This window comes from Marmota monax, unplaced genomic scaffold, assembly GCF_021218885.2.
Source record: "Marmota monax isolate L192 unplaced genomic scaffold, Marmota_monax_Labrador192_F-V1.1 WCK01_AAM20220418_F8-fsc00096, whole genome shotgun sequence".
NCBI classification, from domain to species: Eukaryota; Metazoa; Chordata; class Mammalia; order Rodentia; family Sciuridae; genus Marmota; species Marmota monax.
This window is the reverse complement of record NW_026695236.1, coordinates 671590-815768: the sequence shown is the minus strand read 5'-3', so window position 1 is coordinate 815768 and position 144179 is coordinate 671590. Positions and strand designations below refer to the sequence as shown.

Below are 144179 nucleotides of genomic sequence, written 5' to 3'. Positions count from 1 at the left end.
TATCTGAGGCTCAGAGTTTGGTTTCAGATATCTCAATTCATATATGACTGACTTCATTGCTCTGGGTTAAGAGTGAAGCAGCTCTTCCAGGGGAAAGGTCCCAGCAGAGGGAGGCTGCTGTCATTGTGGTGGCTGCAAGAAAGAAGACAGGATGGGGGGAACTGGGACACAGGGAAGATGTAACCCAGGAGAAATTTATGTATCTATTTGGTAATTTTTTTCAGCCAGTATAACAAAAACTTCTTACTCTAATGATGCTCCTGAAAATATTTAATTACATTAAAAAAAAACATTTTTGTGGTACTGGAGATTAAGCCTAAGGGAACCCTAACAATGAGCCATTTCTTATTCCTTTTTATTTATTTATTTATTTTGAGATAGCATTTTACTATGCAGCTGAGGTTGGCATCAACTTTGTGATCCTCCTGCTTTGGACTCCTGAGTCATTGGCATGATAGTTTTGCAGGACTGCATGCAGATTGTTACATTTACTTACTACCTTTCAATTTTGAAAACAATTATCAGAATTATTATAACCTGGGATATAAATAGAAAAGTAAAATCAAGGATAGAACACTGGAATCCTTGCCAATTATATCAAAGATACAAGACTCTCCTTGTTGTTTATTCATTTACTTTTTTTTCTTTTGGAAGAAATTTAATTCTTCAAAGAAATAACAATAAAAACTTATGGGGAAAGCATAAGATGTGTTGAGTTATAACAAAGCAGGTAAATGTAAAGGGAAGAGTTATAAATTGAAAAAGAACATCATTGATACAATGCTGAGAAAGCTGTTATATGGAGGATACACTGTGGAAAATACATAGTCAAGGAACTAATTGAGATGGTGAATTAGTAGCTAAAAAGAAAACCTGTGTGTAACAAAATTAAGCAAAGCAATGATAAGAGCATAAATGGAGTGCTTGCCCTGAACCCTCAATGTCACCAGCAGAATCCAGTTTATTGCTCCAACTGTGGCTGAGGGTACTGTGGACTTGGAGGAACATCTTCCCACTATTCTGCTGTCATGTTCACTTTGGTCTATTGCTAATGTCCAATGATTCAGGATTATCTGTTAAGGATATTAGATGATGAAAACTGTACTACTTTCAAATCAGAAAATGTTACTTTGGCTTCCAGCTAAACTACTAGTTGTGTGTGTGATTTGGGTCCAATTTACTCATTTCTCTTTGTTTTTTCCTTATATCTCTTGATATGTTGTTAAATAGAATATATCGGAGGACATTGATTTCGACTGAGCTCCCACACACTAAGCCTAACAGACCAAGAATGGTGCTGTTCTGCATGCTGGTAATCCCCGTGGCTCAAGAGGTCTTCAATTCTCCGATATATATATATATATATATATATATATATATATATATATATATATATATATATATATATATATATATATATATATATATCAGACCAAGTCATTACAGAGTTTAACCACAGTATCTGAATCTGAGCTTCAGACAATCACAGAAGGCTCTGCAATGCTACTGCAATTAAGTTGTCTCTATACCTCACTTCCATTTTCTATAAATATTGTTAGATAAAGTCTTGGGCTGGAGTTACCTGAAATTGTTTTAGTCTGGGGACTGTCTGATTTGATAACTGCTTTTGTTTTGTTATGCATTGCACTGTTTTACTTATAATTGCTCACATAAATACTTTTGAATTTAATTAAGATTTTTCTTTTGATTCATAGAAAGGCAAAATTTCAACAAATTTGGTCAAATAATCTAATTCACTTTATTTTCAACTCATGAATTTTATTCCATTTTTAAATAGAGAAGTGTAAAAAGAAATGAAAACACAGAAATAGAGATGCACTCTGCCAGGCTTGGAAGAATAAATGGTTTTTATAAGGTTGTTTGAGCTGGAGCTAGGGAAAGGCATAAGACCAAGTGAACTGATTAACATCACTTTGCTTTCCTTGTAAGGGTGAAAAGAACCCTTAATGTTAACCGAACATTATCTTACTGTGTTGAATAAAACTGGCCTGTTTAGGTGATTGGCCATTCTCTCCTGTTTTCTCAAAAGGAGACTCCTATCCATATTATTTATTTATTTTTAAAATTGATTGTTTAAAAAATACCCAAGAGTGGAATGCATTACAATTCTTATTCCACATATAGACTGCATTTTTCATATCTTTGTATATAAAGTATGTTCACCCTAATTCATGTCTTCATACATGTACTTTTTTTGCATTACAATTCTTTTTTTTTCTTATTAGTTGTTCAAAATATTACAAAGCTCTTGACATATCATATTTCATACATTTGATTCAAGCGGATTATGAACTCCCATTTTTACCCCGTATACATATTGCAGAATCATATCCATATCCATATACAATTGTTATTACACATATATACCACATTTTTTCATATCTCTGTTTATAGATAAAGTATATTGACACACAATTCATATCTTTATACATGAATTTTGGATAATGATGTCTATCTATTTTATTTAACAAATGCAATATACATTTTTTTAAAAATGTAATTATTTATTATGTACAACTATAGAACACCAATTAAAAATATGAGAAACTATTCAAGTGTCAAATTTCTATAGTGTTATACGTTAAATTTCCCATCTTGGATTCCTGTGATCTTTCCTTTGAAAAGGTTTAGGGGAAAAAATGCTGAGGCCAGTCACCAAGGCATATAATTCTTTGAGACCCCAAAATCTTTCAATTGAGAACTCAGCACTTTACACGGATGTCTTTGGTCTAAGTTGGAAGTTTAAAGTCACCATTCTCTTAATTGAGAAAATCTAAGAAAGTACCATTTTGAAAGAGAGAACAAAATACAAAGAAGTGGAACTGGAGGGAAATGTAATGTGAAAAAGAGATCAATGATAATTATTTCCTTCAATAATGATTATTATTTTTTGTACCAGGGACTGAACTGAGAGACACCCAACCACTGAGCCACATTCCTCGCCCTTTTTATTTTTTTATTTTGAGACAGAATCTTGCTAAGTTGCTTAGGCTGACTCTGATCTTGCAGTTCTCCTGCTTCAGCCTCCTTAGCAGCTGGGATTACAGTCATGTGCCACTGGTCCCAGCTCCTTCAATACAATCTTCGAGAAAGATCATTCGTTCACTAACGTGTTCCTGTACACCCATCCCCTTGGATATCTTTCATCTTCTTCATATATTGTTAGTCCATTTCCAAAGAAATCTGGGAAACATTCTATTCTAAAGATATCTGGGACATACCCATAAGTAACTTTACATTACCATAATTCTATTAAGAAATGAAAAAAAAGATCTTTTGCTCATAGTCTATTACCATCTCCACCGTGAGGTCAACTTTATTTTCAAGATTGTATATTTTGTCTTCATTGCCTGAGGACCTGTCTTCCAAGTGATCCAGTCTGTTGGTGATGTTATGTTTTCAGTTTTTTAATTTGTTTATTGTTTCTTTCATTTCATGGATTTCTGTTTTTTTTTTCTCAATATCTCTCTTTCTTAAAGTAATCTTTTGCAACATGTATTTGCTCTCTTATCTCTTTGTTGGTGTGATCTATGGTTACCTGTACTTGTTCTCTTATCTCTTTGTTGTAGTGGTCAATTTTTGCCTGTATTTGCTTACTTAGGTTATTCATTAATTCACAAATAATTTCAGTAATGTATATTCTGAACTCCTTTTCTGACATTTCACCTGCTGTCCTACCTATGGATTCTATTGTAGTATCTTAGCTTGTTTGAGGCACTTTCCTCCCTTGTTTTTTGCATGATGTCTATGTGTCTTTCTCTCTTGCAGTGTACATCAGAGGTATTACAGCTTCTGCCCTATTGTCTTATGGTGTCCCTATTGGTTACCAATACCTCACTCAGAAGGGAGAGATCAATAACACAGCACTCAATTTACCCAAAGTGCAGCCATATATCATTTAGGTTCTATTTTTACATTTATAGTTTTGTCATTATAATTAGAAATGATGAGTTTGGTTATCTTTTATCATATAGTCAAATGGTTTGCATAATGGTTTACAGTTTTTATGGTGAAAGGGAGAATGTGGGGTTTGCTGAGATGTTTATGAGGTAGAATGGTGAGAATATTAAGTAATAGATTATATAAAAAGTGAGAGGATAATCATAAGAAGTTGGCTATTAGTAGGAGAAACAAGAGATAGGGAACCCCATGCAGGACCCCATGTTACCTCAGCAACAGGATAACTGGTAGCACCCCTAGTAGAGAAATCTCTGGTGTAGCCAGGTCCCCAGGGATCTTGGTGATGTATTACCAGGTCCTTATTATTATCCCTTGATTGAAGTGGTGATATTCCAGTTTTGTGGTGATGGCAGCTTCAAGCTTCAACCCTGATGTTGGACTGTGGAGCAACGATTTTGTGAACCCCAGCACAGGTAGCTCTCCACACATGGACATGGCCTCTCTCCAGATCTCCAGGTGTAGGGTGGCAGGGCAGGCAGGCCTCTCCTCTGGATCCAAGCATGTCTTCTTTAACCACTTCTATTCAACATCATCCTTGTAACTCCTGCCTGAGTGATTAGGCAGAGGAAAGAAATTAAAGGGATATGAATAGAAAAAGAAGAATTCAAACCATCACTATTTGCTGATGACATAATGTATATTTAGAAAATCCAGAAAATTCTGCCAATAAAATCTCCTAGAACTAATAAATAAATTCAGCAAAATAGAGGTCATAAAATCAACATTCATACATCAAACCTATTCCTGTACATCAGTGGTAAAATCTACAGAAAGAGAAATCAGTAAAACTACCCCATTCACAATAACCTCAAAAAAAATTGGCAATAAATTTAATAATAGAGATGAAAGACCTCTACAATGAAAACTGAAGAACAATAAGGAAATTGAATAAGACTTTAGAAGAAGACCTCCCATGCTCCTGAATAGGCAGAATTAATATGATCAAAATGGCCATACTACCAAAAGGGTTATATAGATTTAGCACAATTTCTATTAAAATCTCCATGATATTCTTTATAAAGCAAGAAAAGCCATCATAAATTTATTAGGCAAAATAAGAGACACAGAATAGCCAAAACAATCTTTATTAAGAAGAGTAAGATAGGCACCATCACAATACCAGAACTTAAATTATGCTAAGAGAGCATAACAAAAATTACATGGTATTGATACCAAAACAGACACATAGACAAATGGTTTGGAATACAAGATATGTAAACAAACCCACATAAATATAGTTATCTCATACTAGACAAAGGTTCCCAAAACTTTCACTGGAGGAATGATAGCCTATTCAACAAATTGTGCCAGGAAAATGGGACCTCCATAAGTAACAAGATGAAATTAAACCCCAATCTCTCTCCCTGCATGAGACTTAACTCAAAGGGGATTTTTAAGATTTAGGCTCTACAGAGACCCTATGCCTAATAGAAGAAAAAGTAGTCCCAAATCTTGACCATGTTAATCTAGGCTCTGAATTCCTTTAAAAGACTCAAAACGTGCAAGAAGTAAAGTTGAGAATTAATAAATGGGATGGATTCAAAAAAAGCTTCTTCTCAGCAAATGAAACAATCAATAACATGAAGAGAGAGGCTATAAAATGGAAGAAAACCTGCTGGGTCCTGCCCCAGTGGGGTCCAGGGAGCCCTGAAGGATGAGTGATGTAGGCAAAAAGATGAGACAGGAGTCGTTCCATTGGAGCAATTTCCAGAGAGAGAGAGCTCTAATGCAGCTTTCTCTGGGTCATCTTTTATTGCAATTGTTTTCATCATTATAGATTCAGAATATGTAATTGATTATACAATTTCAAAACTTTGTCAAGACATAACATTTCCTTAACCATAACTAGGGGTATAGAAAAATGTAACATCAATTTACATTTTTCCAGGATGTGACTTTTAGTTTTCAATCATTAATAAAATGTGTCACTAATTTACATTTTTTCAGATTTTCCCAAGATGTACTATTTTCCCCAAGATATGCTATTTTCTTATTAACTAATGCCAAACTATGTAACCAGACTATAAGTCTTCTAACCTATTGTTGACCTTTAAGTTTTAAAGTACACTTGCACTTTTATTTCTAATCTAAAATTTTCATCTAAAAAAGGCCCCTTAAATCTTATACTTAAAATAACCTTAACTAAAAACTTAAGAATTCTAAACCCAAGAATTTAAATAGGATAATATTTCTAACATTATTGTAAAAATATGTCTTTTTAAAATTTTTTTAATATTTATTTTTTAGTTATGGGCGGACCCAACATCTTTGTTTGTATGTGGTGCTGAGGATCGAATCCGGGCGGCACGCATGCCAGGCAAGCGTGCTACTGCTTGAGCCACATCCCCATCCCTAAAAATATGTCTTATAAAGCTAATTTAATTAATTCCTAAATTTATTCTCATAAAACTGGTTGAGCCACTTTCTCAAAGAGTTTCTTTGTTTCTCAGTTAAGGTGCACTAGTTCTTATATATTTATAATCTTTCTCAATAAAATGTAAGTTTTAACCATCATTCCACTTTTTGCCAATATTAAGTATGCTCAACATAAATCCCTATGTGAAGTAAAAGAGGGTTTATAGAAATCAAAAGAATGTATCCTTATATGTCTTAACTTTCCTAAGTGTATAACATAACTTTCCTTAATCAAGAATGAAACTACATATGGTGGGTTTTGTACAATGAGCATAATGATTAGGTTGTCTAAGAGGCTGGAAATATGGGCTTGGGTTCTAATTGATATAATCAATGTGGTGCCTAAAATTCTTGTGACATTTCGGAAAATGATTGTTGTCCATTATCAGTTTTGTCCTCAATGTGCTGAGATAGAAGAGCAACTTTCTACTTTGTCCTTGATATGCTGAGGGTAGTAGAACAGCCTTCAAGGCATGAACTATCTGTTATGTTCTAGCCATCTGAAATTCAATTTGGTTTGGCATTTAACATGCACATGCCTCCTGTCAGGAACATGAGCATGAAAATGATAAGTCCCAATTACACAAAAAAAGGTCTCATGGTTTCAGTTTCCCATGAACCAGCATGGCTTTGACAGCATTCATTCTCACTGTGACCTTGTCAAGACAGTGGGAGAGCCGCTTTGCCAGCACTTATTTTCACTATGACCTTGTCAAGATAGTGAGAGGGGGATCACCTTCACCAAATACCTTTATCGTGTGCACATCAGATAGAGCATTAATCTCCAGGATATAAAAATAATTCAAAAACTTTACACCAAATAAACAAATAACAGTCAATAAAAAGGCTAAGGAACTGAACAGACACTTCACAAAAGAACAAATACAACCGATCAACAAATATATGAAAAAATGTTCAACATCTCTAGCAATTAGAGAAATGCAAATCAAAACTACTCTAAGATTTTATTTCACTGTAGTCAGAATGACAATCATCAAGAATACAAGCAAAAACAAATGTTGGTAAGGATGTGGGCAAAAGGTACTCATACATTACTGGAGGAAATGCAAATCAGTGCAACCATTATGGAAAGCAGTATGGAGATTCCTCAGAAGACCTGACATGGAACCACCATTTGACCAAGCTATCCCACTCTTTGGTTTATACAGAAAGGACTTAAAATCAGCATACTATAGTGGTGTAGCCATATAAGAGTTCAACTCATAAGATCTAAAGGATGGAAACAACCTAGTTGCCCTTCAACAGATGAATAGATTTTTTTAAAAAATATATAGTATATATACAAAATGGAATGTTACTCATCCTTAAAGAATGAAAGTACACTTGCTGGAAATGGATGGAAATGAAGAATATCATGCTAAGTGAAATAAGTCAATCCCAAAAAACAATGGCCAATTATTTTCTTTGATATTAGGATGGTAACTTACAATAAAGGGAGGGGGCTGATAGAGAGAATGGATTAGGCAGAGGGAAGGGAAGGGAGGGAAGGGCGTATGGACATAGTAAGAACAGTAGAATGATCTGGATATTATTACAGTATGTACATACATGACTACTCGACTGGTGTGATTCTACATCATGTACAACTAGAAGAATGAGAAGTTATACTCCATTTACATATTATATGTCAAAATGCATTCTACTCATGTATAACTAACTAGAACAAATTAAAAATTATTTTTTTTAATTCATGTAGCATGATTGATTCCAGATTTTGGCAGAGGAAAAAAAGAAAGTTATTCTCATTCCATGGGATAAATAGAGAAAAATCATCACATCTCACTTGCAGTATGTCCCTTGTATAATTTATTTATTTTTATTAATGTTTATATAAAAGTGAGTCCTTCTGAATTGAATTTATGCTTGCCTTTCATCTGCTGGATTTGAACTATTAAAAATCTTCACCTCCTATTTCATTCTACCTTCTGCAAAATATCACTTGAACCTATTAAATAAAATTAAAAAGGACAAGCATTATACCTCTTAAAAGATAATGCATCTCAAGGCCTTAGAAAAACCAGAAGAAACAATAACTAAAGTGAGTAGACAGAAATACATAATAAAGGTCAGAGAAGAAATAAATGAAATAGAGATTAAAAGAAAAATACAGTGCATATATGGAACAAAGAGTTGGTTCTTTAAAAAGATAAACACAATTGACAAACTTTACCTAAATAATCAAAAGAAAAAGAAAATACCACAATAAATAAAATTAGAAAAAATGGAAACATCACAACAAGATGCCACTGAAATTCAAAGAATGACTACAAAATATTTTTTTTAATTATATGCCAACAAATTGGAATATCTTAAACAAATTTCTGGAAACATGTCCTACCAAGATAGAACCAAATAAAGGGTAGCTGTAAACACTGTGTGAAACAGATTTGGGATTTTCTACATAAAGACCATCCAGGAACAAGGATCCGAAACTGGTATTAGTAAAATACCAACTGAGAGTTTGTAAATAAACCTTAAAAACTTGATTGTGTAGATTTTGGTCAGTCTTAATTGCCCCCTCCATCTGGTATTCCCACTCTTATCTAACAGACACACTGGAGAAGGCCTGAGTTTAAAACTGTCAGTTTGGAGTTGTACTTTGAAAGATAATGAGACGAGAGGCACACTACTTTATGACCTGCAAAATAATAGCACTGATATAGAGAAATACATCAAAAGAAGGTAAAACTCATCCAGATGTGGTAGTGTACACCTTTAATCCTAGTGGTTTAGGAGGCTGAATTTAAGAAGACCACAAGTTCAATGCCAGCCTCAGCAACTTAATAGATCCTGTTGTTGAAGAAAATATGAAAGGGCTGAGTGTGTGCCAGTGGTTGAGCACCCCTGGGTTTAATCCCTGGTACAACAAACAGCAACAACAACAAAAATAATAATGTAAACTTCAAAGCAAAATTACTTTCATCTGACTGGATTCTCCCCTTAGAGCCACCTTCGAATAGTTTGGAGTTTGCATGTCTTAGTAAAGCCAACATACTTTCTATTCTACATTTGACTAGAAGTTTGTCCAGAAATACAGTGTCACAAGAATTAACTTATTCCCCATCTTGAAATTAAATCTTTTACACAGACAGATTAATAAAATCATAACTGCGGTTTTATTGTTCATTGTGTAGAAAATGTATGCTTTCCAGGTAAATAAACACATTTAATTGTTTGCTTTGTGGTACTAGGGATTTAAACAAAGGGCACTCTACCCCTAGGCCTTACCTATTTTTTTTTTTTAATTGATATAGGGTCTTGCAGGTATCTGAAACTTGTGATCTTACAGCCTCTATCACTCAAAACACTGGACTTACAAATGTGTGCCACTGCTGCTGGCTCAAATAAAAAAAAAAAAAGAAAGTGTTTCTGTTCAAGTCTTAGAGAGTTTTTATAATCATAAAAAAATTTTCTCTGAACACATCTATAAATTGAACACATTTCAGAGTCTGGATCTTTTTTTTCTTATTTTAGTTGTTTTTATTTTGATGCATAAAATATAATAAAATAAGCCAAATATAGAAAGACACCAAAATACCCTGCAAGAATCTCCAAGAAGAGTATAGTCCAAGAATATATTGTTGAAAGAAGTTTTAATGAAATGAAGCTACATTATCAATATAGTCAGTTTTTTCAAAGTTTGACTATTCATACTCTCCAAATCTTGCTGAATGTATAGACATGTTGCAGGTCTTTGTATTCACCAAAAATGTGTATTTGTTTAAAGTATAAATTCTGTGAAACTTATTACTAATCACATTATAGGCTGAAAGAACCTTGTCACACCATGAAATTCTCCCTTACCTCACAAAAAAATTATTAATGAATGGTTTGAGAAATATTATTTTTATAATAAATGAGAGATCCTAGATAGAATTTTTCAAAATCATAATTAATGTAGTTTTAGAAAACAGAGATATTATACATCCAAATTGTTTCTTGTTTTCATCTCTATGACAGGGTCTGCTTGTTACTGATGAGCATGTATTTATTAAGTTTCAAAAACCATTCTTTGCATTAGTGAAACAATGCATATTGATAACTACACAAACAACAAAATGAGTTAAGCCAGCAGTTTTCAAAACTCTTAGATTGTTTAGTGGGTGTGTTAAGGTTATCCAAACAAAAAAAAAAACCCAAATAAATCTATATATCTATATTTCTATGTTCAAATCTATATCCATTTGAATATGTATACCTGAAATTGGTCCATGTGTCTATAGATACCAACAAGTCTATATTCAGGGTAAAATAATAGGCTGTAGACCCAGAGAAAAGTTGATGTTGCAGTCTCAAACCTGAAGACTGCCTGCAAGCAGAATTCTTTCTCCTTAGAGTACCTTAGTCCTTTTCTCTGATTGGATATCCTTCAGCTGATTGGATAAGGCCCATTCACATTTTGGAAGTTAACCTGATTTAATCCAAGTCTATTAATTTAAATGTTAAACAGGTCTAAAAAATTTCTGCCCAGCACATTTTGATTACTTTGATTAAAACCTTGGTGCAACTGATGCATAAAATTAATCATCACAGTTGGAAAATCAGAAAATAATAAATAATAAGAGTATGAAAGCTATATTTGAAATATTATCAAATTCCATGAAAAATAATGGGTAATGGCCTTATATGGTAAGCAAGTTGAATAACATTGAAGAGGTCAAAATAGTCCTCCATGAGAGAATACTAATTGATCCAAGACAAAGACTGAAAAATCAGGTGAGCGAGGAGCTAAGAGGTTTCAGAAATGTGGTTGGAAATCAGAAAGGATATTTAGTTGTGAATGAGTTTTCATTTGGTTATGGTACAAAATTACAATTTTATTTTAGTGCAGAAGGAAATATGATGGATCATATTTATGTGGAGGAGTGACTATACATACATATATACATGTATATGTGTGTGTAAATATATATATAACATCCATAAGTATGTGTGTGTGTAAATATTAGAAATCAAACACACAATACCAAAATAATCTGGTTTTTTTGGTATACTTTTTCTAAACTTTTATTTAGAATTAACCAATGGCACATCATTTTCTATTTCCTAATCATATGCAACAATGAGTCTGGGTAATCTATTACCAAAAAAAAATTGCAGATTTTTTGTAAAGGTGAATGTTTTGAATTATATAAAATATATTATTTAAAAGGGTGAATTGAATTTTCTTATTTATATACACATGATAATACTTGGTCCATGGATTCAAAAAAATTATAAAACAAAGTTACAATGGGACTGCTTTGAGGAATAGTTTGGTTTGATATAGCTAGACTACTTACTTTTACGTTTTAGGATTTTTTTTTAGGTTTTTTGCTTTAGATTTAGAGATTTTGTTTTAATATTCTCATATGATTCAAGGCTGGAAAAAACAACTGATTCACCAAAATTATTTTTTTCTCATCTATCAGTCTTGGCAATCAAAAATCTGTAATTCTGAGTTATTACTCATGATAGATTTCTCCATCTTTCCTATACCACATTTATCACATAGTGAAAACCTCTTGTGAGTTAACTCTGGTGTAAATGAAAGTTTTAAATTCTTTAAACAAATGGATAGATGCTTCTATGATTAAATTATCTGAACCTGCCCTTAGTTTAGAAATAATCCCCCAAAACATGTGTTCTAGAAATAGTCTACTTGCATTTGTTAACTGTACACAAGTTGGTTGGTAAGGTGTTATCTAATGTAAAAGTTGTAATAAAGTTTCACAATAAATATATTGACTGCTATTTGGGATGCTGAATGATAACCATGGACATAGGAATAATCCTTTCTCTCCTTCTCTTTCTTGCCCTACCTACCCCATTCTTTCTTTCCTCACTACACTTTCTTTCTCTTTTGTTTCCTTTTTTGTTATAGGGTTTATGACTCTTCAGAAAAAAGAACATTAGCAATTTAAATAATTTTGTAGTACATGTTCTTTTATTTTTCTTAGTAGATTTCATCCCTCAGAAATACATATATATATATATATATATATATATATATATATATATATAATATATATATAGACTGGTTATTGAACTCAGTATATATAATATATATAGACTGGTTATTGAACTCAGGAGAACTTGACCACTGAGCCACATGTCCAGCCCTATTTTTTATTTTATTAGAGACAGGTTCTCATTGAGTTGCTTAGTGCCTCTCTGAATTTTTGAGGCTGGCTTTGAACCTGGAATCTTCCTGTCTCCACCTCCGGAGCCTGTGGGTTTACAGGCCTCTGCCACTGTGTGAGGCCCATCTCTCAGAATTTGTTTGCTAATTTTCTATTCACACTTTTTTTTTCTGTTAGTCAGCATTTAAATAGTTTAAATAATAAAATATTTGTATACAGTGTTCACTGCCCACATGAATGTGCAGAGGATTCATAGCACTGGGATTTCTTCAGGACCCCGTGGATAGCCTCAAAAATCTCTGAATAGGAAATCCTAGATTTGAACTGGAGCCTAGTGATTAGAAGTTGGTTCAGAGGAGTTTCACAGAGTACTGGTTCCTTGGATTGTCAAGAACTCCCCTAGAATAGGGAAGAACCCAGAAATAAAAAAAAGTTAATTAGGTTAGATTGACTTATTAGATCAGATTGACTAATTAGATTAGATAGACTTACTAGATTGTTAGATTGACTTCTTAGATGAGATTGGCTTATTAGATGAGATTGACTTATTAGATTAGATTGATTTATTAGATTTGATTGGTTAATTTCCTTTGATCTGATCACTAAATATTATTTTTATTTTCTCCCTTCTTAGGTAATAGGGAAGAAAGCATTAAATGAATTATGCTAAAATAAGAATAGTTGAATAATATCATGATTCAGAGATTATTAAGAGATGAAGAATTTTTTTAATGGTCATTAGCCCTGTGTAATGGCACACACCTGTGACTTCAGCAGCCTAGGGAGCTGAGGAAGAAGGATCACAAGCCAGCCTCAGTAAATTAGCAAGAACCTAAGTAATGTAATGAGACTCATGTCAAAACAAAAAAATAAAGAGGTGGGTATGATTTTTTTTGTGTTTAAGCACCTTTGGATTTGATGTCTACTTAAAAAATATTGTTACTCAATAAGTTTCAGAGAAAAAAAAATTGAAGCAGCATAAATTTGAAAAGAAATCACTTGTGTTTTTACCATTTTATATTGCTACTAATATTACCTGCATTATTCCTTTTTTCCAAAATTCATCCCATTTTTATTGTTGCTTTTCTGTCTTTCATTCTGTGCAGTCACCATTTTCATATTTCCAAAATGATATTCATAGTTTATGTGAGGGGGCAGGGAGTTACTAGAAATTAAACCAAGAGGTACTTTACTACTGAGTCACATACTGAGCCCTTTTTATTTTTTGAGATAGTATGTCTTGCTAAGTTGCTTAGGGCCTCTCTAAGTTGCTGAGCCTGGCCTCAAAGTTAGACTCTTCCTGTTTGGACTCCTGAGTTAGTTGCATTGCAAGCATGTACCACCATGCCCAGTTTCATGTGTTCTCTTTCCACAGAATGTGGTTCCAAATGAGCAAATTATAACTTTTTCTTTTCCCTCTGGAGTGGAGAAACCATTTGCATTGTCAAATTTGCTGGGCAGATGATTTCATATTCTTGGACCAGATGGGCATAATATGCACATATGTCTCTGCCCTTCATTCCAAATGTTTACTCAATGCATGCAGTAACAAGGACAGCACTCTGGAGATCCCTGCATTTTCATTGTCAAGGACTTTTCCTCCAGTTAGCAAGCTACCATTAATAAATAGTTTAGGCATGGGGAAAAAAAGGTTCTATTATACACTGAATATCTGGAATATACAAGACTATATAGCTGAATAATTGTTGAAAGCCTTTTTAATAAAATATGCTTCAAGGCGGGGTTGTGGCTCTGTGGTAGAGTACTCCCCTAGCACAGGCAAGGCCCTGGGTTTGTTCCCCAGCACCACATAAAAGAGGAAGACTGACCTGGGAAGGACAGTCTTACAATTAATGCAAAAGTGCTTCAGGATCCAGAGACCCCATGGAGGTGACAGCAGAGAAGAAGAGGGTTGGGAGATGGGCGTCCTACCACTGACATGTTATGAGTTTCACCTTCACAGTCAATGTCCAGGCCTCAGGATCTCTCACAGGCACAAGCCTATTGTCGTGTGTCTATTAATATTTTTCAGTGCTGTTTGCAAGCTCTGCTACTGAAAAGATTGCTATCCTTTTGGATATTCCTTTAAGATTTTTAAATCTTTATTGGAACAAGGTTTAACCCAGACTTAACTATTAACCATTTCTGAGGCAAATATTTTCTGTGTAGTCTACCTTTTATCCTATAAAAGTTATGAATACTTTCTAAAAATATATATTATTTGGTTAATAGATACTGTAGTATACCAAGGAAAGGATTGATACTAGAAAAATTAGTAAAGCAATAGAAAAAAATTCTTGGAGGCATTTATAAAAATCATGGTCCCCAGGAAAGATTAGTTTTGCCTTTGGAATCCAAGATAATTTGTTAAAAGTACAACTGTTAAAACTTAATACAATCATTATCCTGAAATATACAAAACAGTAAAATAAAAGGTTTAGAGATCAGGTAACGATTTCCATGTATCCCAAAAATGTAGCACAGTCAGAGCTAAATCATTAATTGAAGAATGCATAAGAAAATGGCGGCATCCATGTTAAATTCAATTATCAAGTTTTGGGAACGTTGGGACAAAAACTATTTCTTTTAAAGTATCCCTTGCCCCTGTATACACTACTGTAATTTTGTTGTTGTTGTTGTTGTTGATGTTACATTGCAATTTGTGTAAATAGTTAAAGAAATTTTGGGACACTTTCTTGCAAACAGGCTCTAGACTCAGAAAACATGGCTGTCAACACATGCTTTTACTTTACAACTTGTACCCATAGCACCAGGCTCATAATTTTGACTACTAACCTTTCAATGAGATCTTTTTAAATTTCAACAGATATATGGAATGTGCACATGTTTGAAATGTGTAACTAGCTAGTAAAATGATAATGAAATTTTTTATTGTTCTATTTTGAGACATATTATATACTCTCATAACAAGAAAATCTTGCCTAGAGTTTGCCAAGGAATAGTGTGCCCTGTGTGCTGTGGAAGAAAAGGAAGAAAAAGCTGGGTAGCCCCTGGCTCAGGCAGGGAACTAGGGACTCAAGACATTATGAGGAAATTTAGGAGCCAGAAAATCTTACAAACTTCTATGCCAGTGTGATCAATGTGGTTACACATGGTGTGTCTGGAGTGTCAGGATGTTTCAGGAAGTGTGTGGGAGGTGGTGCTTGTAAAGGTTTGTTGATCAAGATTAGCCAAAGTGCTAAATCAATCTTCTCTATTTTGAAATTAAAAACCCATCCTAGCCTAATCTATTTTACTAACCTAATCACTTATACTATCATAATGACTCATACTAATTCCTATTGGAAGCTTCATGAAATCTAATCACTTGGAGAACAGGGTGTGGTCTTCAGCGCCTCAATAAATGGAAACTGCAGGAGGAGCTAACCTCATTCCTCTCCAGATCAGAGTAGTTTTGGAACTCAACTAGCTTTGGAGACCCCTGAAAAATACTGGTTCTACTGTGTGAAGCGCTGATCCCCAGACAGACTTCATATCACCTCTACAGCAAGCATTGGTGAGACGATAGCCACATTCCTTAGGTGAGTATGTAATTTACAAAGGAGATGTACCTATTATTATTATTATTTGTTTTTTGTACAGCAATTGGACTCAAGGGTGCTTAGCCATTGAGTCATATTGCCAGGCTTTTTTGTATGTTTTATTTTGAGAAAAGGTTTCAGTGCATTGCTGAGTTTGTCTTTGAACTTTTGATATGCCTGCCTCAGGTTCAGGTGTGACTGGGATTACAGGCATGCACCACCATGCCCTGTGCAACTATTTTCTGAAACAAACAAATCTTCAAAAATGTATAAATCTGTTAACTAAAATCATTTGAATGAATTGATGTTCTTTGTTTAGTTTGGAAAAATATCTCCTTTTCTAGAAGCTATATAAATTAAATAAATTGGTCATCTAATCTTACTACATGATTTTTGCTTATTATTTTTTGTATTCCTTGGTTTGTGCATATGAATAGTAAGGATAAAAAAAGCTGCCAGATGTCTTATAGTTTTGTATTTGGTGTAGATTTTATAAATTGGTTAGGAACATTTTGTTCTGTAAACAGGTCATACATGTATTATTTACTACTTACAAATAATGCAAAGGTATTCTCAAAATATAAATAAATAGTTCATAAAATGATTAGGAAAGTATTCCTCTTGGTTGTGGTAATATCATCTGATTAGAGGTTGGTTTATTAACTTAAATTCTAAAGAAGCAAGGAAATGTATAGGCCTGCAGGAAAGTGACACTGGCTATCAGAAAGAAACCTGAGTATAAGGGGAAAGGCAATTTGTAATTATGTAATGTAGAAATTAGGACCTCAATTTTTAGCTTTTGCAAAATAAATTTTTTTACATGATAATAATTTTTTTACAATGTACTTGGGGGAATATTTTAAAGGACTGTAAGCTATTACCATTCCCATTTTCTTAATTATTGATCCGTTTGAATTCAGGCATGTAGATAATAGAAACAGAGATTCAACAGTTTAGTATATTCAAATATAAAGATGCTGGATGAAATATCCCATTTGACAAAGTTCACTTTAGTCTTTATTAATTTTTATATATTCAGAAGTTGATTTTGGTAGGGATCCATTTCAGACAACAAAAGACATCACAGGGAAATTTTGGTCATAGTTTTTTTTTTTTTTTTTTTCATTCTTATCAATGGATTACAAGAAAGATATTTTCTGGATTATACGTGAAAGAATACATGCAAATGAGTGGCATTGTGCACTGAATTTTATTAATGTGTTTTTAAAACTTATGATTTATTTATAAGGATGTAACCCTTAAACATGATAACCTTAATTTGCTAGACAATATCTGAAACAATCAATAAACTAGAGAATTATTGGTGATTGAATTACCATTATTGATTAAGAAGATAATGTGTTAGTTGTTACCTTATTTTAATGTTGATCAAAAATTTGTGTTCTACATCTCCACCTCCGCCAACCACGCTCCAGCCTGCACCGCTGCCGCCGCCACTGCTCAGCCATGGGAGCCGTGACTGAAGATGAAGTGATACGGAAGCGTCTCCTTATTGATGGAGATGGTGATGGAGATGATCGAAGAATTAATTTGCTAGTGAAAAGATTCATTAAGTGGTGCAACTCTGGATCCCAGGAGGAAGGATATAGCCAGTACCAATGGATGCTGAGTACACTATCTCAATGTGAATTTTCAATGGGCAAATCTTTGCTGGTGTATGACAAAAATCTCAGAGAAATGGAAAATTATGAAAAAATTTACAAAGAAATAGAATGTAGCATTGCTGGAGCTCATGAAAAAATTGCTGAGTGCAAAAAGCAGATTCTTCAAGCAAAACAAATACGAAAAAATCGCCAAGAATATGATGCTTTGGCAAAAGTGATCCAGCATCATCCAGACAGGCATGAGACATTAAAAGAATTAGAGGTTCTTGGAAAAGAATTAGAGCATCTTTCACATATTAAAGAAAGCATTGGAGATAAGCTAGAATCGACACAAAAACAGTTTCATGTTCTTCTTAGTACTATCCACGAACTTCAGCAAACATTGTAAAATCATGTAAAGCTCTCAGAAGTAGAAGAAGCTCAAGAAACAAGCATGGAAGCAGATCCTAAGCCATAGGCAGGCAAATCACTGTTCCCTCAAAATATTGAAAGAGCTACACAATCTTAGTGTGTTTAGAATTTGTTGTGCTCTTGACATATTTGAAATTTAGCTAGTGAAGTACTTTGCTATTAAATATTAATGCACACCTCATTTATATTTCTTCATACAAAGGAAAATGGCTTCAGTACATATGTTTTTATTGAAATGCATTTTTCATTCTTAAAAAGTAGGAAACAACATCCAAAAATGTTTAATAAAATATCTTCAAGCTAAAAAAAAAATTGTGTTCTGGCTACAACACTTACTAGTAAAAAAGTCAAAGGCTTCATCAAGATAGAATGATTATGTGTGGTAAGCCATTCTTATAGACCGTGGCCGCCATTAGAAGATGGCGCTGGCTTCCACTGTGGCCTGTGATAAACAACTCCTTTTCTGGAGAGTTGGTGCGCAATCCCTTACCACCCTGTGAGAGAGATCCACGTGGCAGCTTGGGATTGGTATGCGGGAGACTTTATTAGGCTGTGCTTGGGCGCTCGGCGGGGGGGTCGCTAGAAGATGATACTTGAATCAAGGCCTGAATAAACTGCTGAAAGAAGAATCCTGTGTCGTGTTTTCCCTTGCCGGCAAGGGGTCGCGACAATCGGTGGCCCGGACGGGGAATTATATTCCTCGAACCCAGGATCCAGAACTTTCAGCAGTCAGGGTGGTGCACCGGTAAGTTCCCAGGTAAAGTGGGAATCCGCAAGCAAATAGCGGGGCACTCTCTCTGTAAATAGAGGTAGAGCGGGAAAAAAGGACGCTCCCCTGTAAAAGGAAGAGAGCGGGGATTTTTGTACCTTCACTTTCTTTATAGTTCTAAAAACATTATGGGCGCTACTTCTTCAAGCCCAATTTTGTTGGCCCTAGATGGGTTGCTATGTTCAAAAGGACTTAAGGTAAAGCAGAGCACTTTGCAGACGTTTTTGCGAGAAGCTGATATAGTGGCTCCTTGGTTTGCCTTTTCAGGGAGTCTTACGATTCCTAGTTGGGACAAATTAGGGAAAGATCTAGATTTCGCTCGTGAGCAAGGCACCTTAGAGGGTGGCGTTATACCACTTTGGAAGTTAGTTAGAGGATGTATAACAGATGGTAAATGCCAAGAAGCTGTGAGTGAGGGTCAGGCTGTTCTTGAACAACTACATGAGGAAAAATCTGAAGGATCACGTAATGAAGTGGCAGAGAGTATTAAGAGTAAGAGTAGTGAGAAGGCAAAAGAGCCTGAAAATAAAAATAGGAGAAGGCTCTATCCAGACTTGACCGAATTCAAAACACCTGAGGACACAAGCTGCTCAGAGTGTTCTGAGGACCTTGATATATTGTTGCAACAACTACGCAAGATAAAAATAAAAAAGAAGAAAAGGGAGACACAAGGCATGCAAGCCTACTGCAAGAAGGGGGAGGGATCTAATATTGATCAACAGAATTCTGAGGAGGAGGAGGTTGAAAATTTAGAAGAAGATATGAGGCCTGTTGCCCCACCCCCGTATGTGGGGGAGGGCCAAAGTTCCGGGAGATCTTTTCATGCGCAAGTTTGGAGGACAGTTAATACAGATATGGGACTTGCGTACCCGGTGTTTCAGGACAATAATAGAGGAAGGTATCATGAGCCTTTAGACTTTAAGATAGTTAAAACCTTGGCAGAATCCGTCCGCACTTATGGCATAGATGCCGCTTTCACTCTCACTCAGGTGGAGGGACTTACTAGATTTTGCATGACTCCCTCCGATTGGGCTAGTCTAGTCCGTGCTTGTGTTTCCCCAGGTAAATATTTGGATTGGAGAGCATTTATGCTAGAGGGTGCAGTAGAGCAAGCTGCCCAAAATCACGCAGCGGGGCGCCCTGCCTGGGATAAGGATATGCTTTTTGGCAGGTTTGCTAACCAACAAACAGGATACCCCCCTGAAGTATATGAACAGATAAATAACATTTGTATCTGAGCATGGAAATCACTCCCAAATGGAGAAGTGTCTGGCAATTTGACAAAAATTATACAAGGCCCCACAGAACCTTTCTCAGACTTTGTCGCCAGGATGGTAGACGCCGCAGGAAAAATCTTTGGTGACCCTGATACAGCAATGCCCTTGATTAAACAACTTGTTTTTGAACAATGTACTAAAGAATGTAAAGCAGCTATTACCCCTTACAAAAACAAAGGCATAGAGGCCTGGATGAAAGTGTGTAGGGAAATAGGTGGGCCGTTAACTAATGCAGGCCTTGCTGCTGCTGTTCTTCAATTATCACGTAAATCCAGCCCTGTTGCTGGAAGGTGTTTTGGGTGTGGTCAAGGAGGACACTTTAAACGAGAATGTCCTAACAAGAAGGGAACATCCAGAATTGAGCACACTTCTGTTAGCCATCAACCGGGCTTATGCCCCAGATGTAAAAGGGGAAAGCATTGGGCTAATGAGTGTAGATCAGTTAGAGACATACATGGTCAACCTTTAAAAGATAGAAACATGCCAAAAAACGGCCGGGGGGGCCCCCGACCCCAGGGCCCACAAATATATGGGGCAATGGAAAATGGGACAATGGAAACCGAGTCATGGCCGTCCCTGCGCCATCCCAAGAATCGCGGAGAGCCACTACAGGTGCCGCGGAACTGGACCTCTGCTCCACCGCCAGACTCGTATTAACACCTAAAATGGGAGTCCAACTGGTGGAGACTGAATTTAAAGGACCTTTACCATCTGGCACTGTGGGCTTGTTGATTGGGCGTGCTTCTTCCGTCCTACAAGGCCTTCATGTTTTTCCTGGGATTATTAATCCGGACACGGTAGGAACAGTGAAGGTTATGGTGGAGGCCCCAAAAGGCATTGTGTCCATTTCCCCAGGAGACAGGATTGCCCAATTGCTAATTCTACCTAGTTTGCATACCCGCTTTCCTGCTGATTCCTTTTTAAGAACAAGTGATGAGATTGGAGTCACCGGAGGGAATTCTGTTTATTTGTCCTTGGATATGAATGACCGTCCTACTTTAAACTTAACTATAGAAGGCAAATCAATTTTGGGATTACTAGATACTGGAGCAGATCGTAGTATAATTGCACAAAAGGACTGGTCGAAGGGGTGGCCAGTACAGCTCTCAGATCAATCACTTAGAGGTTTAGGATACACTCAAGCTCCACAAGTCAGCTGCAGACATTTATCCTGGAAAGATTCTGAAGGACATTCTGGAACTTTTCAGCTGTATGTGCTTGACCTCCCTATCTCTCTATGGGGACGTGATCTTATGAAGGACATGGGGTTTCAACTTAGTAATGAATATTCAACAGTTGCCCAAAAGATAATGCAGGGCATGGGATATAGACCAGGTCTTGGATTAGGAAAAAATTTGTAAGGACGTAGACATCCTTTAGAACCTCAGCAAAAACTTAATAGACATGGACTGGGTTTTTCCTAGGGGCCGCTGAGGATCAGGTGCCCATTACCTGGAAAACAGGGGAGCCAGTGTGGGTTCCTCAGTGGCCGCTCCCCTCTGAAAAATTGACTGCAGCTTATGCTTTAGTACAAGAACAATTAAAGTTGGAACATATAAAGCCCTCCACTTCTCCATGGAATACACCCATATTTATTATTAAAAAGAAGTCTGGAAAATGGCGGTTGTTACACAATCTACGGGCCATTAATGCTCAAATGCAGCTCATGGGACCCATTCAGAGAGGTTTGCCTTTGCTTTCAACAATTCCAAAAAATTGGCCAGTGATATGTATAGACATTAATGATTGTTTCTTTTCCATTCCATTGCATCCTCAGGACTCCGAACGTTTTGCTTTTACTCTGCCTTCATGTAATCATGAGGAACCTGATCAAAGGTTTGAATGGGTGGTTTTGCCTCAAGGCATGGCCAATAGCCCTACAATATGTCAAATGTTTGTAGGAGCGGCCATTGTCCCACTCAGACAAAAGTATCCATTGTTGAAGTGTATACATTATATGGATGATATATTGCTGGCAGCCAAAACCAAATATATGTTGGAAGCAGCTTACACTGATTTGGTACATTTATTACAATCAAAGGGCTTGCTTATTTCATCTGATAAAGTACAAACAGGAGATTCTATTGATTATCTTGGTGCTACTATCTCTTGTAAAACCATTACACCCCAAAAGGTAACTCTCAGGACCGATAATTTACGTACCTTAAATGATTTCCAAAAATTATTGGGTGACATAAATTGGATTAGGGGTTATTTACATATTCCCAATGCTGAATTAAAACCCTTGTGTGAAATTCTTAAAGGTGATTCAGACCTTTCTTCCCCTCGGCATCTTACTGAGGAAGCAAGGTCAGCGCTGCTGAAAGTGGAGGAGGCTATACAACATGCTAGCCTTTGTAGGTTTCAAGAGGATAAACCTCTCCAACTATGTGTGCTCGCCACTGCGCGACAACCTACTGGAGTTTTATGGCAAGATGGTCCTTTACTGTGGATACATCCACGTATGTCCCCTGGAAAATCCCTTGAGTATTATCCTGATGCAGTTGCTTCCTTAGCTATGTTAGGGATACAACAAAGTGTACAATTTTTTGGTTTCTCTCCAACGTCTGTGATTGTTCCTTATACATGTCAACAGATTCTGGTCTTATGTGCTAACTTGGATAATTGGGCTATATTACGATGCTCTTTTCCAGGAGAGATAGATAATCACTATCCATCACATCCTCTTATTACATTTGTTAAGGAACATCCTGTCATTTTCCCTAAAATCACTTCTTCCACGCCTATTCCAGGAGCTGCAAATATCTTTACAGATGGATCTAAGACTGGTATTGGAGCTTATGTGATAAATGATCAACCTCCTATCCAACATCAGTTTGCTCCTGGTAATCCACAATGGGTGGAGCTGCAAATTGTCATAAAAGTTTTTGAACAATGTCCATTTCCTTTTAATTTAATCTCAGATTCTGTCTACGTAGTTCAAGCTTTAAAGGTGTTGGAAGCAGTGGGTCCCATACACACATCAGGAGTAATGTCTTCCCTTTTTCTCCATCTTCAAACATTGATTTGGAATCGTTCCGCCTGTTTTTACCCCTTGCATATTCGAGCCCACACAGGTTTACCAGGTGCTCTTTCTGCGGGCAATGCCCAGGCAGATCTTGCTACTCGTCCTTCTTGGGTGTTCCCTATTTCCTCCTCAGATCAAGCTGCAGACTTTCATAGTAAGTTTCATATTAATGCACGAGCACTTCAGAAACGTTTTACCATCTCCCGTGCTGATGCTCGACAGATTGTGTTGGATTGTCCTAATTGTGTGATTTTACATCATCCTCCCTCTATAGGCGTAAATCCTCATGGTTTACGGCCTTTAACTATATGGCAAATGGATGTTACTCATGTTCCTGACTTTGGTAAACTTAAATATGTCCATGTATCTGTAGATACTTGTTCTGGCATTATCTATGCTTCCGCTTTGTCTGGGGAAAAAGCTGGAAATGTTATCACACACTGCTTGGAAGCTTGGGCAGCCTGGGGATTACCACAGTCCATTAAGACGGACAATGGTCCAGCATATACTGGGCAACAATTTTCTTCCTTTTGCAGCAAGATGGGTATCCAACTTGTCCATGGTTTACCTTACAATCCACAAGGCCAGGGCATTGTAGAGCGCACTCATAAGACTCTAAAAGAGATGTTACTAAAACAAAAAGGGGGAATTGGATTAGGCCACACCCCGAAAGAGCGCCTCTCCCTGGCTCTATTTACTATTAATTTTTTAAATCTGGACATTCAAGGGCGCTCTGCTGCAGATAGGCATTGTTCGCCCTGTGCCCCGAATTTTGGGTATGTTAAGTGGAAAGATGTACTTTCTGGACAATGGTATGGGCCTGATCCCGTGCTGGCATGGGCACGAGGTTCTGTTTGTGTTTTCCCACAGGACCGAACGGAGCCGGTGTGGATCCCTGAACAGCTAACGAGAAAAGTCTCGAAGACAACTGACCAACAACGGGGGACCCTAAAAGAGTCCAATGATGAGACCCTTCATTCTGCTGAGTATCCTGGCCCTATCACAGACGATGATGGTCCAGATGTTACCGATGCAGTGGTGGGCGGTAGCTCGGACATGGCCGATGCCGATGCCAGTCCATAAAAATTCTAGTGTCCTCCCCACTCTTTTTTCTACTTCATGTGAGATGTCTGCCCCTTGTGTCTCCCCTAGAGGAGACGGGGAACAGATTTTCAACCTTTCTCGTGTTAATCTCACGGGAACTTTCTGCTTCAGTTTCTTGAGAACCCGTTGTATTCGCTTACAGTGCAACAATTTGACCAATTGGGAGGACCCCTTACAGAACAGTACGGTCTCACTGGGAACCTTGTCTGCGGTGCTTAGCCAAGTGAGTAGTGGGGTACAGGAGGGCTCAGGAGAGACTACAAATTCGACCGAAATGAATATCACCACTTTGGCTATAACTTCCCAGGTGTCACTCCTGGTGGCTTTTCCTAACGCTAGTAATTCCACTTATTTTAAGGCCTCTCCTTATTGTACCCCGTACTATTCTTTCCCCCCGACATTCACACCTTGTCAAGATCATTCTTGGGAGAAGCACCAAGTTGCTGTGGGTTTCTCTCTTTCCCGTTCTCTTAAAAGGTATTTGTATAACTCTTCCAAGGCTAATTCCACTACAGGAACAGGCTGGTCTGGGTTTCAATGGTTGATTTCCAATGAAAAGGGCGCCACAGCCGATGTCTCTGCTCTGGCTCAATTGAGAGGAGTCCAGAGTTGGCTGTTTAATGTGTCTGGCTCTGTTCAAGACACTGCTAATGGTAGGAGACTTAAAAACATTTCATTCAATTCTCTGATGTCCAATGCTACACTGCCCTCTGCAGCAGTCTGTCTTCATTCTCCGTTTCTGTTCCTTTTGATCAATGATACCAATACTACAGAATCAGAAATGATTGACTGTTCTAATTGTACATGTGTCTTGTCTGAGTGTTGGAATGGATCCTGGAGCACGGCAGTTGTTATGAAGGTCCCGACTTTCGTCCCGATTCCAGTTACTGTGGATCCGGACTCCTTCCCTATTATTGAGGTGCTCAGGAGCCGTAGGGATTTTGGAATCACGGCAGCTATTGTGACAGCGGTCGCAGTGTTTGCTGCTGCAGCGGTCACTGCCGGAGTGGCCATGGCTAGTCAAGTGCAGACTGCGGCCACGGTTAATCAGGTCATCCAACAAACCTCCAGCATTTTAGAGTCTCAAAGTAAAATCAATCAACATATTTTATCAGGAATTTTGGCCGTTAATCAAAGGGTGGATCTCCTCCAAGCTCAGATTGAGGAATTGTCAGACCTAGTACATTTGGGTTGTGTTGATCATCGTGCACATCTATGTATAACATCTCTCAGATTTAATGATTCCAGAAATACCTCTCAAATCATTGGACAGTACCTGGCCGGAAACTGGTCCATGGAAGCAGAGAAGTTGATCCAGACCCAACTGACACAAATTGCCATGTTGAACAACACTCGTGTGGACCCTGTGACATTGGGCCAATTTACGAATTGGCTGTCTTCTGCCTTTTCTTTCTTTAAGGAATGGGTGGGAGTAGGCATTTTTGGAGCGATGTGTTGTTTTGGGATTGTCCTTTGTCTGTGGCTTTTCTGTTGCCTAAGAGCTTGTCATAGCCAAGAAAAGGCTATGATCATCCAGGCTTTTGCAGCCCTAGAGAATGGTATCTCTCCACAAGTTTGGCTTGCGCAACTTAAGCAATAATTTCCTGGGTTTTGGCCATTGCACCCCAAGTCATCTTTGACATTGCACTGGGTTTGGCATGCCCTCCTCTTCCTGCCTTCCCAGTTTTGGAAGGCCCATGCACTCTGCAGGCCTTGTTGCCATTGCACGCAGGTGGGCTTCCATGCTGGTGCTGCACTTTATGCTTTGGACCCTTCGTTTTCTCAAGGGCTGAGGGATGGTGTTGCCACTTCCAACCTCATAGTCACTGACCGGCTACTTGTAAAATCCCCTTTCTTTTTCACCGTCATCACGATGCAGGATGCGAGGCAAGGCACTGCACTTGAGTGATCCCTCAATGGACCTCAAGGAAAGCATGTCCTATTGCATGCGGGTTTGACGTCCACGCCCCGCCCTACGAAAAAAGGCGTCGGCTGATATGGGACCAGGTCTAGGGAAGGGCCCTCCTTAGGACTGAACCATACACTGCAGCCACTTCTGCACAGTGGGATAGGACCTCTACTTTCGCCTGCATTGTTTTATAAAATAGAAGGGGGATCTGTGGTAAGCCATTCTTATAGACCGTGGCCGCCATTAGAAGATGGCGCCGGCTTCCACTGTGGCCTGTGATAAACAATTCCTTTTTTTGGAGAGTTGGCGCGCAATCCCTTACCACCCTATGAGAGAGATCCACGTGGCAGCTTGGGATTGGTATGCAGGAGGCTTTATTAGGCTGTGCTTGGGCGCTCGGCGGGGGGGTCGATAGAAGATGATACTTGAATCAAGGCCTGAATAAACTGCTGAAAGAAGAATCCTGTGTCGTGTTTTCCCTTGCTGGCGAGGGGTCTCGACAATTATGAAGTTAAAGACAATAATAAGGTTAAAGCTCAGGCCCATGCCCTTTACTTAACCAAGGCTAGAAATGAACATTAGGATTATTTCATTTCACTTCAGACTTCCATCCTGGAGTTATAGATTGAATCAAATGCCTAAAGGTCAAACAATTAGGGAAAAATTTTTCCTCAACCAAATGGGAGTACAATTTATGGGGGGGAGAATAGGGTTTGGCATAATACAATAGGTAATCTAATTATCTATTCTGATCTAAGTAGATGTGTGTATTGAATGAGAACTTGAATACAATTTTGTTCAGGCCTTTCTCTCTTCAAGAATAGATAAGAAAAATTTCCTAGTTTTCTTCCCTCAGAACAATGGAATCAGAAATCCCACAACCCTTCTAGAAAGAACTCACCTGCTCTATCTGCATGAAGTACCTTATGGACCCAGTCACCATAGGCTGTGGGCACAGCTTTTGTTGGCCCTGTCTCTGCCTTTCCTGGGAAGAAGCCCAAATTCCTGCCTGTTGCCATGTGTGCCAGAGGCCATCACAGCAAAGAGACTTCAAGCCAGATATTTGTGTGAAGAGGATGTCTTTACTTGCCAGACAAGCCAGTCTAAGGCAAATCCTGAGCTCCAAGGAACACATATGTGTGACTCATCAGGAGACAAAGAAGATCTTCTGTGAAGAAGACAAGAACCTGCCCTCTTTGCTTTGTTCCAACTCTCAGGAGCATAGGGGTCACAGACACTGTTCCATTGAGGAGGCTGCTGAGGAGTACCGGGTAAGTGATGGTCCTCATGATGATTAATCCAGTCTTTACCAAGGGCCTAATAGGAACCAGATACCATATAAGCATCAAGATAGAGATATCAATAGAATTTCTAAATATACCTGTCTTTGTGAGGCTAGCATTCCAATGGGAGGCTGATAAAGTCAACAAATATCATTTCAATCTATATTTAGCAGAATTAGGGTAAGACATCTTAAAGCCCCCATTTTCAGAAGGTCACTGGTGACCAAGAGTACATAAAAGATTATTATTATTATTATTTTTTTGTACTGGGAATTTAACGCAGGGTTGCTTTACCACTGAGTCACATCCCTAGCCATTTTTATTTGTCATTTTTTGAGATAAGCTCTCACTAAGATGCTTAGGGCCTTATGCTGAGGCTTGCCTTGAACTTCTGATCCTATGGACTTAGCCTTTCAAGTCACTGGCATTTACAGACATGCACCACCTTGACCAGCTGAAAGAGGCTTTTATATTGGAAATACATTTAGTAATACTAGATGAATATGAAGGAGATCAACAGGAGAGAAGCATTAGCAGATAAAATGATGAGGCAAGACGCCTATCTGAAAAGTAGCCAACTACATAAAATTTCTTAGTCTGTTACATAATAGAAACTTAGGAGGTGAAACAGGCACACAGGTGCATTTTATTCTCACTGAAGTATTTTATTTTACATCCCTTGACTCTCTCCATCTGTTAGGGTCTGAAACGTGTATGTCTACTTGACATTTATAATTCCCTTACAGGAGAAGCTATTGAAGCAAATGAGATCGTTATGGGGAAAAAAATCCAAGAAAATAAGAGAAATCTGAATGAGGAGAAAAGAAAAATTCTAACATGGGATGTAAGTATCAGATTTATTGCCCTAGGAAACAGCTTGAGACAGTTGTGCTACAAACTTCCCCTTTAAGAACATGTGAGGGGATGGGGATATGGCTCAAGCAGTAATGAGCTCCCCTGACATGCGTGGGGCGCTGGGTTCGATCCTCAGCACCACATAAAATAAAGATGTTGTGGACACCGAAAACTGAAAAATAAATATTAAAAAATTCTCTCTCTCTCTCTTTAAAAAAAAAAAAAAAAAGAACATGTGCAGAGGGCTGGGGCTGTAGCTCAGTGGCAGAATGCTTGCCTAACATTTACTGGGTCTTGGGTTCTATCTCTATGTAAGGCAAAATGAACTGAAGTCATCATGTGACCTAAGGGTCCTCTGTAGAACAACAGGAGAAATAAATTTGCCTTTCAATGTGAGTTCACACTTAGTCTTTCTAGACCCTGTATTAATAGCCACAAAAGAATGACATCAAAACAAAGCTCAGCAAATGGTAAGATGAAGGAACATACAGGGATTTGAAGACATTCAGTAAACATTAAGGAGCTCAGACAAAATTTCTTAAATCTAAGATCAATCTGAGTTTTGACAGTTGAATCAGTATTGAAGACCTGTCATAGGTATTTAAGGCAGAAGCTGAGGTAGGAGACGAATTGTAGAAATTCAAGAGCATATAATTGTGCATTCAATGTATTTCTTGCTGATCAGGACAATGAGCTCTTGGAGATAAAAAAGAGGTGCGAACAGCAAAATGGGAAGTGCACCTGTGCTGCTGAAAAGATTGCACAGGAGCCAAACAGTATGGGTTCAAGGAGAAAAGAGAACATATCAAAAAGTTGGGGGGTGGGGAGACACAACACAAAGGACTGGTGAGTGGGAGTGGATACTGAGAGGAGATAGGCAATGAAATGAGGATTAATGCTCTTAATGTAACAATGTAACAGGGCAATATAGAGCCTGCAACCTCAAGTAAGAAGGTAAAATTCAGAAGGGCCCTAATGCTTTTGAAACCTTAGGCTTAGATGCTTTAGGAAGACCTTATTGTATTGCTTTTAATCCTGTATGTAATATGCAATATTTCTGCAAGTTCTACATGGTCAGGTTATAGATGTGGGAAGATTTGAGATTAGAAACTAACATTAAATAAAAATCTCACATAAAGATAACAAAGCATCAATGTCAATGGTTTAAAAGTAGTCTTTCAGATTTGAAGGGTGTATAAAGGAATTACCTATTAAAGGGAATTTTCCAGGTGTCTCAGAAACTTGCTAAAGACAAGCACTTTTGAAAAATTTTTGGATGGACACATTTTGAGGAAAAGTAGATTGCTCTTTTTATTAATAGAGGAAAATAAATTTTAAAAAATGTGGATTCTGAGAATTGGGACAACCTGAATTGAGGATATATATAGCTGATTGGTAGAGGATTGAGCCAAAGAGAAACAGGTGAGGGTTAAGTAACGAAGGAGGTTATAGTTGTCCTGAGTGTGTGACCCAGGATTCACATCTCTGCAGAGGTATGTACGTCATCAGGAAAACATGATCAAGACTGAGTATAGGAAGCTGTACCCGGTCCTCTGGACGGAGGAACAACAGCATTTGTAGAGACTACAAAAGTAAGGTGAAAATATTGTAGAGCAACTCAAGAGAAATGAAGCTAAAATGGTTCAAAATGAGAAATACCTAAAAGGAATGTATGAGGAGCTGTTGGGAATGTGCCATAAATCAGGGGAAAAGATGTTCCAAGTAGAGTCTTTGTTGGTTTTAAACTCCATCTTCTATACATCTTTAGTCTTCATTATTTCTTAAGTACTAAAATATATATTTTGTCACCTTCCATACTTGTGGTGGAGGCCATTCCCCAAATGGGCATAATAAACTACTTCCTAACCATGAACAAGTTGTACAGAATTGTAAGAGTAGCATCTCCAGAGAATAATCTCTTCTAAAATTCTGATTTATTTTATTTCTAATAACAACATTATTGTGGACATTTTATTTTTGTCTCGAATGAGCAATATTTGGGGAAAGATAACATTTCCTTGGCCATTGGCTTTGCATATCTTGAATTTAAGTTGTCTCTATTTTGTAATACCTCAGCTGTTAGGAAAAAGTCCTTGGACATACCTCTTGGCAGACAGCTGATGGTTACAGCAGTGCCCACTTACTGTGGTAACCATGTCTTTTACTCACTCCTAGGGTTCCAAATGCATCAAAGATTTAGATGATATCTATGTGTTGTACTGGGATTCACATTAGAAAGGAAAAGGAAATCCAATTTAAGGGGTTTGGGCATGGTTGCAAGTGGTATTTTGGAAGGATTCTTACTTTTTTTTCTCCTTACAGGATTTGGGAGACCTATTGACAATAAATTTGGCTTTCAATGTGAACTAAAATGATAGGAGGGCTGTGAAAGAGATCAATCTTTTTTCTAACAAAATAAAGCCATTATATATTAGATGAGGTTAAATTATGACACAAAAACAAAGAGTAAGAATTATCTCTAAATACTTAAAATGACCCTCAATTAAGAAATGGAGATTCTGCCACAGACTCATGTGGAAAATGAATATTGACTGGCAAAGAAGAGGATAAAAATTCATCAAAGGTTAGAATACTGAGGAAAAAAATATTTTTTTATCCATACCTGTCAAAGTGGTATCAATGGTTCCATAATTAAAGAACATTTGAAAATTATATCAAATATATATATATATATATATATATATATATATATATAAATGAATATGTGTAAGTTTAGTATATAGCACATTATCTAGTGTTCTCAAAAATTTTTGAATACAAGTATGTGTGTGTGTGTGTGTGTGTGTGTGTGTGTGTGTTACTGTACATAATTTCTGCCCTGCAGAATTTGCTAGAAGGCAGCTACTTGCAATTTTGGGATTAAAAGTCATAAATATTTTTAGCTACATAGACTATTTTTTTCCAGGTAGTAGATGAGTGAGGCAAGTACTCTTGAGAGTCAGGGCACTGGTTGCATGAAAGCAAAAAGAAAAGAAGGAATAATACCCTAACAATGGCACAGTTGTAGATGTTTATGGGAGTAATTCACAAGAAGGGAGCATTTTCAATTGCATGCTTATGTCTTTCCTCAAGCACTGTGGTGAATTCTCTAGCAGTCAAATGACTAATTGCATTCTCCTTCTTCCAGGAGTGAGACAGTGAAACAGCATATGCCTCAGCCTGTGATACCAGTTCTCAGCATAAAACCCATCATCAGACTGATAGACAGGCTCAACCTCTGTTGTAGTGAGTGTCAGTCCACTAGTTGGACTGACTATAGAGAGTGCAATTCAGGGATAGTTTTCAATTGTGATTGTTTCCCCCTTTACTGATCTTTCACTTAAGAGAGAAAAGGCTTCTCTCCAGGACAGGTATTTAAATGATAGGTGATGATAGAATAGGTATTTATAAACAATCGTGCTGTCAAAATATAGACAAAAGTAAAAGAAAGCTAGGGAATGAATAAATTCCATTCACATTTCTAATAAATTAGTTTTAAAAAAAGGCACTTCTGCAGTGGCACATGCCTGCAATTCCAGCAGCTTGGGAGGCTGAGGCAGGAGGATTGCAAGTTCAAAGCCACTTGGTGAGGCCCTAAGGTTCTATCTTCAGTGCCCAAAAAAAAAAAAAAAAAAAAAAAAAGGAATAGGGCTACTTGGGGCCTAAAATTAGTCTAGATAACATATAGCATGTAAGTGTTTGATGATTCATATAAAACAAGTGAACTTATTCAGTTCCTTCCAATTTTCATATTCATGATGGTGATGGTGTTTTTAAATTTCTTAGTAACTGAATTTGAAACAATGTGTATTACAATTGTATATAATCAGAAAAATATGTAAATAAACATAAAAGTAATTGAATGCAAAAAGTAATGTTTTATAAACAACAAAAATAATATTGTGGATAATGAGGCAAGATATGGGACTTAATAGTAAATGTAAGCATGAAGAACTGCCTAGCGAACGAAGGTAGTTTAAGCATGAGCCAGGAGTAAAGGCAGAAAAATATTAGTAGAAGCCACTTTTACAAAGATGTTTAGGTTTTCTGCTTGAGTGTAAATCAACTGGCATATAAAAAAAGTGATCTGCATTTGTTTAGGTTTAAGAATGGCTCTGTCTCCCTGAAAGGGCAGTAGGGGTAAGTTTGAATGCTAGGCACTCAAAATTATGCAAGGTGTCAAGGAACAAGTTTTTCATGTGCCATGAAGAGTAGCCGGAACGAAGTAGGCATTGCCTCCCTTCCCTCTATAATTCATGGATTTTTCACAAATTTTATTATTATATATATGTTTTTATATTTTGTATTTGAATCTGTTATTTTTCTAGCTAGAACAGCCTTTGTAGTCTTGGCCTAATTCTCAATGAAATGCTAGACTGTCTTATCATAGATAAATTAATTTTACTTTTTAAATTTAAATTTGCTTTTAACTGATACACAAAAATAGAAATTAGACATATCTATAGGCTTATGTGAGATATTTGCATATATACATTGTGTAATGTTTAACACAAGTTAGTCATATCTATCTCTTTAAATATTTATCATTTTTGTTTTTTGTAAAAACATGCAAACTACTTTCTTATAGCTTTTTTACGTGTACAGAACATTCTGGTTTTCTAAAATCATAATACTGTATAATACCACATAAGAAATTACTATTAGCTAATTATAATTTTATACCCATTGATCAATCTTTCCCCCTGATAACTTTATTTTTTATAATGAATTTTGACTGGAGTATTCTTTTCTTTTCACAGTGGAAATTTCCCTCAGTAATGAAATAAGCAATCATAATATCAGGCTTTTTGAGGATGTGAGAACATTTGTACTTAGACAAGACCGTCAAGATGAATCTCTGAATTCTGACAGATCCAACTATTTTGCTGCATGGGGAGCCAATATCTTCATCTCTGGGCAACACTACTGGGAGCTGGATGTGGATGACTCTTGGGACTGGGCTGGAGGAGTCTGTAAGTTGTCCTGGACAAACATTGGCACTATGCTTGCATCTAAGGAAATATTCTTCCTCATGTGCATAAAAGAAAGTGATCAGTATAGAATTTTGACCTCTCCCCCAGTGACTTGCCAATATATAGAGTAGCCTCTGGGCCAGATTGGTATGTTCCTTGATTTTGAGAGCAAAAGTGTGAGTTTTTTGAGTTCCCTTATATGGACATACCCTGCTGGTTCCCTGAATTTTCCTGTCAGGCCTTTTTCACTGGCCACAATGATCAGGGATAAGTCAGGAGCTTCATTGTCTGGGAACTCCATGTCTAAGCAAGTCCTCAGTTGAAGAAAATAAATAATACTGTACACTCTTTTACTGTTTTTCTACTTTATTGTAACCTCATTTATTATTAAATATGAAGATAATGTGAAGTGCAAATTTTGGACTATTTTAAATTCAGAGCATCTCTTTTGGCCCATTATCTAAAGTATAATCTGTGCTCACTCACCTGCTTTGTGAGCTTACTGGATTTCTAAATATACAGAGATGTGTATTTCTAGTTTAAGGATCTAATAAAAGGAATGAAGCTTGCAAGTCCTCAGCTGAAGAAAATAATAAATGAAGTTTGTATATTGTGGAACATCATGGTTTTCCACAATGCAAATGTCAGTCTAAGATCTTATCCCTCATCTAGTAAATACTGCATATCAATTCATCCTTAAGTAAGAGAAAAAAATTCTTTTACAGGGAAAACTTCTGACTGCCATGATTAGGAAAAAAAAATAGCTGGTTTTTTTCTTTTATAATAGAATAAAGTACAAAAGATAAATTGCCTTATATTTAGCCTCCATTCCCAGCAGTTTCACAATGTCTAGAATATAATAGGAACTTAACAAATATTTGATTTATTATTAATGAGTGAACAATTGCTATGTTTTAAACAATGGTCATTTACAGTGTGCTGTTACATAATCTCTGCTATGGCATCACAGAAGACTTAATATCTTTACTAAATAACATTTATGAAAGGAAAAAAGTTATTTCTTCAAAATTATTCTTTGAAAGACAAACTAATAATAGAGAATAGCAATGAAAATAAATGCTATGACATATTAAAAAGGCTTCTAAAACACAGGGTGCACCAATTGAATAGGACATGCTAAGACAATGTGGAATAAACCAATGATCCAGGTTTGTGGTTCTCCAAGTTTGGTTCTAGGTCAAGCAGCATCTGGCACTTATAGAAATGCAATCACATGATACAAGTGTGGTATTGCAGACCTTATAGTCCCAGGCATTTGGGAAGCTGAGGCAGGAGATTGCAAGTTAGAGGCCAGCCTCAGCAATTCAGAAGTATCCTCAGGGAGATAGCAAGATGCTAACTCATAGAAAAAAAGTAAAAAGGACTAGGGATTTAGAGTGGTTGTAAAGCACATCTGGGTTTAATCCAAAATGTTTTAAATTATTATTATTTTAAAATGGGAATTAAGTACAACTGATTTCATACTAAATCTTCTCTCTCTTCCTTTCAATACATATAGAAACAAACTTCCCATTCAACCCCAGGCAATTTTTTGTTGTGTGTGTGTGTGTGTGTGTGTGTTTCTTTTTTTGCAAATAGCAAAACCACTTGTGCCTAATTGTACTGGAAGAGTTGAGGTAGATGACTATCCAATAGTAGCCATAGAACTCTGAATGAACAATAACAAAATTCCTTTATAGAAGTGAAGCCCAGAATCTGCCAAGGTGCCCTGGATGTGAATCTCCAGGGGCAGATGCAGTTCAAATCTAACAGTAATCAGAAGCCAGAAAATCTGATGAATACAGCTCACTGTACTGACCTTCCATTTTGTACTTCTCCTTGAGAAACCTCTATTGTCTGATCCTGTCTGCCCCACATCACCACCATCTCCCGCCTTCCAACCACCCCCCCATCCCCACCACTACCACAGTTGAAATTCTGTCAGACCAAACCATCCAGATCCTGGAAGAGGAGGAGGCAGCAGAGAGCTAAGTGTTTTTCTTACCATCTGTCAAGTGCTTTGCATCTGAGCTGGAATCTTTCTCAGATGAATATCAAGGTACTTACCTAGTACATGGATCAGAACCACCTGCAAAAGTTGTTAGAATATTGATTGCTGGGCCTTGACAACAGAGAGTGTTTGTTCAGTAGATCTGGGATGGGAAAAAAAAAAAGTTCAAATTTTAAACAAATTATAAGATGCTATTACTGATGCTGATCACTGACCATCATTTTAAAATCTTTGATTTAGCTCAATATTAAATAAGATACTTTTAGATTGTATTTGAATGGAAAACTTTTAAAAAATACATACATATACACATATACGTATGAATATGCACATATTTGCTTGTATGTATTTGTGTGTATATATTGACAAAACACAAAAATTGAAGTACAAGCTGTAGAATTACTGCTATAGCTTCTTGTTGCCTGTAATTGGGAGAAGAAAGTGATGAAAAAGCATGAAAACCATCCCCTTTTGCCCATACAGCTGCAGCATCTTGGGAAGGTTGAATGGTACTGTACAGCATCATGGATTTTTAGGGCCTAGGAGAAGAAGGAAACAGATATAGGTCCTGTGTTCAGGGGGCTAGGCATTCCCACCTTTGGACTATTCCATTCTGTATGCCAACCACACAGCTAGTAAACTAGTAGGTGATCAGGGGTGGACACTTACTATAAGGGTACTCTCTCTTTTTTGAGATATTGGAGATTGAACCCAGGGGTTCTTTACCACTGAACTATGCCTGCAGCCATTTTTATTTGTTATTTTGAGACAGGGTCTCACTAAATTGCTGCTGGATTTGAACTTGTGATCCTCTTGTCTCAGCCTCCTGAAATTCTGGTATTACAGGCATGCACCACCATGCCAGCTCTACAAATGTTATCAAAGTATCATTCTGAGAACCTTGGAGGTTATAATAATTTTTATAATTTTTTATTATATTTAGACATGATTTGTCTAATGAGTGTACAAGAGTGTTTTCCAGGGGCTACATCACACTTAATATCAAAATGATTGAGCAGAAAAGAAAAAAAATATATGAATCCAGATGTTTTCTATGAAGGAAGACATTAAAGGAGTTTGCAAAATGTTTCAAAATGGCCCTCTTCTATTTTCCAAAAGAATGAAAATCAGGCTGTCAAAAGACATGTCTGCACTACCATATTTATTACAGAGCTCTTTACAATAGTCAAGAAAGGAAATCAAAGTAGGTATTCATCAATAGATTAACAGAAAAAGAAAATATTGTATATAGACACAATTGAATATTATTGCACCTTAGTAAGATTGAAATTCTGTTATTTGCAGCATCATGGATGAGCCTGGAAGACATTATTTTAAGTAAAATAAGCCAGGCACAGAAAGACAAATACCACATGCCGCCCTCATGTGGCATCTAAAAAAACTGACCTCCTACAGGTAGAGAGTAGAATCATGGTTAACAGAGCCTGAAAGAGTAGAAGAGAGGGGAACTAGAGAGGCTGATCATCAAACATAGGGTTAGATGTCATGAGTAAGTTTCAGTGTTGTACAGCATGGAGTGTGGTAGAGTCAACAGTAACTTATTGCATATTTCAAAATAGCTAGAATAAGTGATTTTGAGTGTCCCCAACAAGAAATGATACATATTTGAGGTAATGGATGTGATAGTTACCCTCATTTGATTTTTAACATTATATACATGTACTGAAACAATATACTCTACCACACAAATGTGTATCATTATTTGTCAAGTAAAATTTTAAAAAAAATATCATTCCTGACATGTTCTAAATAGTTAATTTTATAATGGTTGTAACTATACTAACCATTTACAGACTTTATTTTCTTGCCATTATTCATGTAGTATATATTTCCTTACCATTTAAATTATAGTCGGTAGTATGATCAATCAAGAGATAATTTAAAGTATGCATGAAAAACCGCACAGGTTATCTTTGTATTTTATAGAGACCTGAGCATTTATTTCTCCACAAGCAATGTTAGTCATTTTCCTTTATTTCTCTAATCTTTTTATTCCAATATAAATGAGACTATTTCAAGATGAGGATGATCAAGGACATTATAATATTGAAATATGAATTACTACACAATTGTATGTTTGCATTGCTACTATCATTGATATAACCTATTTTTCAACTGGTCTGTCATTCCACCTTTAGATCAGTTCCACATCCTACAGGATCAACACCCCTTCTTCTTTTACTATGCTCTCTGCAATCCAATAATAGAACTTATTAAATTGTATTATTTATTTTTACTTTTGGTACCAAGGATTGAATTCAAGGGCTCTTAATCACTAAGCAACATCTACAGATCTTTTTGTTTTATTTTGAGACAGGGTGTTGGTAAGTTGTTGAGGTCCTCAATAAGTTGCTGAGGCTCGCTTTGAACTTGTGATCCTTAGGCCTCAGGCCTCTGAGCCAGTGGGAATACATGTATGGGCCTGAATTGTTTTAAAGAAACTCAGAACCACATATCCATAATTTTTTGGTATATTTAATCTAAGTATATTTATGTCTATATATTTAATATATAGATGTTTTATCACATGAATGTTATATATGTATTATTATGAAAAAGATACATCGATAAATATTTTTAGTCAATAGGCTATTTTAATGCACCTGTCCTTTGAAAACTTCTACAATCTAAGTAAATTTTGAACCTAACTGAAATGGAATGTGGCTCCCAATTATTCTGTTTACAAAACAATATATGAGTTTTCCTATCTCTCCTACTAAGTATGTGTGTCCAGTGACTATGTCTACAGAAATGTTATCAGTAAAATCTCATAAAGTTTTCCATATTTTCAGTCTTATTATCTGTATCATTGTCCTCGTATTGAGTTCTGTGTCTGCAGACAATTCATGTGACAGTTATAGAGAACTCATTGGATATAGGTTATTCCTTTAATTCAGCTGACTTATCATTCAAAAAATGTGACACAGCATAAAGATTGGTGAATAAGTGTTCTAAGAGAGAAATTTTTATTTTTAGAACTTCAAAGAATTAATAAACTTAACAATGTCAACACTTAAAAAAATAAAAAGTGCCAAAAACATACTGGACAGAAAAACAGTCTTTTTAACACATGTTCTTGGGAAAAAATGGTTATCCATATGCAGAAGAAGACTAGATTCTTATCTCTCACCTTGCATAAAAGTCAAATTATGCCATTTGAATGTAAATGTATAAATCTTGAGAACATTCTGTTAAAGAAATAAGCTAAAGTTGGAAAGTCAAGGGTGATATGTTTCCTCTCACAAGTGGAAGCTGGAGATGAGAGAAAAGAAATTTGGTGGATGGGGGAATCTCATGAAAATTGAGAGGAGATCAGTAGAGTAGTGGGACCAGTGAAAGAGAGAAAGAGAGGTGCTGGCAAATGATTTGGATCAAATTATATTGTTGGGGTATGTGCATGAACAAATATGTAACAATGAATTTTACCACTATGTGTAATATAATATGCCATTCCCAATTTTCCAAGAAATCTCCATACTGCTTTCCAAATTGGCTGCACCAATTTGCAGTCCCACCACCAGTGTATAAGTGTACCTTTTTCCCCACGTCCTTGCCAACACTTATTGTTGCTTGTCTTCATAATAGCTGCCCTTCTGACTGGAGTGAGATGAAATCTTACACTGGTTTTGATTTGCATTTCTCTAATTGCTAGTGTTGATGAACATTTTTTTCATATATTTGTTGGTTGATTGTATATCATCTTCTTAGAAGTGTCTGTTCAGGTCCTTGGTGCATTTATTGATTGGGTTATTTGTTATTTTGGTGCTTAGCTTTTTGTGTTTTTTATATACCCTAGAGATTAGTGCTCTATCTGATGTGTGAGGAGTAAAGATTTGCTCCCAAGGAGTAGGCACCCTATTCACTAAACAGATTGGTTCTTTTGCTGAGAAAAAACTTTTTGGTTTGAGTCTATCCCATTTATTGATTCTTGATTTTAATTCTTGTGCCACAGGAGTTCTATTCAGAAAGTTGGGGCCTAATCCCACATGATGGAGATTAGGGTCTATTTTATCTTCTATTAGACACAGAGTCTCTGGTTTTATTCCTTAATCCTCAATCCATTTTGAGTTGAGTTTTGTGTGTGGTGAGAGATAGGGGTTTAATTTCATTTGTTGCATATGAATATTCAGTTTTCCCAGCACCATTTGTTGAAGAGCCTATCTTTTCTCCAATGTATGTTTTTGGTACCCAAAGGACTTAAAAACAGCATACTACTGGGACACAGACACATCAATGTTTATAGTAGCACAATTCACAATGGCTAAACTGTGGAACCAACCTAGATGCTCTTTAATAGATGAATGGATAAAAAAATGTGGCATATATACACAATGCAATATTACTCAGCAAGAAAAGAGAATAAAATCATGGCCTTTGCAGGTAAGTGGATGGAGTTTGAGAAGATAATGCTAAGTGAAGTTAGCCAATGTCCCCCAAAACCAAATGACAAATGTTTTCTTTGATATGAGGAGGCTGATTCATAGTGGAATAGGGAGAGGTTGCATGGGAGGAATAGAAAATCTCTAGATAGGGCAGAGTGGTTAGAGGAGAAAGGACGGGGCATGGGGTTAGAAATGATGGTGGAATGTGATGATAATTATCATCCAAAGTACATGTGTAAAGACACAAATTGGTGTGAATGTACTTTGTATAAAACCAGAGATATGAAAAATTGTGCTCTATATGTGTAATTAGAATTGTAATACATTCCACTCTCATATATTAATAAAAAATAAAAATATAATATGCCAATATAATATGAAAAAAATAGTACAAATGATATGTTGCATGGACATCATAAAATTAAAGCCAATCAAGTATGCATTAACCTGACCTTCTCAGCTTAATGGCATTCCTGATATGCATGGTTGGGTTTCTGACTGATCATGTGAACCCAAAGCAGAGAAAAGTTCTGAGAGGCAAAGAGAAGGAACATAGGACGAAGCTACCAAAAGGGGAACTATTGACCACATTAGCAAAGTTCACACTGGCAAACTCATAATCCAGGATTACCTCAATATGACCTAGTGGCCCTACTATGTACTGAGGTACTAGTGAGGAGGAGGTAAAGAGATGGCACCCATTGTCCTTTTTGGCACAGAAAAGTAGAAAAACTCCCTCAGAATTAACAAGCATATTATTCTCCATTGTCAAAAATCATTACAAATTCTAATGACCCAGTTCCCACATCTACCTACTAGTAATACAGCCAGAAGTGCATAGCTGGTCTCTCCATGTAAGAAAACACACAGGTCTTGTTAGATTATGTGTGACATCAAGATGACCCAGAGTAAAGAGCAAACATCTCAGGTCTTCAAACAGAGGAAGGTAACAAGTAATTATTTCATTATCTCAGGAGATATATACCTGCTGGAAAAAAATTGCATTATAATGCGTTATGAATTTTTGAGAGACATTGTTTTCCATAGTGTCAGTTATACTACTTTATTGCTGGAAATGTGCATCAGGGCAGCCAAGAATTCTTGAAATTGACTGATGGTCAAGGACTTCTAGTCCATATTTTTAAAATCAAATCTTTAACCATATAAGTGAAAGAAATCGAGTAACTTAGAGTATATTAAAGTGAAAATCCAATTATTTGGATTATATATAAAACAGGAACATTGACAAACTCTCTTCCTGTCTGGGAAACATTTAAATCATGGAATTATTAATAATTCAATGTCATTAATTAAAATACCTTGTCATCTCAGAAAATTAATATTAACTATTACACAAGCTTCTGACAATTCAACAATGACCATGTTGAACTGAAAGATGAAATATTCTAAATGTAGATAGATATTCACTTGTTTCTTACAGGGTTGAAAACTAAATCTCAGCATGTAGCAGTCCATAGAAAAAGATTTTATCTATTGTTGAGTGTTTTTGTGTCTGTAAAAATAAGGCACAGAGGGGAGAGATAGAATGACAAACTTAGATGTTCTAAACATTTCAATTATTTTTTTCATATATTTTTCCTGTAATGGAAATCTTGGTCATCAAATTTCTCAGGAACAATAGTTCAATATTTTGAGCAACTGGGAAAGATTTCCATTATAGAACAGAACTGTAATGGAGAAAATTTAAAGGTTTCTTGCCAAAGTGCTGCTTATTACTTCTGAATTGGTTGAGCATGTCCATCAGTCGAGGTAATGACCATGAGCTGAGCTCTGGGTTCAAAGGCTGGGGCATGTGCATCTGCAGAGACTCATTCAGATAAGACTAAATCCTCTTTCTTCACTCAAGGTTTCATCAAGATTATGACATTTTTGTCCCTTTAAAAATGTTCATCATACTCCTCAAAATTAGTTTCAGGACTATAAATTTAACTCCACAAACTCCAGGATATAGCAAATGCCAATTCATTTTATGAAAATCAAGTGACATCCACTCCAATTCATGTATTAACACTTGAATCCTACTGCAGAATTTCCATAATCATGAGTGTATCTGTTTCTTCTTTCCCGATCATTGTACTGTGCAAAGTCGCCTGAATTTGAGGTCTTTCAAGAAGGGCATTCTGAATTTTGACCCATATTTGTTCCCACTGAGATGTTCATTGTCTGTACCCATAAGCCAGGGATTCAAAACTTAACTTGGGCAGAGATCCTGCTTACTTAGATCCAGCTTCCCTAAGTATCAACAGCTTTCCAATATGAAGTTTGTGTCTTCCCTGTGCTACATGAGGAAGGACAGAACTTGAAGTATTCTCCCTCTAATTTCTTTATGTCTTGCTTCAGGCCCAGGGATATGATTCAGTAGTACAGCATTTGCCTAGGATATGAAAGGCCGTGGGTTCAAACTCTAGTACAAAAAAATAAATAAATAAATAAGAAGAAGAAGAAAGAAAGACACTCTGCTTCTACTTTCACTTTTCTGAAATATCTATTTTCCCCACCTAATTCCTGGCATAATTTGGAGCTATATGTCATCTTCTTTACATAAACTTTACATCAGGAATAATAATTTTCTTCATGAAACTGCCACATATTCTCTTGAAAACAACACCATTTACCAACTGGAATCAGCCTGGGAAACAAAAACTTTATACATTTTCAGAAAGAGAAGCTAAATATACCTGGAACCAATCAGATGTGGTGGCATGCAGTTGAAATTCCAGCAACTCAGGATGCTGAGGCAGGGGAATCAGAATTTTTAGGCTAGCCTGGGCAATTGAGCAAAACCCTGTCTCAAAAAAAGTGGGTAAGTGAATCTGGGGCTGTAGCTTAGTTTTGGAGTGGCTCTATGTTCAATCCCAGTACATCAAATCAAACACACACACACACCCACACACACACACACTGAAAAAGAGGTTATATTATTTTAATAAACAATGTTTCTACTTCTACACCAACAGATTGATCACTCTTATAACCCTCAGCCCTTGAATATAAGGGTGAACTTACCTTTTCAACAAGGTTTCAAAATGCTATATACAGAAAAGAGAACATCTTAGTATCCAACACAAGATTTATAGTACAGACTCAATTTTTTTATTTCCTAAGGGTGGAACAGCCCAAAGTCTACAGGAATTGGCATCAAGGACATGGAAATAGGAGAAATACAGTGCATTTGTTCTTAAATTTCTAAATAACCAATGTCTTCAAGGAAATCTCCAAATACCCTCAAAGAAAATTTTCTATTGCTGTTTTTGAGCAATCAAATAAATTTTAGAAGAAAACATTCTATGAGTGATTGATTACTCCTATTTCTTCCAGTAAGTTTTGTTATTGTTTCTTTCTTCAGAAAAAGGAAAATCTTACTTGGCCTCTGATTATTACCTGAAAAGGTAATAACACTTTCATATATCTTGAGGAAGCAGCTTTTCAAACACATAATGGAAGGCAAAAAGAATGAGGTCCTTATTTCCCAGCACACATTGACTCCCTCTCTTCCTCAGTTTCTACCTGGAGAAACTCCATATCTGGTTTATGACACATTTCCTTTAATTCTTCATACATCTCTCCTATGAGCCTCCCCTTCAGGGGAAGCCTGTCTTCTTTCCTTGAGTTTTAGAAAATCTCTGCTTTGCTTTTCCAATTGCTCTACATGATGATGCCTTTCCTCATAGAGTGGTTGGCACACCTTTCAATAGTCAGCATAGATTATCTTCCTGCATAAATTCACATAACACTGATGAGACAATGAATTCACTAGACTAATTATTCAGGCTGTTTTTGTCCAGGTATTGTATAAACTTTTATATAAACTTTATATCAGGAATGCTATTTCTTTTTTATTTTTTTTTAATTTTTTTATTGTTGGTTGTTCAAAACATTACATAGTTCTTGATATATCGTATTTCACACTTTGATTCAAGTGGGTTATGAACTCCCATTTTTACCCCGTATACAAATTGCAGAATCACATCAGTTAATTTTATTCATGAAACAAATACTCTTTTGTAAACAACTCCACTTATCAACTGGCATCTTAGCCTGGAAAAAAACATTTTAAATTTTCAGAAAGTGAAGCTAAATATACCTTTTATTCTTATATTCACCAACTGTCCACATTCATTTAAAAAAAGGGGGACAATGGGATTCTTTTTCTTTCTCTTATCCCTTCTTTTCTATTTAGTTGTTTATTGTGTTGTACCCAGAAGGCAATATCTTACCTTCAATTACCTTCCATCAAACATCCACATTTTATTAAAAATAGTAATTTATAATTTAAAAATAAATAGTATGATTTAATACTTAATAATTCTATGTTATATAGGAACTGCCTGATTACTAAACCCCTTTAATCTGCTTTATCTTCCAATATCTTAGTTACAGACTTACACTTCATCCTGATAAAATAATGGTAAATATTCCTTCATAGGATAAGTTAAGATCTTCTCTAAATATTTACCTTCCAGGTCCACAATGGCATGCTCCCCAGATCCTTGCCTCTTTTTTTTGCTGCTAGCCTCTTGTTGTCCAAGGCTCCATATTCCATTTCTTCCCTGACTTCCACACTGTCTTCAGAGACATTATTCAATAACTGCCTTCCAGTATTAATTCATTTTCCTTTTCTCATTTCTCTTATTTTCTCTTAGTATTTAAACATGGCTTATGTAGCCCTACTATTTTGAAACAAAACTAAATATTGACCATTAACATAACATTCTCACTTAGTATTTATTTTCTTTTTTTTTCTTTTATGTTATTCATTTATTTATATTTGGTGCTGAGAATTGAACTCTTTGCCTTATGCATACTAGGCAAACACCCTACTACTTAGCCACAGCCCCTTCACTTGTTTGTTTTTATTTTTTAATTTGTTTTAAATTTTATTTTGTTATATATGACAATAGAATGAATCACAATTAATATTTCACATATAGAGCACAATATTTCATATCTCTGGTTGTACATATTGTATAGTCACATCCTTTATGTCTTCATACATGTACTGAGGGTAATGATGACCATCACATTCCACCATCCTTCCTACCCATATGGTCCCTCCCTTTCTCTCCCTCCATCTTTCTTCTTTTCCCTACCTAGAGTTCATTTAATCCTCCCCACCCCACTGCCCTGCTCACATCATATTATGAATCAGCATCCTTAAATCTGATAAATCATTTTGCTTTTGTTTTTATGGGATTGGCTAACTTCACTTACTATTATCTTCTCTAACTCCATCCATTTACCTGCAAATGCCATTATTTTATTCTCTTTTATTGCTGAGTAATATTCCATTTTGTATATATGCTATGTTTTTTTTAAATCCATTTATCTACTGAAGGGCATATAGGTTGGTACCACAGTTTAGCTATTGTGAATTGTGCTGCTACTAACATTGATTTTGCTGTGTTCCTCTAGTATGCTATTTTTAAGTCCATTGGGTATAGACTTAGGAGTGGGATAGCTGGGTCAAATGGTGATTCCATTCCCAGTATTCCAAGGATTCTTCATACTGCTTTCCATATTGGCTGTACCAATTTGAAGTCCCACCAACACTGTATGAGTGTACCTTTTTCCCAACATCCTCACCAAACTTGTTGTTGTTTTCATTCTTAATAGCTGCCATTCTGACTGGAGTGAGATGAAATCTTAGAGTAGTTTTGATTTGCATTTCTCTAATTGCTAAAGATGTTGAACACTTTTTCATATATTTGTTGATTGATTATATATCTTCTTCTGAGAAGTGTCTTTTATTTCCTTGGCCCATTTCTTAATTGTTCTTTTTTTTTTTTTGGTGTTAGTATTCTTAGTTCTTTATATAGTCTGGAGATTAGTGCTCTATCTGACATGCATGAGCTAAGGATTTGTTCCCAATTAGTAGGCTCTCTATAAACTTCACTGATTGTTTCTTTTGCTGAGAGGAAGCTTTTAGTTTGAATTCATCCCATTTATTGATTCTTGATATTAATTCTTGTACTATAAGTGTGTTATTAAGGAACCTGGGCCCTAATTTGACATGATGGAGATTTGAGCCTATTTTTTCTTCTAATAGACACAGTGTCTCTGGTTTAATTTTTAAGTCCTTGATCCACTCTGAGTTTTGTGCATGGTGAGAGGTAGGGGTTTGATTTGATTTGTTGCATACAGATTTCCAATTTTCCCAACACAGTTTGTTGAAGAGGCTATATTTTGCCAATGTATGTTTTTGGCACCTTTGTCAACTATAAGATAACTGTAATTATGTGGGTTACTCTGTGTCCTTAATTCTGTACCATTGGTCTACAAGTCTATTCTGGTGCCAATACCATGCTGTTTTTGTTACTATTACTCTGTAATACAGTTTAAGACCTGGAATAATGGTGAAACCTGCTTCACTCTTTTTGCTAAGGGTTGCTTTAGATATTTTGGGTCCCTTTTTTTTCCAGATGAATTTTACGACAGCTTTTTCTATTTCTTTGAGAAATGTCATTGGGATTTTGATTGAAGTTGCATTAAATCTATATAGTGCTTTTGATAGTATGGTCATTTTGACAATATTAATTCTGCTTATCCAAGAACAAGACAGAACTTTCCATCTTCTAAGGTCTTTTTAAATTTATTTCTTTTCCATTATGTAGTTTTCTTTTCAGAGGTCTTTCACCTCTTTCATTAAGTTGATTCCTAAGTATTTTATTTCATCTATTTTTTAGATGCTATTGTAAATTTATACTTTTTCTCATTTCACTTTCGGAGGATTTGTCACTGATATGCAGAAATGCCTTTGATTTATGGATGTTGATTTTGTATCTGCTACTTTGTTTAATTCATTTACTAGTTCTGGAAGTCTTCTGGTGGAATGCTTTGGGTCTTCTATGTATAGAATCAGGTTGTTGGCAAATAGTGATGATTTAAGTTCTTCTTTACCTATCCATGTCCCTTTAATTTCTTTCATTTGTCTAATTGCTCTGGCCAGTGTTTCAAGAACTATGTTAAATAGAAGTGGTGAAAAAGGGCATTCTGTCTTGTTCCAGTTTGTAAAGAAAATGCATTCAGTGTTTCACCATTTAGAATGATGTTGGCCTAGGGCTTAGCATAGATAGCTTTTATGATATTGAAATATGATTCTGTTATCCCTAGTTTTCTCTAGTGTTTTGAACATGAAGTGGTGCAGTATTTTGTTGAAGGCTTTTTTTTGCATCTATTGAGATGATCATATAGTTCTGATCTTTAAGACTATTGACATGATAATTTACATTGTTTTCTGTATGTTGAAACAAACTTGCATCTGTGAAATGAACTCCACTTGATTGTGGTACACAATCATTTTGATATGTTTTGTATTCAATTTGCCAGAAATTTATTGAGAATTTTTGAATCTGTATTCATTAGAGATATTGGTTTCAAGTTTGCTGGTTTTGATGTGTTTTTGCCTGGTGTTGGAATCAGGGTGATATTGACCTCATAGAATGAGTTTGGAAGTGCTGCCTCTTTTTCTATTTCCTGAAATAAATTTAAGAGTATTTATATTAGTTCTTTCTTAAAAGTCTTGTAAAATTTGGCTGTGTATCCATCCAGACCTGGGCTTTTCTTGGTTGGTAGGCTTTTCTTGATAGTGTCTTCTATTTCATCACTTGAAATTGGTCTGTTCAAATTGTATACATTATCCTGAGTCAATTTGGGCAAATCATATGACTTTAGAAATTTGCCGATGCCTTTGATATTTTCTATTTTATTGGAGTACACATTTTCAAAATAATTTCTAATTATCTTTTGTATTTCTGTTTTGGTTTTTGGGATATTTTCTTTATCATCGTGTATACTAGTAATTTGAGTTTTCTCTCTCCTCTTCATTAGCATGGTTAAGGGTTTATCATTTTCATTCATTATTTTTTTTAAAGACACAACTTTTTATTTGTCAATTTTTCAGTTGTTTCTTTTGTTTCAATTTCATTGATTTTAGTTATGTTTTTAATTATTTCTTGTCTTCTATGCTTTTGATATAGATTTGTTCTTTTTTTCCTAGGGCTTTGAGATGTAAAGTTAAGTCATTTATTTGTTGGCTTTTTCTTCTTTTAAGGAGTGTAATCCATAAAATGAACTTTCCTGTTAGTACTGCCTTCATAGTGTTCCAGAGATTTTTATATGCTTTCTCTGTGTTCTCATTCACCTCTAAATTTTTAAAAATCTCTTCCTTGATGTCTTCTGCAACCATTGTTCATTCGGTAGCATATTATTTAGTCCCCAGATGTTGGAATCGGAAATATTTCTTACTTTATCATAATTTCCAATTTCATTCCATCATGATCTGAATGAATGCAGGGTAGTATCTCTACTTTTTTTTATTTGATAAGAGTTGCTTTGTGACATAACATATTATATATTTTAGAGAAACATTCAAGTGTTGCTGAGAAAAATGTGTATTCTCTCTTTGAAGGATTAAATATTCTATATATGTCCATTAAGTCCAATTTATTGATTGTATTATTGAGTTCTATAATTTCTCTGTTTAGCTTTTGTTTGGAAGATGTATCCAGTGGTGAAAGAGGTGTGTTAAAGTCACCCAAAATTATTTTGCTGTGGACTATTTGACTCTTGAACTTGAGAAGTGTTTATTTGAAGAACATAGATGCTCCAGTGTTTGGCATATATAATTATAATTGTTAGTCTTGTTGGTATATGGTTCCCTTGAGCAGTGTGTAGTGTCTTTCTTTATCCCTTTTGATTAACTTTACCTTGAAGTCTACTTTATGTGATATGAGGATGAAAACCTCTGCTTGCTTTTGCAGTGCATGTGAGTGGTATGATTTTTCCCAACCCTTCAACTTCAGTTTGTGGATGTCTTTTCCTATGAGATCAGTCTCTTTCAGGCAGCATATTGTTGTTGTTTTTGTTGTTGTTTGGATCCATTCTACTAGTATATGTTTTTTGATTGGTGAATTTAGGCCATTAACATTCAGGGTTACTATTGAGAGATTATTTGTATCTCCAGCCATTTTTGAGTATTTTTGTTATTTAACTTGATTTGAATTCTCCTCTGATTAGTTTTTCCTTTAGTATAATACCTCCCTTGGTTGATTTTCATCATTTTTTTTTCCTCTTTGTGGAAAATTTTTCTGAGAATGTTCTCTACTGTAGGCTTTCTAGTTGTAAAGTCTTTTAATTTTTGTTTATCATGGAACGTTTTTGTTTCATCATCAAATCTAAAGCTTATTTTTTCTGGATATAAGATTTTTGATTAGCATCCAATTTCTTTTAGAGCTCGGTATATGTTGTTTCACAATCTCCTGGCTTTGGGGGTCTGGGTTGAAAAATCTGCTGAGACATGAATTAGTCTCTCCATATATATGATCTGATTCTTCTGTCTTGCAGCGTTTAAGATTCTATCCTTATTCTGTATGCTAGGCATTGTCATTATAATGTGCTTTGGTGTAGATCTGTTGTAATTTTGTACATTTTTTGTTCTGTAAGCCTCTAATAAGTGGTTTTTCAATTTGTTCTTTATGCTTGGGAAATTTTCTGATATGTCTTTGAAGAGATTGTGCATTCCTTTGGTTTGAAACTCTGTGCCTTCCTCTATTACAATAACTCTTGGATTTGGTCTTTTGATGCTTATCCATAATTCTTGGATGTTCTCTTCATGGTTTCTTATGTTCACTGTGTTATCAACTTTATTTTCCAGATTGTATACTTTGTCTTCGTTATCTGACCTTCTTCTTTCCAAGTGATCTAGTCTGTTGTTTATGCTTTCTATTGACTTTTTAATTTGGTTTATTGTTTCCTTCATTTGCAGCATTCCTGATTTTTTTTCAGACTCTGTTTCTCTTTCATGAAGTAATCTTTTGGTACCTGTATTTGCTCTCTTATTTCTTTGTTGGAGTGATAAATTTTTGTTCGTATTTTCTCCTTAAGTCTTTCTATAATTCACAGATCATTTTAATTATGAACCTTCTGAACTCCTTCTCTGACATTTTATCAACTTCACTGTCCATGGGTTCTGTTATTGTAGTATTCTGGTTTGTTTGAGGTACGTTGCTCCCTTGGTTTTTCAGGTTGTCTATGTATTTTTTTTTCTTGTTGTGTGGATCTGAGCTATTACACTTTCTACCTTATATTCTTGTAGTACCTTTGCAGATTGTCTGTACCTCACCTTGATGTTGGTCTCCGAGACCTTGCTGGTATCCCTCAATGTATGCTATGCAACCAAAAATTAATGGAACAATAACTGAGGTAACTCAAGATAATAATGGAGGTGTCCCAAGATTGATGCAGGGTCTTACAAAGATGGGGTTGAAAGAGTGGTCCTTTCTCTGTATTTGGGATGTCTGCTCTGAGATATAGCTGCTTCTAGGCCCTGTCAGTTATCAAAAAGGTAGGGGCTACTTCATAGGGAAGGGTATGGCAATGGCTGCAGTGTCCCAAGATGGAAGTTGCGCTCCCAGGTGTGTGTGGGGGGAGTGGCGAACTCAGAACTACCCTGGGCCTGGGTTCTGCATAAGCCAGTGTGGGCAGATCTGGGCTGGTCCTGTGCTCCCAAGGTAGTCTGATGGTCAGAAGAAGCAGTCCTGTGCCAGAGCCTGAGCTCCAGCTGGTGTCTGCAATTGGTGGGATAGACCGAGGCCTACTGTGAGCCTGGGTCCTGCGTAGTTCCCAAATATTTTCTTTTTTAATTTGTAACTCTCCCTCTCACAATTTCATCTGCTCCAGTATAACTCAAACATGGTATGTTTTCCACATCAATTTTTATTCTTATTTCTATGAAGAATTATTCTTCTGTCAGAAAATAAATTTTAAAAAAGGAGTATAAATAAACAATTGTAATTGATAAGGATTCCAGTGTTATGCCTTGATTTCACTTCTCTGTTATGTATGCCAGGTTATAATAATTCTAATATAGGTCTAAAGAACTGAAAGACATTAAGTTAATGCAGCAAGCTGGGAGCAGTGGTACACACCTATGAGGCCAATGATCTGGGTGTCTGAAACAGGAGGATCACAAAATCAAGGCCAACCTCAGCAGAATTAAAATAAATAAGTAAATAGATTGATAGATACATGAAAAGGACTGGGGATATGGCTCAGTGATAGGCTGCCCTTGGATTTAATCTCCAGTATCACAAACAATTTAAAAAATGTAATTAAATATTTATTGAAGCATCACTAGAGTAAGAAGTTCTTGCTATAATGGCTGGAAAAATTACCAAATTGATATATAATGTTTTTCCTGGGGTATATCTTTCCTGGTCTCATTCCCTCCCCCCACTTCTTTCTTGCAGCCACCACAAGGGGAGCAGCTTTCCTCTAGCTGGGCCCTCCCCCACTGAAGTACTGTTTAACTCTTAACCCAGAGCAACGAAGTCAACCATTAATAGATTGAAACCTATGAAAAAACTATGAGTCTCAAAACCACTTCATCCTCTAAGTTGTTCTTGTCAGATATATTGGTCATATTGAGGAAAAAGTTCAATAATATATTTAGCTAATAAAGGACTATTTAAAATGAACAGAAGGAGAGAGGCAAGTATTAAGTCTAGTTGATATGGAGAGTAAGAATAAGGGAGGTGATGGGAGAGCAGGAGAGGGGAGAGGGTATAGGAAGGGCAGCAGAATACAACAGACACTAGTATTGCTGTATGTATATACGTGGCTGTATAACCAATGTGATCCTGCAATCTATACAAGTGGAAAAATTAGAATTCATACCCCATTTAAATCAAATGTATGATATGTCAAGATCATTGTATTATCTTGAGCAACTAAATAAAAATAATTTAAAAAAATATCAAAAAAAAGAGTATATAACTGTATGCAAAGCCTTGATGGCTCACAAGTGATTCAGAATATTGTGGTCTACATTATTCTCAAATGAATTACCTCAATATGTACACAATGGAATATTACTCAGCATTAAAAGAGAATAAATTTATGGCATTTGCAGGTAAATGGATGAAGTTGGAAAATATCATCCTAACTGAAATAATCCAGTCCCCAAAATGAAGGACTGAATGTATTCTCTGATAACTGGATGTTAATCCATAATGGTGGGGGATATGTGGGATAAGTGGAGGAACTTTGGATGTGGCAAAGGGGTAATTAATATGGTGGAAATATATGGACATCACTATCCTAGTTACACGTAGGATTGCACGAATGGTGTGACTCTACTTCATGTACAACCACAGAAGCAAAAAGTTCTGCTCCATATGTATACAATGAATCAAAGAGCTTTCTACTGTCATGTATAACTGATTAGAACTAATAAAAAACCAAATTATCTCAAACAAAGAATAAGGAAACATTTATGAAAAGGATTTTCATAATTTGGAGAATTTATCCTGTTTCAGTTACAAAATTAAAAATAAGTAAGCTGTTCCTTGCCATATGACCCTCACCCACACCATAAATAATAACCACTCAACACATCACCAAGGTTCAAAAGCAGAATTTATTCACTCTTGAATTGTACTCATTCCTGGTTGCAGCTCAAGTATCCTCACATTCATGATTAAAAATCACCTTAATTTCAGGTGCATGCAGTAGCCCACACTTGTAATCCCAGCCACTCTGGAGGCAAAGGCAGGAGGATTACCAGTTTAAAGCCAGCCTCAGCAAAGTACTGAGACCCTCAACAATTTAGTGAGATTCCATTCCCCACCAAAATATATATAAAAAAAATTCAAGAAGACAGGGGCTGTGGTCTAGTTGTTAAAAACTCCTGGGTTCAATACTAGAAAAAAATTTTACGTTATTGCACTGAATATAAACTTTTGAATGTTTATTCTTTTGTGACTATCTTTTTTTCTCTTCTAAATAAATACATGTCATTGTTTATGCAGCATACCAAGAAATATCTTGCAGCTTGGTGTGTCATAGGATAAGTTTGAACCTATAGGATGAAACAGATATGCTGTGGAAAACCCCAAGCCATTTTCCAAGTCAGGCTTCCTTGTAAAGGATGTTTTTCAGCTTTCCTACTGGATGGCACTTGGCAACAAATTGCCTTTCATTGCATCCACAGATAAAATCCCAGTTGTTATCTTCCTTTTGACCATCTTCTAAATTTGAAGAAACAAGTGAGAACAAAACACTGGCCAATTGATTTAAAATTGACATTGATTGGCCTGTGCCCTAACAGATCCCATGAGAGGCTTTAACTTATAGGGAGTGTCTGGAGACACAACCCCTTAGGCCACATGCCCACACATGTAATTCCAGCAACTTGGGAGACTGAGACAGGAGGAAGACAAGTTTGAGGCCAGCCTCAGTAGCTTAGTGAGGTGCTAAGCAACTTGAGACCATGTCTCAAAATAAAAAACAAAAAATAAGAATGGCTGGGGATGTGACTCAGGGGTGAAGTACCCCTGAGTACAATTCCCAATATCAACACAGAGAAGAGAGAGAAAAGAGAAATGAAACCTCAGTTTGGTGGAATTGTACAATTTCTTCACAAATCATTATTTTTCTCATGGATAGGCCTCCATAATAGATATTTCTTTCTTTTAAAAATATCTCATTAAGATATCTCATTTGTTATAAAAATATGTATTTTTTATCTGTATTAGTCTTTAAACTGTAAAAGCATTTTGTGTTTGACACAATAGAGGAAATTTATAGCAACTTTGGTGTAGTAAGTGATTTAATAATATGTCAATTTTATTTTTGATTGTTTACATCAGACTAAGTCAAATTTTATGCTTCCTTATCACTATACATCTTCATATTCCACTGGTACATATTTTTATCACTGGGAAAATGTCAAAATCAACCTTACACTACAAAATAAGGTAATAATTTGAAAATAGTGGATTCTCTTTAACATGCAAATCTGAAAATCTCTCTCTTTCTTGCCTTTTATTGACATTTTCCTGTCCTATTATGTTAGTAGCACTTTGGAAACTTTTTTTGAGCTAGAAAAATACATGAAAGCATGCTTACACTATGCTTTCATTCTAATGTAAGAAGTGGGATACTAAAAACTAGATAGACCTAGGGCATAATAATTCATTTTAAGCATAAGACAGTCATTTTCATAAAACATGTACTCTATAGGAAAAAAATATAAATTAATGTTAAGTTCCTTTTATGTGAACACAACTGAAATGCACTAATGCAACTACTGTCAATGTTAAGAATACATGATATGAACATGAATGTAAGAAACTGCAAACATTTCATCTTATTAGCAGGGTAGACTGTAACTTTATTGAGAATAAAGAAGGTCACCTGGGCTTTTTTGGAGCACTTGACACTGTAGATTAGTCAATGGTAGAAAGGAGTGAAGAAAATGCATATTAGGGGCTGAGGATTCTATTAATTATATTTTAATATATGCTGCCAATATTTATTTTTGGATTCTCTTTTAAGTTTTTGGGTGAAATCTACTTGCATTATATTATCTGATCTCATAGTCATTGGAATGAATGTTGGTCTATTACTTCAGATGATTCACTTGAGAGGGAACACACAGAACCCAAAGTTAAAGCTCATTTGGAGAAAATAACCTTATTTCAAGACAGTTCAATTCTCCCTGGCTAGCTTCTTATTTAAAATTAGTGTAGTATTAATAGTTTTCTTATTTTGTTTTTTGGTTTTGTTTTGTTCTGTTTTATTTGATACTGGGTATTGACCCAGGGTACTTAACCATTGAGCTACACTCACAACTCTTATTTACTTTTGATACAGGGTCTTGATAAGTTGCTTAGGACCTCTCCCCACACAACCACTCTTGCTAGAAATCAAACCTTCATTCAGTACAAATCTTCTACTAATGAGCAATAGCCTCAGCACCTTAAGTTAACATAAAAAAATTATGTGTACACACCATGATTTTAACACACACACACACACACACACACACACACACACACCTATATTGCCTTTTCTCCCCTTAAGATGAACTGATTAGTAGGACTTACTAGATCTAGAGGGAGATTTCAAACTGACAGGTGTGTTGTGGATAGCCAGATTGGTGTAGATATGCAAATTCTTGTGTTCCTGCATCAGAAGTTGATTTGGAACCACAAACCCATGTTTATGTAATCATACAAAGGTAACAAAACATTAAGTCAACCACAGCCTATATTATAGATAATGGACTACTAAAGATGGTTTTTATTAAAGGGAAATTGAGCCAACAAAATTTTACATTGTATCCTATGTTCATATTTAATAAAATGGGGTTAGATTAAGAAAAGAAAAGAATACAGCTAAATATCATTGCTTTGCTCAACTAAGAAGGGGTCCCTTCAATATGGATTTCTAAGGCAGAGAAGTCTAGTTCCTGAACTATCCCTGATTATGTGTGAACTATGGAGAAAAACAAAACAAAACAAACAAACAAAAAATAAATAAATAAACAGCCTGACAGGGAAATTCAGAGACCTTGCAGGATATCTCCATATAAAGGAACCCTGGGCACCATTCAAAACACTCATATTTTCACTTTGAAAAATAAGGAACATACCAACATGATGCAGAGGTTTCTCAGATGAAGAAAAAATATAGTTTTCTCTCTATATATAGAGAAATAATAATGCATAAATAATTGTACACAACAATTTGATTTTTGTTAGTAAATAGGTCAATATTATCAAACCTTCCCTTATCCATAGCCCAATCATTCTCTTCAAGCGGCAGCATTATTTGGTACTCCCACAAATAGAAGCCGTCAACAAAGATCTTCCTAAAATCCTGTGATGATTTCAATTCATGTGATGAATTGATAAATGTCTACCTTTCCTGTCTTAAGTTGTTTCAGAGGGAAATAGACTCTCATGCTTACAACCCATTGGTTGATTTTTTTTCAGCTTTCCTCCTTTATATTTCTTTGGTTTCCTTGAATCATTTTCCAAAAATATCTCATTTGTTTTAGAAACTTTTCCTGTAAGAGAACAAAATGTGAGCATTAGACAAGCAAGTAGATTTTGGTTTCAGTCCCATAATGATGGAGAATTTCAAGTGATGTTAGGTTAAAAAAAAAGCTTTAGGGGGAAGAGAAGGATGATGTTTCTAGGATTGATATGGATAATTATCAATTTTAGGAGATTCACACTATAAAATCATAAAATATAATAAACCATTTCCCTGGATAAATTGGCATATACAAAAGCTTAGTAAATTCTTAGATAGTTTGGCAATTCACTTCAGAATTTAGATGCAATGACACTAATGTTCTCTGAGTTTCAATGTACTGTATCTTCTATGGAAGCCTTTTGAATTTGTAGTACCACTTCCCCGCACAGTGTGCTACCAATTGAACCCAGGAGCTCATGCATGCCAGGAAAGTGCTGTACTGCTGAACTACATCACCAGTCATCTTTTAAAGTTATTACTATTTTGCTTAGAGACAGGTTCTAAGTTTCCCAAGCCATCCTCAAACTGAGTATCCTCCTGCCTTAATCTCATGAAACTGGGATTGCAGGTGTGCACCAACACATCTAGATAAACATTTAGTTTCCTTACTTTAAAAACTCTTTATACTCATTAGAACTTTAAAATGTCTTAAGCAGTATGCCATATAATCAATTTATTATTAGAAGTTAAATTAGGTTCATCACTCTCCCAAGCTCCATGAAGGCAGATATGCTCTCATATTTTATTCACAATTTATCACTGGTACCCACAGCTCTATGTGACAATCAGTTAAGAATGGTGATTCTTGGCCTTATAGTCCTAGTCATCCTGCACTCTAGCTTTCTCATGCCCTTGAAGCATCACTACCAGTTACTCCTGTGTAGCCTCTTCAATGGGACACTGTCCTTGAGTCCTGTGTTCCTGAGAGTTGGAGCAGAGCAAACACAGCAGGGTCTTTTCCTCTTCACAGAAGATCTATTTGTCTCCCTGCAGGTCATACACATGTCATCCTTGGAGCTCAGGAAATGCCTGAGACTGGCTTGTCTGGAAATGGATTCCAGATTCTTCAAACAAACGAGTGGAGTGTTGCTCTTGAAGTCAGTCTGCTGTGATGGCTCCCTGATATAGGGAAATGGTCAGGAGTTTGGGCTTCTTCCCAGTAAAGGCAGAAACAAGGGTGACAAAAGCTATGTCAACAGCCATTGGTGACTGGGTCTTCAAGGTAATTCATGCAGATGGAGCAGGTGATTTCACTCTGGAAGGCTTCCAGAAGTCTGTGTCCATTATTTTTTTTTCTCTTCTATTTTCTTAAATGAAGAGAATCAGAACGATTTTATTTTTCTATCCTGGAAAGAGAATGAATTAAGAAAAATTTTACTCAACTATGACCAATAATCAGCTTATGTCTAGGAGGAATTGCCTTTAGTTTGCATATCACACACACACACAAAAACAAAACAAAACAAAACAAAAAAAACACAAAGGCATGATGAGAGTTCTGAAAACTCTAAAAAAAATCACTATTATTTGCCTAGTCATCAGCATCCCCATCCTATTTTTTCTCATGCATAAAACAGAACCTTATAATCCCTAGAATTCTTTTTTTTCCAGCTTGGGCCCAGGGAGAATGGCTCCCACAATGTAGAGTGGTGGAGAGAAGGGCTGTTCTGCCATCAAGGAAGTGGTAACCAAGAATGCCCCATCAGCAATCATAAGCCCATCCAGGGAATGGGCTTCAAGGCACATTCCTATGACACTTCAAGGTCCAGAAATTTTTTATGAAGTAGATGGGAACTCTAGATATGCACATGGATACCAGGCTCAGCAAAGCTGTCTAGAAAGGGAGATTCTGCATTGTCTGAAATTGGTATCCATGTTCAATTGTCCAGAAAACTTAATGAGAACAAAGATTTGCCAAACAATCATTAAACATTAGTAGCTTAATCTCAGTTGTCCTATGCAAAAACCAACAGACAAGGGCTGGGGTTGTGGCTCAAGCAGTAACGTGCTCACCTGGCATGTATGCGCCTGGGTTCAATCCTCAGCACCACATACAAAAACAAAGATGTTGTGTCCGCCGAAAACTAAAAAATAAATATTAAAAAAAGGTATCTCTCTCTCTCTCTCTCTCTCTCAAAAAAAAAAAAAAACAGACAATAAGGGTAAGAATTTACTGTTGATTTTCAAATTCATTTGAGAATAAAATTTCCTTAAAAAGAAAAAGATAACTCACTTTCATGGAGATGTGACATTCCTCTAAATAGCATTAACCATGGTTTTTGACCCAATTTACAGGTTCGTGGTTTCTCAATGCTCTTAACTTTAATCATAAGGCTTACTGCCAGTAATTGGTACAGAACAGCCACTGATTTTACAACAATTGAACCTTCAAATGTTAACTTTAAATGCAATTTTTTTGTAATATTTTCATGTGAGGGCTAGAGACTTAGCTCTATGGTAGAATCTTGCCCATCAGGGAGGAGGCCCTGGGTTTGGTTCCTGGCACTATTAATAAAGAAAGAAAGAGAAAGAGAAAGGAAAAGAAATGGCACTGCCATTGAAATTTTACCTTAGTTATTTTACTTAAATATCACAGTTTATATTATTATTATTATTATTATTATTATTATTATTATTATTATTATTTCAACCAGAATCCACTACCACAAAACAATTTCTAAATGCATGAGGGCTAATGATTAAAATTAACTTTGCAAATCTGGATCAGGTTTCAGCCAAATTCTACTGAAAAAAATATACTAATCTGCTGTGGTGACCTCCTATCTTTATTATCTATACTCCTGTAGTAGCAAAATACAGACAAATTACAACAAATAGGTATATTTAACAAGTTTTTACAACTATAATCAAGTACCATTCATATTGGAAAAACACATAATTATCTTAATTGACACCAGGAAGTAAGCAGTGTTTTCTGTCAGATTTTTTCCCCAGACTTCCTGAATAGGACACCCATAGCAGAGAAAATAAGAACCAACACATGGGATGGTATAAAATAAAAAACTTTCAGCACTGTAAGGAAACTACAGAGTGAAGAGAAACTTCTGAGTAAAAAAAAAAAATCTATCTCATTATCACTTCTGACAGAGGATTAATATCCAGAAATGAAAGAACTAAAAAAAATTAGGACTATAAAATCAAATAATCCAATTAATAAATGGATAAATGAATTGAACTGACAGTTCTCAAAAGAACTACAAATGGCAAACAAGTGTAAAAAAAAAAACATGCCCAATATGCACTGGGTGCACACCTGTAATCCTAGAGATTAGTGAGGCTGAGGCAAGAGGATTGAAAATTCAACACCAGCTCCAACTACTCAGTAGGCCCTAAGCATCTAGTTGAGACCTTGTCTCAAACTGAAAAATAAAAAAAAGTCTGGAGAGGTACTGGTACCAAAACAGGCATGGTACAGAATAGAGGACACAGAGACCAATCCACAAAATTACAACTACCTTATGTTAGACAAAGGTGATAAAAGCATGCAATGGAGAAAGGATAGCATCTTCAACAAATGGTGCTGGGAGAACTGGAAAGCCATATGCAACAAAATGAAATTGAATCTCTGTCTCTCACCATGCACAACAGTTAACTCAAAATGGATTAAAGAGCTAGGAATCAAACCAGAAACTCTGCATCTAATAGAAGAAAAAGTTGGCTCTAATCTCCACCTCGTGGGGGTGGGCTACAAATTTCTGAATAGGACACATATAACACAAGAGTTAAAATCAAGAATCAACAAATGGGACATTCTCAAACTAAAAAGTTTTTTTTTTCTCAGCAAAAGAAACAATAAGAGAGGTAAATAGGGAGCCTACATCCTGGGAACAAATTTTTACTCCTCACACTTCAGATAGAGCCGTAATCTCCAGAGAATACAAAGAACTCAAAAAATTAAACAATAAGAAAACAAATAACCCAATCAACAAATGGGCCAAGGACCTGAACAGACACTTCTCAGAGGAGGACATACAATCAATCAACAAGTACATGAAAAAATGCTCACCATCTCTAGCAGTCAGAGAAATGCAAATCAAAACTACCCTAAGATACCATCTCACTCCAGTAAGATTGGCAGCCATTATGAAGTCAAACAACAACAAGTGCTGGCAAGGATGTGGGGAAAAGGGTACACTTGTACATTGCTGGTGGGACTGCAAATTGGTGCGGCCAATTTGGAAAGCAGTATGGAGATTCTTGGAAAGCTGGGAATGGAACAGCCATTTGACCCAGCTATTCCCCTTCTTGTACTATTCCCTGAAGACCTTAAAAGAGAGTACTACAGGGATACTGACACATTGATGTTCATAGCAGCACAATTCACAATAGCTAGACTGTGGAACCAACCTAGATGCTCTTCAATAGATGAATGGATTAAAAAAAATGTGGCATTTATACACAATGGAGTATTACTCAGCACTAAAAATGACAAAATCATGGCATTTGCAGGGAAATGGATGGCATTAGAGCAGATTATGCTAAGTGAAGCTAGCCAATCCCTAAAAAAACAAATGCCAAATGTCTTCTTTGATATAAGAAGGGCAACTAAGAACAGAGCAGGGAGGAAGAGCATGATAAGAAGATCACCATTAAACAGGGATGAGAAGGGGGAGGGAAAGGGAGAGAGAAGGGAAATTGCATGGTAAAGGAAGGAGACCCTCATTGTTATACAAAATTACATATAAGAGGAAATGAGTGGAAAGGGAAAACAAAAACAAGAGAGAGAAATGAATTACAGTAGATGGGGTAGAGAGAGAAGATGGGAGGGGAGGGGAGGGGAGGGGAGGGGGGATATTAGAGGATAGGAAAGGCAGAAGAATACAACATACACTAGTATGGCAGTAAGTAAAAAAGTGGATGTGTAGAGAAGGGGAAGATGGCAGTGAGGGGAGTGCATTGCCCCCGTGTGCCGCGTCACTGTGTGGGAGAATGACGAGTCAGGACGGCTAAAGACTATCTTGTTAAGAATTTCCAGCAATAGTGGGGTGCTCCAGAACCTGGAGGAAAGATTTCCATCGCACGAGGATCGGCTACGGGGGCTCAAACGAGAGAGATTTGTCCAAACGGAGGGTCACACTGCTTATTCAGCAAATCGCCCCGCGGCTAGAGTCTGCGGCTAGAGTCTGCGGCGCGCGATGGGAAACGAGGAGATAGCGACACAGGGATACAGTGCTGCACTTTCCGCGGGTTTCTGCCAGCTGTGCAATTACCGTACTAAGTGCTGAATTCTGGGTTTGAGACAGGGGAAGGAAGCGGTGCAATTCAGTTCTCCACACTGGTCAGACCACAGAGGAGGACAGTGGCCACCATCGTGGAGAGCTGACGTCACCATCCCTGTTTTTGGCTGATCACAGCTCATTCAGCCATAGAACAGGTAATTTCAGGCTGCCATTCGCCTGCGGCTTGAAGACAAATTACTCATCTCAGTGCTAAATAACCCACGGAAACTGTTTCTTGGAGCCTGCTCTTATCAGAGCATACACCGAGCACGGAGCGGCCGAGTTCCGGCTCCCAGAACTGCTCTGGCCCAGGGCTAAGGAGCCCGTGGAAACTGCTTCTCGATCCGGGTCCTGCTGAGTACTGTGGAAGTAAATACCAACCGAGCCTTCATGGGCAGTGGCAACAGGACTGAGACGGGGCCTGTGAGGGCCCGTCAGGACTCACCCGTTGCTTTGGTCACCCAGCAAAGGGAACGAAATGCTGCCATTCGCATAGGATACCAACATGGCAGAGATCTGATGTCATCAGAAAGTGGCAGAGGAGAGAACTTCATCAATACCAGGGCGACAGAAACAGTTGGTCTCCTGGTAGGGAGGGTGAGTCACAGACACCCGAGTCTCTCTCGCTTTGTCGACGAGCCAGAGGGGCGGAGCGGGGGTGCCGCCCACGCTCGGAGCAGGTCCAGCGGCCTGCCGGCGTGGTACACACGTCACCCCAATTGGAGTAGGGGCAGAGCAGAGCCGCCGCCCGCACCAGGAACAGGCCCAGTGACCTGCCGGTGTGGTAGTCACGACACCCCAATTGGAGTAGGGGCAGAGCAGAGCCACCACCCGTGCCTGAAAGGTGGTCAGACCTGCGACCGACAAGCGGGACAGGCCCAGTGGCCTGCAGGTGCGACAGACAAGTCACCCCATTTGGAGTAGGAGCAGAGCAGAGCCTTCGCCCACGACGAGAACAGGCCCAGCAGTCCGCGGGTGTGGTAGACAAGTCACACCAATTGGACGGGGGGCAGAGCAGAGCCGCCACCCGTGCCCGGAACAGGCCCAGTGACCTGCCGGCGTGGTAGTCACGACACCCCAATTGGAGTAAGGGCAGAGCAGAGCCGCCGCCCGCGCCTGCAAGGTAGGCAGACCTGCGACCGACCAGGGCAAAACAGGCCCAGGGGTCCATGGGCGTGGTAGACACCTCACACCAATTGGAGGAGGGGCAGAGCAGAGCCGCCGCCCATGCCTGCAAGGTAGGCAGACCGCCGCCCGACCCTGCAAGGGAGATGTTTCAACTATACAAGAGCAATATAAATATATAGGGGGAAAATTTTTCTAAAACACAACAGTTTCACCAAGCAGAAAGAAAGGCAAGCAGTATGAAAAGACAAGGAAATAAAGGACCACAAGCAATGCAGGTCAACTCAACTTTAGAAGAGGTAACAGCTGCAGCAGATGGAATGTCAGATAAAGAATTCAGGATATACATGCTTTAGATGATCTAGAGTATCAAGGAAGACATTAGACAACAAAATCAGACAATGAAAGATCACTTCGACAATGAATTACACAAACAAATCCAGGAAGCAAAGGATCAACTATACAGGGAGATAGAGGTTATAAAAAACAAATAAACAGAAATCCTAGAAATGCAGGAAGCAATAAACCAACTTAAAAACTCAATTGAGAATACTACCAGCATAGTAGAACACTTAGAAGATAGATCATCAGACAATAAAGACAAAGTATTTCAACTTGAAAAGAACATAGACAGCTCAGCAAGACTGTTAAGAAACCATGAGCAGAACATCCAAGAAATATGGGATAACATTAAGAGACCAAACTTAAGAGTCATTGGGATACAGGAAGGTATAGAACTCCAAACCAAAGGAATGAGAAATCTATTCAATGAAATGATACGAGAAAACTACCCAGACTTGAAGAATGAGACAGAATCCCAAATCCTAGAAGCCCACAGGATGCCAAATGTGCAAAATCATAAGAGATCCACACCTAGACACATTATAATGAAGATGCCCAACATACAGAATAAGGAGAGAATTTTAAAAGCTACAAGAGAAAGGAAGCATATTACATTTAGGGGTAAGCCAATCAGGATAACAGCTGATCTTTCAACACAGACTCTGAAAGCTAGAAGATCCTGGAATAACATATTTCAAACACTGAAAGAAAATGGGTTCCAACCAAGAATTGTGTATCCAGCGAAATTAAGCTTTAGGATGGAAGATGAAATTAAAACCTTCCATGGTAAACAAAAGTTAAAAGAATTTTCAGCTAGAAAACCATCTCTTCAAAACATCCTCAGCAAAACATTACAGGAAGAGGAAATGGAAAATAAGAATTAAAAGCAACAGTGGGAGGTAGGACAGTAAAGGGGGGGAAAATAATCAAAGAGGAAAACAAACCATGTTTAGTAACAGAAATAAACAAATATGGCTGGAAGAACAACCCATATCTCAATAATAACCCTAAATGTTAATGGCTTAAACTCACCAATTAAGAGACACAGGCTAGTAGAATGGATCACAAAACAAGACCCAACAATATGCTGCCTACAGGAGACACATTTGATAGGAAAAGACATATATAGGCTGAAGGTGAAAGGTTGGGAAAAATCATATCACTCATATGGAGTTCGGAAACAAGCAGGAGTGTCCATACTCATATCAAATAAAATAGATTTCAAGCCAAAGTTAATCAAAAGGGATAAAGAGGGACACTACATACTGCTTAAGGGAACCATACACCAACAAGACATAACAATCATAAATATATATGCCCCAAACAATGGTGCAGCTATGTTCATCAAACAAACTCTTCTCAAGTTCAAGAGTCTAATATACCACCATACAATAATCATGGGAGACTTCAACACACCTCTCTCGCCACTGGACAGATCTTCCAAACAAAAGTTGAATAAGGAAACTATAGAACTCAATAACACAATTAATAACCTAGACTTAATTGACATATATAGAATATACCACCCAACATCAAGCGGTTACTCTTTTTTCTCAGCAGCACATGGATCCTTCTCAAAAATAGATCATATATTATGTCACAGGGCAACTCTTAGACAATATAAAGGAGTAGAGATGATACCATGCATCTTATCTGGTCATAATGGAATGAAACTGAAAATCAACGATAAAAGAAGGAAGGAAAAAGCATACATCACTTGGAGAATGAACAATAGGTTACTGAGTGATCAATGGGTTATAGAAGACATCAAGGAGGAAATTTAAAAAATTCTTAGAGATAAATGAAAACACAGACACAATATATCGGAATCTATGGGACACATTGAAAGCAGTTCTAAGAGGAAAATTCATTGCTTGGAGTTCATTCCTTAAAAAAAAAAAAAAAAAAAAAACAACAAATAAATGATCTCATACTTCATCTCAAAATCCTAGAAAAAGAAGAGCAAAGCAACAGCAAAAGAAGTAGAAGGCAAGAAATAATTAAAATCAGAGCTGAAATTAATGAAATCGAAACAAAAGAAACAATTGAAAAAATTGACAAAACTAAAAGTTGGTTCTTTGAAAAAATAAACAAAATTGACAGACCCTTAGCCATGCTAGCGAAGAGAAGAAGAGAGAGAATTCAAATTACTAGCATACGGGATGAAAAATGCAATATCACAACAGACACTTCAGAAATACAGAAGATAATCAAAAATTATTTTGAATCCTTATACTCCAATAAAATAGAAGATAGCGAAGGTGTCGATAAATTTCTTAAGTCATATGATCTACCCAGATTGAGTCAGAAGGATATAGACAACCTAAACAGACCAATATCAATTGAGGAAATAGAATAAACCACCAAAAGACTACCAACTAAGAAAAGCCCAGGACCGGATGGGTGTAGAGCAGAGTTTTACAAAACCTTTAAAGAGGAAATAATACCAATACTTTTCAAGCTACTTCAGGAAACAGAAAAAGAGAGAGAACTTCCAAATTCATTCTACGAGGCCAACAACACCCTGATACCTAAACCAGACAAAGACACTTCAAAGAAAGAAAAATAGAGACCAATATCTCTAATGAAACTAGATGCAAAAATCCTCAATAAAATTCTGGTGAATCGGATACAAAAACATATCAAAAAAATTGTGCACCATAATCAAGTAGGATTCATCCCTGGGATGCAAGGCTGGTTCAATATATGGAAATCAATAAATGTTATTTACCACATCAATAGACTTTAAAATAAGAACCATAGGATCATCTCGATAGATGCGGAAAAAGCATTCGACAAAGTACAGCATCCCTTTATGTTCAAAACTCTAGAAAAACTAGGGATAACAGGAACATACCTCAATATTGTAAAAGCAATCTATGCTAAGCCTCAGGCTAGCATCATTCTGAATGGAGAAAAATTGAAGGCATTCCCTCTAAAATCTGGAACAAGACAGGGATGCCCTCTCTCACCACTTCTGTTCAACATAGTTTTCGAAACACTGGCCAGAGCAATTAGACAGACGAAAGAAATTAAAGGCATCAAAATAGGAAAAGAAGAACTTAAATTATCACTATTTACAGTTGACATGATTCTATACCTAGCAGACCCAAAAGGGTCTACAAAGAAACTATTTGAGCTAATAAATGAATTCAGCAAATTGGCGGGATATAAAATCAACACGCATAAATCAAAGGCATTCCTGTATATCAGCGACAAATCCTCTGAAATGGAAGTGAGGACAACCACTCCATTCACAATATCTTCAAAAAAAAATAAAATACTTGGGAATCAACCTAACAAAAGAGGTGAAAGACTTATACAATGAAAACTACAGAACCCTAAAGAGAGAAATAGAAGAAGATCTTAGAAGATGGAAAAATATACCCTGTTCATGGATAGGCAGAACTAACATCATCAAAATGGCCATATTACCAAAAGTTCTCTATAGGTTTAATGCAATGCCAATCAAAATCCCAACGGCATTTCTTGTAGAAATAGAGAAAGCAACCATGAAATTCATATGGAAAAATAAAAGACCCAGAATAGCAAAAACAATGCTAAGCAGGAACTGTGAATCAGGCAGTATAGCGATACCAGACTTCAAACTATACTACAGAGCAATAGTAACAAAAACAGCATGGTACTGGTACCAAAACAGGCGGGTGGACCAATGGTACAGAATAGAGGACACAGAAACCAATCCACAAAACTACAACTACCTTATATTTGATAAAGGGGCTAAAAGCATGCAATGGAGGAAGGATAGCATCTTCAACAAATGGTGCTGGGAAAACTGGAAATCCATATGCAACAAAATGAAACTGAATCCCTTTCTCTCGCCATGCACAAAAGTTAATTTAAAATGGATCAAGGAGCTTGATATCAAATCAGAGACACATCGTCTGATAGAAGAAAAAGTTGGCTATGATCTCCATACTGTGGGGTCGGGCTCCAAATTCCTCAATAGGACACCCATAGCACAAAAGTTAATAACTAGAATCAACAAATGGGACTTACTCAAACTAAAAAGCTTTTTCTCAGCAAAAGAAACAATAAGAGAGGTAAATAGGGAGCCTACACCCTGGGAACAAATATTTACTCCTCACACTTCAGATAGAGCCCTAATATCCAGAGTATACAAAGAACTAAAAAAATTAGACAATAGGATAACAAACAACCCAATCAACAAATGGGCCAAGGACCTGAACAGACACTTCTCAGAGGAGGACATACAATCAATCAACAAGTACATGAAAAAAATGCTCACCATCTCTAGTAGTCAGAGAAATGCAAATCAAAACCACCCTAAGATACCATCTCACTCCAGTAAGATTGGCAGCCATTATGAAGTCAAACAACAACAAGTGCTGGTGAGGATGTGGGAAAAAGGGTACACTTGTACATTGCTGGTGGGACTGCAAATTGGTGCAGCCAATTTGGAAAGCAGTATGGAGATTTCTTGGAAAGCTGGGAATGGAGCCACCATTTGACCCAGCTATTCCCCTTCTCGGTCTGTTCCCTAAAGACCTAAAAAGAGCATGCTACAGGGACACTGCTACATCGATGTTCACAGCAGCATAATTCACAATAGCAAGACTGTGGAACCAACCTAGATGCCCTTTAGTAGACGAATGGATAAAAAAAATGTGGCATTTATACACAATGGAGTATTACTCTGCATTAAAAAATGACAAAATCATTGAATTTTCAGGGAAATGGATGGCATTAGAGCAGATTATGCTAAGTGAAGCTAGCCAATCCCTAAAAAACAAATGGCAAATGTCTTCTTTGATATAAGGAGAGTAACTAAGAACAGAGTAGGGTTGAAGAGCATGAGAAGAAGATTAACATTAAACAGGGATGAGAGGTGGGAGGGAAAGGGAGAGAGAAGGGAAATTGCATGGAAATGGAAGGAGACCCTCAGGGTTATACAAAAGTACATACAAGAGGAAGTGAGGGGAAAGGGAAAAATAATACAAGGGGGAGAAATGAATGACATTAGAGGGGGTAGAGAAAGAAGAGGGGCGGGGAGGGGAGGGGAGGGGAGGGGAGGGGGGATAGTAGAGGATAGGAAAGGCAGCAGAACACAACAGACACTAGTATGGCAATATGTAAATCAATGGATGTGTAACTGATGTGATTCTGCAATCTGTGTATGGGGTAAAAATGGGAGTTCATAACCCACTTGAATCAAAGTGTGAAATATGATATATCAAGAACTATGTAATGTTTTGAACAACCAACAATAAAAAATTTTAAAAAATGATAAATTTGATTAAATTAAAAACAAAAACAAAAACAAAAAAAGAAACTTCTCTGTACCTCAGTTTTCTGTGTGCAATATATTTAATATAAAGTCTATTCTTTAAACATATAGTTATTATTACATCATAAATTACATCATTTTTCTTAGTTCTTTGTCTTTTCTGGGTAACAACACAAAATTGTTTTGATTTTTGTCCCTTAAAAAATTGAAAAAAAAACCCAAAAAGAGAGAAAAAAAAGGGGGGCTCAGACCTCTTCCAAGCCTTCCAGAGAGAACTCACCTGCTCCATCTGCCTGAACTAACAGTCCCCCAAGTCATTGGAATACAGATGTGAGCATGTGACCTAGGGGTTTGTTTCTCACAGATACTGAATGATATGAGTAAATATGAGTGATAAATGTAAAGCCTTTTATGGGATCTGTTAGGGCACAGACCAATCTGCCTTAACACAGGTGCAAATTTTTAAAGAATAGGACAGTGTTTTCTTCTCACCTGTTTCTGTAAATACAGGAGATAATCAAACAGAAGATTTTCAACAACTGGACTTAAAAAAGTGTATGTAAAAAAAGTGCAATTTTTTGCCATGTTCCATCTAGTAGGAAAGATGAAAAACACAAGGGCACTGCCTTGAAATGGCTTGGTGTTTTTCCAGAGCATGGTGTTTTCCAAACTATTGGTTCAAACTTATCCTTATGGCACAAGAAGCTGGAAGATGTTTCTGGGTATTCATGATATACAATGACAGGAATTTTATTTATTTAGAAGAAAAAAATAAATGACAGGCACAAAAAAATAAGTACACAAGAGTTTATGTTCAGTGGAATAAGGTAATCTTTTTTGTTTTTATTCCAGGGATTTAACCCAGGAACTCTTAAACACTGGACCACAGCTCCTGTCCTTTCTTATTTTGGGACAGGATCTCACTAAGTTGCTGAGGTCTTACTACTTTGCTGAGGCAGGCTTTGACTTTTGATCCTCTTGCCTTCGCTTCTAGAATAGCTGGGATTACAGGTGTGGCCCACTGTACCCAGCTGAAAGTAAGGTAATCTTTAATCAGGATTATGAAGGTCCTTTGAGTTGAAACCGGGAGTGAGTATAGTTCAAGAGTAAGTAAACTCTGCTTTTTACCCTTGGTGATGTGGCGAGTATTTCCTTGCCAATTACATTAATGATGAAAGACTCTCCTTGTTGTTTATTCGTTTGCTTTTTATGGCAAAATTATATTTTTTTCATAGAAATAAGAATAAAAATTGATGTGGAGAACATGACACGTTTTGAGTTCTTTTTTTAAAAAATTTATTCTAATTAATTATCCATGACAGCAGAATGCACTTCAATTCATGTACACAAATGCAGTACAATTTTCATTTCTCTGGTTGTACACATTGTATGGGTTGGGTTCTAACAAAGCACATGAAATGGTAAAAGAGTAAGTTATGAATGGAAGAAGAACATCATTGATGATACAATGCGGAGAAAGTCATAATATTAAGGATATACTGAAAAACAGATAGTCAAGATACTGTGTTGGCAAACATAGTATGTAAAAGAAAAGGGTATGTAGCAAAATTAAACAAAGGAATGATAAAAGCACGAATGGTGTGCTTGCTCTGAGCCCTCAATATTACCAGCAGTATCCAGTTTATTGCCCCAACTATTACTGAGGATACTGTGAACTTGGAGGGGACATCTTCCCATTGCTTTGCTGTCATGTTCACTTTGATTCATTGCTAGTGACCAATGATTCAGGATTATGTGTCAATGTCATTATATGATGGAAAGTGTACTACTTTCAAATCAGAAAATGTTATTTTGCCTTCCATCTAAACTACTGGTTGTTCGGTAACTGGGATCCAATTTCTTCATCTCTCTCTCTCTCTCTCTCTCTCTCTCTCTCTCTCTCTCTCTCTCTCTCTCTCTTTTCTTATATATATGGATATGTCTGTTAAATAAAATTCATGGGAGGATATTTATTTGGACTGAGCTTCCAAACTAAGCCTAACATACCAACACTGGGTCTGTGGTGCATGCTGGTAATACCTTTGGCTTGAGAGTGGTTCAAATTTCAGGATTAAAAAAAAAAAAGACTCTCAGACTAAGTTATTATGGAGTGTAACCACAGCATCTGGGCTTCCATTAATCACAGAAGGCTATGTAACCCATTATCCAGTTAAATTGTCTCTAGACCTCACTTCCATATTCTATAGATGCTGTTAGATCAAATCCTGGGCTGGGGTTCCCTGAATTTGTCTTATTTCTGGGGATGTCTAATTTGAGAACTACTTTTGTTTCATTTTGTATTTCTCTTTTTTAATATAATTTTTGAAATAAATAATTTTGTATTTAATTAACTTTTTTGATTCATTGATAGACTTTCATTTGCAACACATGAATATCATCTCATCTGAAAATAAGATACTTGGGAATCAACTTAATGAAAGAGTTGAAAGATCTTTATAATGAAAATTACAGAACCCTAAAAAAGAAATCAAAGAAGACCTTAGAAGATGGAAAGATCTACCTTGCTCTTGAATAGGCAGAATTAATATTATCAAAATGATCATACTACCAAAAGCACTATACATATTTAATAAAATTTCCATCAAAATCCCAATGACATTCCCCACAAAAAGAGAAAAAGCAATTATGAAATTCATCTGGAAAAATAAGAAACCCAGAATAGCTAAAACAATCCTTAGCAGGAAGAGTGAAGCTGGTGGCATCACTGTACCAGACCGTAAACTATATTATAGAGCAATAGTAACAAAAACAGCATGGTATTGGCACCAAAACAGACTGGTAGACCAATGGTACATTATAGAGGACACAGAGACTAATCCACACAACTACAATTATCTTATATTAGACAAAGGTGCCAAAAACATACATTGGAGAGAAGAAAAAAATATTCAACAAATGGTGCTGGGAAAACTGGAAATCCATATGCAACAAAATGAAATTAAACCCCTATCTCTCACCATGCACAAAACTCAACTCAAAATGGATCAAGGACCTAGGAATAAAACCAGAGACATCATTATCCAAAGCACATGTATGAAGGCACAAATTTGTGTCAACACACTTTATATACAACCAGAGATATGAAACATTGTACTGTATATGCGTAATAAGAATTGTAATGCATTCTGCTGTTATTTTTTTAAAATGAATTTAAAAAACCCCCAGAGACACTGTCTCTAATACAAGAAAAAAGTAGGAACTAAGCTCCATCATGTGGGATTAGGTCCCAACTTTCTTAATAAGGCTCTTTTGGCACAAGAGTTAAAATCAATAATCAATAAATGGGATGGACTCAAACTAAAAAGTTTCATCTCAGCAAAAGAAACAATCTTTGAGGTTAATACAGAGCTTACATCTTGGGGGAACAAACTTTTACCCCTTACACATCAGATAGAGTACTAATCTTTAGGGTGTATAAAGAACTCTAAAAGCTAAGCATGAAGAAAACAAATAACCCAATCAATAAATGGGCCAAGGACCTGAACAGACACTTCTCAGAAGATGCTATACAATCAATTAACAAATATATGAAAAAATGTTCATCATCTCTAGCAATTAGAAAAATGTAAATCACAACTATGCTAACATTTCATCTCGCTCTAGTCAGAATGACAGCTATTATGAAGACAAACAACAATAAATGCTGGAGAGGATGTGGGGGAAAATGTACACTCATACACTGCAGGTGGGCCTGTATATTGGTGCAGGCAATATGGAAAGCACTTTGGAGAATTCTTGGAAAACTGGGAATGGAACAACCATTTGACCCAGCTATCCCACTCCTTGGTCCATACCCAAATGACTTAAAAAGAGCATACCCCAGGGACACAGCCACATCAATATTTATAGCAGCACAATTCAAAATAGCTAAACTGTGGATCCAACCCAGATGCTCTTCAGTAGATAAAATGATAAAAAAAAGTGGCATATATAGACAATGGTATATTACTCAGCAATAAAAAAAAATATATGGCATTTGCAGGTAAATGGATGGAGTTAGAGAAGATAATAGTAAGTGAAGTCAGCCAATCTCAAAAACCCAAATGCCGAATGTTTTCTCTGATATAGGGAAGCTGATTCATAGTGGGGTAGGGAGGGGGAGCATAAGAGGAATAGAGGAACTCTAGATAGGGAAGATGGGTGGAAAGTGAAGGGAGGGGGCATGTGATTAAAAATGATGGTGGAATGTGATGGACATTGTTATCCAAAGTACATGTGTGAAGACACAAATTGGTCTGAATATACTTAGTATACAACCAGAGATATGAAAAATTGTGCTCTATATGTGAAAAAAAGAATTGTAATGTAGTCCACTGTCATATAGAAATAAAAAAATAAATAAAAATTACAAATAGATATACACAAAAAAAACACAGAAATAGACAGGCATTATACCAGTTTTGGCAGAGAAATTGATTTTTGTAAGGTAGTTTGAACAGAAGCTGGGGAAGGGCATAAGACAAAACAGAATGGTTAGTAGCATCTTGCTTTCCTTGTAAGGATTAACATGCAGAACATTCTCTTACTGTGTCGGTGAAAACTGGCATGTTTAGGTGATTGGCCATTCTCTGGAGTTTCTCAAAAGGTCAAATAAACTATTTGGTTTTTGTTTATTGGTGAGGAACATTTGTGCAAGTGACTGTATTTTGATTGGACTGTTGAAGACAAGTTCAAATCAGTGAACATGTATGTATTTTAGTTAACAGAATATACATTTTAAAAAGCATTTAACTATATACAACTATAGTGAACAAATTAAAATTTGAGAACATATAAATGTCAAATTTCTTTAATGTATGAGATTTACTTTCCATTTTCAAATTTTCTGATCATTACTTGTAAAGGTTGAGGGGGAAAAAGAAGGTTGAGGCCAGTCACCTAATGCATATAATATTTTGAGACCTCAAAATCTTTCAATTGAGAACTCAGAAATGTATAAGGATGTCTTTGGTTTAAGTTGGGAGTTTAATTTCAGCATTTCCTTAATTGATAAATTGATAAATTTTGAAAAAGAGAAAGAAAATTTAGAGAGAAGTAGAACTGGAGGGAAATGTAATATGAAAAAGAGATCAATGATACTTTTTTTTTCAATTATTATTATCATAATTTTTTTGTACCAGGAATTGAACCCAGAGACAGTTAACCACTGATCTACATTCCCAGCCTTTTTTATTTTTATTTTTTATTTTTATACTGAGTCATGCTAAATTGCTTGGGCTGACTTTGAAATTGCAATTCTCCTGCTTCAGCCTCCTTAGCATCTGGGATTATAGGCACACCCCACTGCTCCCAGCTCCTTCAATTTAATCTTGAAGAAAGATCAATTGTTCACTCATGTGTTCCCTTACCCAAATCCACTTGGATATTCTTCATCTTCTTCCTGAATCTCTAATCCATTTCCAAAAACATTTGGGAAACCCCCATAAGTAACTTTACATTATTGTAATTCTATTAAGAAAAAAAAAAAAAAAAGAAACTACTCCCAGTGGTGCATACCTGTAATCTTATTGACTCAAGGCTGAGACAGGAGGATCACAGCTTTTGAGGACAGCCTTGGCAATTTAGAGAGGTCCTCAGCAATTTTGTGAGACCCTATTTCAGAAAGAAAAATACAAACATCTGGGGATGTAGCTCAGGTGTAAAATGTCCCTGGATATAGTCCCCAGTACCAAAAAAAAAAAAAAAAATCAAACAAACAAAATAATTGAAAGGAGGCAGTGGGCAAAGGGTTAGAAGAGGATTATAAAGAAGAATTCTTGTTGTTTTTATAGGCCTGTTCTTTGAAGATCCACTTTGTTTTTTGAGACCTGGAAAAGTTCAGTACTTCAATGAAGTTTTTCCTTGTTTTATGGTACTGGGGAATGAACTCAGTATGGTTACCGCTGAGCTACATCCCCAGTCTTTAATATTTTGTATTTTGTGATAATCTCTCCCTAAATTGCTGATGCTGGCCTCACACTTGTGATCCTCCTGTCTCAGCCTCCTTGATGGGATTACAAGTGTGACTTACCTCACTAGTCAGGGAAGATTCCTCTATGGAGTGAAGGAAGCACTGTTTCAATAGAAGTTCAGAGCAATCTGACATAATTTATGACATATCTTTACTGACATCCTTGGAAAGTCAAGTAAAAACAAACTCTAGAGGCCATTACTTACCCAAACATCTTTTTCTTCAATACTTATTGTAATTCTACATACTATGTATCAACAAATTGTTTTTTCCTAGAAAATGTGTTGCTAAGTAGTAAGTAAATAATGTTTATTATTTTCCTTTGACAATTATGTATGCTTATTTCATGTAAGCAACGCTTATACTGATGATTTTATATTGTAAGCAAACTAATAGACTATCTTATGTGTTACTGCCATATCTGTTCATCTAGATTTGAAGAACCAGGTCACATGTCTAAACTTTTTTTAAGACCTTATAAATGTCTCATGTTTATATTTTTTTCTCAATACAACTATTTTAAATGGAATGATATGTCTTTTTCTAGGGAACATTTGTAGATGTCTGAACTATTTGTGATTGTTATACTATGGTGTTCTCCACTGGTATCTAATGAGTAGAGACCAGAGATTATGGTGAACATGCCACAAGGTATTGGACAGCCCCCTCAGCAAAGAATGGTATCTAGATCTGCTGTTGAAAAGTTGTAAACTAATGAATCTTACCATAAGTTAATAATAATACTTAAATTAAAGGGCTGGAGATGTAGCTCAGTAATAGAGCAATGGTCCTATATGCATAAGGTCCTGAGTATTTTCTCCAGCCCTTTAATTAATTTAAAAAAATAGTAAATAATATTTAGTCAGCAACTGGAAATAACAGTCAATTAGTAGAAGTCCTACATAAGTTGCAAACTAATGTTAAAAGCCAAAATTACAGCAATTTAATTTAGTAACCAAATACTTCATTCCATAAAACATAGAATAAGTATTCTGAAGGTTTGAGCAAAGGAGTTTGGTATTTTGGATAGAAAAAGGACAAAGAAAGCAGAAACAAAAAGCATTTGGATTTATTTGAATTTATCTACCTTGTAAGATGGGGACAGAGAGATGGAGTGATAGAAAAAATATTGTTTAATATTCAATTACTTTAAGATTACATGATTTTGTGTAAAGATTAAGACAGAGGAAGTTTCATTATCCTTCCCATGAAATTGGCCTGTGTAGGAAAATTTGGCCTTTTTCTCATAATCTTTTTAAGAAGGGTAGATGGGACCAAGGATTGAGCATGGTGATACTTAATCACTGAGCCATATCCCTATTCTTTGTAGTATTTATTTTGAGACAGGGTCTGAAGAGGTTGCTTAGGGCCTCCACTAAATTGCGGAACCTGCCCTTGAACTTGTAGTCCTTCTGCCTGAGCCTCCAGAGGCACTGGATTACAGGCTTATGTCATGGAGCCCAATTTCTTTAATCCTTATTTCTACCAAAATCAGATTAGGCAGTTTAGTCTCACCTTCATGAGACTCCATTTTGTTTTTGATTTGCTCTGTTGGAGAGCTAATTCAGGGAGTGACACCTTCCAGCATGGAGCTACTTACCTAGGCCCTCCATTTTCACTTTTATCCTGGTCCCTGGGGTCTTAGTACACAAGCTTAGTCCAGAAAATGAAGGCCTTTTATAATTTCTGTTTAATACTTTGAGTGGGAATAAAATGCTTGTGGTCTAAGATTTATATGATCTTCCCTGAAATCAAGCTAAATAATATTCTCTCTCTCTCTCTCTCTCTCTCTCTCTCTCTCTCTCTCTCTCTCTATATATATATATATATATATATATATATATATATATATATATATATATAATATTTTAACTTGTGATCATTGCTACTATGATTTTACACTCTGATTTTCAATTAGTAAATATGTTCTAAAAATTGTAAATAATGATTTTAAATGTATTAGCTAAATTTTTTATTGCTTATTTGTGGCAAATTTCTTGGTACTGAGAAGCAAGTCTACCTCATTAAAGCTATAGTAAAGTCTTATCAGGAAACAAGGCATTAGATATGCAAGTGTAGGGATTAGGTTTTTTTGATAAAAATAGGGGAAAGCTAAGGGAATACATATAACAAATATAAATTTAAATCAGAGTAAGAATTTGAAGATAGACTTAAAAGATGGTTAAGGCATGGTGGGTGGGAATTCCAAGGTAGGAATGTCTTCAAGAGTCAGAAAAAACCCTTGAATTAGAAGGGTGGGAAAAAGTACCAGAACATTTGAGGTTTTGTACATCCCCAAAATTCTTTCTTTTCCAAATTCCTTTTTTAACTGACATAATATTTCTACATTTTTATGGGTAGAGTATTGTAATTTGAGATATGTATATAATGTGCGATTTAAATCTTGTCAAATATAAGCATTTCTGTGTGTTGGCAACATTCAAATTCCTTCCAGTTATAAAATATATAATTAATATTCAATACATTTTCTTACCTGTTTTCTATATTTTCAATTCACAATAGCTAAACTGTGGAACCAACCTAGATGCACTTCAGAAAATAAATGGAAAAAGAAATTGTGGTATATATACACAATGGAATATTACTCAGCAATAAAAGAGAATAAAATTATGGCATTTGCAGGTAAATGGATGGAGTTGGAGAATAAGTGAAGCCAGCCAATAAAAAAAAATGACAATTTTTTTTTTTTGATACAAGGAGGCTGATTCATAGTGGGGCTGGGTGGAGCATGAAAGAATTATATGAACTCTGGGTAGGGCTAATGGGTAGCAGGGGAAGGGAGGGGTCATGCAGATATAAAAAATGGTGGAAGGAGTTGGACATCCTTACTCTAACTACATGTATGAAGACATGAATGGTATGAATATACTTTGTATACAACCAGATATGAAAATTTTTGCTCTATATGTTTAATATTATAATGCATTCTGATGTCATATATAACAAATTAGAAAAAAAAATAAAAAGAAACAACAAAAAATGTGCATTCCTCAGATATCTCCTATACTTTTATTTTTCTTCCTATCTTCAAACTAAGAACTGGGTATTTTTAACCTAAGTTATGTTGTATGTACAGTTCAATTGTATGTCTTACTAATAAACTAAACCCCTAATTTACCAACTCTTGGTGCATTTTTAAATTGTAATAATAATTGTAAAAATAACTGAAATGGAAGCAGACATCATGGGCAGTGATTCTGTTTATCATTTTGTGTAGTCAATCAGTCAGGCATTGGAGGTGCACATTTTGAGGGTGGAAAATGGACACTGGGAACAAGAGGAGTCTATGTTTTATAGATTACAATGAGGGTGACTTAATCATTAGAAACTTAAAACAGAACCTCTCAGTTTGGACAGTCAGAAAAACACTTATAAAAGTCTGAAATCCATTGTTACCAGGATGAGATGAAAATTTAGAGCCTGGAGCTCACTATTTCATATTTTCCTCTGCAACTCATTGTTATCCAGAGCTCACTGACTGCTCTCTCCCTCCAGGACCCATCCTCATTGGGAAAGGGTGAAAGTCCAGAGCCCAGGCTCAGTATTTTACTCCTCTCTTCAGGATCCATTGTCCTCTTTTTTCCTTGGGTGTTGTTATTTTTCATATCCTTAATCTATCAAAATACATTTTCACTGGGAAACATAAACAAATGGATCTATGCAAGGTAAATATTAACTTTGACAGGTGTCAGTGTAGGACCTTCTATAACAAACATATTTGTCCTTATTCCCGTAGAGTTGCTTAACTTTCAATTTAAGATATTTAAATGTTACGAATTTAAAAAATATTTTTGAGATTTTATGATGTCAACATTTGTTTATCTTTCCACATAATCCTTAACAAAGCCCTAGCACTTAAAATTCTCTGACTAGTCATTGGGATCTTAATTCAAACATCTGGAACACCTGTGGTGGAAGAGTTTGCTGTTAACACAGGCAGCAACTTCTTTGGCTGTCCACACAGAGTAATTGGATTTGTCAGATGGTCCACAGCTTTCTCAAGTTTGCCTTGATCTAGTAACTCTTTACTAAGCTCTATTTCTTCAAGGAAGAATCTCTGAATAGCTTCAGCTTTTTTAAGATCCTGTAATTTGGAAAACCCCCTCTCTCCTTTGCAAATTTCTGCTTTTCTCTTCCTTCCCAAAGTGTGCTCTTGAAGTTGGGTTCCTCAACCTCTTACCAATGAAGTAAATGAAGTAGTGATGATGAGCCCTGCATTATCCTACAGCCAGGGTGTAGCTTAGGCTCACCTATTTCCCTAGTGGCTTAGAGTGCTGCTGCCTTGCCCATGGAGAAGCAGTTGGAGGTGCCTAGATAAAGTAGAATTTTAATAAATTTTTAAAGAAAATTTTACATATTGATTGTCTTTTATTCATCAGACTATGCTCTACTTTAAATACCATAAATGCCATTTTCCTGACTTGGCCTTCTTAGTCTCCCTTGCTGCTTTTTCTTTCATGTGAATATGTGTATTTTCTTAGTCCTGAAGTCACCATACCTGGTGCTTTGATCTATCATTATTATATTAAGACCAAAATTGTTATCTAGATGTGTCAAAAACTCAAAATTCATCCTACTTCGCAATGCTTGTTATTTTTTTTTTACTTGTTGTATTCTTTTTTGTTAACTAAGTACCCAACAGCCCACATCCTTCCCCTTCTTACTCAGTATGTTCCGCTTGCTTCTCCATTGATTCACAATCTTAAATGAGTGTCAGAGTACTGTGGCAATAGCATAACTTTCTGGGGATTTTGCTGATGTGCATTTACTTCAAAGACTTCACTACAAGTCACTGGCCTGCTGCACTATCTAGAGGCCACTGATGACTGAATGTTAGAGTCTGTAAACAAGTCTGGATGGTGCCTGGCATTTTGCCAGAGGGAGTGGTTTGTGAAGTAATGCCAGCAAGCCATTAAGTGTGGAGATTCCTTATTGGTTGACTGCTGTATCTAGTTTATGTTAATTAGATAAGCTGTGTGGAATGTATAAATACCGCTTCTGTCCTACAATAAACAGCTCCTACTCCTGCTGTATCAACGTACACAAGTTGTTCATCACCCCCCGGTTATTTTGCTGCAGCCAGACTGCAGCAGATGGTGGCCCGTTAAGGGGAGCCCCGGGACACTCGGGGATAAGTGACGAAAAAAAAGCTGCCCGTCCATAGATAGGACAGGAGCAAATCTGCTCGTCCCTAGGCAGACAGGGCGAGAGGAAAAATGGCCATTTTGAGAAAATGGAGAAGATTGATACAGTATGTTTGTGTCTTGTCTTGTCTTGAAATGTTGTATTGTCTTTGTGATGAAAATATGGAAGGGGTGAGAAGTAAATTACTAAGGGAAGGAGGCACCCCAGTGGAACCAAGAATAGATAGGGCATGTGTTGATGGAAGCCCAGGAACTCTAGTCAGAGAGAAAAAGAAAGTTCATAAGAAGAAGGATTATCCGGAAAAAAGTTGCAGCAAAAGGCTATTACTGAATACTTTTCCTTACAGGAGGGTGTGTGAATCTGCGCGCGGCAGCTGCCATGTGCGCAAAACGCTCATGGCACAGCAAGGTTTTTCCAAGCGGCGGCAGTGGGTTCTTCCCTGCCCCCCGCCTGGGGAGCGGGACGCCACTTCGATAGCCCAAATCCAAACCTGACCCTGAGGCACAGTCTCATGGGCTCTTGCTCCCTGTGCCCAGTGGCAGTTTGAGTCCAGAACACTCCCGGACTCTCCCCAGGGCCGCATCCCTGAAGTTTGATAATTTCCAAGGCCAGTAACTACAATGGTTCTCCCACACCTGGAAGCTAATGAGTAATGAGCACTATTAAGGCTTATTTCAAATGTAAAAAACCTTGAGATAATGTACTAAATTGTTCAGAAGGTTGTTTTCTTAGTGGAATGCTACAGGATTTTCTTTAGCTATCCGGAGTTCCTGCCTTCATCCCAGTGCCAGTGAGGACAAAGATGGAAGAATTTCCAGTGTTGCTGAAAACCGGAAAAGACTTCGGCTGAAAAAATGGACAGAGACTTCAGAGCTGATGCTGTTTCTGCTGCTACAGCTTAGGCTAGCTGCCTGCAGAACTTACCTGGACTGTGATTTACCTGGACTGTGAGTTAATCTATTGAGACATTGCTTTACCTGGACTGAGACAACAAACTGTAATCTACAACAAATTGTAACTCAGTATCTTTGCTAACGGTGTCATTGCTGGTACAATTTTTCCAAGGGCTTCTTGCATGGAGCCATCAATTGGCTTGGTATTGTGGCATTTTGTATCCTCCCCTTCTGCTTGTAGCAGATTATTTATAGTGTTTGTGTAAAAACCACTATGGTCATTATTTAAATTAAACAAAAGGGGGAAATGTTAGAGTCTGTAAACAAGTCTGGCTGGCGCCTGGCATTTTGCCAGAGGGAGTGGCTTGTGAAGTAATGCAAGCGAGCCATTAAGTGTGGAGATTTCTTATTGGTTGACTGCTGTATCTAGTTTATGTTAATTAGATAATCTGTGTGGAATGTATAAATACCGATCCTGTCCTGTCGCGACCCCTTGCCTGCAAGGAAGACGCAACTCGGGAATCTTCTTTCAACAGTTTATTCAGGCCCTTGATATTTCTTCTTCTCTCCCCCGGATGCCCCTCCCAGCCTTAATAAAGCATCCCAAGCCCCAATGCAAAGCTGCCGCGTGGAGCTTTCTCACAGGGTGGTGAAAAATCATGTGCCAACTTTCCCAGATAAGAAGTTGTTTGTCACAGACCACAGTGGAGCCAGCATCATCTTGTAATGGCGACCACAGTATGCAGAAACGGCAGAAGCGGCTCACCACAGTTCCCCCTTTCTGTTTTCTTAAAACAATACAGGCGAGAGTAGAGGTCCTATCCCACTGTGCAGAAGTGGCTGCATAGTATGGCTCAGTCCTAAGGAGGGCCCTTCCCCAGATCTGAGGCCATATCAGCCGACGCCTTTTTTCGTGGGGCGGGGCCTGGACGCGTCTAACCCGCATGCAATAGGACATGCTCTCCTTGAGGTCCACGTCAAGGATCACTCAAGTGCAGTGCCTTGCCTCGCATCCTGTATCATGACGATGGTGGACGAAGGGGGATAGCTGAGGCTGAACTGTGGCTGTTTATAATGACAAACGAGTTGACAGCACCCTGAAAGAAAGGCACGGACTTTAAGTCGATAGAAAAGCACTAGTGTGGAAACCCATCTGCGTGCAATGGCAGTAAGACCGGCAGAGTGCAAGGGCTTTCCAACACTAAGAGAATAACAAGGAAAGTCATGTCGATCCCAGTGCAATGTTATAATAACTTGGGGTGTAACGACCATGTCAAAGGTTTACTGTTTAAGATGCGCAAGCCAGACTTGAGGTGAGTTGCCATTTTCTAAAGCTGCAAGAGCTTGTATGATCATAGCCTTATCGTGAGCACTGCGGGCCTTAAGGCGACAGAGAAACCACAAACAGAGGAACATACCGAAGCAACACATTGCACCAAAAATGCCTACCCCCACCCACTCTTTGAAGAAGGAAAAAGCAGAAGATATCCAATCGGTGAATTGACCCAAAGTCACGGGATCGACACGGGTACTGTTCAAGACAGCTATCTGGGTTAGTTGAGACTGGATCATGTTTTCTGCTTCCATGGACCAGGTTCCGGATGGATACTCCCCGATGATGTGGGAGGCATTTCTGGAATCATAAAATCTGACAGAGGTTATACATAAATGTGCACGTTGATCAACACAACCCAAATGTACTAGGTCAGACAATTCCTCAACTTGAGCTTGAAGCAGATCTATCCTTTGATTAGCAGCCAGAATCCCAGATAAAATGTGTTGATTAATTCTACTTTGAGATTCAAGTATGGTGGATGTTTGTTGAATAACCTGATTAATAGTGGCAGCAGTTTGTACCTGGCTGGCCATGGCTACTCCAGCTGTAACTGCTGCAGCAGCAGACACTGCCACAGCTGTCACTATAGCTGCCGTAATTCCAAAATCTCTATGGGCTCTAATCAGTTCAACCATAGGAAAAGACTCTGGATCTGCAGTAACCGGGATCGGGACCACTGCCATAGGCCAGGATCCATTCCAACACTCAGACAAGTAACAGGTAATATTAGAAGAATTAAGCATCCCCTGTAATGTAACATTAGCCAAAAGAAACAGGAACGGAGATTGGAGACAGACTGCTGTGGAGGGTAATGTAGCATTAAACAATTGTGAATTGTGTGAAGTAATTTTAAGTCTCCTACCTCGCTCCAAGTCTTGGGTACTGCCAGAAACATTAAACAGCCAACTTTGGACTCCTAATATTTCCCTGGGGAAACACAAGCGCGGACTAGACTAGCCCAATCTGAGGGAGTCATGCAAAATCTAGTAAGTCCCTCCACCTGAGTGAGAGTGAAAGCGGCATCTATGCCATAAGTGCGGACAGATTCTGCCAAGGTTTTAATTATCTTAAAGTCTAAAGGCTCATGATATCTTCCCCTGTTATTGTCCTGAAATACAGGGTATGCAAGTCCCATATCTGTATTAACTGTCCTCCAAACTTGTGCATGAAAAGATCTCCCGGAACCTTGGCTCCCCCCCACATACGGAGGTGGGGCAATTGGCACCATATCTTCTTCTAGATATTCTACCTCCTCCTCCTCAGAGTTTTGTTGACCAATGTTAACTCCCCTCCCCTTCTTACAGTAGGCCTGCGTGCCCTGTGTCTCCTTTTTCTTCTTTTTCATTTTTATCTTATGTAGTTGTTGTAACAATATATCAAGGTCCTCAGAACTCTCTGAGTCGCTTGTGTTCTTAGGCGTTTTTAATTCAGTCAAATCTGGGTAGAGCCTTCTCCTATTTTTATCTTCAGGCTCTTTTGCCTTCTCACTACTGTTACTTTTAATACTCTCTGCCACTTCACTACATGATCCTTCAGATTTTTCCTCATGCAGTTGCTCAAGAATAGCTTGACCCTCACTTACAGCTTCCTGGCATTTACCATCTGTTATACATCCTCTAACTAACTTCCAAAGTGGTATAATGCCACCCTGCAAGGTACCTTGCTCATGAGCAAAATCTAGATCTTTCCCTAATTTGTCCCAGCTGGGAACCGTAAGACTCCCTGAAAAAGCAAACCAAGGAGCCGCTATATCAGCTTCTCTTAAAAACATCTGCAAAGTACTCTGCTTTATCTTAAGTCCTTTTGAATGTAACAACCCATCTAGGGCCAACAAAATTGGGCTTGAAGAAGCAACGCCCATAATGTTTTTAGAGCTATAAAGAAAGTGAAAGTACAAAAGTCCCCGCTCTCTTCCTTTTACAGGGGAGCGTTCCGTTCTATGAATTCCCCGCTCTCTTCCTTTTACAGGGGAGTGTCCCTGTCGTCACAACAACAAAAGAAGCACAAAAAACAAAAGCGAAATGACACAACAAAAGAAACACAGAAAACAAAAGCGAAAGTACACAGTGCAGCTGCAATAAAATGTAATGCTCTCTCTTTCTTTACAGAGGAGCTGCCCCGCTTTGGTCGTGGATCCCACTTACCTGGGACTAACCCCGCTTTGGTCGCGGATCCCACCTATTGGGACTAACCCCGCTTTGGTCGCGGATCCCACTTACCTGGGACTAACCGGTGCACCACCCCTGACTGCTGAAAGTTCTGGTTCCCGGGTTTCGGCACCACTTGTCGCGACCCCTTGCCCGCAAGGAAGACGCAACTCGGGAATCTTCTTCCAACAGTTTATTCAGGCCCTTGATATTTCTTCTTCTCTCCCCCGGATGCCCCTCCCAGCCTTAATAAAGCATCCCAAGCCCCAATGCAAAGCTGCCGCGTGGAGCTTTCTCACAGGGTGGTGAAAAATCATGTGCCAACTTTCCCAGATAAGAAGTTGTTTGTCACAGACCACAGTGGAGCCAGCGTCATCTTGTAATGGCCACCATAGTCTGCAGAAACGGCAGAAGCGGCTCACCACACTGTCCTACAATAAACGGCTCCTACTCCTGCTGTATCAATCTACACAAGTTGTTCCTCACCCCCCGCTTATTTTGCTGCAGCTGGACTGTGGCAACTGAAGAACTCTAGCACTCAGCAACCAGCTTGTGATATTGGCTACCTCTTCAGTTTTTCCATCAAGGAAAACTGGCCAGTACCATAAGCAAGATTGCTCCTGAAGCTATTGGGGCATCTTACATAATTACATTTACAAAGCTTTCCCCAAAATTGGAAAATGACTGGCTTAGCCACAATATAAAAACAGAACAAATATTATGTTCTAAACATGTATCAGCACATGCATTTATTCTGTAAATATATCACTCTATATTGTAGAGAGGGATAGTTGGGGCTCATTTACCCACAATACTCAAATAGAAGGTCACATGTAGGAAAATAAGCATACATACATTTCTTCTAATGTTCAGACTATTTTAAATGATGTTTTCTCAGGAGAAATTTTCCACAATCATGAAAGGGAAGTGGGCCTCATTTCAGTGATGTTTTCCCTATTGTCTACTCAAGGAGTAAGATATAAACCGTGTACTGGAGTCATTATCTAATTGAACATACTTACACATATTTTTTTTTTTACTTTTTCATTAGCCCATGGACATCAAACTTAAAATGAGAACACATAAAGAGGAAATAGTTAGCCTTTTACTAAAATAATACATGCCATCAATTCTATTTTTCTGATATGTGTCATTAGAGGCATGGGTCACATAGCATGGATGCATGTTCAGTTTGCTGAGAGCAACAACTAGAGACATGAGAATCAATCTGGCATAAAGGTGGTCAGCTGCCATGTATGTCACCTCCCAAAAGAATGGGAAAAATACATTTACATCTCGAAGGTTAATACTATGATGAAAACAAACAACAACTATACACACACACACACACACACACACACACATTCTTCTTTTGAGTATGTCATGGTTTACATGACACAAGGAGAGGAATTATTGAATTAAGATTTTATACTTGCTAAAAGCTGTCGAGTGAATTCTTATTTCCTAGAACTAGAATTGCTGGGCTAAGGCCAAATAGATTTTAAGGGTTTTAAGGCACAGGTGTTTTGTTGTTGTTGTTTTAAATCCCCAAAGTTATACAAAAACATCTAATAGTATATGAACGTACTCACTTCATATTGTCATAATATTGGAGGCTATCATTTCTTAATAATCTCTAATTTCATAGTTCAATAGTGGTAATTTGCTTTCCAGAGAAATTGAATGTCTTATAATAATGTATGTAAAGCCCATGATTTTTAGTAAGTGAGTGTTCTAAAATTATTCAAATACTGTATTAAATACATAAATATATAATATTTATTTATTGGTTCAATAAATGTATAGTTGACCAAATAGCATTGACAAAATATTGCCTTATTTAAAATTAATTATAGGGGCTGGGAATGTGGCTCAAGTGGTAGCGTGATTGCCTGGCATGCGTGCGGCCCGGGTTCGATCCTCGGCACCATATATAAACAAAGATGTTGTGTCCGCTGAGAACTAAAAAATAAATATTAAAAATTTCTCTCTCTCTCCCACTCTTTAAAAAAATAAAAATAAAATAAAATTAATTATAAATGCACACACCTAAATAACTTTTTATGTGATTTTATGGGAGATATACATCTTATTAAAATAGTTTCTTTTATATGAGTGGTTTATTCTTTTGTAGCATTTATTTTTATTACTAAAAAAATCATAATATATAAAAAAAACAAAAGGATAAAATAAAAATCACAGGCATTATTACTGTGATTAACTCACCAAGCTCCTGTTTCAGCCTCCTGAAAGCCACTGGGATTATAGGTATATGCCACCATGCCATGAGAGACTATGTTATTTTAAGTATTGGTGGATTTACATCTTTTTCAATGTCAATGATAATTTGTCAAACTTAGTGGGATATGTTCTCAAAAAATAGAAGTGACATGGTATGTGACTCAGTGATAAAGCATCCCTGGTTTCAATTTCCAGTGACCCTCCCCCCAAATAATAATATATTTAACAAGCATGTATAAAAGATACAATATATATATGCATTATAGATGCTATGTTGATTGATTTGAATTGTCAGTTTGGATTAAAGGATGCTTAAGATTAGAAGTCTTCTGGGCATGTCAAGGAGAGTGTTTCTAGGAATGATTGACATTTGGGACAGTAAACTGAAGTAGAGATTCACCCTAAGTGTGGGCAGCCATAGGTTGAGGCCCTGGATGGAACAAAAGTTGGAAAGATGAGTCATCAGTGCCCTCTAGCTTGATTCTTCTTGAGGGGTTCTAGATTGCTGCTGCAAAATCCTGAGAGCATCAGACTCTAGCTCCTTCACTCTTCCAAAATAAACTCTGACCAGTGACTATCAGGTTGTTTCTAGGCCTTTGATCCCATTGGGGCTACATCACTGATCCCTCTTGTTCTGAAGCTTCAGCATGTTAGACTAAGCAGCTACTGGTTTCTCCAACTCTCCAGCCTGCAGACAGCCATTGTGGGATAATACAGCTTCTGGTTCTGTAAGCCAATCTAATAAATCTCCTTTCAGTAAACATATATACCCTGTTGGTTCTGTCCCTCTAGAGAGCCCTGACTAATACAGATACATAAAGTTTGGTAAATAAAGAAAGTGAACCTGCTAAAAAACTAGATAACTTCTTTTTGAATGACATTGTTACAAAACAGAATATACATATGTAGTCAGTGAAATATGAAAAAGTACTCACCTTTATGAGCCATTAGATTATTGCAAATTCAAACCATATTGAATCACTAGGGCTTGAAAAGAATAAATAAAATTTAAAGATAAATAATATGTGTTGACAAAAATGTAGAATAAATGAAGTTTACTCAAGGGTAAAGAAAGTATAAATTGAAAAAAAAATAATTTTCGGCTCACTTACTGAAAGCATTTCCTAAAGCCTAGGTATTCCAGCAGAGACAAACATATATTATCAGCACTTTCTACATAGTTAAAAGTTATACACAATGTTGCTGATTTCATCACTTCCCATAATACCCTAAAATTTGGAGCCAAAGATACTTACCAACAGTAGACTAGCTAAATAGTCACACACTTATGCAATGCATCCTTCAATGCAGGTTTTTGTCTCTCCCCTCTTCTACCCCCAAACACTCCAACAGAAAGTGAGGAATGCTTTGCTGGTTCCCAGGTGAAACTCAAGTTCATGGCTAAGTTTTTAGCAGCATTAACATTGTCTGAAATTAGCCCCCCAAACCATTTTTTTTTCCAGATCATCTTGCTCAGCTTTCCAGTCTGGCCTTAAATTCTTTATCTTTCCAAGTAGCCTCAGCCTCCTGAGTAACTGAGATTTTTGACATGAACCCCTGTGCACAGCAGCTGTCTCAACATTTTTGCCTGAACTTGACATGCTTTGTCCCAGGTGTCAGAAATCACTGTGACCACACTTCATCTTCCAGATGGAAAGAATGGATGCCCAAGCCAGTGTCTGAAAGCGTGTATCTCCTTGATTTCTCTTTTAGGGAAGAAATTTAGCAAATGTGAGCATTTGAGGTCTGCCAAAATGAGGAGCTTTCCTCATCTAACACTTTGAAAATGTGGTGCCACAGTCCGGCTGCAGCAAAATAACCAGGGGGGTGATGAGCAACTTGTGTAGATTGATACAGCAGGAGTGGAAGCCATTTATTGCAGGACAGGAGCGGTATTTATACATTCCACACAGCTTATCTAATTAGCATAAACTAGATACATCAGTCAACCAATAAGGAATCTCCACACTTAATGGCTTGCTGGTGTTACTTCACAAACCACTCCCTCTGGCATTTTGCCAGGCACCATCCAGACTTGTTTACAGACTCTAACATTTCTCTGGCAAAATGCCAGGAGCCATCCTGACTTGTTTACAGACTCTAACATTTCCCCCTTTTGTTTGATTTAAATAACGACCATAGTGGTTTTTACACAAACACCATATATAATCTGCTACAAGCAGAAGGGGAGGATACAAAATGTCACAATACCAAGCCAGTTGATGGCTCCATGCAAGAAGCCCTTGGAAAAATTATACCAGCAATGACACCGTTAGCAAAGATACCGAGTTACAATTTGTTGTAGATTACAGTTTGTTATCTCAGTCCAGGTAAAGCAGTGTCTCAATAGATTAACTCACAGTCCAGGTAAATCACAGTCCAGGTAAGTTCTGCAGGCAGTAAGTTCTGCAGGCAGCTAGCCTAAGCTGTAGCAGCAGAAACAGCAACAGCTCCAAAGTCTCCTCCGTTTCTCAGCCGAAGTTTTGTCGGGTTCTCAGCAACACTGGAAATTCTTCCACCTTCATCTTCACTGGCACTGGGACAAAGGCAGGAACTCCGGATGGCTAAAGAAAATCCTGTAGTATTCCAGCAGGCACTAAGAAAACAACCTTCTGAACAATTTAGTACATTATCTCAAGGTTTTTTTTTTACATTTGAAATAAGCCTTAATAGTGCTCATTATAATTTTTCTTCCTACTAAAGTACTTATATCTTATTCATTGATTCTATCATTGTGAGATGGAAACAAATATATTTGTTTCTCAAGTGTTTTAATTTATATATATATATATATATATATATATATATATATATAATGTACATGTACACATAGATACAAAGGAGAAGCTGCTAAAGCAAATAATATCATTATGGGAAAATACCCAAGTAAATCAGAAAAATCCAAATGAAGAGACAAAAATAATCAGCCTATTGTTGGTAAGTATAAGTCTATTTTCCTAACACTCAGCTTGAGACATTCAAACAAAAAATTTATCTCTAGTCACTTTAACATCATGGTGTAAGAATATTAGGCATAGCTTTTCTAATCTTGAAAGTAACATTCAACTATATTGGTCAAATAAATGACCAAGCAGTGTTGTAGGGAGGTTTGAGATTAAAATTAATTTAATAAACAGAGATGAGACTATTGCATATAATGATGTGTGACTCAACTATAAATTCTAATTGCTTGCATAGAGGCTTTTATATGTGGGAGGATAAATTATCAGTCAAAACTTTTTCTTTAGATATTTTACACACTCATGAAGCAGATAAAAGTTGATAAATGCAGATAAAAGGATGGCTTGGTTCCTTCCATCATTATAAAGAATAGAAAAAGAATCAAGATTAAAGAGGAATAAAATTGCAATTTCTGAGAAATGGGTAGATATGAATTTATGGTGTGTGTAACATACTGATAAAAGGTACTGGCCAAAGAGAGAGGTTTAAGTGGAGAAGGATAAAATCTTGCTGAAAGGTGATCTAGACAACCTATCCCTACAATGGTACATGTATCTATGGGAAGAGCTGATGAGGGCTGAGTATAAGTAACTGTGTCCCATTCTTCTTGAGGAAGAAAAACTACATATAGAGTCTTAAAAAGGAAAGGAAATTAATTTTTGAGCATCTCAAAAAAAGCAAAGGCAAAACGGTTCAAAAGAAGACACACCTAAGAGAAATACATAAGAAGCTATTGAAAATGTCCCATAAACCCTATGTTGAGCTTCTCCAGGTGAGCACTGAGATGCAGGTGAAAGTGTTTTACATAATCCTAGATTCTCAATTTTGACCACATTACTTAGTGCCACATCTAAATTTTCACATCTCCTGCATCAATGATGAGGTTCTTTCCTCTTTGGATATAATCTAGGTAAAGTTTAACTTCTATTCTGACTACAAATAAGCAAAATTTATGGAATTTTGTGAGTAGCTGTCCTAGGAAATGTTTTCTTCTTAAACTGTTGTTTTGAAACTTACTTCTCTAAGAATCAGAAAATAACCACTTATTCATCAACATTCTATTTTTGCCTGCCACTGGACAATATGAAGAAATTTTGGAAAAGCTAATGGTTCCTTACATCTGTTTTGAAATTGTGGGTTTGAAATGCCCTCATTAGAGACATTGTCTGCTATGTGCTACCCATGTCCTTCCTTCTCACTCTTTTCTCACCCTCTGGGTGTTGAATTCTTGAAGAATTCAGTTTCTTCAAATATGTGTTACCAGTATTGTCCTGAGAGATGAAAATGAATTTATAAAAAGGGTTGCTGTGATGATATTTGATACTTACCTGAACTTTACAAAAAACAAAATACCATCCTATTTCTTAAAAAAATCTAAGCCTTTCTTGTTTTCTTTGCAGGACTTGGGAGGTCTATTGACAAAGTAAGTTTAGTCTTTAGTGAAAACTAGCGCACCATGTGAGCTATGAAGAAGATCAAGCTGTTTCTAACAAAGTGAAGAAATACTTTATGTAATTAGTAATCAACTGTGTGTGCATGTGTTTGTGTGAATATGATTTCCTGTTCCCTTTATCAGAAGTTAGCTTCTCTTTTCTCCTGTGGTTGAGGGATGCATGTTTTGCTGGGCTGAATGCTGACATTCATAAATACAACCCTGTATGATTTTACATGGTAAATCAGAAATACTGAGGTGCAGGGGATAGTTTTTCCTAGTTAGAAAATGAGATTGGCACCTATGAGAAATGAGCTGTTAACTGGCAAATATAGTAAAAAAGACTCCTAGGAATAGTCCCTTCTCATGAAGATGGAGGTACACAATGATGAGAAAAGGGTTTCAAGAAATATTTTGAGTGGAGTGGTTGTTTGGTTCCTTAAAAACTGTTATGACATCTTTCACACCACAAGATTCATATCCTCTTCCTCCTTACAGAAGTGAGTCAGTGCAGTTGCCTCAGCCTATAAAGCCAGCACTTCCTGCCCAGACCATCACTGGACTGATAGATAGGCTTATCTGCTTTCAAGGTGAGTATCAGCCCACTTATGGAAACACAGTATAGTGCCCTTCAGTAATGATTTTCTGTGGGAAATATTTACCTTTATTAACCTTTAGTATCCAAAAAGGAAATGCCCTGTCAATTCGTATTTATAATCACAATTAGTAAACTGATTACCATGATTAAATAAGAAAAAAAATAAATGCAGGCTGTTATAATGATAAATGTGATTCAGGGAATAGATACAAAATCACTTAAATGAGTCAGACAATTATAAATTAGTTCAGAATGTTCTCACTTTAAATTAGGTGCAGTTAGTGATGGAGATTATTTAAATATTTTCCCTTAAAATATCTTAGTAATTGAATATTTCACATGTAATATATTAAATGTAATATATAAAAATGCATTAAATTTAATATATTAAAATACATGAACAAACATAAAATAATGAATGCACAGAGCAATATTTTATGGGCATCAAAAATAAAATGAGTTGGTGAAGTTGAGGCAGTATATAGATTTTCATGGTAAACCTAAATAGAAACCAAAGCAAGTAGTAATTTCCTTGGACTTAGTGGCAATGCAGAACTCCAGTTCTCAGGTAAAATGAAAACCAATGAGCTAGAAATAGGCATGACCACCTATTTTGTTACAGTGTTCATATTTTTAACAGTGTTTTCATTGTTATTGGGCTTTTGTTTCTGCTGCAGATGTTCTGGAAAACTTGCAATGTACGTCAGCCATAATTATCCCTTTACTTCTGCCTTCTAACTCATCTCTCCTACTAAAAGAGTCAAAGGTATAACTTCTCATCTAACAGGAATTTAAAAGACGATTTTGACTGGAATATTCTCTTCTTTCCACTGTGGAAATTTCCTTCAAAAATTCAGTAACCGATCATAACATCAAACTATTTGATGATGTGAGAAGTTTAAGATTTGAGCATGTCCATCTAGGCTCATGTTTGAATTCTGATAGATCTAACTATTTTGCTGCATGGGGAACAAAGAGTTCCCTGGGAAATATTACTATAAATTGGATATGAAGGACTCTTTGGACAGGGATCTAGGAATTTTCAAGGACTCCTGGGTAAGGAAGAATGGCACACTGATTGACTCCAAAGACATGTTTCTTCTCCTCTTTGTGAAGGAGGATGATCACTACAGTCTCTTGACCACCTCCCCAGTGTTTTTTCACTACATAGAGAAGCCTTAGGTCCGGGTTGGTGTGTTTCTTAATTTTTGAAAGTGGAAGTTTGAATTTTATGAATATTATCAAGAGTTCCCTTATATGGCAGTACCCTGCTAGCTCTTTGAATTTCCCAGTCAGGCCTTTTGTTCATATTGGCTACAAATAACCAGGGATAAATCAGGAAACTCTATGCCTAGGAATTCTGTAATTCAGGCAGCCCTTCCCAGTAAAAGTCAACAATATTATACTTTAGTATTTTTTCAGTATTTTTTACTAGATCCCGATGTGGTGGTACATGTTTATTCATTCCAAGAGTTCTAGAAATTCAGGAAGCTGAAATTGGAGGACCTCAAGTTTGAGGCCAGCCTTGGAACCTTAGCAAGGCCTAGTCTCAAAAAAAAAAAAAAAAAAAAATAGAAAGGAGTAGAAGGGGCTCAGATACAGCTTAGTTGGTAGAGTGGTTCCCTCACTTGCACATGTTCTGGGTTCAATTCTCAGTACAAAAAAAAAAAAAAGCCTGGGAATGTAGTTCAGTGGTAGAGCACCTCTGGTTTCATTCTCAGTCCAAGAAAAAGAAAAAAGAAAATTTTTTTTTTCTTGAATGTAACTTCACTTTGCTTTTAAAAACAAAGATGGTTGAAGATAGTATGAATGCAAAATTGTGTTGATTAATTTTCTTTAAATGAAGATCATATTTTGTGGCACATAAAATGCTTTGCAGTGCCTTTTTTTCCATCTTCACTATAGGCTATGGATCTTTGAGTATTTCGTGAGTTTTTCAGAATTAACAAATATATGTAAAGGTATGATACATGTTTAATAGAATTTTTTTTTGGAAAAATTTTCACATCATAGGCAGAAATATTTGTCCACAATAAACATACCATTTTGATGTTTTCACCTTTCTGTTAATCTAAGAAATTCTAATTTATTCATCCTTAGGGAATAAAAAAGTAAAACTCTTTCACACACTCAGGATAAGAAGCTATTTTTCAGTGAAGCCAGTAAAGTTTGGCCCTTTCTCCTTCCCTACTATTTCCTTAACTATTTTTTTTCTTTCATTTTCTTCACTATTTTTATTTTTTATTCTAATTACTTATACATGATAGCAGAATGCATTTCTATTCTTTGTATGCATATTGAGCACATCTTTTCATTTATTTCTCTGCCTGTACACAATGTAGAGTTGTTTTACATGTGTAGTCATACATGTACCCAGGGTAATGATGTTCATCTCATTCCACTATCTTTCCTACCCCCATTCTCCCTCCCCTACCTTCCCTCCCCTTTGCCTAATCAAAGTTCTTCCATTCTCACCCTCCACCCCCATTATGTATCTGCATCCACTTCTCAGGGAGACCTATACAATAAACACTACAGAAGACTAAACAAAGACATTGAAGATCTTAGAAGATGGAAATATCTCCCATATTCTTGGATAGTAATAATTAATGTTGTCAAAGTGGCCATACTGCCAAAATCATTATATAGATTTGACGCAATCTCAATTAAAATCCCAACAACATTCCTCATAGAAATAAAAAAAGCAATCATGAAAATCATTTGAAAAAAATAAGAGACTCAGAGTAGCCAAAGCAATCCTTAGCAAGAAAAGTAAATCAGCATGCATCATAAGATCAGACTTTAAACTATACTGCAGAGCCATAGTAACAAAAAATGGCATGGTATTGGTATCAAGGTAGACTTGTAGACCAATGGTACAGAATAGAAGACACAGACACAACACCACATAAATACAGTTATCTGATAGTAGACAAAAGCACTGAAAACATACATTGTAGAAAAGATAGCCCTTTAACAAATGGTTCTTGGAAAAATAGAAATCCATATGTAGAAAAATGAAATTAAACCATTATCTGTCACCATGCACAAAGCTTAACTGGAAGTGGATTAAGGATCTAGGAATTGGACCAGATAGCCTGCACATAATGGAAGAAAAAGTAGGCCTAAATATTCAACATATTTGATTAGGTCCTGACTTCCTTAACTATTTTTTAAAGAAATTTTATGTTAACAGCAAAATTAAGAGGAAATAAAGAAATTTTACACATGTTCTCTGCCCCTTCTCTATATACACAAGTTTATAGCCTCAATCATTATCCATATCCTCTGTCAGAATGATATATTTTTCATATAACCAATGAACTTAATTTGGTACACAGAATATGTGGATACCATATACTTATAATGAGGAGAGAATTTTGCCTCTGTTTTCTTACTCTCTGAACTGATAACTCTAGTCTATTCATGAGAAAAAAAAAAAAAAAAAAAAACATCTACAAAACAAAATTGAGGGTTCTTTTACAAGAACCCTGACAAGTATTCCTTGAAATTGTGAAACTCATAAAAAGTAAGGAAAAAAGCTCTTTCAAATGAAACCAAAGGAGTCATCAGAGTAAATTCAATGCTCCATTCTAGGTTGGATCCTGGAATAGAAAATAGGATTTTCATGTACAAGCTGGTGTAATTTTTAAAAATTTTAAAAATGTCAGACTTCAGTTCATGATAACTTACCAATGTAAGCTTCCAATGCTTCAAAACTGTCTCATGGGATGTATGAACATTTTAGGGGAATAGGAAACTGGCCATAGAAACACAAATACAAATTAAGTCAGTATATTACATTTTTAACTCTTCCTTAGATATAAAATATTTTAAAGTAAAATTTGAAAAGTTTTAACACAGATATCTATGTGTCTATGTTCCATGACACACTTAGATAGTCAAAAAAGCAACTTTTAGAAAAATTTATATAAAGTATTTAAGCTTTTAAAAATATATACATACACCAATTAATCATCCATTAGTGGTGGCCAGTGTCTGAAGTATGAAGCCCCATGCAGTACTGAGCCTCTGAATCTGCTGAGCGTGGACCACTTTTCTTCTCAGTTTGCTGTTTATTCTATTTCCCAGTTGAGATAGCAGTTGTGGTTGCCAGTTCAGGTGCAGCATTTTATGTTTTACCTCAATGGCATTTTGTGATAATTTCTTTCTCAGTTTCTTGCCTCTCTCCTGTTTAAATCAAGACCTCTGTGGGATCTCAGGCTATCTCCTTATGATGTCTCTTCAGGGTTCTTAATGCATTATTTTACCTCTTTTATATGAATCTTCTGCCTTTTCTTTTATACCTTTGTTTGATTCTTCTGAAGATTTTTGAATATATTATATAACACTGTATTATACATTAAAAAACTCAACTTTGCCATAGTTAAAAATATTATATATATATCTTCTCTTTCAAACTAAATAGTTCAATACTGTCCTCAGTGTCTGGAACAATTTATCCAAAACTCCAAAGTTGGACAGGAAATACCAGTCATGCCTCACTCACCTCACATACTAGTAGTATTCATCACATTAGCTTGTGTTCACCAGTCAATTTGTAATATTACCAGCAATCCCTGCATATTCTGAAAGGAAAATACTATCCTCCAATGACAACTCAAACTGAGCTGACAACATCATTTTAGTCTGCATAAAAACAAAGAAAACCTTTTCATATTTACCATGAAGAAGTGAGTTTTGTGAACTACCTCATTTAGATTTTTGCATCTCTTGAGTCATTTTCCATAACAGATCAATTTCCTTTAGAAGGAAATTGAAAATAAACATAGGCTTTAGTGTTAGGGAAGACAGTCTTGCAGGATTCATTTTTGTGTACTGAAAAAAAAAAAAAAAAGCAGTGTTTTAGAGTAGAGCAATCTTGAGTTAGAAGAGAGTCAGATTTTCACAAATTAGTCTAAATTAATTTTATTATTTGGGAAGCAAATAATAATGATGATGATGATGATAATAATAATAATAATAATAATAATAATAATAGTTTGAAGGAATCCTAGATAATGTAGTCCATTTCCTGACAAGGCACTTGTTACATAACCTCACTATGAAAGGGTCCAGCTTGCAATTAAAGAAGCCCGTGTTCCTAGTGCTACCCATCTGATCTACTGCTGCCAGAATTTCACATATTTGGACAATATGTTTATTTTTATTTTCAGTACTGAAGATTGAACCCAAGGTTAAATGTATGGTAGACAAGCATTTACCATGAGAAGTATCCTCAGCCCCCTAAACACACAAACCAAAAAAGAATAATGTCTTGCTAAGTTGCCCAGAGTTGCCTGAAACATGGGATTCTCCTACCTCTATGTGCTGAATAGGTAGGATTATTGGCATGGCCACCATGTCCTGTTATTTGGACAGTGTTTCTAGGGGAACTTTACTTCATGAGCATTCATCTTAGTTATGATCATAGTATCAAACTGGGAAACATTTAAAGTTATTTATATCTTGAAATTTATACCTAAACAGCACTAACTCCATCTGCATGATCATCTGCCCCACTGTCATATGCCCTCATCTTTCTCTCTTATTTGGATGCTTCAGTTTCCAAGTTGCTTCATGACCATCACTCACCCTGTACTCCTCAGCCACCCATTATGCTGGACTATAGCTGTTAAAAACGTGTTTGAGTGATTCAGAACAAGGTGCAAAGAGCAAGTTCTTGTCGACTTCACAGAAGAGCCCCTTTTTGTCCCTGTGTGTCCTGCAGAGCTGCCCCCCACAGCTGCTCTGAGAGTGAGGTGTGGCCTATCTGGCAAGCGAAGCCAGCTTCTTGAGGACAATGTTGGTTTTGAAGTCTACCTTCTCTGCTATTTCTCTACACTTCTGGAAGCACATTGGTATTTGGGCTTCCTCCCAGCAGAGGCAGAGGCAGGGTCAGCAAAAGGTGTTCTCACAGTCTATGGTAACAGGTTGTAAGAAGTAATTCATGCAAATGGAGCATGTGAGTGCACTCTGGAAGTCTTGCAAGGCCTTTGAATCCATGTTTCTGAAACTGAAAATATAAGGGAAGTGGGTAAGAGGAAAAAGGGAAATAAGAGAGACTTATCCTTCTGCTTGATGAGGAAATAAAAAACATAAAAGAACTTTGGACAGCCCTGCTTGTTCAGTTGAGTTGTGCTTAAAGTTTCTATTAACTTCTATCAATACAATCTAAATATGGAAAATATAGAGAGGCTGGGTTTGTTTTGACACAAATGAACAAGATGAGATGAGCATGATCTTTATTTTAAAAAAGAAACTTTCTTAATCATTTGGATAAGTTCAATATTTGGACAAAGAAGAATGTTTAGGATGATTCCAGACTTACGTACATTAGCTGATCAGTCTGAGTGATTATCTCTCCCTCACTTTGTCTCTCTGACTCCATAACTGTAACAAACATAGAGACAGCTTTTATGCCAAATATCTATTCTCTCTGCCTCTCAACCCATGGATGTGCTTCTGTAAAGACAATTAACATTGAGTTTAATTCATTTGAAGATTGCTTGGTTTAATCACTGTTGTGTTCAACTTCCAACTCCTGAAACTTCAAACAGTTGAATTTATACTTCTAATCTTAATTAAATAATTTCTTTCAAAAAATAAAATGTAAGCTAGGCGTATTGATGCACACCTCTCATCTCAGCTACTTGGGAAGCTGAGGCAAGAGGATTAAAGTTGTGAGGCCAACTGCAACAATTTATTGAGATCATGTCTCAGAATAAAAACTAAGAAAGTGTTGTGATGTAACTCAGTTGTAGAGCAACACTCTGTCCAATCCCTAGTACCAATAAAGAAAGAAATTTTTAAAATTAGAATTTAAGACTAGAGATGTAATCAGTGGTAGAGGACTTACTTGCCCAAAACATGTAAGCTCCTGAGTTTTAGCCCCAGGACTGAAAAGGAAATAAAACAGGTAATTTTTTTCTATTACTTTTCATTACAGAAAATAATTTCTCCCATATTCAGTTCTGACCATCAGAGTACCTTCATATTTTGAGGAGATGTGTATGCATGCTGAAGTAATAATCAGCAATAATTAATCTATTGTTATTTAAAACAAAATCAACTGGAGACCCTAGTGAAATGGTGCATGCCTACTATCCCAACTACTGGGGAGACTAAGTCATAAGGAAACTAATTTCATGGCCAGCCTGGGCACCTTAGTGAGACCATTTCAAAATGGGTTGTAATACAGTGGTAGATTAGCCCTGAGTACAATTCCCAGTACAAAAAAAAAAAAAAAAAAAAAAAAAAAAAAGAAAAGAAAAATTAGAGAACCAGCATAAATTAACAATGGTAACAATGGTGCTTTCCTCTCTATACTAGAGTTGAGAGACTTCACTTCAGTTTAGAGATGTAGTTGATAAAGCATGATAAATTCATGTTAATTTCTGGTATTTTTCTGTAGTTATCAATATTTCCACTTGGAAACTTTTGCAATTTGTTTGCACATAGTGGAAAACATTTCAACTATTTTGTGAACTGAAGGTTGTAAAGGGACAACATGTAGGACTTTTACATCAAGGGTTTTACTATCAAAGCTATACATTAAAATTTGAAACCAAGGGTAGTGGCACACATCTATAATCCCAGCTGCTCTGGCAGGTATGGCAGAGGGATCTCAAGATCTGCCTCTGCAAAAGTGAGGTGCTAACAAACTCAGTAAGACATTCTGTAAAATACTAAATGAGGCTATGTGGTTGACTGCTCTTGAGTTAACTCTCCGGCACCCACCCTGCCCACTAAAAAATTAAATCTATGTGCATGAAGACTATTGCATGCATATAATATACTGAATATTATAAGCAACTTATGACTTACAAAATTAATAAAACTGCAGAAATATTTCATGTAAAACCTGCAAAATCTAATAAAAAACAAGGGAATAGAATGAAAATTACTCATATTACTTATTACAATTGCTCTAGTTATATATATTTTAACCAAGGAAATATAAATAGTTTTACTTGGACAAAACTCAAGTAGGTTGAAAAGTAAATTTAAAGAATTTTTAGGAGAGAAAGACAGCTTGAAAGTATTTACTCTAAATTCCCAACTCATCAGAGTTAGCTATGAGAGAACTCTGGTGTGGAAGTTTTGGAAAATTTGTCAGTATCACCATGAGCAGTAACTCTCAGGTATGCAAAGCTCAGAAGCTGAGAATTCAAGTCTGCTACTTAGATTACCTTAGAGGTAAAGGCATTCTTCAGACAAGTACTCTTCTTAGATAACTGGGATTCACCTAAGACCATAGCCACTGTTGGTTACCTCTTCTGAAAGTGGTGGGAAGGACTTATAAGATCATACTGATTAGGTTTATGAAGTAGAGTAAAAAATTTTGATGAGGTTTGGGGTCAGATACAAGAAAGTTTACATGACTTAGGTTTTTTAAAGAGACATTTTAACTAAAACAATTATTTCATTAAATAATACTTTGTTCTACAACAACAACTTCACAATTTTAATAATTTGCTTTTTTCTTCGACTGCTGTTTAAATTTTGAAATCTCTGATTTATTTATACCTCTTTCTTTTTTTCTTTCTTTCTTCTATTTTTTCTTTCTTTTTGTATTTTATTTTATGGTACTGGGAGTTAAACCCAGGGATTCATTAAAAATGTGCTACATTTCCCACCTTCCTTCTTTTCTTTTCTTTCCTTCCTTCCTTCCTTCCTTCCTTCCTTCCTTCCTTTCTTTCTTTCTTCTTTTTTGAGACCAGGTATTGCTAAGGTTCCAAGTCTGGCCTCAAACATGAGGTCCTCCAACCTCAGCTTCCTGAATTAATAGAATTGCTGGAATTAATAATCTTGTACCACCACACTAGGTTCAAGTAAAAAATACTGAAAAAATACTGAAGTATATTGTTGTTGCCTTTTACTTGGAAGGGCTGCCTGAATTACAAAATTCCTAGGCATAGTTTCCTGACATCCCTGGTCATTTTTGGTCAGTATGAGTAAAAGGCCTGACTGGGAAATTCAAAGAGCCAGCAAGGAACTGCCATATAAGAGAACACTTGGGAACATTCACAAAAGTCACACTTCCACTCTCAAAAATCAAGAAACACACCAACGTAGCCCTGAAGTTTCTCTATGTAGTTAGAAAATATTGGGGAGGTGGTCAAGAGACTGTAATGATGATCCCCCTTCACAACGAGGAGAAGAAACATGTCTTTGGAGTCAATCAGTGTTCCATTCTTCCTCACCCAGGAATCCTTGCAGATTCGTAGATTCCAGTCCAAAGATTCCTTCATATCGAATTTCCAGTAATATTTCCCAGGGAACTCTTTGTTCCCCATACATCAAAATAGTTCGATCTATTAGAATTCAAACATGAGTCTGGATGGACATGCTCAAATCTCAAACTTCTCACATCATCAAATATCTTGATGTTATGATCCATTACTGCAATTTTGAAGAAAATTTCCACTGTGGAAGGAAGACAATATTCCAGCCAAAATCATCTTCTAATTTCTGTTAGGTTAGAAGTTATACCTTTAACTCTTTTGGGAGGAGAGGTGGGTTAGAATGCATAATTGTGGCTGGAGTATATTACAAGAGTTCCAGAACACCTGCTGCAGAAACAAGAGCCCAATCACAATGGAAACATGGCTAAAAATATGGACACTGTAACAAAAAGGGTGGTCATGCCTACTTCTAGCTCACTCCTTTAATGAGCTAGAAGTGGAGGTCTGCATTGCATTAAGTCCAAAGAAATAACCACTTGCTTTGTTTCCTATTTAGGTTTACCATGGCAATATATATACTGCCTCAACTTCACCAACTCATTTTATTTTTGATGTTCATGAAGTATTGCTCTGTGAATTCAGTTATATTATGTTTATTCATGAATTTTAATATATTAAATTTAATGTATTTGTGTATATTATATTTAATATGATACATGTGAAACATTCAATTACTAAGGCATTTTAAGGGAAAATATTTAAATAATCTCCATCATTACCGGAACTTAAAGTGAGAACATTCTGAACTAATTTATAATTGTCTGACTTACTTAAGTGATTTTGTATCTATACCCTGAATCACATTTATTATTATACCAGCCTGCAGTTACATTTTTCTTATTTAATCATGGTAACCAGTTTACTAAATGTGATTATAGATACCAATTGACAGGCCATTTCCTTTTGGGATATTAAAGGTGAATAAAGTTAAAGATTTCCCACAGAAAATCATTACTGAAGGGTGCTATACTGTGTTCCCATCAGTGGGCTGATACTCACCATGGAAGCAGTTGAGCTATCAAATGATGGTCTGGGCAGAAAGTGCTGGCTTTATAGGATGAGGCATGTGCAGCTGCACTGACTCACTCCTGTAAGGAGGAAGAGAACATAAATCTTGTGATGTGAAAGATGTCATCACAGTTTTTAAGGAACTAAACAACCATTCCACTGAAAATATTTATTGAAACCCCTTACTCATCAGAGTATGCCTCCATCTTCATGAGAAGGGACTGTTCCCAGGAGTCTTTCTAACTTTATTTATCTATTAACAACTCATTTCTCAGAGGTGCCAATCTCATTTCCTAACTAGGAAAAACTATCCCATGCACTTCAGTGTTTCTGATTTACAATTTAAAATCATTCAGAGTTGTATTTATGAATGTCAGCATTCAGCCCTCAACCCTCAAACACAGGGGCAAAGAGAAGCTAACTTCTGATAAAGGGAACAGGAAATCATATTCACACACCTGCACATACTGTTGATTATTATCTACATAAAGTATTTTTTCACTTCTTTAGAAACAGCTTGATCTTTTTCATAGCTCACATGGTGCCCTAGTTTGCACTAAAGACTAAACTTACTTTGTCAATAGATCTCACAAGTTCTGCAAAGAAAACCAGAAAGGCTTAAATTTCTTAAGAAATAGGATGGAATTTTGATTTTGGAAAGTTCAGGTAAGTATCAAATATCATCACAGCAACCCTTGTTATAAATGCATTTTCATCTCTTAGGACAATTCTGGTAAAGCATAATTGAAGAAACTGAATTCTAGAAGAATTCAGCACCCAGAGGGTGAGAAAAGAGTGAGAAGGATGGACATGGGTAGCACATAGTAGATAATGTCTCTAATGAGGGCATTTCAAACCCACAACTTCAAAACAGAATTAAGGAACCATTAGCTTTTCCAAAATTTCTTCATATTGTCCAGTGGCAGGCAAAAATGGAATGTTGATGAACAAATGGTTACTTCTGGTTCTTAGGAAAGCAAGCTTCAAAACAATAACTTAAGAAGAAAACATTTCCTAGGACAGCTACTCACAAAATTCCACAAATTTTGCTTATTTGTTGTCAGAATAAAAGATAAGCTTTACCTAGATTATATCCAAAGAGGAAAGAACCCCATCAATCACGCAGGAGATGTGAAAATTTAGGTGTGGCACTAAATAATGTGTTCAAAACTGAGAACCTCAGATTATATAAAACACTTTCACCTTCATCTCAGTGCTTACCTGCAGAAGCTCAACATAGGGTTTATGGGATATTTTCACCAGTTTCTTATGTATTTCTCTGAGGTGTGTCTTCTTTTGAACAATTTTGTCATTGCTTTTTTGAGATGCTCTAAAATTCATTCGATTTCTTTTTTAAGACTCTACATGTAGTCTTTCTTCCTCATGAAGAATGGGACACAGTTACTTATACTCAGCCCTCATCAGCTCTTCCTGTAGATATATGTAGCACTGTAGGGATAGGTTGTCTAGATCACCTTTGAAGCATGATTTTATCCTCCTCCAGTTAAACCTCTCTTGGCCAGTACCTTTTATCAGTATGTTACATACACCATAAATTCATATCTGCCCATTTCTCAGAAATCACAATTTCACTTCTCTTTAATCTTGATTGTTTTTCTATTCTTTATAATGATGGAAGGAACCAAGCCATTCTTTTTTGTGCTTTTATCCACTTTTATCTGCTTCATGAGTGTATAATATATCTGAAGAAAAAAAAATTTTTGATTGATAATTTATCCTCCCACATATAAAAGCATTTATGCAAGCAATTATAATTTATAGTTGAGTCACACATCATAATATGCAATAGTCTCATCTATGGTTAGTAAATTAATTTTAAACTCAAACCTCCCTACAACACTGCTTGGTCATTTGTTTGACCAACATAGTTGAATTTTACTTTCAGAATTAGAAACCACCAGAAAAGCTATGCCTAATATCCTTATACTATGATGTTAAAGTGACTATAGATAAATTTCTAGACTGTCTGCCTCAAGCTGAGTGTTAGGAAAATAGACTTATACTTACCATCCATGGACTGATAATTTTGTTCTCTTCATTTAAATTTTTCTGATTTACATGGATCTTTTCCCATAATGATCTTATTTGCTTTAGCAGCTTCTCCTTTGTGTGCATGTATATACATATGTGTGTGTGTATATATATATATACATATATATATATATATACACACATACATTATATATATAATGAGATATATATATATATATATATAAAATGAGATATATATATATATATATATATATATATATATATCATTAAACACTTGAGAAGCAAATACATTTGTTTCCATTTCACAATGATAGAATCAACAAAAAAGATATAATTACTGTTGTAGGAAGAAAAAAAATTATAATACCTTCTTTTTTTACCATTGATGATTATGAATTTTAGAAGATTTCAGCCTGCAAAAGTACAAAATATAATGTAGCCAGGGATATTGATATATAGCTTTCAGATAGTGTGGCAATTCCATCAGAATTGGGATTTTCTGAGGCTCTCCCACACTAATTCCAAGCACTTTATCCCTTGTGTTAGTATATATGCATACTATATAGAAATAGTTTGCATTTATTATTGGAGTATCCTGTAACTCTTTTCAAATGAGAACTTTCTAATGCCTTAGTGTTAAACTCAAAATTAAAGTAAGCATGCACCTTATCACGAGCCCTGTAGAAGCAAGCTCCACTAAGGCAGGTATATTTGTATACTTTATTTATTGCTTACACCTTTGGTACTTAGCTTCTTCCTTGATGCTTGGAAAATTTTGTAGCAAGCAGTAAAAAACAGGGCAATCATCATCGTGATCCTCATCTTTTTTATAATCCCTGAGTGCCCTCACTCACACTTCACAGTGCTCTTAGGGGGTTCACTTACCTGGTACTCCTCAGCAGCCCCTTCTACAGAAGGATGTCCCTGAGCCCTTTGCTCCTGAGAGCTGGAGCAGAGCAAACACAGCAGGGGCTTTTAATCTTCACTGAAGATCATCTTTGTCTCTTTGTAGATCACACACATTTTGCTAGAGCTCAGGAATTTCCTGAGACTGGCTTTTCTGGAAGTGGACATCAAATTCTTCAGAAGAATATTGTTTTTGACATATTTCTGTTGAGATGGCTCTCTGCACACAGGGAAACAGGCAGGAGTTTGGACTTGTTCCCAGGAAAGGCAGAGAAAGGGTAAACAAAAGCTGTGCCACTGTCTATGGTGACTGGGTTCATAAGGTACTTTAGGCAGATGGAACAGGTGCATTCTTTCTTGAAGGCTTGTGAGATTTCTAAGTCCATTTTCTGAGGGAAGAATATCAATAGAATTTATTCATCTATCCTTGAAGAGAAAAAGTCCTGAACAAAATTTTACTCAAGTTGTTATTGAATAGCACACTTCTGCCTATGACAAAATAGACTTCCTTTAATATATGACCAAATATAAAAATTAATAAATAGATAACTCAAATAAATTATGGATTTAAGAGAATACCTCTCTCTACCAAGCCCAAACTATTTCCAAACACTGCTTCACAATGTGAAAATATGTAAATATTTTAGTCTGTTCCAGAAAACAAGGCATCATTTATAATTTTATTTTGCTAAAGATTTGGGTTCTCATTTCTACAGTGGTTGAATTTCTAGAAATAAGAGGGAAGAAGTATTCCTAAATATATTTTTAAATCTACAAGTACAAAAGTACAAGTTATCTGGAAGCTAATTTCTGAGTCCTTATAAAATACATAGAACCAACTAAGGGATACAAAACTAACAAAATTAAATTAAATATCACTTTAATTCCAAACTATATTCAAGTCAAGACAGAAGAGGAATGATTTTTATACTAAGTAGAGAAACAGCATCATTTCATAGAGATAACCTAATTTGAAGATCATTTAAAATAGGAAATTTGACTTGATTTGGCTTGGTAAAGCAACTACAGTTCCACTATGAATGGTGTACTTACCTAACTAGTGGGTCCATGGTTTCACCAGTGCTTGTTGCAGAAGGGTAAGTATGAAGTCAGCTCCAGGATTACGTGCTCCAGTTGTAGAGGAGGTAGATTAAAATGTCCCTCAGCGAGATGAGTTTCAAACTCTGCTCTGGAGAAGAATGAGCTTGTCTCCAGGAGTGCCCTTTTACTGAGTGCCTGAAGACCACACCCAGTTCTTCCTTGATTGCATTTCAGGATGCTCAATCAGTGTTAGTGTAGGTAATTGGGTTAGTGTGGGTGTTTTGGTCATGTGGGTGATTAGTTTTCAGGTACAGAGTGTTGATGTATCACCTTGTCTAATCTTCATAAATAAAGCTCCACAGGCTTACCAACAATGATCAATTAAAAAAAAAATAAAACAAAATGAATCCTCAGCTTCAGATTGTTTCTAATATTTAGTTGTGTTTTTTTATTTATTTATTTTTTGCTTTAAAAACATAGAAAGAGGGTGTCATCAATATACGATTTTTAGTAAATATATTTTTTAATATTTATATATATATATATTTTGCCTGAGATTGAATTTAATTTTATTCTGACACTTAGAGAGGGATTTAGTTTATAAATTTTATTTTACTCACCATGTGTGGGGGTGCATGCCTATATTCCTAGCTATGGAAGCTGAGGCAGGTGGCTCAGCAATTCAAACCCCAGCCTCAGCAATTAGTAAGGTCCTAAGCAAGTCAGTAAATCCTATCCCTAACTAAAATATGAAAAAGGACTAGGATGTGGCTCAGTGGTTAAGTGCCCCTAGATTCAATCCCTGGTATACACAGACACACACACACACACACACACACACACAAGAAAGAAAATAATTTTGTTTTTCTCACCTCAATCTCATTCTTTCCAGTAAGAGACCAAGGGTCCTGCCTTCCAAGTGCTTCTAAAGGAATGACACATATTCAGTGTAAACTGCAAGAGCAGATGAGGCCACACCTGCAACCCATCCTGTTTGGAACATGAAAGATGCAACCACAAAGCCTCTACAGGCTCTTGATACACTGCATGGACTTTTTCTAGAACTTCCCTTGTACACAGATAAGTGTCAAGGATGAATTTGCCCAGCTGTTACTAATTATGATCTTAGAATATAAAATCAAGACTTTTAATACAAGAATCCTGGGATTTAAGGGAGAGTGTTCAGGAGAAGTAGCTTCCCTGATATTTCCTGAGCTACAAAGGCATTAGGCTGCCCAGGAGGCCCTGTTTTTTTGCCCCAGATTTTCAAAGTGTTAGGTGAGGAGAACTCCTCATTTTTGGGGACCTCAAACGTTCATATTTGCCAAACTTCTTCCCTAAAAGAGAAATCAAGGAGATACAAGCTCTCAGACATTGGCTTGGGTATCCATACTTTCTATCTGGAAGATGCAGTGTGGTCACAGTGATTTCTGACACCTAGGATAAAGCAATTATATAAGGTCTATCTCAGGCAAAAAAAAATTTGAGACTGCTGCTGTGCACAGGGGTTCATGTCAATAATCCCATCTACTCAAGAGGCTGAGACTACTTGGAAGGATAAAGAATTTAAGGTCAGTCTGGGACTGAGCAAGATGTTCTCAAAAAAAAAAAAATGCTCGGCAGGGGGGCTGGTTTCAGACAATGTTAATGCTGTTAAAAAGTTATCCATGAACTTGAGTTTCACCTGGGAGCCACCAGAGCATTCACCACTTCCTGTTGAAGTGTTTGTGAGTAAAAGAGGGGAGAGACAAAAAAAAAAAAAAAAAAAAAAAAAAAAACTACCAAATAATCTCAGAGTCTGTGAAGTCAAGATACTTAACCTCTGAGCTATTGACTGTTTCTATCTCCTATGATTGTGGAGGCATGTTACAGGCAGGAAGTGGAAGCTACAAGCTGAAGACCCAGACTTTTTGCACAGACAGCCAGGGTGGGACACTGTTAAACCTTTTGCATGTAGCCAACAGCATGAACCTTTGGAACACACTTCAATCTTTATGTTTCTTCCCCATGATTTTTATTTTTAAAAGTTTATATCACTATCTTAACTTTTAAAATTTGCCTTTTAATATCAAAGAGAATAATAAATAGAAGACTTTACCAAACTTGAAATAACTGAAATAAATGAGTGATCTGTAGAAAAGTAATAAATCTGATCTATTTACAAAAACATTGTATAAAATGTCATTTTGTAGCCAGCATGGTAGCACACTCCTGTAATCTCAGCTACTCAGGAGACTGATGCAGTAGGATCACATGTTTTTTTTTATAGGCTGGGCAATTTAGCAAGGCCCTGTCTCAAACTCAAAAATGAGTAGGGCTGAAGATGTAGCTCAATGATAGAGGATCACTAAGTTCAATTCCCAGTACCACACATACTCAAAAAGAAAATTATTTCCTTTCCCTTTCCATTCTGTGTAAGTAACCTTAAAAGTTACAAAAATTTCACAATTTGCAAAGACACCTTACCAACCTTTTGAAGAATTGTGCCAACTGATCTAACTGTAAAGAGTACAATGTAGTGCTGTTGATTGCTTCATGTCTGAATGGTGTTTCTTTTACTTTTTTCTTGTTTATTTTTATATATTATAATTTCCTTATAAAAATGGAACAATTCTGTGATATGTAGAATGTAAATTGGCATGCTTTCTCTCATACTAGACTTCACCTGTGTGTGTTGTGTCTGAATCAATCTGGTGGGAAGTTGAGTTGGTTTTGGGATTCATTACTGATGTCATTATTTCAGTGCTGCATGGGCTGCATATTCACCTAGCATTACTTTGTTTTAAGTGTTGGACTGGCTCAACAGTTTCTCTCAATATCTGCTCCACACTCTAGTTCTCCCTACAAAATCTTCTCAGACCCTCAGATAAACTGCTTTTACATGTTACTCATCACTTGCTAGTCTCATTGGGCAATGGCAACTTGAAGGATGTAGGAACATTCCTTATGTTTCTGATGATTCAACCATGATCTTAGGGACTTTCCATGTCCCTGAGTCTTGGGAGGGGCTTTATCAGTGATTATGTCCACCTCCACCTGTAGGTCTAGACTCATCACATATTTGTATCTACTTTAATTTCTCTCTGCTTTTTAAATGTCTTTATTTCCCCTTTTCCAAAGGCAATAATATATTTGGCTCTTTGTGGCTTAAAGTTTTTTTAAACAGGAGAGATAATTATCCTCCTGGTGAAACAAAATATGTCCCCCTCAACTGCAATTTTTCCTATATTTTATTCCCAGTTATTACTGACATGTATAGTTATTTTCTCATGAAGTTATTTACTATTTTAAGTTTGGAGCTTGGGATACACCTCAGTTGATAGAGTATTTATCTTGCATGCACCAGGCCCTGGGTTCAATCCCCAGCACCCCCCAAAATATATTTTAAGTTTTAATGTTACACCAGAGTCTGAAATTTATTTAAGTAAGGTGCCATTGGTATTGTGTGTATGTGTGTGTGTGTGTGTGTGTGTGTGTGTGTGTGTGTGGTAAAAGGATCTAAAATGTATTTTCTTGGTAAATATCTAATATATCATTCCTTAGCTATATACAGTGGAAAAACTGTTTGAATATTTTTTTCAGCCTATGCTTTTAAAATTTATTCATTTACATTATTGCAGTGAGTTTGTCCATTTTGATTGCTTCATATAATTGCTTTGCATGAGTGTACAACAATTTATCTATTCAACTGTTGGTAAGTGTCTTTGAGTCCAAATTTTAGGGTATTATGAGAAATGATGAAAGGAACAGCATTGCCTATAAATTTTACCTAATAAGTATACGTAGAAACTGCTGATAATATATGCTTATCCCTACTGGAATACCTAGGCCTTAGAAAATGCTTTCAGTAAGTAAGCCAAAATTTATTTTTTCAATTAATACTTTCTCTAGCCTTGTGTAAATATTATTTATTCTACATTTTGTCAACACATATTATTCATCTTTAAATTTTTATTTATTCTTGACAAGGTCAGGTTGTGGTGAGCCGCTTCTGCCGTTTCTGCAGATTATGGTCGCCATTACAAGATGATGCTGGCTCCGCTGTGGTCTGTGACAACTCCTTATCTAGGAAAGTTGGCACATGATTTTTCACCACCCTGTGAGAAAGCTCCATGCGGCAGCTTTGCATTGGGGCTTGGGATGCTTTAAAAGGCTGGGAGGGGCATCCGAGAGAGAGAAGAAGAAATATCAAGGGCCTGAATAAACTGCTGAAAGAAGATTCCTGAGTTGCGTCTTCCTTGCGGGCAAGGGGTCGCGACAAGTGGTGCCGAAACCCGGGAACCAGAACTTTCAACAGTCAGGGGTGGTGCACCGGTTAGTCCCAGGTAAGTGGGATCTGCGATCAAAGCGGGGTTAGTCCCTAGTAAGTGGGATCCGCGACCAAAGCGGGGCAGCTCCTCTGTAATGAAAGAGAGAGCCTTACATTTTATTGCAGCTGCACTGTGTACTTTCGCTCCTACTTTCGCTTTCTTTTTTTTGTGCTTCCTTTGTTGTTGTGTCATGGGTGCTGCATCTTCAAGTCCGCTTCTCCTGGCCCTAGATGGCCTGTTATGTTCCAAGGGACTGGAAGTGAAACATAGTACTTTACAGAGATTTTTACAGAAGATAGATATCGCTGCACCGTGGTTTGCATTTTCGGGCAGCCTTACTGTGCCTAGTTGGGATAAATTAGGCAAAGATCTTGACTTTGCTTCTGAGCAGGGCATATTAGAGGGTGGGGTGATACCCCTTTGGAAAATGGTCCGTGGTTGCCTTACAGATGACAGATGTCAGGAAGCACTTACTAAAGGACAGGAGGTTTTAGAGCAACTGCATGAGGAAAAATCTGAAGGATCATGTAGTGAAGTGGCAGAGAGTATTAAAAGTAACAGTAGTGAGAAGGCAAAAGAGCCTGAAGATAAAAATAGGAGAAGGCTCTACCCAGACTTGACCGAATGAAAAACGCCTGAGAACACAAGCGACTCAGAGAGTTCTGAGGACCTTGATATATTGTTACAACAACTACATAAGATAAAAATGAAAAAGAAGAAAAAGGAGACACAGGGCATGCAGGCCTACTGTAAGAAGGGGAAGGGAGTTAACATCGGTCAACAAAACTCTGAGGAGGAGGAGGTAGAATATCTAGAAGAAGATATGGTGCCGATTGCCCCACCTCCGTATGTGGGGGGGAGCCAAGGTTCCGGGAGATCTTTTCATGCACAAGTTTGGAGGACAGTTAATACAGATATGGGACTTGCATACCCTGTATTTCAGGACAATAACAGGGGAAGATATCATGAGCCTTTAGACTTTAAGATAATTAAAACCTTGGCAGAATCTGTCCGCACTTATGGCATAGATGCCGCTTTCACTCTCACTCAGGTGGAGGGACTTACTAGATTTTGCATGACTCCCTCAGATTGGGCTAGTCTAGTCCGCGCTTGTGTTTCCCCAGGGAAATATTAGGAGTCCAAAGTTGGCTGTTTAATGTTTCTGGCAGTACCCAAGACTCGGAGCGAGGTAGGAGGCTTAAAATTTCTGCAAATAATTCACAATTATCTAATGCTACATTACCCTCCGCAGCAGTCTGTCTCCAATCTCCGTTCCTGTTTCTTTTGGCTAATGTTACATTACAGGGGATGCTTAATTGTTCTAATGTTACTTGCTACTTGTCTGAGTGTTGGAATGGCTCCTGGACTACAGCAGTGGTTATGAAAATTCCAACCTTTGTCCCGATTCCGGTTACTACAGATCCAGAGTCTTTTCCTATTGTTGAACTGATTAGAACCCGTAGAGATTTTGGAATTACGGCAGCTATAGTGACAGCTGTGGCGGTATCTGCTGCTGCAGCAGTTATAGCTGGAGTAGCCATAGCCAGCCAAATTCAAACTGCTGCCACTATTAATCAGGTTATTCAACAAACATCCACCATACTTGAATCTCAAAGTAGAATTAATCAACACATTTTATCTGGGATTCTGGCTGCTAATCAAAGGATAGATCTGCTTCAAGCTCAAGTTGAGGAATTGTCTGACCTAGTACATTCGGGTTGTGTTGATCAACGTGCACATTTATGTATAACCTCTGTCAGATTTAATAATTCCAGAAATGCCTCCCGCATCATCGGAGAGTATCTATCCGGAACCTGGTCCATGGCAGCGGAAGACATGATCCAGTCTCAACTAACCCAGATAGCTGTCTTGAACAGTACCCGTGTCGATCCCGTGACTTTGGGTCAATTCACCGATTGGATATCTTCTGTTTTTTCCTTCTTCAAAGAGTGGGTGGGAGTAGGCATTTTTGGTGCAATGTGTTGCTTCGGTGTTGTACTTTGTTTGTGGCTTCTCTGTCGCCTTAAAACTCGCCATGCACAAGAAAAGGCTATGATCATACAAGCTCTTGCAGCTTTAGAAAATGGCAACTCGCCTCAAGTCTGGCTTGCGCATCTTAAGCAGTAAACCTTTGTCATGGTCGTTACACCCCAAGTTATTATAACATTGCACTGGGATCGACATGACTTTCCTTGTTATTCTCTTAGTGTTGGAAAGCCCTTGCACTCTGCCGGTCTTACTGCCATTGCACGCAGATGGGTTTCCACACTAGTACTTTTCTATCGCCTTGAAGTTCGTGCCTTTCTTTCAGGGTGCTGTCAACTTGTTTGTCATTATAAACAGCCACAGTTCAGCCTCAGCTATCCCCCTTCGTCCACCATCGTCACGATACAGGATGCGAGGCAAGGCACTGCACTTGAGTGATCCTTGACGTGGACCTCAAGGAGAGCATGTCCTATTGCATGCGGGTTAGACGCGTCCACGCCCCGCCCCACGAAAAAAGGCGTCGGCTGATATGGCTTCAGATCTGGGGAAGGCGCCTCCTTAGGACTGAGTCATACTATGCAGCCACTTCTGCACAGTGGGATAGGACCTCTACTCTCGCCTGTATTGTTTTAAGAAAACAGAAAAGGGGGAACTGTGGTGAGCCGCTTCTGCCGTTTCTGCAGATTATGGTCGCCATTACAAGATGATGCTGGCTCCGCTGTGGTCTGTGACAACTCCTTATCTAGGAAAGTTGGCACATGATTTTTCACCACCCTGTGAGAAAGCTCCACGCGGCAGCTTTGCATTGGGGCTTGGGATGCTTTATTAAGGCTGGGAGGGGCATCCGAGAGAGAGAAGAAGAAATATCAAGGGCCTGAATAAACTGCTGAAAGAAGATTCCTGAGTTGCGTCTTCCTTGCAGGCAAGGGGTCGCGACATCTAGTGATTCGATTTATGGTTTGAATTTGCAATAATCTAATGACTCATAAAGGTGAGTATTTTTTCATATTTCACTGACTACTGTTGGAGTCCAGCTCCAACAGGGTGTCTCAGGAGATGAATGGATGGTGAGGAGTCGGCGAAAGGGTGGTGGAGAAACAACACAGACACCAAAGTGAAGGTGTTGATCCCAATCTTTACTTGTGAAATTGATCATATATACTTTTCATTTTGGCAGGCTCACAGTACTTTGTGGTTACAAAACAGGAATCATTATTCAAAGAAACAAAATATTTCATAGCTACAATTAGAATAGAAGAATGTATCTTGGCTTATGCATAAGCAAGCATTTGTACTTTCAGTTCATGTTTTGCTTTGAGCTGTTTCTGCTTAGTTAGCTTTTAATAATAGTTAGAAATGTCCCAAACTATTGACCTATACCTTGACTATTCTTTCTTGACTTACTGACTGGAACTGGTGCCATGGTTATGGCAAGTGGTTGACTTGTTATTAATTTTAATCAAACAAGAGTAAGAGCACAAACTATTGTGCACAGGAACAAGAACAAGTTGCCCAGTACTAAGCACTCATCTGTCTTCTTAACATTAATTTTTCTTTTCTAGATTTTAATTTAATTTCTCAAAAACTTCCTTGACAGGAATACAGGGAGTTTTTCATTAGACATTAACAATTTATGCTCCACAGCTGAATCATTGCATTTAGAGCAAACAGATCTATTCTTTAGAAGTAGTTGCATTAATTGGGAAAGTAATGTTTTCTCCTTCATACTTAATGGTCATATGAGAAGTCACAACTATACTTATTAAAGGAATACAAAAACAAACCAGCCCATTCCCAGAAACATACTGCACTCCTCCAGAGGATGGATGCCTTGTGCCATCCACCTCAGTAGGGCCTTGCCATTGCCTGAGTCAGGGGAGGGGTGCAGCAGACTACATATGTGTATTCTGTTTTATGATATTACCATTCAAAAAAAATTATCAAACTTTTTTTTACCAGGTTCACTTTTCTTTATTTACCAAACTTTATGCATCTTTGTTATTCAGGGCTCTCTAGAGGAACAGAACCAACAGGGAATATATGATTATTGAAAGGAGATTATTAGATTTGCTTACAGAACCAGAAGTTGTATAATCCCACAATGCCTATCAGCAGGCTGGAGAGTGGAGAAACCAGTAGTTGCTTAGTCTAAGATACTGAAGCTTCAGAAAGAGATGGATTAATGATGTAGTCCCAGTGGGATAAAAGGCCTGGAAACAACCTGATAGTCAGTATTCAGAGTTCACTTTGGAAGAGTGAAGGAGATAGAGTCTGATGCTCTCAGGATTTTGCAGCAGCAATCTAAAACCCCTCAAGAGGAATCAAGCTAGAGGGCACTGATGCCTCATTTTTCCAACTTTTATTCCATCCAGGATTTCAACCTATGGCTGCCCACACTTAGAGTGAATCTGTACTTCAGTTTGCTCTCCTGTATGTCAGTCATTTCTAGAAACACTTCCATTGACATGCCCAGAAGCATCCTAATCTTAAGCATATTTTAATCCAAACTGACAATTCAGATCAACCAACATAGCATCTATGATGCACGTTTATTTTATCTTTGATACATACTTGGTAAATATATTCTTTTTGGGGGGGAAGTGCACTGGGAATTGAAAACAGGGATGCTTTATCACTGAGTAACATACCATGTCACTTCTATTTTTTGAGAAAGTATACCACTAAGTTGCTGAAAGTCTTGCTAAAACTCTGACCCTACTGCCTCAGCCTTCCAAGTGGCTGGGATTATAGGCATCTTCCATCATGCCTGGTTCTAGCTTTTATTTTTTTGAGAAAAGATCTTGCTTTATTGCCTTGAACACCTGGAATTAAATCAACCACCTTATTTGGCTTCCAAGTAGGTGAAATTACAGGCAGAGCTCATAGTGCATGGCAATTTTCCAACTTCAGTTCTGTATGTTCACACTTTTGAAATATTATCTTTAAGCAAAAAGTCATTAATTTTAATGCAGACCGGGCTGGGGATGTGGCTCAAGTGGCACGCTCACCTGGCATGCGTGCGGCCTGGGTTCGATCCTCAGCACCACATACAAAGATGTTGTGTCCGCCAAAAAAAAAAAAAAAAAAAAAAAAAAAAAAGTATTAAAAAATTCTCTCTCTCTTTAAAAAAAAATTAATGCAGACCAATTAAATTTTTCCTCATTGATTATTGTTTTCATGTCTTGTCTAGGCAATTTTTCTATGAGACTACTATTTTCTCTTAAGTCAAACTGTAAAAGACTATGTATAGGTAGGGCTAAGGTTTCTTTTTGTCCACCTGTATAACCATTTTATTCAGCACTAGATTGATTGTCCTGTGATTGCCAATGCAGAGGAGAATACTAATGATTGTAAATATTCACATGTATGTTTATAATTTTAGAAAGGAAATCATCACACAGATGATTAAGAATGATTACTCAGAATAATGGACAGAATGGATATATAGTAATATGTTTTGAATATGGTTTTTCCTCAAACAAACAAAAAAAAAACAAGTTAAAGTGTAATTTCATACAGCAGTGGTGTTTTGACATGGGGCCTTTCAGTCATTAAAAAGGATCAGTGCATTTTTCCTGGGCCTGAACCTGAATGAAAGAGTGAATTTTGGGCCCTTGGAGAGTTATTTTTTAAGAAAGTGGGTTGTTATGAAGAATGCCATCCATGTGCTTTCACATTCTGCACTGGATGATTTCTCCTTCTGCTTCTCTGCTATGAGCAGATTCATCATGAAACTCACCAGAAACTGAGGCAGGATGACCTAGAACTTACCTGTCTTCAGAACTGTGAGGTAAATGAATCTTCTCTTTATAATTTACTCAGATGCAGGTTTTGTGTGAAAACAACAGAAAATGGATCAAGATGAGTAATTAAAGTTAGATAAAAAAAGGAGAAAATTATGTTCTTATAACTATTGAGTCTTTATGGTCATGCTTGTTTGGGTAGAGAAAGAGACATGTTCTCTTAGGTTGAATTTTAACTTTATTAAATCATACTTTATCTATTCTTTCATTTGCGACAGTCCAGGAATAAATTAAAACCAGAAAATATATTCTATTTCATGTACCATAGGCAATTATATTCCTCAAATGAATAAATTTAAAAAAAAAAACTAATTTTAGGAATATATGAGCTTTTAATATTATCACCATAATTAATAACAAAGTAAACAAGTTTTCACAACATTAGAAGGAATGTAAAGTTAATAAAATATAACCTGTTTGATAATACCCAAGGAAGAGGGCTTCCTTGGATTTTTAATTTTTCATATATTGGGGCATAGTCCTTATCTATGTCTGGTCAGATGTGACTACAGCAGAAAACAGCATTGACAAGGGGAGAAAAGGAACAGAAAAGAATACTGTGTATCAGCGAACTTTGAGCAACATTAATGAAGCTCACTGTTCTGCCTTCATAATCCAGGAATACTCCTATTAGGCCAATAGGTCTTGGTACATATTGAAGGGCAAGTGGGGAGGTGGTAAAGAGAGTGCATTGGGAACCCTCCTTAACACATCCAAGAAGGAAGAGCCCCTCCACCTCATTTATCTTGTAATTTCTGTTATTTTTCCAATCATCATTACAGACTCCCAAAGCCCAGTTCCAAGAGTCTCCCACTTCCACCTCCCAGTAATATCTGCCAGTGGAAAAAGTGTGAGTACCCCAGGCAAGAAAGCATTCTGATGTTGGAATGATCAAGGAGGAACCTTGTGGACTGCATGCAACATTCACACTTCTCAACTCTCCATACAGGAAGATGTGGGAGTAGACTTTTTCATGACACAGAGTAATATCAACTGTAAGAAAAATATTGCAGACATGTATGTAAATAATAAGTTAAAGTTCTAAAAAAAGTCTTTCTGAGAAGAAATGATACTACTGAGAAATGTGAAATTGTAACAGCAACAAAGATTTTGGTTGTAAAATCTAATAAATTATGGGCATAAATAGTAAATCTACAGAACAAACAAATTCCTTACCACAGATACAGATGAGACAAATATAAAACTAATGTCTTTTAATTTAATTTTTATTTCAAAATAGCTACAGAGAGGATGCCCTGAATTCTCTGGAGGCATCAAAAATAAGTATCAGAAAAATATTCCTATTTCAAAAAAATGGTGTCATTATTTGGATGAGAGGTGAAGATTTTCTCTCTTGTAACCTTTTCTAGATAACTGGATAAAAATAACATTTATACATTTTAGAAATTATCACTTGGTAAAATTAATTCTTATTCATAGTTACTAAATATTCAAATATCTTATAAATGTTGTTGGAATCCATATTAATCCTTTCTGTTATTCCTCAAATTCAGTAATTTTAGAAAGAATAATTTAAAATTTATTTATGCAAAACTTTTCACTATCCCTAAGTTTTCTGCATGCTCTGCATTGCCCTTCATGTCTGAGATTTAACATATAGCTCTTTATATTGAGCAAACCAAAATCAATTTTATGTGTATTTTCCTTTCTTGGTGATAAAGCTGATTTCTTCTCTTAGATTTCCTATAGCTATTCAAAATTTTATGTCATTTAATCATATATACCCATGGTAAAAACAACATAAAGTTCTAGTCAAATATTTACCCCCCAAAGCTTCTCCTAACAATTCAAATTAAGCAGGATGAGGTGGCTTAAGCCTGAAAGCCCAGAAGACTGGGATAAGCAGATGAAAAGTTCAAGGCCAGCTTGGGCAAATTAGTGAGACTGTTTCAAAAAAAAAAAAAAAATCTGGGGGCTGCATTACTGGCTAAGTGGTGTGGTGCTTGCCTAATATGTGTGAGGCCCCAAGTTAAAATGCCAGGACCAAATTTTTTTTCAATAATGAACATACTGAACAACTGCATAAATTTGTATGTGAAATTGAATAATGAATCTTAAATCTGAGTGTAGCTCTGCTTATTAAAATTTCCAATTTTATATCATTTTTATATAATTCAGGACATATGAGCCTGGATTCTATTTAAGTAGTTTTTTTTTTTTTTTTTTTTTTTTAAATCTTTCACTCGTTATACTATAAATTTGACTATAGAAACATACTCAAGAATTTGCAGTCAAATTATTTACTTCTAAAAATAAGTAAAATATTTAATGAAAGAGAAATTCCACTCATGTGGTCCTAACAACAAATAATAGATTGAGAGAATACTGACAATGGGCTTATGCTTACCTCGGAAGCTGTTGAGCCTGTCAATTAATCCAGTGATGGGTCCTGCACTGAGTTCTGGATTCACAGGTTGGACTATATACAGCTGCATAGATTCAATCCTGCAAGAAGGAAGATGCAGTTAACATATGTACAGTCAGAAAATCATGACTCTTCTTGATAAGACACTTCATAAAAATTCTTGCAACACATAGATGTGGAAATACAGAAATTATCACTTTGTGAAATTAATTCTTATTCGCAGTTCCTAAATATTCAAATATATTGTAAATGCTGTTGGAATCCACTTTAATCCTTTCTGTTATTCCTCAAATTCTGTAAACATACTTAGTTCTCTGTTCACTTACGTATATTTAAGAGTAAAAATCTGGTGTCCATTTCCAGTCTGCACTGAAATCTCCCTATCTGTAGACACAAGCTTCTCTAAAAACTAGAACTGGCTGTTGCCTCCTTCACAGGAAGAATTTCTGAAAAATATTAGGCAGGGATATCTGCTTCCTGGAGGACCCACAGAGTTCTAAAATGCTGTGAGTTTCTTTCAACTGTCATTTAAAACTGTCAGCTTATACATACAAAATTAACAAATCTCTAGAGATTTCACACATTGGAGCACTCTATATCTCCTGTTAGCCGCTGTTCCCTCTATTAGCTCTGTGAGGTGTTTGACTTCATCACCCTTGAGAACACTTACTAGTTCTCCTTTATCTGCATAGGCTTTCCAGAATTTAAAAGAAAACAAGGAATGGAAGGATTTTTTAAATAATTTCTCTTTTGCCACATTTTTATTGAAGCTGCTCCTAAAATCACTGAGAATAGGAAATAAGAGAGATGTCAAAAGTAGGTGAGGGAGGAAAATAGTAGATCAATGACAATACTGACTCAGTATTCCAATGAATCATGCACATAGTAGTCCTGACTAGTACTGTAGAAACTTAAAATAGCATCTGCTGGGACGCAGGTAAACACTCACCTGTGCAGTGTGTCTCCAAAGACCTGTGAAAAGAAAAATAAAAAGTCTGAGTGATTTTCACAGGATCCCTCTACCATTAGTTACAGTGTGAGATTTTTGATACATCGCCAGAAGTTACTACATCCTTGGATGCATGTCCCACTTGCTCTCTACTCAAACAAACAAACAAACAAACAAACAAAAAGTCCACTATAGAGTCCTGGCAAAGTCTGGTTCTTCAATATTCTGTGTGAGTGGAAGGGGCAGAGACTGTGGAGTCTGGGCTCTGCTGCAATCAGAAATAAGATCCCAGCCATTGTGCCAAGGCCCTGGGTCTCAGGTGAACTGCCACAAAGGAGTATTAAAAAGATCTATATTCTTGAATCACCCCGTCTTGTTATGTTGGTGATTTAACCTGAATACCTGTGTTCAGCTCACTATTTTGTGAATTTCTAAAAGTCCCAATTATGTTGTTGATTTTCAGATGGGGACTATACATTAATCATTCCATACAATTTTCTCTCTTACAGATAACATAGGAGGGAATCCTAGGTTTTTGGAAATCCTTGAAGCAGTGACCTGCTAGCAAAGTAACAGCAGTTGTGGGGAAATATGTTTATAGACCCAAACTGGAAGCAACGGGGGAAGTGGATTTCAGCTGGGAATTGCAACAGCTATACATGCTTGTCCTACATCCCCATGTATCAGTAGTTACCTGGAGTAACTCCACATCTGGTCTGTGGCATATTTCCTTCACCTCTTCATATATTCCTCTTAACATCTTTGTCATATGAGCCATTCTGGTTTTGCTCTCTTTGAGCTGCTCAAAAATGTCTTTGCTCTCTTTTTGCAGCCTCTCTAAATGATGCTTTTCTTCCTCATAGTAAGTTGCAGGCATCTTCCCATATTCAACTCTAATTGCTTCTCTTCTTAAATTTATGTAGTTCTCCAGTAAAATTAAATTCATCAAAATATGGACCTATCCCTCTAACTCCTGTTGAAACTCCCTGATTCTAGGATATAACTTTCCTCTGTTTATATATGAATATATCACCAGTGAAATTCCACATCATATACTATCACAAGAATGGGATTCTAATCAGAATAAGTTATAATCTAAGTATGCATAATATGTCATAATACATCTAATCTCATGTATTTTAAAAGGACAAACAAAAAATGAAATAAAATAAACTCCCTGATTCTTGTTTATCTTATAACAATTATTTAAGCCTTCATCTTGTCAAACTTTCAGAATCCACAAATTTTTATTTCTTTCCTTCTTTTATAAATACTCATGGCTTCTTTCTTTCCTTTCTTCCTTCTTTTCTCTTTCTTTTAATTTTGTTAGAGAATCTCATTAAGTTGCTGAGGCTCAACTCAAACTTATCATCTTTCTGCCTTAGCCTCCCAAGCAGCTGATATTTCAGGACAGCACCGCCATGTCATTTACTCTGCATCATGGTCAACAGTTTCATTCAACAAGTTACATTCACTTAATTCATGATTAAGAGTTTTATAAAACAATCCACACACAAAAATAAAGTTGTTTTATCCTTTCCAACCCATATGTGGAGAAACAACCCATTTCATACTTAAGGACTTTAGACCCCAAGGAGTGAATTGCAATCCATTCACTTTTCTTGAGTTTAAGCCAAGTCACTTAAAGCCTACATACTGTAACCTCAGAGTGCAATACTCATTTCCATGCACTTCACCCAGCTAACTGTCATACTGAAGTGTCATTTAGCATCTGATTCTATTATCTGTCTGATACCATTTCCTTCAATTCTCCTCAACAGTTATTCCAATCTATGACATCAACTTCAATGTGACTTCAGCAACCTCCCTCCAAATATACCAAGTGCAATTATTTGACATGTGCTTCTCTCTGGGTTGACACTCTATGGCTATGTTCCTCTTTGTGTCTTAATCTCAAAGTAATTTTTTAGTGAAAAATGTTGCCACCAACTACTTAAAAAAATCAAACCTCATCTCCAGTCTCTGCCCTTGTACCCACTTTCTACTTCCCTGCTGAATTACTCTAAAAAACCCCCAAGTTATCATATTCTAATATATCAAGAATTTCACTTATTTACAGGATGGCCATTTTCCTTTCTGATTTGTATCTTAACCTTTCCAATAAAAGATATTTGCAGGTTGAATTCTGCCATATTTTCTAGCTTATAATTTGTCATAGTTATCATAAAACAAATTTTAAATTAATTTTCTTTTAAATTATAACACACTCAGGATAAACATTCACAAAGAAAATGAGTTATTTAAAAATTATTCTCAAACTTGTAATCTTCTACTCAAAACACAATGCTATGTCACCCATCCTATTTCCCCTCCATAGTTTACATTATGTTGTTAAATATTAATTAGTTGGGGTAATTTCAGACTCTTCTTATATTTGAACTATTTATCCCTCTCTCTGAAAGTTTCTACCAGGAGTCAGCTCAATCTGCTTTGGAAGCTGCATTTGAATTTTCAGTGACTACCAAATGCCACTTTTTGCCTGTCACTTATATCTTCCCAGCACATGACATTGTGAGATGGCCCAGTTTTTTGTAGCTGTTGTGTAAGTACTAAGTGTACATTTACCTGTAGTAAAGCAGCACACTTTTGATAATATCTGTATCTCAGCTAGAAATACTACCTAAGGGCCATACTGCCCTAAATAGAAACTGAGGAAATACTTTTACTATTGACCCCACCCCTTTCTTGTTTAATCCTAGAGAAAACTAGGGTTTCAGTTCTATTTCCTACTTTAAACATTACACATATGCCCCCCCTAAGTTCATGTTGAAGGCAGAAGCATAGAACTAACCTCCCATGAGCCCATAATCAACATCTCCATTGTCAGGTTTCTGTAACTTTCACAATATTTTTCCCATAAACACCACATTTTCTTCACCATATTCTCCTGTAAAATAAAATCACAAATCATAATGCAGCAAAAAAAAAAAAAATAGACCTTCACATAGGGAAAAAGCCAGAAATGAGAGATAAATTAATTCCAATGAAAATAACCGGGTCATTATGTTTTCTTTGTTCCTCTCAGATGTTTATCAAATATGGGAAGCCTGAGACTTGGAACATGGAAGAGATTCTGAATGGGAAACAGAGAGAGTCATGCATTCCCCAAGGAAACAGACCCATATTGATTTCTTTGTTCTTACAGACATGGATCTTCAGAGGAATCACTTACCCTGTGTTCCTCAGCAGCAATTTCGATTGGCCAATGTTTGTGAGCTTCATGCTCCTGGGATTTAGAGCAGAGCAAACAGAGAAAGTTCTTGTCTTCTTCACAGAAGATCTTCTTCATCTCCTTATGAGCCCCACACATGTGTTCCTCAGAGCTCAGGAATTGCCAAAGACTGGTTTTTCTGACAATGGCTGCCAGTTTCTTCATACAAATATTTGTTTTAAAGTTTCTCTTCTGTACCATCTGCTTGCATTCAGAGCAGGTAACATGATCTGGGAGGTCATGCCAGCCAAGGTAAACACAGGGCCTACAAAAGCTGTGCCCACAGGCTAAGGTGACTGGATCTATGAAGTACTTCATGCAGAGAGGGCAGGTGATTTCCTTTTGGAAGGCTTTCATGATTCTGGAATCCATGTTTCTGAGGAAGAAAAAACAGGTCACTTCTGAGCCTGCTTAGGCTAAAAGGTTCCAAGAACTATGCCTGAGGAGTAAGAACTACATTTCATTTTCTTAAAAAATGCTCATTAAAGCAAGACAAACTATATTCTATGACACAAAAGGAGAACTGATGCACAAGGAGAGCCTTCAGCTTTATATCAGCCATAATTTTGACTAGATGACTCACATCCCCTCCACACTGAGTTCCTGTTCCCACCAGAATAGAAATTTGAGTATTGATCTTCTGAATTTAGGTATAGGAATTGGGTCATAAGAAGTCTACAATCATAACTGTCCCCATTCCTCTTTCCAATAACTGGAAAAAGAAAGTCTATTTGGGTCAAGGAAGTATGAGAAATTCACAGAAAGTTTTATAAAATATCCCTGGAGAGCTAGGCATAGAAGCCCAGCTCTTTAAAAGTAAAACAAACAAATGAAAGCCCATATGTATTACGGTTCTCTAGAGGAAGAGATCCAATAGGAAGTATAATTATAAAAAGAGATATTTTAGGTTGGCTTATGCGACCAGAAGGTGAATACTCCACAAAGGTCACGTGCAGTGTGGAGAGCTGGAAGAACCAGTAGCAGTGAAGTCCAGGAGGCTGAAGCCTCAGAAAAAGAGAGATCAATTGTTCTACCCTGGTCCAAGACTGAAACTTTCTGGATACTCCCTGGATAATCACTGGCATAGTCTGCTTTACAAGAGGAAAGAAGCAATAATCATATAGGTTCAATGCTCACATCAAGAACCAGTTCAATAAGAATCAAGCTTACATCTGCTGCTGCTTCTTTGTTCTTCCAACTTTTATTCTGCCGCAGTCTGGCTGGGCACACAATCACGAGCCACCACACAGCTTGTAGATTCAAACAGCAACGCTTTATTCCCGAACTCACACCAGCCGTCTACAATCACGTTCTGGGGAAATCCACGTTCTCTGCCCAAATCCACTCCACTGGGCTTCTATCTCCAAAATATACTGTCTGAATCCCGTGAGAACTCAAGGGGAACTCAGGCAGCAGGATACGCCCTATTCCCAGCAGGAATAATCTTAAACCTTAAACCTGGAACCTAAACTGGGAACGCCCTAAACCCGATTATCTTAAACCAGGAACACCCTAATCCACCCTGGTCCTTGAGCAAGGTCACCTACATTCAATGTCACTGCAAAATGTCAGCAACATGGGGTACGCTGGCAAGGAAATTGTCATACCTACTTGGCTAATGGCTCCCAGCATCTCCCCCCTTCTGATTAATTAAACAACAAGCAATGTGGCTTAAGGACCGTGCCTGGTAGGTTGTCCAATTCAACATATGGTTCTTACCCGTCATCGGAAAACTGACCTTTAGGCGTCAGCCTCCTGTCTTAGGTTGATACCACTGCAATTGGATCATACCCATCACTGACTACCGGTCCAGTATATAGCCATTGGCCCCCAAATTTTAGACCATCACTAGCAGAAGGGAGGAGGATACAGAAATGCCACAACACCAAGCCAATTGACGGCTCCTTGGGAAAAATTGCATCACTGGTGACACCATCAGCAAAAATATGTCAGCACTACCACAATTAACATGGGGTGTGCTGGCAAGGAAATAAAAATTGCATCACTAGTGACACCATCAGCAAAGATATGCCAGCATTACCACAATTTGCTACACCAAAGGATAGTTACATAGTTCAGGCAAGTTTTGCAAGCAGTTCAAAGTGGAGGAATCTATCAATATGTCCATTTCCTCCCAAAATCCATTTCCTCCCAAAGTAAGTTGACTCCTTGATTGAGCATTACTTGTTGAGTTATATTCATTGATGCATCAGTTTATACAGTTTACTGTGATAGAAGCTGTAATTTGGTTTTATCTTTGTCTTCACCGGCACTGGGATGAAGATAGGAATTCTGGCAATGATGCTAAAAAGACATTATCCTGAAAAGAATTATTAAATATAATGAAAAGGAAAGGTGAAAGTAAACGAACAGATCTGTTAACCTACTTTAAAAACAATCCTTAACAGCTGTTTACCTAATTTAAATTAGTAAACAAACAGATCTGTTAACCACCTTTAACAACAATCCTTAACAGCTGTTTACCTAATTTAAATTAAACCATTTAAATCACGTGAATAAATAATAATAATAATAATAATTCTGATCCATTTTTTCATGAGCGCTCCTCATATAAGAAATATGGACATACACACATACAGACATACAACATAAAACACAAGAGTGTACACAAACGTACAACACATAAGAAAATAGTAAAGGCCTTGTAGCTTTACCTAGGTGAAATCTCCATTGCAATGTTTAAAAACTTCACAGTTAAAAAATAAAACTGATCAGAAAAACATTAACCTAGGTTTGTATGAGCTCAAAAAAATAAAATAGAACCTTATGATGTGGAAAAATGCAATAATAAAATAGCTATTGAAAAAAGCATCCTGGTTAATCACTGTCGCAGATGTAAGAATGGCCAAGCTGGAGTTCTGGATATCAGCTGTTATGGATTTGAGTCAAATCATCTTCTTTTCGATCTGCAGAAATTGTTTTAGTTAATCTCTCTGGAATCCAAATCGGCTGCTGTTCTCCCTGTGGAAACACACAAACAAAACCCCGACTCCAGACAATCACTGGGTCAGGACCTTTCCATTGTCCTGTTAGAATATCTTTCCAAAGTACCTTAGGCTTATGTACATTTTTTGGATACATATGCCTTTCTGCAGCACTAAGTCCTGATGAATCTAAATTTTAAAAAGTTTAGGGTAAAACGGGTTATTTTAAGTTTATCTTTGGGGGATATATACTCCTTAAAGATCCTTTTAAATTTAAATCTTTTAAAAGCATTCTGCCTTAGTTTTTAGAATTATTTTAGTCCTTTTAATTTTTTGATGTGGTTTTAAACCAATTTCCTTCTAGTTTAACGTTTTCTAAATTGGCTTTTGTGTATAAATTTTAACACCCTCATCTGAGACTTCTAATATCTGCACCACCAGAAATTAAAGTTGATGGGCTTTTTGAAAAAATTACTAATAATCTCCTTGTTCTTCTATTTTATCCAATATTTGACTTTAAACTTCTCTCTTCTACCTTTTTCTATCTTGAATGTCTGTATCTAATAGTTGTCTTAGCCTTTTGCATTTTATATCTGAAACACCTTACATGACATTTTCAACCATTTTTTATCTTATTTCTATCTTCTAGTTTTTTTTTTTCCTAAGGTTTGTACATTCACCTTTAGTTGCTTTTTTTTTCTTTGTTTTTTTTTTGTTTCCTATTTTGTGGGTTTAAAATTATTGTCTTCCTACATCTTTTCTATCTTCCTATATCTTTTTTATCTTTTTTTAACTTTCTATACTTCTTTCTTTAAAGTTTTCCACTTCAAATTTTTAATCTATCTTTCTACATCTTCTCTTTTTTTACCATTCTGTACTTCTGTCTTTAAAGTTTTTCACTTTAAATTTTTAATCTTCTTTATCTAAATATCTTTTATCCTATTATCTTCCCTTTTTTTTTTTAAGTAGTGTCTTCACGATTAACTAGGCTTCGAATGACGCAATAAAGCAATCTTTTTCCGCCATGAAGGTATCTGGACCACCTTCAATTTAACCTTTTAAAGCCTTTTAATTATCATCTATACTGTACTTTTAAATGTACTTTTTCACCACCTACAACTTCACTCTTTTAAACAAGGCTTAGATTCTGTTTAAATCGCTTTAATGTTAGTTTACATGGCTGCCCTTCAACCAAAGGCTTTGTTTTTTTTTTTTTTAAACTCCATTGAGAAGCTTTGTCTCAATCTGCCATGCACAAATATCTTTTTCTTCTTTCTTCCTTTCTCAAGCTTTTAAAGTAAGTCTAGTTTCCTCAAAATCTTTTTAAATGGCATTTTACACCTTTTTACTTTACCACACACAGATTATCTCATCTAGAAACATTTCTTTTTCCTTTAACCTTTTATATTAAAATATATTTCCACATCTTGAATCTTTTTCTATCTCTTTTTTAGCCATTAACCCTTTTTATAAATTCACATTTTGAAACAACCCTTATAAAATTTCTGATTTAGACAAATTACTCCACTTTAGTAAGATGAAATACTTTCATGTTTTTTTTATGGTACTATAATACTATGATTGAAACCCAACTGAAACTTCTTATACTCTTTGTATATAAATTACACCTGATAGAATCTTAACACTTAGTAACCTTGTTTCAGCAAAGACACAGACCAAAGCAATATTAAACTTTTTTCCATTTACCAATTTATGAAAACACACATAATGTTTAAATATATTACCTTATGTAACTTAATAAGTAAAGAACACTTGATTTTATATTTAGTGGTTGATATTTTAACACTTTAGCTTTGTAAATTAATCAGATGTCTGTAAAAACCAAGATCTTAGACAAATGTAGTAAACAGAACTAGCCATCTCTTTCTTGAAGAAAAATCCTTCTACAGGATACCATGATGGTCCCATTGATATACTTAATAACTCGTCTTTAAAAAGCCATGGGCTACATTTTTGTATTGTATCAACATATGCCCTAATTGTTCTTGGTCTCACTGTGGTGCCTTCTTCCTCTAACAATTTCTCTTGCTCGGAGGCGAACAACTTCAAACCTTGAGTCAACCATTTTCCCCAGTTTGCCTGAGAAAGTTCTAGGAACAGGCAACTTGGAATAAAAACAAAATAAATCAAAACAATAACACATTGTTTTTGGAATTGGTCACCCATTCTTTCGCTCTTCCTCAGGGGCGAGCAATTTCACTTACCTTCAAGCTTCAGAAGTTCCCCGCACGGGACGCCAAATGCCGCAGCAGTCTGGCTGGGCACAAATGCCGCAGTCTGGCTGGGCACACAATCACGAGCCACTACACAGCTTGTAGATTCAAACAGCAACTCTTTATTCCCGAACTCACACCAGCCGTCTACAATCACGTTCTGGGGAAATCCACATTCTCTGCCCAAATCCACATTCTCTGCCCAAATCCACTCCACTGGGCTTCTATCTCCAAAATATACTGTCTGAATCCCATGAGAACTCAAGGGGAACTCAGGCAGCAGGATACGCCCTATTCCCAACAGGAATAATCTTAAACCTTAAACCTGGAACCTAAACTGGGAACGCCCTAAACCCAATTATCTTAAACCAGGAACACCTTAATCCGCCCTGGTCCTTGAGCAAGGTCACCTACATTCAATGTCACTGCAAAATGTCAGCAACATGGGGTACGCTGGCAAGGAAATTGTCATACCTACTTGGCTAATGGCTCCCAGCATTATTCCATCCAAGCCATCACCCTATTTGATGGTGCTTCCCCTCCCCCTTAGGGAGGGTCTCCATTTCAGTTGGCTATTCCACATGCCAATCATTACCAGACACACCCTCATTGACACACCTAAAATCTTCTAAATGAACTGCATCTCTTAATCCAATCATGATGATAATTCACATTGACTATTACACCAAAGAAAACATAACTTCACAAAAAAATAAAACCAACCTAGGTTTTCTGCAAGGGAAAGAAAAGATAGAAATTGTTTTTTGTTTGTTTCTTTGTTTGATTTGTTTTATATTGTTTTGTCTTTTGTTTTTGTTTTGATTTTGTTTTTTTGTTTTTTCTTTGGATTAAAGGAGTGAGCTCCATGACATAAGCCTGTAATCCCATGGCTTCTGGAGCCTAAGGCAGAAGGACAACAAATTCAAGGTCAGCTTCAGCAATTTAGTGAGACCCTTAGTAACCTAGTCAGACCTTCTCTTAAAAAAAATACAAAGGACTGGAGATATATTTCAGTTGTCAAGTATCCCTATTTTCAATCCCTTGTTCCCTCTACCCCCCTTAAAAAGAGTAAGGGCAAAAGGCCAAATTTCCCATGCAGGGCAATTTCATGGGCATGTCAATGAAGCTTTCTCCACCTTAATCCTTCCACAAAAAATACAATTTAAGCAATTGAATACTAAAATATAGGTTATTTTTCTATTGCTCCCTGTCTGTTCTCACCATACAAGGTAGGTAAAGTTGAAGACATCCACATGCTTTTTGTTTCTGCTTTATTTACCAAACTCCTCTGCTCAACTCTTTGGAATAATTATTCTCTGTTTTATAAAATGAAGTATTTAGTCACTAAACTAATTTGCTGTTACTTTGGCTTTTGACATTACCTTGCAGTTTATGTAAGGCTTCTACTAATTACCTGTTTTCTCAAATTGATGGCTAAGTATTATTTATTTTTTATTAATTGAAGTCCTGGGGCATTGTGCATACTAGACAGGGGCTTTATTACTGAGAAACTTGTGCATACTAGACAAGGGCTTTTTTACAGAGCTAAGGTAAGATACACTTATTCAAAACTTTTCAACAGCAGAGCTAAGTAACATTCTTTGTTCAGGGGGCTGCCCAATACTTTGTGGCATGTTCACCATTATCCCTGTTCTCTACTCATTATATTCCAGTGGAAAGCACCACAGTATAACAATCATAAATGTTTTCAGATGTCTATAAATGTGCCCTGGAAAGACACATCATTCCAATTAAAATTGGTGTAAACCTATTGAGAAAAAAATATATAAACATGTGACATTTATAAGGCTTAAAAACAGTTTAGACATATGAACCGGTTCTTCAAATATAGATGAACAGATACAGCAGTAACACATAAGATAGTAGATTTGTTTATAATATAAAATCATCAGCACAAGCTTTGTTTACACAATATAAACATGCCAGTGAATAAGATAACTGTCAAAGAAAAATAATAAACATCATTTCCTTAAAACTTAGCAAAATATTTTCTAGTAAAACAATTTATTGATACATAGTATGTAGAATTACAGAAACACATTTAAGAAAAACATGTTGGGGAAAATAACAGCCTCTAGAGTTTGCTCTTACCCAACTTCTCAAGAAGGATGTCAGTAAAGATGTATTAGAAATGATGTCAGATTGCTCTGAACTTCTACTGAAGTAGTGCTTCCTTAAATCCATAGAGGAGTCTTCCCTGGCTGGGTGAGGTGAGTCACACTTGTAATCCCATCAAATCAGGATGCTGAGACAGGAGGATCCCAAGTCTGAGGCCAACATCAGCAATTTAGGAAGAGATTATCACAAAATACAAAATAAAAAAGAATAGAGATGCAGCTCATGGGTAAGCATACTGAGTTCACATCCAGAGCACGTTACACCTGAACTACATTCTGAGACCTTCCTATCTATCTATCTATCTATCTATTTATTTATTTATTTTTATTTTTTTTTTAATTTTTTTTATTGTTGGTTGTTCAAAACATTACATAGTTCTTGATATATCATATTTCACACTTTGCTTCAAGTGGGTTATGAACGCCCATTTTTAGCCCATATACAGATTGCAGAATCACATCAATTACACATCCATTGATTTACATATTGCCATACTAGTGTCTGTTGTGTTCTGCTACCTTTTCTATCCTCTACTATCCCCCCTCCCCTCCCCTCCCCTCCCCTCTTCTCTCTCTACCCTCTCTACTGTCCTTCATTTCTGCCCCTTCTATTATTTTTCCCTTTCCCCTCATTTCCTCTTGTATGTTCTTTTGTATAACCCTGAGGGTCTCCTTCCATTTCCATGCAATTTCCCTTTTCTCTCCCTTTCCCTCCCACCTCTCATCTCTGTTTAATGTTAATCTTTTCTCATGCTCTTCGTCCCTATTCTGTTCTTAGTTACTCTCCTTATATCAAAGAAGACATTTGACATTTGTATTTAGGGATTGGCTAGCTTCACTTAGCATAATGTGTTCTAATGCCATCCATTTCCCTGTAAATTCTATGATTTTGTCATTTTTTAATGCAGAGTAATACTCCATTGTGTATAAATGCCACATTTTTTTAATCCATCCATCTATTGAAGGGCATCTGGGTTGGTTCCACAGTCTTGCTATTGTGAATTCAGCTGCTATGAATATCCATGTAGCAGTGTCCTTGTAGCATTCTCTTTTTAGGTCTTTAGGGAATAGACCAAGAAGGGGGAAAGCTGGGTCAAATGGTGGCTCCATTCCCAGCTTTCCAAGAAATCTCCATACTGCTTTCCAAATTGGCTGCACCAATTTGCAGTCCCACCAACAATGTACAAGTGTACCCTTTTCCCCACATCCTCGCCAGCACTTGTTGTTGTTTCATTTCATAATGGCTGCCAATCTTACTGGAGTGAGATGGTATCTTAGGGTGGTTTTGATTTGCATTTCTCTGACTGCTAGAGATGGTGAGCATTTTTTCATGTACTTGTTGATTGATTGTATGTCCTCCTCTGCGAAGTGTCTATTGAGGTCCTTGGCCCATTTGTTGACTGGGTTGTTTGTTATTTTATTGTCTAATTTTTGGAGTTCTTTGTATACTCTGGATATTAGGGCTCTATCTGAAGTGTGAGGAGTAAAGATTTGTTCCCAGGATGTAGGCTCCCTATTTACCTCTCTTATTGTTTCTTTAGCTGAGAAAAACTTTTTAGTTTGAGTAAGTCCCATTTGTTGATTCTAGTTATTAACTTTTGTGCTATGGGTGTCCTATTGAGGAATTTGGAGCCCGACCCCACAGTATGTAGATCGTAGCCAACTTTTTCTTCTATCAGACGGCGTGTCTCTGATGTGACATCAAGCTCCTTGATCCATTTTGAATTCACTTTTGTGCATGGTGAGAGAAAGGGATTCAGTTTCATTTTGTTGCATATGGATTTCCAGTTTTCCGAGCACCAGTTGTTGAAGATGCTATCCTTCCTCCATTGCATGCTTTTAGCCCCTTTATCAAATATAAGATAGTTGTAGTTTTGTGGATTGGTTTCTGTGTCCTCTATTCTGTACCATTGGTCCACCCGCCTGTTTTGGTACCAGTACCATGCTGTTTTTGTTACTATTGCTCTGTAGTATAGTTTGATGTCTGGTATCGCTATACCGCCAGATTCACACTTCCTGCTTAGCATTGTTTTTGCTATTTTGGGTCTTTTATTTTTCTATATGTATTTCATGATTGCTTTATCTATTTCTACAAGAAATGCCATTGAGATTTTGATTGGGATTGAATTAACCCTGTAGGAACTTTTGGTAATATCGCCATTTTGATGATGTTAGTTCTGCCTATCCATGAACACGGTATATTTTTCCATCTTCTAAGATCTTCTTCTACTTCTCTCTTTAGGGTTCTGTAGTTGTCATTGTATAATTCTTTCACCTCTTTTGTTAGGTTGATTCCCAAGTATTTTATTTTTTTTAAGGATATTGTGAATGGAGTGGTTGTCCTCATTTCCATTTCAGAGGATTTGTCACTGATATACAGGAATGCCTTTGATTTATGCGTGTTGATTTTATATCCCGCCAATTTGCTGAATTCATTTATTAGCTCAAATAGTTTCTTTGTAGACCCTTTTGGGTCTGCTAGGTATAGAATCATGTCAACTGCAAATAGTGATAATTTAAGTTCTTCTTTTCCTATTTTGATGCCTTTAATTTCTTTCGTCTGTCTAATTGCTCTGGCCAGTGTTTTGAGAACTATGTTGAACAGAAGTGGTGAGAGAGGGCATCCCTGTGTTGTTCCAGATTTTAGAGGGAATGCCTTCAATTTTTCTCCATTCAGAATGATGCTAGCCTGAGGCTTAGCATAGATTGCTTTTACAATATTGAGGTATGTTCCTGTTATCCCTATTTTTTCTAGAGTTTTGAACATAAAGGGATGCTGTACTTTGTCAAATGCTTTTTCCGCATCTATCGAGATGATCATATGGTTCTTATTTTTAAGTCTATTGATGTGGTGAATAACATTTATTGATTTCCGTATATTGAACCAGCCTTGCATCCCAGGGATGAATCCTACTTGATCATGGTGCACAATTTTTTTGATATGTTTTTGTATCCAATTCACCAGAATTTTATTGAGGATTTTTGCATCTAGGTTCATTAGAGATATTGGTCTGTAGTTTTCTTTCTTTGAAGTGTCTTTGTCTGGTTTAGGTATCAGGGTTATGTTGGCCTCGTAGAATGAATTTGAAAGTTCTCCCTCTTTTTCTATTTCCCGAAGTAGCTTGAAAAGTATTGGTATTAGTTCCTCTTTAAAGGTTTTGTAAAACTCTGCTGTATACCCATCCGGTCCTGGGCTTTTCTTAGTTGGTAGTCTTTTGATGGTTTCTTCTATTTCCTCAATTGATATTCGTCTGTTTAGGTTGTCTATATCCTCCTTAGTCAATCTGGGCAGATCATATGACTTAAGAAATTTATCTACGCCTTCACTATCTTCTAATTTATTGGAGTATAATGATTCAAAATAATTTTGGATTATCTTCTGTATTTCTGAAGAGTCTGTTGTGATATTGCCTTTTTCATCCAAAATGCTAGTAATTTGAGTTCTCTCTCTTCTTCTCTTCGCTAGCATGGATAAGGGTCTGTCGATTTTATTTATTTTTTCAAAGAACCAACTTTTAGTTTTGTCAATTTTTTCAATTGTTTCTTTTGTTTCGATTTCATTAATTTCAGCTCTGATTTTAATTATTTCTTGCCTTCTACTTCTTTTGCTGTTGTTTTGCTCTTCTTTTTCTAGGATTTTGAGATGAAGTATGAGATCATTTATTTGTTGGTTTTTTCTTTTTTAAGGAATGTACTCCAAGCAATGAATTTTACTCTTAGAACTGCTTTCAATGTGTCCCATAGATTCCAATATGTTGTGTCTGTGTTTTCATTAATCTCTAAGAATTTTTTAATTTCCTCCTTGATGTCTTCTATAACCCAATGATCATTCAGTAACCTATTGTTCATTCTCCAAGTGATGAATGCTTTTTCCTTCCTTCTTTTATCGTTGATTTTCAGTTTCATTCCATTATGATCAGATAGGATGCATGGTATTATCTCTAATCCTTTATATTGTCTAAGAGTTGCATTGTGACATAATATATGATCTATTTTTGAGAAGGATCAATGTGCTGCTGAGAAAAAAGTGTAATTGCTTGATGTTGGCTGGTATATTCTATATATGTCAATTAAGTCTAGGTTATTAATTGTGTTATTGAGTTCTATAGTTTCCTTATTCAACTTTTGTTTGGAAGATCTGTCCAGTGGCGAGAGAGGTGTGTTGAAGTATCCCATGATTATGGTATGGTGGTCTATTAGACTCTTGAACCTGAGAAGAGTTTGTTTGATGAACATAGCTGCACCATTGTTTGGGGCACATATATTTATGATTGTTATGTCTTGTTGGTGTATGGTTCCCGAAAGCAGTATGTAGTGTCCCTCTATATCACTTTTGATTAACTTGGGCTTGAAATCTATTTTATTTGTTATGAGTATGGACACTCCTGCTTGTTTCCGAAGTCCATATGAGTGATATGATTTTTCCCAACATTTCACCTTCAGCCTATGTATGTCTTTTCCTATCAAATGCATCTCCTGCAGGCAGCATATTGTTGGGTCTTGTTTTGTGATCCATTCTACTAGCCTGTGTCTCATAATTGGTGAGTTTAAGTCATTAACATTTAGGGTTATTATTGAGATATGGGTTGTTCTTCCAGCCATATTTGTTTATTTATGTTACTAAACAAGGTTTGTTTTCCTCTTTGATTATTTCCCCCCCCTTTACTGTCCTACCTCCCACTGTTGGTTTTCATTGTTATTTTCCATTTCCTCTTCCTGTAATGTTTTGCCGAGGATGTTTTGAAGAGATGGTTTTCTAGCTGCATATTCTTTTAACTTTTGTTTGTCATGGAAGGTTTTAATTTCATCTTCCATCCTGAAGCTTAATTTTGCTGGATACACAATTCTTGGTTGGAACCCATTTTCTTTCAGTGTTTGAAATATGTTATTCCAGGATCTTCTAGCTTTCAGAGTCTGTGTTGAAAGATCAGCTGTTATCCTGATTGGCTTACCCCTAAATGTAATATGCTTCCTTTCTCTTGTAGCTTTTAAAATTCTCTCCTTATTCTGTATGTTGGGCATCTTCATTATAATGTGTCTAGGTGTGGATCTCTTATAATTTTGCACATTTGGCATCCTGTAGGCTTCTAGGATTTGGGGTTCTGTCTCATTCTTCAAGTCTGGGAAGTTTTCTCCTATTATTTCATTGAATAAATTTCTCATTCCTTTGGTATCGCGTTCTGTACCTTCCAGTATCCCAATGACTCTGAAGTTTGGTCTCTTAATGTTATCCCATATTTCTTGGATGTTCTGCTCATGGTTTCTTAACAGTCTTGCTGAGCTGTCTATGTTCTTTTCAAGTTGAAATACTTTGTCTTCATCGTCTGATGTTCTATCTTCTAAGTGTTCTACTCTGCTGGTAGTATTCTCAATTGAGTTTTTAAGTTGGTTTATTTCTTCCTGCATTTCTAGGATTTCTGTTTTTTTGTTTTTTATAACCTCTATCTCCCTGTATAGTTGATCCTTTGCTTCCTGGATTTGTTTGTGTAATTCATTGTCAAAGTGATCTTTCATTGTCTGATTTTGCTGTCTAATGTCTTCCTTGAGACTCCAGATCATCTGAAGCATGTATATCCTGAATTCTTTATCTGACATTCCATCTGCTGCAGATATTACCTCTTCTAACATTGAGTTGACCTGCAATGCTTGTGGTCCTTTCTTTCCTTGTCTCTTCACACTGTTCACTTTTCTCTCTGCTTGGTGAAACTGTTGTGTTATTGAATTTCCCCCCTGTATATTTGTATTGCTCTTGTATAGTTGCAAAGTCTCCCTCGCAGGTGCGGGCGGTGGCTCTGCCCCTCCTCCAATTGGGTCAATGTGTCTACCATGCCGGCAGGCCGCTGGGCCTGTTCTGCTGGTCGGTAGCAGGTCCTCCTACCTTGCAGGCGGGGGGGGTGCTGCTCTACCCTTCTGCAGGACGCTGGGCCTGTTCTGTCTGTCGGTTGCAGGTCTGGCCTGTTCTGTTGGTGGTTGCAGGTCCGACTACCTTGCAGGTGCGTGGGGCAGCTCTGCCCCTCCTCGGGTTTCTGGGCCTGTCCTGCTGGTGGGTAACAGGTCCACCTACCTTGCAGGCACGGGGGATGGCTCTGCCCCTCTGCAGGCCTCTGGGCCTGTTCTGTCGGTGGTCACAGTTCTGCCTACCTTGCAGGCATGGGGGGAGGGGGCGGCTCTGCCCCTCAGCAGGCCGCTGAGTGTGTTCTGCTGGTGGGTCACAGGTCCGCCTACCTTGCAGGTGCGTGGGGTGGCTCTGCCCCTCCGCGGGTTGCTGGGCCTGTTCTGCCGGTGGGTCACAAGTCTGCCTACCTTGCATGCGTGGTTGGCAACTCTGCCCCTCCGCGGGCCACTGGGCCTGTTCTGTCGGTCGTCACAGTTCCGCCTACCTTGCAGGCGCGGGGGGAGGGGGCGGCTCTGCCCCTCAGCAGACCATTGGGCCTGTTCTGCCAGCGGTCACAGCATATAATATTTTGAGGGCTCAAAATCTTTCAATTGAGAGCTCAGAAATTTACAAGAATGTCTTTGGTTTAAATTGGAAGTTAAAGTCAGCATTTTCTTAATTGTGAAAGTCTAAGTACTATTTTGAAAGAGAGGAAGAAAATTTAGGGAGAACTGGAGGGGAATGTTATATGAAAAACAGATCAATGACAATTATTTTCTTCAATTTTTATCCCAGCCTTTTGTTTTTCTTTTTTATTTTGAGACAGAGTCTTGACATATTAAGGCTGACTTTAAACTTGCAATTCTCCTGCTTTAGCATCCCTAGCAGCTGGGATTATAGGCACACCCCACTGCTTCCATTTCCTTCAATTCATTCTTGGAGAAAGGTCAACTGTTTACTCATGTGTGCCCTTACCCCCAACACCTTAGATATCTTTCAGCTTCTTCCTGCATCTCTAGTCTATTTCCAAATATATTTGGGATACAGCCATAAGTTACTTTACAGTACTATAATTGTATTAAGAATTAAAATAATAATTGAGTCCCACTGGCACATTCCTCTAATCCTAGTGACTCAAGGGTGACACAGGAGGATCACAGATTTTGAGAACACCCTTGGCAATTTAGAGAGGCCATCAGCAATTTAGTAAGACCCTATTTCTAAATAAATAAAAAGGGGATCCAACATGGCGGTGAGTGGGGAGGCAGTGCTTTCAGTACCTCCTCAATAATGGGGCCAGAGAAACGCATTGATACACTTAGATTCTACCTGCTGAGAAACTCCTAGCAAAATTCCACTAAAGAGAGACCGGCCAGGAATTGGTAGGATTTTTGGAGGTGACAGTTTGCCCCAGACGAGTGAATCTCCGCCACGCAGTGCAGAGGTCCAGACCCGCCAGCCGCTGCCCGCGGGACTTGGCGACTATCGGCTGCCTGCATGCGGCCCCCGCGTCTGGGCGGATAGCCTCCGAGGTGCAGCGCAGCAGGAGCTGTGCAGGGACTCTAGGAAGAGGCCTCTTGCCAAGCCTTCATGAAATAGCGAACCGGGAGCTGAAACCAACCAGAGACAGACCAGTCCCACCCCTCCCTTAGGACACTCTGGCAAGGAGCCTGCGGCCCGCCATAGCAGAGAGGTGACATCACCGGAGTTCCGCCGACGGAATTCCTTCCCAGCAGAATCCACGTTAGCAGGTGTGTGACTCCCACCACCCCCCCCCCCCCAGATACAAGCAGCCAGGAAACCTCGGGAATCTCTCCAGGGGCCATGCTAATGAAGAGAAGAAGAGAGAGAACTCAAATTACTAGCATACAGGATGAAAAAGGCAATATCACAACAGACACTTCAGAAATACAGAAGATAATCAGAAATTATTTTGAATCATTATACTCCAATAAATTAGAAGATAGTGAAGGCATCAATAAATTTCTTAAGTCATATGATCTGCCCAGATTGAGTCAGGATGATATAGACAACCTAAACAGACGAATATCAATTGAGGAAATAGAAGAAACCATCAAAAGACTACCAACTAAGAAAAGCCCAGGACTGGACGGGTATACAGCAGAGTTTTACAAAACCTTTAAAGAGGAACTAATACAATACTTTTCAAGCAATTTCAGGAAATTGAAAAAGAGTGAGAACTTCCAAATTCATTCTATGAGGCCAACATCACCCTGATTCCTAAACCAGACAAAGACACTTCAAAGAAAGAAAACTACAGACCAATATCTCTAATGAACCTAGATGCAAAAATCCTCAATAAAATTCTGGCCACTTGGATACAAAAACTTATCAAAAAAATTGTGCACACTGACCAAGTAGGATTCATCCCTGGGATGCAAGGCTGGTTCAATATACGGAAATCAATAAATGTTATTCACCACATCAATAGACTTAAAAATAAGAACCATATGATCATCTCGATAGATGCGGAAAAAGCATTCGACAAAGCACAGCATCCCTTTATGTTCAAAACTCTAGAAAAACTAGGGATAACAGGAACATACGTCAATATTGTAAAAGCAATCTATGCTAAGCCTCAGGCTAGCATCATTCTGAATGGAGAAAAATTGAAGGCATTCCCTCTAAAATCTGGAACAACACAGGGATGCCCTCTCTCACCACTTCTGTTCAACATAGTACTCAAAACACTGGCCAGAGCAATTAGACAGACGAAAGAAATTAAAGGCATCAAAATAGGAAAAGAAGAACTTAAATTATCACTATTTGCAGGTGACATGATTCTATACCTAGCAGACCCAAAAGGGTCTACAAAAAAAAAAAAAAAAACTATTAGAGCTAATAAATGAATTCAGCAAATTGGCGGGATATAAAATCAACACGCATAAATCAAAGGCATTCCTGCATATCAGCGACAAATCCTCTGAAATGGAAATGAGGACAACCACTCCATTCACAATATCCTTAAAAAAAATAAAATACTTGGGAATCAACCTAACAAAAGAGCTGAAAGACTTATACAATGACAACTACAGAACCCTAAAGAGAGAAGTAGAAGAAGATCTTAGAAGATGGAAAAATATACCGTGTTCATGGATAGGCAGAACTAACTTCATCAAAATGGCGATATTACCAAAAGTTCTCTATAGGTTTAATGCAATGCCAATCAAAATCCCAACGGCATTTCTTATAGAAATAGATAAATTTCTATTTATCTATTTCTTATAGAAATTTATCTATTTCTTATAGAAATAGATAAAGTAGAAATAGATAAAGCAATTATGAAATTCATATGGAAAAATAAAAGACCCAGAATAGCAAAAACAACTCTAAGCAGGAAGTGTGAATCAGGTGGTATAGGGATACCAGACCTCAAACTATACTACAGAGCAATAGTAACAAAAACAGCATGGTACTGGTACCAAAACAGGTGGGTGGACCAATGGTACAGAATAGAGGACACAGAAACCAATCCACAAAACTACAACTATCTTATATTTGATAAAGGGGCTAAAAGCATGAAATGGAGGAAGGATAGCATCTTCAACAAATGGTGTTGGGAAAACTGGAAATCCATATGCAACAAAATGAAACTGAATCCCTTTCTCTCGACATGCACAAAAGTTAATTCAAAATGGATCAAGGAGCTTGATATCAAATCAGAGACACGCCGTCTGATAGAAGAAAAAGTTGGCTATGATCTCCATACTGTGGGGTCAGGCTCCAAATTCCTCAATAGGACACCCAAAGCACAAAAGTTAATAACTAGAATCAACAAATGGGACTTACTCAAACTAAAAATTTTTTCTCAGCAAAAGAAACAATAAGAGAGGTAAATAGGGAGCCTACATCCTGGGAACAAATCTTTGCTCCTCACACTTCAGATAGAGCCCTAATATCCAGAGTATACAAAGAACTCAAAAAATTAAACAATAAGAAAACGAATAACCCAATAAACAAATGGGCCAAGGACCTGAACAGACACTTCTCAGAGGAGGACATACAATCAACCAACAAGTACATGAAAAAAATGCTCACCATCTCTAGCAGTCAGAGAAATGCAAATCAAAACCACCCTAAGATACCATCTCACTCCAGTAAGATTGGCAGTCATTATGAAGTCAAAAAACAACAAGTGCTGGCAAGGATGTGGGGAAAATGGTACACTTGTACATTGCTGGTGGGACTGCAAATTGGTGCAGCCAATTTGGAAAGCAGTATGGAGATTCCTGGGAAAGCTAGGAATGGAACCACCATTTGACCCAGCTATTCCCCTTCTTGGACTATTCCCTGAAAGAGCATACTATAGGGATACTGCTACATTGATGTTCATAGCAGCACAATTCACAATAGCTAGACTGTGGAACCAACCTAGATGCCCTTCAGTAGATGAATGGATAAAAAAAAATGTGGCATTTATACACAATGGAGTATTACTCTGCACTAAAAAGTGACAAAATCATGGAATTTGCAGGGAAATGGATGGCATTAGAGCAGATTATGCTAAGTGAAGCTAGCCAATCCCTAAATACAAATGTCAAATATCTTCTTTGATATAAGGAGAACAACTAAGAACAGAGCAGTGAGGAAGAGCATGAGAAGAAGATTAACATTAAACAGGGATGAGAGGTGGGAGCGAAAGGGAGAGAGAAGGGAAATTGCATGGAAATGGAAGCGACCTTTATTGTTATACAAAATTACATATAAGAGGAAGTGAGGGGAAAAGGAAAAAAAAAACAAGGGGGAGAAATGAATTACAGTAGATGGGGTAGAGAGAGAAGATGGGAGGGGAGGAGAGGGGAGGGAGGTTAGTAGAGGATAGGAAAGGCAACAGAACACAACAGACACTAGTATGGCAGTATGTAAAAAAATGGATGTGTAACCGATGTGATTCTGCAATCTGTATATGGGGTATAAATGGGAGTTAATAACCCACTTAAATCAAATTTATGAAATCTGACATGTCAAGATCTATGTAATGTTTTGAACAACAAATAATAAAAATTAAAAAAAAAAGACTGAATATAGGGTCTCACGCATGCTATGCAAGCTTTCTCACGTTGAGCACATATCCAGGTCTTTTGTTTATTTTATTATTTATTTGTTTATTTATTTTTTGAGACCAGATCTCACTAAGTTGCCAAGGCTGACTTGAACAGCAATCCTCCTACCTCAGATACCCAACTCACTGGAATTACAGGTGTGCACCACCATGCCTGATGTAAAGAAGATTAAACAAACTGGATGCTGTGGCACATGTCTGTAATACCAGCAATTTGCAAGGCTGAGGCAGAAGGATCACAAGTTCAAGACCAGCCTTCACAATTTAGTGTCGTCATAAGCAACTTAGTGAGACCTGTCTCTAAATAAAAAATAAAAATGGGTGCAGGTGTGGCTCACCATCTCCAAAAAATAAGTTAAAAAATAATTCTTCATAAGAGAAGATTTAAAAATGATGAATGAAAAATAAAAAGTATTAAAATATAGGGATCTCTCTGAGAAGAGAGAATAAACTTCAAAGTCACTGAACTTTTAATTTTAAAAAATACACAACCTTTTCAATTTTTTTAGGAAAGAAAAATGAAACAATAAAGTGATAGAGGCAATAATTGAGAAAGAAGTTTTTCTCACATAATAAAAACAATAAGGTGGGGCTGGGTATGTGGCTCAAGTGGTAGCGCACTCACCTGGCATGCATGAGGCCCAGGTTCCATCCTCAGCACCATATACAAACCAAGATGTTATCTCTGCCAAAAAATAAAAAAATAAATATTTAAATAATTCATTCTCTCTCTCTCTCTCTCTCTCTCTAAAAGAAAAAAAAAAAGAAAAAAAAAACAAAAAGGGAAAAGATAAATAAATAAATATATCTGTTATTGTGGGGGATAACCTAACTCAAAAGTCTTAGAAGAAAAGTTATGTCTTACACCCTAACGTTTTCAAACTTTTTATGACTAAAATAAATAACATATATAATCTAAGAAAAACATATATAATGTAAGAAAAAACTATAAATTAAATATAATTTACTTTCAAAATGTGATGTGTATGGATTGCAATTCCAATGAGGAAGAACTGTTTTTCTTCCATTTTCCTGCAGTGTTAGGATATGTGTGGAGCCACAGAAATGTGCTCTTGTTCCCATGGGGCACTTTCATTTCCCAGGCTCCCTCCCCAGGTCTTTACACTCATTTTCCCATTTTTATCTTTATGGCTCTAACAGGTATGTTCGCTATTATTCCTCACTGCATAGATGAAGAAATCAAGTAAATGAAAGAGAATATATAATGTGCCAAAGTGATGAAGATGGCAAAATTTAGATGTATTAAAAATTGCAAGAAATTCCTAAAAGAAACATTCAGAGAATAAAAGGGATAATAGATTTTTAAAAGAAGCAGAAATAAAAACTTTTAGTAGAAGATTGAAGAATGATAAAGTATAGTAAAGTTAAAAAATGAAAAAAGAGCTGTTATCACTCTGGAAAACAGGATAAAACCTAGGGCTGGAGCTGGGGCTCAGCGGTAGAGTGCTCACCTAGCACATGTGAGTCCCTAGGTTCAATCCTCAGACCACATAAAAATAAACAAATTAAAAGGATTGTGTTCAACTACAATATATATCTGCATGTGGTACAAGGCATTTAACGAAGGAGACACTAGCAATTTTTTTAGCAAGGTAAAGTTAATCATCTCCTGATATGTAGATCAGAGAGAATTCAGAAATCCTCACTTTGACACTTCCTTGTGTTACTCATTGTCACCTTTCTCTACCATCCCCGAGTTTTAGATGGTTAAGATCACTATTAAAGAACAAGACTACAAACTGAAGTTTCTGAAGTAATTTTTTCCTTCTATAACATGTTTTTTGAAGAGCATTCTCTTCATAAATTTAGGCCATTTCTACACATGACACCATAAACTTCAAAACCTCTATTAAGCCTATAAAATTCAAAGCAATAATAGAAATTATGTTCTGTATCTTAGGAAAAAAAACTAAAAGTATTTAATTAATGTTTTTTGTTACTTTGACAGATTGTCATTGACATTGAAAAAGATGTAAGTCCACTGAGAGTTAAAATAACATTGTCTTTCCTGGCATGGTGACATATACCTGTATTCCCAGTGGCTTTCAGGAGGCTGAAGCAGGAGACTGGTGAGTCCAAAGCTAAACTCAGCCAAAGAGAGGCACTAAGCAACTCAGTGAGACCCTGTCTCTAAATAAAACACAAAACAGGACAGGGGATGTGGCTCAGTGGTCGAGTGCCCCTAAATTCAATCCCTAGTACCCAAAAAGAAAAAAAAAAATCTCATTTTGTTTTCTTTTGAACCTTTCAGTTTAAACAATATGAGTTCATGTCTGAAGAATTCTGTACTCACCTGTAGACTCTATAATCAATATCAACAAACTTACAGGAAGAGACAACAAATCCAGTAACTGATTCTGTGTTCTCTGGGCTCTCTGAAGAATAGCTGAAACATTCAGTTCTCCACAGTTCAGCAGACCCTCAATGCCTCCTAACAGTTAGACTTTTATTTTAAGGAAGCCTTATCAAGATGCTTGCAGCCCCACCCTGATTAGATCATCACATTTGGAAATGCCCAGGAATGGTGTGCCTTTGAACATTGACTAGATTGTTTCCTGATTTCCATAAATAACTCACTAAAAATAGCCTATAGTAGAGATTTAATCTTGTAATTGACTTTTATAAAGGGCACACCCAAATGGCTATTCCCCTTTGTTTCAGGGGTCCCACATTTGACTCCCATTTTATGCCCCACCTATGACCATGTTTGAACATTATACGTGAATATGCATCCTTTTCTTCCTTGATAATTTCTGCCTTCTCTTCACTATGGCCTAGGATTTGATATTGTCTTTATCTTTGGGGTAGCTGTTTAAATTGTGTCAGCCCTGATCAATTTCTATAAACTCTTGAGCTAATGTGGCATTTGAGCTCAAAATGTGACTAATTCTGGAGGCTTTAGAAAAATGAGTTCTAGTGTAGGTCAAATGCCTGTCATTTTGGATCAATTAACTCTGAGCTTGGGAAAACAGAAATGAGTAATATATTTTCTAAAATTTCAGATGATTTGGTTAAAACCACAATTTGATCAAACTCAAATGACTCAAAAGGATCTCTTGATGGAAACAAATTATAATTTGAAAAAATAATGTTGAACTACATCTGAATTCAGGCAAGTAATTCACCAAACTATCCAACAACAGGATATAAAGGATAAAAGAGTAAATTAAGTCACTGCTTAAATACATTGTTATCTTTACAAATCAATACATAAATCTGACTTAGAGTGTGGATTTGATGTAATCTTGGATAGGAATGGACATAGCAACAGCAATGTACAGAAGAACCTCTGGAAGACTAAAAGGAAAAAAAAAAAAACTAAAAGTAATTAATTAATTTTTTGTTACTTTGACAAATTATCATTGACATTGAAAAAGATGTAAATCCACCAATACTTAAAATAACATAGTCTCTCATGGCATGGTGGCATATACCTGTAATTCCAGTGGCTTTAGGGAGGCTGAAGCAGGAGCCTGATGAGTTTATCACAATAATAATTCTTGTGATTTTTTTATCCTTTTGTTGTTTTCTTTTTTATATGTTATGATTTTTTAGTAATAAAAAAAATTACAAAAGAATAAACCACTCAAAAAAAAAGAAAAACTATTTTAATAAGATGCACATCCCCCATAAAATCACATAAAAAGTTATTTAGGTGTGTGCAGTTATAATTAATTTTAAATAAGGCAATATTTTGTAAATGCTATTGGGTCAACTATACATTTATTTAACCAATAAATAAATATTATATATTTATGTATTTAATACAATATTTGAATAATTTTAGAACATTCACTTACTAAAAATCATAGGCTTTAAGTACATTATTATAAGACATTCAATTTCTCTAGAAAGCAAATTACCATTATTAAACTATGAAATTAGAGATTTTTAAAAATTGATAGCCTCCAATATTATGACAATATGAAGTGAGTACGTTCATATACTATTAGATGTGTTTGTATGATTTGGGGGATTTAAAACAAACAAACAAACAAACAAAAATGCCAATTCCTTAAAACCCTTAAAATCTACTTGGCCCTAGCCCAGCAATTCTAGTTCTAGGAAATAAGAAGAATTCACTAGACAGCTTTTAGCAAGTATAAAATCTTGATTCAATAATTTCTCTCCCTGTCTCATGTAAACCATGACATACTCAGAGAAGAATGTGTATATATATATATATATATATATATATATATATATATATATATATATATATATATATATATTTTGTTTTCATCATAGTATTAACCTTCAAGATGTAAATGTATTATTTTTCCCATTCTTTTGGGAGGTGACATACATGGCAGCTGACCACCTTTACGCCATATTGCTTCTCATGTCTCAAGTTGTTGCACTCAGCAAACTGATATGCAGCCAGGCTATGTGACCCGTGCCTCTAATGACATTTATCAGAAAAATAGCATTGTTGACATGTATGAATTTACTACAAGGCTAACTATTTCCTCTTTATGTGTTGTCATTTTCAGGTTGATGTCCATGGGCTAATGAAAAAGTTAAAAAAATTTGTGTAAATATGTTCAATTAGGTAATGACTCCAGTACAAGGTCTATATCTTACTCCTTGAGGAGACAATAGGGAAAACATCACTGAATTGAAGTGGAAAATTTCATGATTCCCTTTCATGATTGTAGAAAATTTCTCCTGAGAAAACATCATTAAAAATAACCTGAGCATTAGAGGA

The 144179-nt window shown here is 36.8% G+C and overlaps 3 protein-coding genes, 1 long non-coding RNA gene and 1 pseudogene across 8 annotated transcripts; 2 read left to right on the top strand and 3 right to left on the bottom strand.

Moving 5' to 3' along the window:
* The first annotated feature begins 17548 nt into the window (after positions 1-17548).
* On the top strand, positions 17549-18094 carry LOC124089388 (THO complex subunit 7 homolog). The gene has a single exon (XM_046439391.1). The coding sequence runs from the start codon at positions 17549-17551 to the stop codon at positions 18092-18094; it is 546 nt and encodes a 181-aa protein (XP_046295347.1).
* An 8970-nt stretch (positions 18095-27064) lies between these two features.
* On the top strand, positions 27065-91617 carry LOC124089387 (tripartite motif-containing protein 43-like; annotated as a pseudogene).
* On the bottom strand, positions 81702-83255 carry LOC131423974 (endogenous retrovirus group K member 113 Gag polyprotein-like). Its single transcript, XM_058577353.1, has 2 exons — positions 83134-83255; positions 81702-83058 (listed from the first exon to the last, which is right to left on the bottom strand). Exon 2 carries the CDS (start codon positions 82773-82775, stop codon positions 81831-81833), a length of 945 nt encoding a protein of 314 aa, XP_058433336.1. The 5' UTR covers positions 82776-83058; positions 83134-83255; the 3' UTR covers positions 81702-81830.
* A 2251-nt stretch (positions 91618-93868) lies between the features above and the next one.
* Positions 93869-105450, bottom strand: LOC124089389 (uncharacterized). 5 transcript variants are annotated; one of them, XR_009226258.1, is made up of 9 exons: positions 104522-104891; positions 103448-103857; positions 101771-102252; positions 100541-100629; positions 96629-96686; positions 95889-96309; positions 94260-95132; positions 93987-94053; positions 93869-93898 (listed from the first exon to the last, which is right to left on the bottom strand). It is a non-coding gene; the product is annotated as an uncharacterized LOC124089389 (long non-coding RNA). The 5 variants fall into 5 exon arrangements; XR_006850718.2 differs by adding an exon at positions 105382-105450 and having other exon boundaries at positions 93869-95132; positions 104522-104657; XR_009226257.1 differs by having other exon boundaries at positions 93869-94053; positions 104522-104890.
* A 9383-nt stretch (positions 105451-114833) lies between these two features.
* Positions 114834-121646, bottom strand: LOC124089380 (tripartite motif-containing protein 51-like). Its single transcript, XM_046439377.2, has 6 exons — positions 121137-121646; positions 120756-120851; positions 118638-118868; positions 117944-117966; positions 116977-117074; positions 114834-115601 (listed from the first exon to the last, which is right to left on the bottom strand). The coding sequence occupies exons 1-6, from the start codon at positions 121545-121547 to the stop codon at positions 115105-115107; spliced, it is 1356 nt and encodes a 451-aa protein (XP_046295333.1). The 5' UTR covers positions 121548-121646; the 3' UTR covers positions 114834-115104.
* Positions 121647-144179: the final 22533 nt, after the last annotated feature.

Coding starts and splice junctions, on each gene's coding strand:
- LOC124089388 (XM_046439391.1), top strand. CDS start 17,549: ATGGGAGCCGTGACTGAAGATGAAGTGATACGGAAGCGTCTCCTTATT.
- LOC131423974 (XM_058577353.1), bottom strand. CDS start 82,775: ATGGGCGTTGCTTCTTCAAGCCCAATTTTGTTGGCCCTAGATGGGTTG.
- LOC124089380 (XM_046439377.2), bottom strand. CDS start 121,547: ATGGATTCCAGAATCATGAAAGCCTTCCAAAAGGAAATCACCTGCCCT. Junction 120,852..121,136: donor TTGCTGCTGAGGAACACAGG/GTAAGTGATTCC, acceptor TTTATTTTACAG/GAGAATATGGTGAAGAAAAT. Junction 117,075..117,943: donor TTTGGAGACACACTGCACAG/GTGAGTGTTTAC, acceptor TCCTTCTTGCAG/GATTGAATCTATGCAGCTGT.